Source organism: Taurulus bubalis (genome assembly GCF_910589615.1).
Source record: "Taurulus bubalis genome assembly, chromosome: 9".
Lineage (NCBI taxonomy): Eukaryota > Metazoa > Chordata > Actinopteri > Perciformes > Cottidae > Taurulus > Taurulus bubalis.
The window spans coordinates 5,190,642-5,334,820 of NC_136597.1; the positions used below are offsets into that span (position 1 = coordinate 5,190,642).

The window sequence follows — 144,179 nt, forward strand, 5'->3', positions numbered from 1 at the left end:
CTCTTGTTTGGTGCTTCAGATATTTCAGACAAAGGACTTCCGTCCTATGTGATCCATGTTTTGACTTTAATTCCGCGTCTGAACCGTTTTGCTCGAACGCATTGGCGAGGGCTCCTCATTTCACGTTAACGCATCCGAACTGGCTTAAATCGTCCGTAGCTCGAACTGTAGTTTGCTTATATAGCATCTTGCGTAACTTCTCCAAAGAGATATGTATGCTGGCAGGACTGTTTTGACCACATGACAATAAAAACATGGTTTAACAAAAGGAGTTTGTAAAACTTCAGAGGGATTATTTTCTATTTTCAGGAAAATCCTTCATAGAATACCTTTTTTTTTTTTTTTTTTTTTTTTTTTACAGAATCGTCTTTGCTCATTCAGTTTCATTGTAGAAGGGGTCATCTTCTCAACTGCCTGTAAATTATAGCCACTTTAAAACAAATGAGGGGCTGTTTTGGCCACTCTTTTATAAGATACTGCCAACAAGCGTTTCTCCTTTTGTGGTTTCCAAAAACTGGCTCCTCGGCGTACAGTTTTTTCACGATGTTGCTGAGGATAACTTTCGAGCTTAGTGATAATTCGCTGTGGGTCACTGTGAGCGACTCCTTTCACCGTACACATAGTTATTTGATCCATTGTTAATTAAAAAAGGTATAAAAGAAAAAAGATGCAGCTTTAAAGCATTTACTGCTAATAAAAAGCATGTAAAACTGGTTTTAAAAATCAAGTGCAGACACTGGATGAGACAGCTGTATTAAATGATAGCGTTTCTACCTATGCAGCTCTTAGGCTTTCCCAAAACATCATCAGAAACGATGAGCAGTACTAAAAAGCCTTTGTGCCCGTTGCCAAGTGTCGAGTCGGGCGGATCGATTGTTTGTGTGTTTGTGTATTCGATGGTTTCCGTTGTCGGCCGACATGCAGATTCCCTGGGAGAGAAGCTGGAAACAGTGCGTGTTACTACAGCTGCCTGACCTCTCCCACACCCACATCCCAGAGTCACGGCTTTGTTTACGGACCTTTTCCCATCGGCGCAGGGTTCCCACTGAGGCAAATTTGTAATTTGTTATATCGGGCTATACAAAATAAACTGAATTAAATATCTGCAACACTGTGCTCGTTTATTACGAAGAAATGGGCTCCTGGGCGCCGACGTGCAAAAGGCCCCACCACTTCAACGACATAGGAGAACACAGACTTTATAGTTGTTTGGCTGCTTTCTGCTGTCGTTTTGTGTCTCTTTGTAGTCGTTACGCATTTCTCTCTATGGTTGTGTGTCTCTTCGTCCCCTTTTGTCTCACATTGCAAGTGCTTTTGGTTATTTGCCTGTGCTAGTTTTGCTCCTTTTTGTAGTTATTCAGCATCTATTAGTAGTTGTTTTGTGTCACTTTGCAAGTATTTCTGTATTATTGTAGTTATTTATTTGTCTGTGCTTGTTTTGCTCTTTTTTTGTAGCTGTTTTGTGTCTCTTTGTAGTAATTTGTTTGTGTCTCTTTGAGGTTCTCTTTGTATTTGCTTTGGTCTTGTTGCCATTTTGTGTCTCTTTGTGGTTGTTTTACCCCTTCTTATAGAAGTTGTGAGTCTTTTTATGTTCTCTTTGCACTTGTGTTGTGTCTTTGTGTTTTTGGTTTCTCTGTGTGGTCATGGTTTAGTCTCTTTCTGGTTGGTAAGCTTGTCTTCGAGTGACGAGGTGAAGACACACAACCTGGCCTACATCAGTGGAGATGAGGTGGAGAAAATTGGCAGCTTTAAGTTCCTGGATCTCAGCATCACAAACAATCTGACAATCTGACCACGAACGGCTGTATTCCTTACGTAAACTTGAGAAGAAACCCTGTGGCACATGAAATTCTTGTAACTGTTGTAGGTGTTGGGCTGGGGGGCCCTGACACTTTTGGCCCCTGAGCCATTGCATGATATGCCTGTTCATTATTTCATCCATTGTCCTTGTGAAAGGTCCCACGTAAATAATTTGAACGTGCATAAGTCATTGTTACATTCATTAGGAGACATTTAGACCACAGAGGACCAGTACTGACAACAGAGACCGAGTCAGCGGGTCAGACTTTGTGGGAAAAACCTGGATTGTTTTTTATAACACAAAACAGACGCTGCAGGTTTGGTTAAAAGGAAGTCATAACTTTCTGAGCTTTTCACAGCTGTAGATAGGAGGAGGAAATCTGCAGAGAAAACAAACACTGAAGAAGAAACTTCCATCAACGCACCGTGTGTGTGTTAAATGTTATTTTCTCACAATAGTGGCAGTATTGCAGCACGTATAAGCAGCATCATGGCTACCGATCAGCAGCAGCATAGTGTGTTTTTAGGCACATGGATGTGTGAATGCACTGATATGTAAATCTCCCAACATGAATTCCTTGCTGTTTTTGTCTTCAATGGGGTATGTTGACAATAAGCAAGACACAGAGCACCACCAGCCTTATCCTTTAAGATGAGCTACTTCTGTGGGCTGCGAATATTCGCAACGCCGTTTCGCCTCTATCGCGACGCCTAGCGAAAAATCCGCTTTTTCAACCTAATGCGGCTGTGCATTGACTAAACATGTAATCTGGACGCGCGAATATTTCGCAACTGTTTTGGTGTGAACACGGCATTAGACTATAGGACAGCAACACATTGATTCACACTCCACAGACGGGAGTCAAAATCAGTGTAACGTTAGTCCACAAACCATGACTTTGACTTTGATGCTATTTAGCTAATTGGTGAGTAGAAACTGGACTGCAGTGGGGGCCGTGAACATCAAAGTTGTTGCGTTAGCTTCTTACGAAACTGGAAGTGCAGATCTTTGCCAGTGTGTCTGCAACGACCACTGCTTTATGAATACAACTAACCCAGCAGACGGTGCGCTTGGAAAATCCACGCGGGGTTGGTTGATCACTAGTGGCCCCTGTCGGCCGGGGGCCCGTTCAAGAGTGATGAGCGAGGAGTCAGCAGGCAGTCAATGGCAGCATAAAACAGGCAATAAAAGCTCCAGGTTTACAAAAACAGACAGACATGGATTAAGGCATATTGGCGTCTCTTGATCTGTGGCTCGACCTGAGACGAAGCTCCTGCATTCTTCAGGCTTTGTGTAGACGGACGGAGACAATATCAGGACGGATGCTCCCTTCGGGCTGAATTCGACCAATAAATGTTGACCATGTCTACCTGGTCTGAAAAAGGAAATAGTCTTTCTGTGGCTTCTCTCAGGGGGGATTTCACAGTCCACCTCTGCAGAGCTTCGAGACTATTCATGTGCATATATAGACGCGTCTTTCCTCTGTCTCCCCCTCATATGAGAGGGGGAGGTCACAACAGTACGTTCAGTTTAACATTGTGGCCCTGTGGCGTTTGATGTTTTAGCGTGTGTGTGTGTGTGTGTGTGTATCTATCTCTTGGTGAGCTTGTGGGACTGGCGGAAAGGTGGTTTTAGAGTCAAATTGTGGCAGGCGTTGTCCCTTTAAAACTTGTGCAGAACACTGATTGGCGTCACGTCTCTAATCCGTACAAAAAGGCGAGGCCTCGCTCCGACCGCACGGCGAAAAACCTCACCCTATAATTTGTCGCTTCCCTCCCCCGAAGCCTCTCGCTTCTGTTCCCTAATCGAACATCTAGGCCATCTAATGGGCGCAGTTAGTCTGACAGCATTCACCAGCATTGTTGTCATTGTTAAACAATGACAGACAAGTTATCTCTACCTCGTTTCTTGGATCAGCTCTTCTCTACCGAACATGGTCACACACGCTGTTGCCTCCAGTATTAAAAACCCTGAAGTGCAGTTTTTAAAACAGGAAGTCCACGCTGTACAAATGAATTAATCGCTGACGGACAAAATCTACAAATGAGTGTTTCTTGAAGAAGGAGAAAAAGACAAATATATACATTCAAGAATGAAAACATAGTTCCTTCTGCACATGTCTACTGTTTTCCAATACTTGCAGAATCTCTGGATTTAAGGGGAACTTCTCTTTAAATGATGGAGCTTTTGTCTTGTATGTATTGTTTTAATCTGGTGTACAGATTTGTATCGGGCTTCACTGTGTATGGAGGTGTGAGAATGGGGATCTGTTGATATTCGGATCTGTGTCAACCTGGCCAGGGCGTGCCTCGCCTCCAACCGGGGAGGAATGCAGAAATACAGCTCGGTCCCCTGGAGCCCTGCAGGGAAACATGATCATCTACAAATTGATAACAATTTGTGTTACAAGATATCCATGATGATGATGGGTACAAATTACTATGGGGGAAAAAAAGTGGGCTAGAAGTACCATAATAGTCGGCTGGTATTTCACTTGTCAACGTTTGCATCTCCAATGCAATTTTCAATCCAGGAGGGTGTGGTTTTTGTGCCTGTTTACATTCATCATGCTGCAAATTCAAAAAGACGCACTTCAGGAATGTGCTTCTGTTTTTGTTTTGTTGTGCTGAACTTTTGCGTGTCCCTGTGTTGCACAGTGACAATACATGACCCTCTTATGCAAAGTGGCTAGAATGCAAAACATTATGCCTTTTTAAATGAACAATTGATGCCCTGTATTATGCTCTCAACTCCTCCCAGGCTATTTTCAGAGTACAACCAGCCTCAAGAGCTGCTGATCCTGTTTTACTCCGCTATTATCCAGCCTGTTCTTCCATTACTGCGTGGTTTGGATCTGCCATACAGGACATACACAGTGAAGCCCGATACAAATATGTACATACAAAACAAAAGCTCCATCATTTAAAGAGAAGTTCCCCTTAAATCCAGAGATCTGCTGCTTTTTTCTCCTCGTTCGTCACACCTAGAAATAATCATCAAACACTCATTTGTAGATTTTGTCCGTCAGTGATTAATTAATTTGTACAGAACAGAGACAGACGACCGCGGATACTGAGGTCTGCAGAGAGAACTATTGGTTCCATCTTGCCCTCCATCCTGGACTTGTACACCTCCAGAGTCAGGAAGCAGGAAAGATCAAGCAGACCCTCACACCCTGGACACAAGCTGTTCCAACTCCTCCCCTTTGGGGGGCGCTACAGAGCCCTGAATGCCAAAACCACCGGAAAAAGCTTCTTTCCAATGGCCATCGCTGTGATGAACAATTAATCAGACCTCCATCTGCACTACTTTCTGCACTGATATCCCAAATTCATTGTCCCCATCTCATATATATTGTACATACTAGTTAAATGTGAATGCTGACGCTTAGTTCCTGTCATGTTTATGTCTATGTTGTCTTTAAAAAAATATTTTTCTTGTTTATTTGTATATCATATGCACATATGTACGACGAGAGCAACGGGAAACCGGAGTCAAATTCCATGTGTAAGACATTTCAAGTCGGTTCACCTGCTGCCTTGAGAAATCTAGTTGACTCAACTTGAAATTTCCTTTGATTCAACTGATAAATTTAAGTTCATAAGGTTGATGTAACTACAATGTGCTAGTTGTCTCAACATTATGATTAAAGTTGTCAGAGTTGAGTGAACTGTTTGTCCCTTGTTGTTTAACCAGTAGATTATGGCCAGGCTTCAACCTGGCCATGGTTTAAAAAAGACAGTTTACCTAAAACACAAACATGACAGCATTTGCTTTTTTAAATCCTCACTCCCGCCTTTTCCAGTCTTTTTTCTTTTTTTTCTTCTGATAACTTAAAGAGTCAAGTTCAATGAACACTAACAAATCTCAAAAAGTCAACACAAGGCATTATTGTAAGTTCAACTAAGTTTTAACTTGAACAGTTAAGTTAAAATCTAAAACTTGTCAGAGCTCTTTGAGTTAAAGAGAAGAAGTAAGAAGAAGTAACTAAACAGGGCTGTGATGTTTTACAGTGTGTGTACACACACTGCCAATAAAGCTGATTCTGATTCATGAAACCAGTCCAGCTGGTCTGGGTGCCTGGCTGGCAGAGGGTGAAGAAAGAAAAATACAAATAAATAAGTGCTTCCTTCCATATTGTTGAGTAATTCTTGCTTCTGTGCTGTCTTGCTAGTACTTTGCGGAGACTACTGCGTCTGCTGGGGTCCATCAACTGGTGGTGGGCACGGGGCGCAGTACCGCAGTCCGCCGATAGAGGGCGCAGACGCGATGCCGCCTCTGATGAGGAGGAGACGCCGGACTGAAAGCAGGGGCTGGCCTTGACGGAGGAGGGACATCATGCCAATTTCCATAGTTCTCTCGCACGCGGATGGAGTCGAGACACGAGAAGGCTCGCCGCTCTGACTCACACCGACACACAGCGAGGACTCCTCGTGGTTGCGCCCGGCCGGCATCACAGAGAGACCGGCAGCAGCGGGAAGCTTTGTGAAGGAAGAAGAAACTCAGCCAACGATGTCGGCGTTAAAGAAGAGAAACTCCAACTCCTCGGCGGACCGGGAAGAGGACAAGCAGGTCACGGAGAGGATGCTGTCCCCGGGCGGCGTGGAGGACAAGGGGGACCAGGGCGCAGCGGCGGGAGGCGACCCCGACACCGCCGTCGGAGGAGGAGGAGAGGGGGTCGCCCTGAAGAAGACCATCACCCTGTTCAACGGCATCGCCCTCATCGTGGGCACCATCATCGGCTCGGGCATCTTCGTCACGCCGAGCGGCGTGGTGAAGGAGACCGGCTCGGTGGGTCTCTCCCTGGTGGTGTGGACGGTGTGCGGCGTGTTCTCCACGGTGGGGGCCCTCTGCTACGCGGAGCTGGGGACCACCATCACCAAGTCCGGCGGGGACTACGCCTACATCCTGGAGGTGTACGGGCCGCTGCTGGCTTTCCTCAAGCTGTGGATCGAGCTGCTCATCATCCGGCCGTCCTCGCAGTACATCGTCGCCTACGTGTTCGCCACCTACCTGCTCAAGCCGCTGTTCCCCGTGTGCCCGGTGCCGGAGGAAGGGGCCAAGCTCGTGGCCTGCCTCTGCATCCGTGAGTATATATGCGCGAGCCACGCCGGGGATGATGCAACTTTTACGGGTTGCCGTGTTTTGTTTGTTTGTTTGTTCCAGCCGAGGGAACGCGAAGTGGGTGAAGTTGCACTTCGTGTTTGTGTGTGTGTGTGTGTGTGTGTGTGTGTGTGTGTGTGTGTGTGTGTGTGTGTGTTTTATTTGTGACAAACTGCCCTTTTTTAAAAAGCCTCGCGCCACACGTGCTGTGTAGTTGAGACGGACTTCAATGCACTTGCCGCCCACGCGCGCCGAGACAGTGCCGCGTTCTTACGTCAGCCGCCGCTGATGAAAGAAGATGCTCGTGAGGTTCAGAGCAATGTGTTCTTTTTGTCTTACACGTGCTCGTTTTTTTCTCTCTCTCACTTCTTTATACGTTTGAACATTTCTCTTTTTTTTCCACTGTCTGTGATTTAAAAAATTGAGAAACAACGACGCGTGTTACTATTGTGAAAGGTTTGTGTTACTTCTGGATTTGTCAGAACAGAATAGGACATTGTGTTCTACATTAAATGTAATGAAAAGAAATGAGGCTGCATGTCTGTTGAACTTGATGATTTCAACAAAGAAAACCTTGCATCCCATAAATAATGTTTTTATTATCACCAGTTTGGCATCCTCCATTAAGACCACACGGTATAGGATACTTCATTATTATTGCATCTTTATCTGCTCTAAATGTCCGTATGAATAAGCCTTAACAAAACAAACAATTTATTGTTAATATATACACTGCTGGTCAAAAGTTTGGGGTCACCTGGAATGTTGATGTTTTCTTCCCTTCAATTATGTCTATTTTAGAGAAAAAAAAGAGACACTATATTTATTATTTACATTTATAATAGTGTTGGTCTCAAATAAAGAGTCCTCACAGTGTTTCATGGGGAGAATACCGTTGCAAATATCCCCCCCCCCCTTTTGTTTTTGAATTTGCATAAATGACTCAAGCGTATTCTTAATCACAACGGTTCATTTGGGCTCTAAACATTTTGGGTCTACTCAGTGGCGGGATGAATAGCTTTACAATAGTTGTACATTGTTTGTCCATCTGATATTCATTGATCAGTTCCAATACAGCTAACCATATATAACCTTCTATTTATATTGTTTTAAGAATAGCTGTTAACACACCTGTTAATATTGCATCTGAAACAGAAACTTATCTTTTTTTTAAATCTGCACTTTGTGACTCTAAGCTTCCAGTTAATTTGACCAATGACTGATTCCTTCTATTCTTAATCAACTGTTGCTCAGAGGATCTTTTTCTCTTTCTGGTCTAACCGTTGAACAACGTCTTTTTGTCCTCCGTGGACAAAACACAACTTTTTTTTACAAACCCTTTCATACAAAATAACATATTTGGGAAGAGGACCTTCAACAACCTAAAAGTATGACAAATACATGACAAATACAGAGCAGCCATCCTGTAGCGGTCGAGAGCGGAACAAGCTTTTATGGCGGGTGACCCCAAACCTTTAACCGGCTGTGTGTGTATATATATATATACATATATTTATTTATTTTTAATTTATTTTGTATGTGTGTAAAAGAGTAAAAATAAGTATGCAAATTTAATTTAACGTGTTTCACAAACAGGCCATGGATTTAAGGTCACTCAATGCAGTCAATTAAACCTCAACTTCAAAGGTGCATTCAGGGTCACTAAATGTTTTTTTTAATTAATTTTTTTTTTAAAGCCAGTAGACGTTCGCTTCGCAGCTCAGTGTTGCTATCAAACGCTGGTAGATTTCAGTCCGTTTCAACTTGTTTTGCACAAAGTCTTAACAAGATTAACGCTGGATTATTTGCTGCTTTAACTTGTCAACGTCGGTCTCTGGTTTCACGTGTTGTATTTGACTGCCGCGTACAACAAGCGCCCCCCCCAAGCCCCCACCCTTTCAAGTCACACACTACGCCTATCTGAATACATGATAACACTTGACATAGTGTATATGAATGTGTGTGTGAGTGCCAGCTAGTAGCCCTAGCACCTATAATCTTAAAATTGACTGAAGGCTAAATCCTGACTGAGGCCACATGACAAAGCTGTAGACTGAGAGGGCTCAGTTGTGTGTGTGTGTGTGTGTGTGTGTGTGTGTGTGTGGTAAGTGGGGTGTTTAGGGTCACGGTGAGCCTGAGAGCCAAATCTCCATACACACACACACACACACACGTCCATCTACAGCCTCGGCCTATTTTGGTGAGAGTTATCGTTCCGTATGACCTGTTTCTGTCGGGAATTTGTATAACAAAGGTCGCACATGTGTATGTTTGCGCACGCGCGCATTGGCCCAAGTAAAAGCCAGTTGTGTGTGTGTGCTCGCGCACGTGTGTGTGCCAGTCTACTGTACTCGGGGCTCCCTTTGTCTTGGTCTCTTCAACACAGAGCCTCATTGTGCTCCGTCTCGTCTTCCCGTTGTGGCCCCCCCGACCTGATTTAGAAGCTTTTGAAGGGAACCTGCTGCTTTAGTTCATCACTTTCAATGGGGTTCAGGGGGGCTGCTTCAACAACCCCATGAGGGTGCGCGCGCAGGAGGGGTCGGGGCGGTTACATCACTACACATGTGTGGGAAGAAGAAAGGGGTGTATAGCGGGAGGTTTTTATTCAACCAATCTGCGGATCCCTCTCCGGCTCCCGGCATGCTTTGTAGTGGCGCAAATGGCACACAGGCACGCACACAGCTACGCAAACCTCAAATTTGAGTGCAAAATTAAAGAGGGTTTTGGGGAAAACGCAATTAAAAGCCATTAAAAACAGCTGCAAAAAAACAAAGTCAGTTGTTCGTGTGCTCAATGATAAATCCTCTGTTGCACAACATCCAGCAGACAGTGAAGCGCCATGGTGGAATTTGAAGAGCTGCTTCTTAAGGATGCCACTGACCGTCTGTCTCTCTCTGTCTTTGCAGTCCTCTTGACCTTTGTGAACTGCTACAGCGTGAAGGCGGCCACCAGGGTGCAGGACATCTTCGCCGCGGCCAAGCTCCTGGCTCTTGGCATTATCATCATCATCGGCTTCGTCAAGCTCGGCCAAGGTACTTCGCTCGAGCACAAGGTTCCACCTCATGAACGATGTTGAATTAAATAATGTATTGTTCTTTTTTTTCTTTTCTTTTACTACTTGTGTCCAAATGAATCATTTCAAATACATTTGTAATGTAGAAGTGGCAACATGGTTAAACAGTCAGCAATCTGCATTTTATCATCAAATCAACAATCGACATGCCAACTTTAGGAAAAGATGCAGAGTCCTCCAAAATGAATACATGTAGCACACTTCCAGTGCACATAGGGAGGGAGCACACCACGTTTAACTTTGCGGTCTGAGCCACGCGACTTGAAACAGGAAGTGGTTAATTTGACTTACGCAATTCTATTTTCCTCTAAAGTCCACCCCTGCTGTTTGTGCTCATCTCCTCCACTGACGTAGTCCGACGCCGTCACGCTCTGATGGGGAGTACTGCACTAAAATGAGTTCATCAAACTTACAGAACTTAATTTTTTTGTTAAATCTCATACGCAAAACACCATTGCTGTAAAGTCCACAAGATAACTTGTTCCTTCTTTCTGCTGTGCCACTTCTCACTCTGTATCTGATCAAATTGTGTAGAAAATTAACTCGTTTTTTTTGTCAGCTTACCACTTTATCTGGTGGATTCCCCAAATCGATCTAATCCGCATTTGGCTAGTTGGCTATTTTCCAACCCTTCTGACCAAAGTAACCCCAGCCAGGCCTGCTGTCCTTGTCCGAGGCGAGCAGTGGATCTGTGGAAGTGGAGTAGCCGGTGTTTAGCCCCCCCGGCCCGAAGCCTCATTAAGGCCACAGGATGTTGTGAAGTGCAGCAAAAGACGGGACGAGAACGGCACGGAGACCGGACAATGGCTCTTGAGCAGAACACGGCTCCTTTCATTGGAAACTGTGTCCCATTCACTAGTATTCGTCAGACTATTTTTTTTAAAGAAGGTATCGTGTTATGACTAAACACGCACAGGAAGTCCAACTGGAGGAAGGAACTCTCTAACAAGACTTTGGGATTCCTTGGGTCCACGCCATCGATTCTAGACTACTGTGGCTTGTAGTCTTAAATATTGAAGATGGAATAATACCGGTCTGCTTCCTAAAAACAACTTGTGACCAAGTACCTGCCGTTTGCGTTGTTGCTGCCAAGCCCCGTCTTCCTGTCCCTCGAGTGAGACTTGTATAGAAAACAGAACCTTGATTTTTAAAAGTGAAGTCAACAGGTCTGTTTTGTTGAACGCGAATGAGTCGGCGTGAAACGCAATAATTAAAAAAATCTCCAAGCAAATGGTGTCCCAGATCAGTAGCTGCAGCCCGTTTTTGTTTGTAATTTGTTGTTCAAAGCCTTTTGAGAGGGAGGGAGGGAGAGAGAGAGGGGAGGACAAACAAGTGAAGTGTCACTGAGTTTAAAGTGAGGTGGAGGTCTCTGGGACTGAGGGGGGATTGTGGAGCTCGGCTGTGTGTTTCCCCGTCTGGAGCGCCGATGACCTCCTCGCCCTTTGTCCTGACACCTGACATTAACCCCGGCCGGCTTTGAAAATCTGCAGTTTTCTCGACAGTCTCACTTTAACTCGAACTGCCACACCGGACCTACAGTTTTTAAGAGGTTAAAGCAGGGGTGTCAAACTCATGTTAGTGAAGGGGCCGCATGCTGCCCAATTTGATCTCAAGTGGGCCGGACCAGTAAAATCACAGCATATTAACGCATACATAATGACAATATTTCTCTATGTTTAAATCATTGGTGAAGGTTTTTGGATGATAAACCCTATTTTAAGGTATTTTTACAATAAACTAGAAACATAAAGACCAAAAATTCAGACATCAGCCCACTGTTTACCTGCCTGGGCTCTCCTCTGCAGATTCCCTCGCAGTTGAGCAATATTTATAGTAAGTGGTCTAATGAATTCTGACTCTGGGTCAATGTATAGCGTGCCCTAGGGCTGGGCGGTATGGCCAAAAATTAATTTCACGGTATTTTGTAAGATTCTGGTGGTTTCGCGGTATATAACGGCATTTTTTTTCCAAATAAACACATTAATTTATTGACGTCGAAAAGGACCATCACCGCCATCGTTATTCACCACTCGCTCGCAACTTGCCAGCAGCTGTTTTGATTGGTACATAGGGTGTTAACCTGGAGGGATTTAGGACCCAGGTGAATACCTTGATGCTAGTGGCGCATGCGCGTCCGTAACGACTATTGTCATTCTTCAGCTGGCAGCAACATTTAATGTTTACAGTCACAGATACTATACAGCGGTCTGAGCTACTTACGTCTCACGGATATAAGTTGACTCAGGGTGTGCAAGAAATGACATCGCCAAAATGCATGATGGGTAAAGCCCGCCCACTGTGCTGCACAGGAAAAGACTTCTTCCTTCACAAGAAAAGTCTTCCTGTGTGGGCGGTGCCATTTACCCAGCATGCCTTTTGGCGATGTCATTTTTTGCACACCCTGAGTCAAATGAGTTAACATGAGACGTAAGTAGCTCGGTCCGCTGCTACTTCAGCTTCAAGCTGTGAACATTAAATGCTGTTGCTGCTAAACAACGGTGACCGGTATGACGGTATGTGAACAATTAATACCGTACGTTCAACTGAGACTGGTATACTATGTTTGACACCCCTGGGTTAAAGCATCTGAAACGAACCTTAAAGCGCTAAATACGTGAAGAAGTGGACGTGGTCTCCGGGTTTGAAAAGTAAACAATAGACCTTAAGTCGAGTCAGATTGTATGAAAGTCTATGAGAAGATGACTCCACTTCTTTTATTCTCTCAGTAAACATTGTTTATTTTGAGTTTGTCTCAATCTCTAGATTCAAGTCTTCTTCAATACAGCATGATGATGATTCATTTAGTAAATTATTGGCCATTTAGAGTCAAAAGTAAAGCAGGTTAAGCTTTAGGGCGGGGCTACCTGGCGGTTGGAGACCTGTCATTCAGGATAGAGGCAACAACAAGATGGCGACGGCCAAAATGCCAAACTCCAGGCTTCGAAACGGCAGTCCACAAACCAATGGGGGACGTCGCGGTGACCACGTCCACTTCTTGTATACAGTCTGTCGTGATTGTGGGATGTATTTTGTATGGTATTTACACAGAAGTTGGTCTTTATTTACCTCCTGGCAGCATTAAAAGATGCTAAAGTTTGCCTCCCTGAAACCTGCTGGTGAGACCAACCTTTACCTTGTTGCTGGAATGGGACGCTCCCCTCTTTATGTCACCCGGGATCAAACCAATCAAGTTGTAGATTGTGGATTCAAATGTCCCGATCCAAGTTCAGTCCTTCATCACCCACACGCATAGTTGTGGGTCGTTTGTGCCGAGGTCACAAGTCACAGGTCTTGGATCAGCTGACGGGTGGGCGAACGGGCCCTCAACACTGCCTGGAATTGTTCATAAGAGGAGCAGAACGAGATGATGGGGCCGAGGGAGGAGGTGTGAGAGAGAGGTATGTGGTTTTGTTCACTGGCAAATATCAGTAGCAGAGGGTTCAGGGACCAAAGATTAAAGTTAAAACCTGCTGCTGCATTTGTATGGAGCATTGTCCCGTCAAAAAACCAGCAGGTTCTTTTCTCTCCTTTGGCGTAAGCTTCAGAAAACATGAAAAAAAGGTCAACTTCAGAAGTTCCACTAGATTGACTTCATCGTCTCCCTCAGTGGAAATATGTCTTAAGTTCCACCATGGAGGAACATGTAAGAAACAGAAGACCACCCACCATTTATATACAATAGTGCAAATGTGCTAGAAGTTGTCTCATAGCCGCATTTATTGATTTTTAAGAAGTAAAGTCCCTGCGCTTCCCAATGAACTTCCGTTTTTTATTTTTTTCATTCGAGTGCACCAGCGTCCACAAATCCGTACAAATGTTTCCTCTTTGTTCTTTGAGTCGCCTCAATCCCACATAAGTAGAGCAGAGAGCCGCGCCCCGCCCATAACGCCCGCTTCAGGTGTGCAGCTGCAGCTCGTAACTTGTAACTCTCGGCTCTCTAATAGCTGTTTATCTGCGACGCCTCAGATTATTCAGATCCAGACAAAATACCCAGCGCATGCTGGTGATTACGTCAACCGACTCGCTGCGACGGGGCGTCTTCTCTGCTGTTTGGCAGTTGGAAAAGGGGGCGGCTATTTAGAGAAGTGTGTTTGTATACGTTTATTGTTTTACCAAGCCCATCTTATTCAGAAAGAAAGCTATAATACTGTTTGCTAGGCATTCAACCTCTGAGTTAAGTGCATCATTTGGAGAGGCGAGCTTTAATTAATGGGCGACATTACAGGAATAATTCACAAATCATTTTGCCTGTATTTAATTAGATGGCGGTTGTAAAACGGTGCAACTGTTAATATTGTTTTGCGTGTATCAGGTAGAGATGCAGTCATTTCCGTGTGTGTGTGTGTGTGTGGCTCAGAAGGTCAGAGTGCTGCTGGCGTCTCGGATTAGAGGACAGTGTGATCTGATTAGCAGTAAAGCCAACTGCTCTCTCGGCGCTGTTTTGTTTTAGGGGGAGGCAAACGGAGACGGATCTCCTGTTGACCGGCCGCTCTGGAAACCAGCATCGGATTTACTTCTGTGTGTTCAGGCCGTTCACGGTTCTGTGATGTGGGAGTCTGATTCCCACCTTCGAATTCTCTATTTAACATGTAATAATCTAATAAGCATGTAATAAATTAAACACAAACCCGGGCACTGTAGAGCAAGCACAGCCTCAAGGCCAAAACCGATATCAAACAACCAGCGACGTGCATCCTCGCCAAATCTCTAATACACACACACACACACACACACACACACACACACACACACACACATACATAAAAAAGAAGAAGAAAAGAATACAGCCGACGGCCTTCGAGCAGGAAGACAGCAGTCTGTACTCGTCATTTGAAAAGGATTACTCGGCACTTTGCCACGTGTCGTTGGATCGATCAGAGGAGATGAAGAAAGATGTCGAGAGCCTTTCTGTGTGCTTGTGTGTGTTCGCTCTCTTGCCTTTCAACTATTCACCAGCCAAGAGTGCAGCGTAAAAAATGAGGGTGACAAACGTGTTACATCTTGTTTGATGCATCTTTTTTATTTCTTATCTAAGTCAAATGAAAGAAAACCGCTGAGCCGAAAAAGTGCCGTTACTAATTGACCTCCAGGTCACGGTAACTCCAGTTGGTCAAGTGTTACAGTTCAGTCAACACAAAAGGGCCAAAAATGCAGTAATTTTACTTCACTCTTAGTGACTAATTATCCTCATCGTTAAACCAGACCTAATTTAAATTCACCAGAGGTAGGAATCAGGCTTTCTCTCATTCAGTCTTTGTTGGTATGTGTGCACCTTTTTTCTTTTCTTTTTTTGGTGTGTGTGTTCTGGTACATGCATATTTTAGTGTGTGTGTGTGTGTGTGTGTGTCACTTTCACTGCCTGGTACTGGTATCATGTGACCCGTGTTGTGGAAAGTAACCCTGGGATCCACAGGAGAAGGAAATAAAGCTGTACATTGCAGTGTACAATGGACACCGAGGATTGAAGGAGGACATATGTGTGTTTGTCCACCACAAACTCGTTACTATGGCACCTATTGCAACTCTAATCAGTCCTCAACTCCCCCAAAAAATGAAAAGCAAGTCCGTGATGATTCAGACTTGAGCACAACAACAAGCTGCAAAGATTAGGAGCAAATAAGATCTTCCACTGAGCTCGAGCCTCGTGGATGTGAGGTGAGCTGCAGGTTTGGGAGGCAGTGATGCCAAGAATAAGACGTCATTTTCGTTGGGGTTGTATTTTGGTGAACTGTTGCTTTTATTTAAATTTATTTTCTAACCATAATGATTAATAGAATGTTTCATTCATTCATTTCTGATAATGACAAACATTAATTGGTTCCATCTTTTCAATTTTCAGTTCTTTGGTTCATATAATTATCACTGCGTGGCGTAAGCTTGTGGGGAGATCGCGTGTGTGTGTGTGTGTGTGTGTGTGTGTGTGTGTGTGTGTGTGCGCGCGCACGCGTCTGTCCGTCCACAGTGAACTTTGCACCCTACTTAACCCATCAGCCGGATGATAGTTTTAGGTCATTGACCAAGTCTGTTGCTTTTCGTGGCTCATAAATATAGAATCTAAAATAAACCATTTTGAACCAGAGATAAATAAATCCACGTTTTTGTCACCCTCGCTGCGCTCCTCTGGTGGACCAAACAATACATTTGAAAAGAACACCATGGATTATTAGCCCAACAACTCGCACCAATCTGTTTTCAAAGACTCACGTCAACCCAACTGACTGAAACCTTTTGACGCTCCATCGAGCAAGTTCAAAAACTGACCAGGAAGGAACCTCATCTGCACAGACCAGGACCCAGAGACCCCCAGCACCGCTCCCCTAGTCAGGCCGGTATGCGGCGCCGACCAACGGGAACCTCGGGGCGACGCGGCCGCACATCGGGGCAGCTCGTCAAGCGAAGTGCGCAGCAATCGGGCGCTTCCCACGCTTCACGGTGGCTTAAGGCTAACCCTCCCATCACCAACAGTACTGCAGGCTGTTGGTTTAGCAACCGTCGCTGTGTCTGAGAATGTGTGTGTGCGCGTGTGCGTGCGTTGCGCAGAGCTGCTCCGGCAGGAATGTGGAGTTCAGGAGGAGATGGGCCTGTGACCAAAATGTCCTTAATCCGCAAAAACAGCTGATGATCCCCTCGCAACTCTCGACGACTGCTTTTCCTTTTTTCTCCGTCTGTCGGGTCGATGCCTCGGGTCGATTCCGCTGTCTGGGTCACTTATGGACCGTCTCGGCTCGTCTTAGCTCCGTTCCATTCTGCAGTCCTCCCTGGTCCACATACCAAGACGGCTTTAAGCCAAAGGCTTTCTGTTGGGCAACCACAGGGTCATTGTTTTGTTTTTATTAATTTTGTTGTGCTCCAGACTGGCTGGTAAACCGGCCCGCGGATGCAATAATTCAGACTGGTGGATTACATCTTTTTTAACCCAATTCTTTCCCCCTGTTCTTCTCCAGGTGGCGTAGACCGCCTCCTCCCAGAGAATTCCTTCGAGGGGTCCAAGTACGAGTTTGGCAGCATAGGACTGGCGCTCTACAGCGGCCTGTTCGCTTACGGCGGCTGGTGAGTTAGCCTGAGCCGCTGCCGGCTCATTGTCCACTCTACTTAGGATAGGGGCGCATTGAGATGTTAACCTTTCTGAGATAGCGACCACTCATGGTCCAAGGGTGGAAATGCACTTGAATCATTACTTTGCATCGCGACTTTCTCTAAATCAATAACATAATATCTATTTACCATCCAAATAGGACTCGACTGAAGTCAGATTAATACAGAGCAGTTTTGTGTGTACTGTGTGCATTATATCTGTTTGGCTACATACTCATAGTCTCTGCCTCCTCTGCTCACAGGAACTACTTGAATTTGGTCACCGAGGAGATGATTGAGCCTTTCAAGTGAGTGTTGACGAGCGACTTGTCCTCGTTTCACGATGAAATTTCAGATTTGTTTGCAGGGCAGCTGTCGATTGTCTGTCACTAAGAAGAGTGTGTGTGTGTGTGTGTGTCTCTCAGAAACCTTCCCCGCGCCATCATCATCTCCCTGCCCATAGTGACGATCGTCTACGTTCTGACCAACCTGGCCTACTTCACCACCCTCTCCCCCGAGGAGATGCTCAACTCTGAGGCCGTGGCTGTGGTGAGTGACACGCCTACTTTTCTTTACTCACATCTTAAATGTGTTCCTGGTTACCGAAATCACAAGATTAGATGCGTTTATTGAGCCACTGCAGGGAAATCCGGTTGTTGCAAGCCGTCTTCCATAGCCGCTTTTTTGTAACCCTCCTCTAAAGAAAGAGACATTTTTTTATTTATTTTATTAGACAAGAATTCGATTGCACAAATACTTCCTTTTGAATAAAACGGTGTGAACCCACTGCCGGTGGATTTCCCTGTGCCACTTAATGTGACTGACTATGATTATCTATAATGTGTGTGTGTGTGTGTGTCCTGCAGGAGTTTGGTAACTACCACCTGGGTCCGATGTCGTGGATCATCCCCGTGTTTGTAGGCCTGTCCTGCTTTGGATCGGTCAACGGCTCTCTGTTCACATCATCCAGGTAAAAAGCACACATGCACGCGGAAAGAAAAAAACTAACTACGGTATACATATTTAGGGAAACTGAGAGATCAAAGACGTCTCCGTTCATACTCGGCATCCCTGTCTTTCCGTCCCTCTCAGGTTGTTCTTCGTAGGTTCCCGGGAGGGTCACCTGCCCAGTCTGCTGTCAATGATCCACCCCACCATGATGACCCCCATGCCCTCCCTTATATTCACCGTATGTGTCCTTCTTTTTTAATTCACAGTACGCTGCACTGATTCACAGTTGGGATAGTGCTGCTGTGGGACGTGTGTAAAGCAACAGCAAATGTTTTTAATGGAAACGAATGACCGCTGGTTCTCACTCCCATTCACATCTGCTCCCCCCCCCCCACAGTGCCTGATGACGCTGCTCTACGCCTTCTCCAACGACATCTTCTCCGTCATCAACTTCTTCAGCTTCTTCAACTGGCTCTGCATCGCCTTGGCGATTTTCGGGATGATGTGGCTCCGCTACAAGAAGCCGGAGATGGAGCGACCGATCAAGGTGAGCCCGGCTCGATGGACAGGCAGAGGGGCGCGAAGAAGAGGGGCGGAGTCGAGTGGCCCCCAGGGTCTCCCTTTGGTCTTTGTCGCCATCGACTCCCGCTTGAGTTGGCTTTGGCAGCGGGAAGTGTCTCTTCTTTGTCTCACGCGGAGAGAAACGGATCCATTCAGCAGCGCTCTGATGAATGGAGACTGATCGCAGATTAAAGGACAGAACAGAAGCTGGATGCTTGTCAGCTGGTGTCAAGGCCTGCTGGGTAGTTGTGTGTGTGTGTGTGTGTGTGTGTGTGTGAAAGCGCACCATGCCTCCTGACTGGTCCAGTTGCTGCAGGACTCAGTAAAACAGAGCGCCATTGTTGAGGGTGTGCCAGTGTGCGATTGTGTGTGTTCTGGTACTTGCTACACAGTGTTTTTTAACCACACAGTGAGGACAATTTAGGAAAGTGAGGACATTTTGGCCTGTTCGAGGCTTAGGACTTAAGATTCAGGTGAGAATTAGGGTAAGGGTTGTGGTCAGACTCCATAATGCCTTCGCAAAGGGATTAAATTACATTTATTTTGTAAAGCCCAAAATCCCAAATTACAAGTGTGTGTGTGTGTGTGTGTGTGTGTGCATCCCTAGAGCCTGATGTCTGCCATGACTGTACTCATCCGTCCACTTGCACAATGTTGTGTGTCGGTCAGAGGCGAGTCTGTCGGGGCGGTGAAGTGAAAGAGGCAGATAGATATATTGGCCAGCACTGTGAGGGAGAGAGGGAGGGAGGGAGAAAAAGAGAGTGGTGGGACAGTGGTGCCACTGTCTCGCCACTGACCTCCATCTCTCTCTTTCATTCTCCCACTCTATTTCTTTCTCCTTTCTTTGTCTTGTCACATTCCTGCTGTTCAACACATCTGAAGCGGAGAATCTTGCAGTTCCCATTTACTACCTCATCTCTTTTGGTCACCGGGTACCAGTAACCCGGTAGATGCACGGTCCGTCACCTGAACATAACGCTCGTTAGCCGTTGTTGGCCGCCATCAATCTGCTGCTGTAGCGATCTTTTTTGCGGTTCTGGCTCGAATATTCTGTATCGCGGTGAAACGCCTCACAGTTCAGAAGCTAAAGATGCTCCAACTTCAGTGTGACTTCAATCAACAGGAGATCTGTGTACTCTTTTAAAAGTATCCGTCTCTTTCCCCCGCTGCAGGTGAACATTCTGCTGCCGGTGAGCTTCGTGCTCGCCTGCCTCTTCCTCATCGTCGTCTCCATCTGGAAGACCCCGCAGGAGTGCGCCATCGGCTTCGGCATCATCGCGACAGGAATTCCCGTCTACTTCATCGGCGTGCGGTGGCAGAGCAAACCCAAGTGGATGCTGCACGGAATCTGTGAGTAGGACGCCCGGCCCGTTGCACGACTTTAGGTTTCGGTAGAACGTCACTCTACATTGTGTTTAATCACCACTCGTGTGTGTGTGTGTGTGTGTGTGTTACAGTCTCGACCACGGCCTTTTGTCAGAAGGTGATGGAGGTGGTGCCGCAGGCGACCTAAGAGACCTTAACAGCCAATCGGGCTGCACAAACGGTGACCTCTGGGTTCTGACGTCACAGCTGATGGAGCTTGACCTCCGTTGACCCCTGTGCTCTCTCTCTCTCTCTCTCTCTAGCTCTTTCTCTCTCACCTGCTTTCTCTCTCTCTCACCCAGTGCTCATAAGGACCCGATGGAAACATGCCACCGCGTCTTAAGCGCTCTTCAGCCGCTTTTCTTTTGTTTCTTATGGACTATTTTTTTTAGTCACTAACCATCCTTTGTAGGTTGTAATGCATTATTTTTGTGTGATGCATTTCAGAATTTTTTTTTATTTTACTGTTGTTTTTTGTGGTTGTTAAAATGTATGGCTGGGCGGTAGTCGTCGTCAGTGTCTGAGGTTGCAAACAGCTGTGTTTTTTTGTATCCTGCAAGAATCCACTTTTAATCTCCCGGTAGCCAACTTTTTCTGATTAAGCAGAAAGTCGGAGTGAAACGAGATTCGTGTTGTCAGATATTCACGAAGCGCTGGAAGCCTTTGGTCCCGCGGGCCGTTACAATCCTCCAGCGCTTTGGAGGAAAGTCTTGTCGTCGCTGTAAAGGCCCGGGACCACTCGCCACCTGCAGGTGGTTTTCCTCACCCGCCGTGTTTTTAAAGTCGACTATGCTGCTGCAGGGAGAGAGGGAAGTGGATTGAAGACCTTGGTGTGTGAGAGAGATGTTCTTTTTGTTTTCTATCCCCCAGAGAAAGGAGGAAAAACAGCAGATGGCGTTTAAACGTTTCTGTTGTTTTTCTCCAAAGCGTCGCTCTTCACATGATTCCCGGGTTTCGGACTTTTAAATTGATCTGTAAATTGTCATGTGGTCAGTTGTGACAGAGGTGAAGGCACCAGGACCCATCCCTGAAAATGTTCCTGCCGTTTTGATTTTCGATTTTCTGGGTCAGCGATCTCATTTTCCCTTTCGGGGATCCATAGCCATTAAAAACGTCATCGCACTGTGGGACAGCGTTCCTGACTACACACTGTAATAAAGCCGTGACCAAGCAGAGCGGCGGACGGAGAGACTCCATGCTCTTTGTAATTCTGTAATGGCCGGTCGCATTTTCTTATATTTGTGTGCGTTCTGACGTACATAGGGAGCACATTTTCAGACCAGTATGAAGTTGCTTATTGTTTTCATTCATCCATTCCTTGTTCACATGTTTTCTTTTTACCTTTCCACACACACGCACACACACAGCGACAGTTACAAAAAAAGAAGAAGTTAGTGCTGTTTTATTAACGTTGACAATCCTCCTGACAACGGGCCGACATGGCGGCGCTGCTTGAGAGACGGCGGCGGACGTGGGAGGGGTTAATATGTGTCTGAGCTAGAACCTTTCTAACACTCCAGCCATCGCACAACGCGGATGGGTGAACTAACCCGACTAGGTCTAGAAAGTGTATTTATTTATTTGTAGGTTATTGTCATTAGTCCCTCAAATTTTGTTTACAAGGCATTTTATGAAAAATGCTTCTAAAATAAATGTTTTTTTTCCACTTTGTGTTTTGTTGTGTTTTTGTTTAAGTCTCATTTGTCCTCTTTTTTTTCTTTCTTTTTTCTAAATGCCAACAAAAATCACCTGGAAAATACTCAACGTGGGGATGGTTTTGACTTTTGTTATAGTTTCTCTCATACAAACAATGGATGAAATTGAAGTGTGTAATGTGAACAGTGACCAACCCACAGAAAAGTCTACAGTTTACAGTCTACACCTTTAGCTCATTGTGTTGCTTTACTGTTTTAGTCCACATCATCCTGTGAACAAACTAATGTGGTGGAGCGTTTCTCAGCTCAAAAGCCTGATGTTTCCTTCAGGAACACACAACAACACAGAAGTCAAAGTAGTCGTCAGAAACAGGACAATGTTGTCTACCGTGAGCTTCATTAAAATAAGCAGGAACGGACAATGACGGCCCCAAATATAGCAGACACCTACATTACGATAATAATGAATATATCGTTTATCTGCAAATCCTTTCATGGACTGAATCATTTTAATAAAAAGCTTCGCCACAAAAAAAAGGAGTTGAAGCAATGAATGCACTTACTCTCCTTTTTAATTGAACTTCATCTGTGCCAAAAAATAATATCAAATGATGTCAACAGCTGGCGCCGCCAGCTGTTTACTTTGACTGGTTTCTAGAGAAACGGCTTATTTGTCCTTCACTTAAATGTCCGCCACAGCTATTCTTCTATTTGACGTTGGCGGGTGTAACGTTGCCACACCTGTACAGCCCTAGCGTGACTAATGCAAAATATGTAAGAAATAAAAAAAAAAGGGAGTAGGTTGAGAACGAGAGGGAAGGAAGAGCTTTCATACATGACTTCACCCACTAAACGGGACGTTAGGTGTACAGGGTTCTTACGGTCATGGAAAACCTGGAAAAGTCATGGCATTTTTAAATGGTTATTTCCAGGCCTGGAAAAGTCCTGGAAATATGTTATATTCATGTGTTCATATACGCTGAGTTTGAAATAATTAATATTTTTTTGAAAGAAAGACGCTCAGAATTTAAGCAGGCATACATACAGGCATCGATATAAATGTTTATTATTTTAATCAAACTATTGTCTCATTATTCATTTGTGTCATTTAAGGTTTACTGTATGCTTTGGAATTTTCATTGTTACTTTAAATATGACATTTTCTCACTTTTTCATGTTTACACCGAGATTTCACAAAATGTTTGGTCATGGAAATTTGGTTTGAAGTCATGGTGTAGTTTACGGCTCTTTTGGCTTCGCTTTTTGGTCCAATTATTCTAAAATACCACCTCGCTACGCTTTTTTATGGAATAGTATCTTTTGGCGAGACTTATTTTTGAAAGCTTGAATAATGAAAGTTAGTTTTTCTATTTTATACTTTCTAAGAGGAAACTCGAAATGTTCAAATCGAGGCTCTTTCCTCTTTTTGCAGCGTACAGCTGTCACTATGTCGCCCTTGTACCCGTGTTAAACTGCCTCTAAGTCCAGCTCCCTAGCCGCCACAGCACAGACAGGAAGGACGCGTGTTTGAACTAGTAGAGCGAGGAGGGTTACCGTGCTGTGTGTCTGCTAAGCGCTTCTCTGTTCTTCTTCAAGCCTTACTCTGCCTTCACATGCTCTTCGCACACTCCTCCTCCTCTTCTGGTAGCAAAGTGCTGATGCTCGGGTCCTGCAGCATCCATCAAAGACTCGCGGGCGGTCGCAAATTCCTGCATCCTGTTTCTGCTCCCACTTGTAGGTTGTAGTGGACTGGATGTGTAACGCCGAGGCCTCGGGAACTCGTACTGTGCAGATTGGGACCGGGAGGTCTTCCTGTGAGTGGCACAGTAGTTTCTGTGCATTGTGAGGGATTGTTCTGCATCCATTCTTCTTCTTTTTTTTCTTTTTCTACAATATGATGATTTAAAAACGGACTAAAACTGTGACGGGAGCTTTTTCAGCTGCTTTTGTCTTTCTTTCCTCTTGGTCTTTGTATGTACTGTGTATGTTGTGTTTTTATCCCGGAGAATAAAAATCCAGACGGGCCGAAATAAAACCAAAACCTCTCTTCTCTCGTATCTGATACATATACAGTTACATTACAGTAAATACATTCCCAAATACCGACTCCACGTTGAGAGCCCATCGATCAGCAGGACCCTGTTTAGTTGCGGAGGTAAACATTACACACAGCCGATGAATGTTCATGGAACCAAACAAACTAATCCTCTCAAGTATTCAGAGCATGGGCTGGAAGTGGGTGACTGATCCGAGGTCAGTTTGACAGCCTCATGGTAAAGTTAAGGTATGAGGACAGGAAGGCTGAACGCCGAACAAAACACAAAGACGCAACTTTAACGTGGACTAACCAGGCCTGGTGCAGGTTTTTTGGACTTTCACTTGGACAAGGGTTAACAGTTTTGGCATCAGCGTTTCTTCCCTATTTGGTCATTTCGAGACCCTTTAGTGGCGATTCTGGAGCTTTCAATTGACCCTTCACTAAGCCCTGCACCCCCTCTGCTGCTCGGTCAAGCTGTCACAGCTACGTTACCATGGAGCCCACACTGTCACTAACTGCACTCCCTGAAGAAGTATTATCTACGTTTTAGGTGAACGAAATAGCGTGAAACCGACAGACGAGTCGGTTTTCAACAGGTTAAAAAGATAACGTAGAAGCTAAAGTTAACCACCGGCAGAAAACAATCAACTTTTGGGACAACGCTGTTCCTGTGAAGCCGGGCAGGTCTTTTATTCACTGCTACAATCATGAAACGCAAAAGCAGCACGTGTAAACATTCAGTGTAGCGTGTAGCGTGTTATTTTCAAAAGTGTGCCAAGAATCATTTAAGTTCCTGAACGATAACACTCTTCATTCCCAGCCGGTCAACACCTAATTCTCCAGATGTGTTGTATTATTAAGATCAGTTGTACATGTTTGAACAAATAAATACAACATTTTCAAATGCATTCCTAATTTTGGCTACTTTAATATATAACTAGTCCAAACCCAATGTGAGGGAGTTACTTGACTCGGGACTTGAGGCTACATAACAGGCACAAGCGTACTCTGAAAGAGTGTTTTAGGAAATTGCAGTGCAGTGGAGGTTGCTGCAGGTTGCTGCAACATTTCACAGAGAGGCCTGAAGTACCTGTCTCTTCTCAAGGCGGAGAGCAGCTGACAGGGTTTTCCTCAGAAGAGATGCATGTGTGAGAGCGGATCATGGCACTGCTGTTGGAGGAACACCTGCTCCGTGTGTGTGTGTGTGTGTCTGGCTACAATGCAACACTCATTATTTAAAAAAACAACTGTAACTCACAATGTTTGTTGTAAAGTCTTTGTTGATAGGAGATAAAACATGGAAATCATTATCTGGATTCCTCTTTTTTTTTATCAACACATTCTGTGAGAATGTCGAACTAATTCATGTCTTCGTCTTTCTCAACCAATTGGAGTGGGTTGAATCTGTAGACACAGGCCTGCTGTTTTATTGGTTCTTTGATCGCTGTGACAAAGTCCGTAAATCTGTTGACCCCTAACCAGAGGAATGCCTCCCCTTTCATTAGAAAGACGGGGAAAAAACAAGCTGGGGGACTTGAATGAACTTGTGCTGCAGATGTTTCCAGGACATCCTTAGCTATGGGGGATCTAATACAATTGATCCTGTGATATCCTTTGTCCAGGAGTTCAAACAAATCTGATAAAATGCTGGCTGTTTTCCGTGTCTGAACCCTTTACTTATCAGTAAAACAGTTCAAATCGATCAGAGGGCAGAGCAGACAAATAATAAGTACAGTTCAGACACATCAGGAGTGCAGAGAAGACAAAGAGGTTTAGATGAGACCATGTCTGAAGGCTGTTGCTGCCGTGGTGGGCAATGCCCTTTTTCAGGAAACATTTTTTAGTCGCATGTGAGCATCATGTGCTTACTATAAACATGCCAGCGGGGTCACTGATGCTGTGAGGAACAGCCTCTTCCTCAGGGTGGGTAGATTAATGACCCTCCGCTGCACAACCCAACAGTCTGGTCGGGAATTAGACGAAGGCTAACATACAGTATATGCCCATACATACATAAGTTGACCGTTGACCCACCAGCTCCATCCTTAATAAAACATGACAAACTTGCTACAATAGTGAGACTGAATGGAGATGTGGTCTTTTGGAACCGTTGAGAACAGACACAACTAATAGTTTAAATTGATAACAAAAATGGGGGACATTTGAAAAAGAGAATAAACAGTTGGTTTATAATAATTTCTGGTTGAGAATAACCAATGTTTCATCCATCTATCAGAATTTGTGTGACTGATTTAGAACAACATGAACATATTATTGATTTTGTGCACAAAAGCGGTGGTGTTTCTAAGGCCCCAGAGTCCCTTCAGAAAACCTCAAATTTTGTCTGCTGGTCGCTGCTGGAGTCTGAAGGAGTTTCTGGTGAACTGCATGATTTCGTCTAATTTTGCTGAATCCAAGCCGTTGGCATCGATGACAAGAATATCTTTTTAAAAATATCCGATCTTCTCGCTGATGGTCTTGTTTACTTATGAAGGTCACAAAGTGGCGTCACTATTACATTCAGACTGTTTCAAAACAAGTTTAAAAGTTCCTCATATCGTAACGTTTCCCACACCTTGCTGTGGACAAAGGCTGTGTGAGAGGAAACCTGGCCGTAGAACAACAAACAGTCTTTATCCTCATACAGGGAACACAGACAGGTGTGAGCTCTGATTCTCACTTCCCACATTAGCACACAATCACACACACATACACTGCTAGCAGTATTTGCATGCTCCCTGGGACATACTGAGTACACATGAGCATACAGGCTCTCTCTCTCACACACACACACACACACACACACAAACACACACACACACACACACACACAAACACACACACACACTCACACGCACACAGGGTGATGCACTAGGATCAACCAGTCACTGTTTACTTGTGCTTGTCTTTCTCTATTGTTTGTGAGGTTTAAAGGAGCACAGAGGACGAGGACGTGAAAACACACACACACACACACACACACACACACACACACACACACACACGAACACACACAGCACCTGCACTCTGTTTGTATTTGTCTGGTTGCTGACTGGATTTTTATACAGTTTGGGGGAATTATGAGACTGATTTGTTTTCACGGACATATTCCACACAAACGTACTATTATTTTATGCTACTTTCATAATTTTAATTCAAACATTCAGGTCTATTTTGCTATTGTTATTTATTAGATTTGCACTATTCTTACATTGCTGTCTGTGTAAGTCACTTCGCACTCACAGTTGATAAAGAGCAGAGAAAGTAAGAGTCTGGTCAGGAGGTTTGAGAAGGAAAAACAGACGAGGGAAAGGAAAGATTAAAAAGCCAATATTGTGAGGGAAACTGGAAAGTCAATACATGGACAATACTCTAAATAGCTTTCTTGCTTAGACTGAGATCTCGACATGTTTCATGCATTAGTGAACCAATTTGTGGCATTTAGGGAGGTCTTTTGGCAGAAATGGAATCTATTACTGGTACAAATCCATAGTGCATAATGACCTGAAACGAAGACAGGTCGTGTTTTCGTTACCTTGGAGACGTTTATATCTGCACACGGGGAGGGATCTCTTCACGGGGCTCGCTGTGATCCGACCGTAGACCCAGGACAGACAAACCAAACACTGGCTCCAAATAGGCAGGTCCGACTTTTTGTGTTTTCCCACCGGCCATCGTGGTTCACCTCCACGCTTGGCATCCAGGAAAAGTTTAAATCGGTTACAACCTCCACACTAGATTCTTTGAAACCCAAAACATTGCACCTTTAAGTACATAGCTGGAGCCTGAAGGAGGCTAGCCTAGCTTAGCATTAGAAGCAAGGGGAAACAACTAGCTTGTTTCTCCCCAAGTAAAAAAAAAAAATACACCTCTAAATCTTACTAACTGACATTGTATAATGAACAAGAGTTGATCTACCTGCTCAATACTTCAGCTGCTGAGGTGACACTTTGTTTGCTTGAATTTTGAGAAAGTTCAGTTGTATTATTTGTTTCTGAACAACAGAGGCATGATGTCAGTTTTCCATGATGGTCCACAAATTGTGTGTGTATTGCTGCTCTATCGTTGTGTACACGCGTGTGTGTGAGTGTGTATGTGTGTGTGTGTGTGTGTGTGTGTGTGTGTGTGTGTGTGTGTGTTTGTGTGTGTGTAGCAGCATCTATATCCAAAGCTTTAATAATCCCAGACTGGGTAATTTCTCTTTTCAGGTGTCAACATCTCCGCTCATCTCATCACCTCGGTCCTTTATTCTCTCCCCACCAGCGTCAGTCACGACCAGACGTTCAGGCTAACAGGCAGACGTCACGGTACCGAGGGAAGTATTGACGCAAGGATGCTGAGTCACAAAAGCATTTGTGTGTGTGTGTGTGTGTGTGTATTGATGCAGAGGGGCACAGGTGTAAGCCAGCCATCTGTTCTTCTGTCTTCATTGGAGTAAACAACATTTATTCAGAGAGAAGATGTCCGTGTTCCCTTTTGGCTCACTGACCTGGGCTTGAAAAGTATACTGCGCTGTCAAGTCCAGTTAAATTATCTTGAAAGGATTTGAATCCAGTCAGGTCAAACTAGGTAATTCCAAGCAAAGCCCAATCATTTCAAATGAAAACTAGTCAACCCATGTCATGTCAAGTCAATTTAAAGCTTTTCTGCCATTTTGCATTTCAATTATAACATGTCTATTATGGTAAGTGTGATGGTAAGCGATACTAAAAGCAACACCTGCATCTTGTGCAAACACCCGGCATTCAAATGAGACGGCCAATCCTTATAGCATGGCATTTTCAGCCATCGGAAGCTTGTATTCACAATGTCTGTCGATCTGCATAACTGCACCAGTTTAATACATAAACGAGCTTCTGTGCCACATATTTGCCTGCAGGGCATGGAAATGCATCCTGCATACATCAGTCTGGCTGCAGGCCGCTCGCTAGAACTATCATCTGGGAACCAACATTGCTCATGGGCCCCTGTCTCGTGGATCCCCACATGACTCCAATGAAATGTTTTAGTGTGTCTGGCTACAAGGAAGGAGAGTGTGTTTTTCCTCATTTGAGACACACACATATATAGGCTACAATGGGATTGTGTAGTTCATCGTGTCAATTAATTGCTTGACATGAGCTGTACCAGCACGAGGGGAGAACCAACCTGACCTAACACACACACACACACACACACACACACACACACACACACACACACACACACACACACACACACACTCACTCACACCCCAGGGTATGTACAGTGGTACATACCCTGGGGCGCCTTAGAAAAACACCAAAGGTTAGCAGTCAGGAGTGAGTTGTGGGCATGGCAGTCATGTGCTGTGTGCGTGCGTGTGTGTGTGTGTGTGTGTGTGTGTGTGTGTGTGTAGTCCGTTGATGTGTGTGTACATGCGTGTCTGAGCTTTTGTGAATGTTTGTAGATGCTGGGAAGGGAAATTAATTTCACAATATGTTGACAGATGGTTGGAAAGAGGAGATACCCACAGCCGAAACAGGCACAGATGAATTTATAGGTCTTTTCTAAACATCCGTCTCCTCCATTTTTAATCAGCGTGAACAGATATGAAATAATTAGATGAAGGATAAGATCACCATTTAACCAGAAAGGGCCGATCCATTCAAAGGAGCGGGAGGGATTAGACGCTGATATGGCGAAAGCAATATACAATAAAGCAGAGCAATCTTGTTCAATCATTTGACTGCCAAATGTGATTCTGCAGTTGGCAATATATATATATATATATATATATATATATATATATATATATATATATATATATATATATCTGTAAAGAGAGCTTCCCTCCAGATATCATGACCAATAATTGAGGGTTCGCTTTAATTGGATCGTTCATCTATTTGAGTGTCAGGCACTAAAACATTTCTAAACCTCTCATTATCAAAGGAGATTATGAACACAATGCACCCTGAAATTGCAGTTCAAGTTAAACTCTAATGGTTTTGAATGACCAAAGCAACACACAACTATCCTCTTCTGTTTATAATAATCACTGTCATCCACAGAGTTTAATCCATCGCTGAGGAAAAGACATCACCTGACTTTCAGCATCAAAGCATCACATTTTAGATGATCATTATTTTAATTGTTTTAATGTTGCAGCTTTAGATAACAGGAGAGAGGGGTCTGTCCAGAGGGGTTGTTAGTGACAAACACATGCCATATTAAGGTGTCAAGACATATTCCTGCTCATTATAGCACTTGTGGTTTCTCCCTGTGACATTCCACACACACCGAAGATAAAAGGACACGTGTATTCAAACTTGCCGACAGAGGCCACACAGAGTGTGCACATGCTACCGCTAATCATTGTTGTCGTCGACATCACCATCACCATCATCAAGCTGCAAGCTGAAGGTATAAGTGATTTACAGGGTATAACTGGCCAAAGTGAAAAAACTGCCCCAGGGCCCTGAAGACCTCAGGTTGTCTGTGTGGCAATTACTTACTTTGTAATTTGGGTCAATAAGGACTAATGCCTCTTTTTATCCCGGGGCCCGTTACTGCCTTCTGTCCCTGATAACATACACACTCATACATATTCATATGAATGTGTAAAACACATGCGTGTATATATATATATATATATATATATATATATATATATACACACTTTGTACGGATCACATCAAGGGAATACTATTGAAGTAAAACATTTACTTTTCCCTCAACTTAAGACCAAATGTCAACATGATGACATGTTTTCCACTCTCTGATTAGAATGAATGAGTGAAAAACTGCCCCAGGACCCTGAAGCCCTCAGGTTGTCTGTGTGGCAGCTACTTACTTTGTAATTTGGGTCAATAGGGGCCAATGGATTTTTTTGTCCCGGGGCCTTACTGCCTTCTGTCTCTGAAAACATACACATCCATACATACTTACATGAATGTGGACAAAACATGCGTATATATATGCATATACAGTGTGTATGTTGAAATTTGGTCTTAAGTGAAAAAAAAGGGAAAAGTGAATGTTTTACTTAGATCTAAACAAATGTTTAGATTGATGTTGATGTTATCCGTACAAAGTATATACATATACAAAGTATATATACTTTGTAAGTAAAACATTCACTTTCCCCATAACTTAAGACCAAATTTCAACATGATGAAATATTTTCTGGCCATTTTGATTAGAATAAACAACATTCAACCATGAAAGTAGACCAGAGCAAATTTCATTACGTTTTCCCTTCTTGAAGGGCACACTAGTGGGCACTTTATTACATTTTCTCTACTTTACGGGCACCATAGCGGTCACTTCATCACGTGTTCTCTTCTGGTAGGTCAACATAGAGGTCATCTCATCATCTTGTATACGCCATCGCACCGCCAGGGTCCTCCTCTCCGCTAGAGGGCGCTGCTACACCTCCACGCGGAGTCCAGTGGACGTCAGGTCTGTTGCAGGAAGTACATCTCGCTTGCCGGAGGAAAGACGTCGGCATTCGGCATGCGAGTTTGTTTAGATTTCCATGTGCCGCCGACCTCGCTGGAAACAGCAGATACAACCCCTCGACGTTTAACGACAGCCGTCAGCGCACCGCGGCAGCCATGGGCAAGAAAAGCAAGAAGGAGAAGAAGGTGAAGGGAGCAGAGAAGACTGCTGCCAAAATGGAGAAAAAGGTTTCAAAGCGGTCCAAACGAGAAGAGGTAACGTTCATGTTCACCAACCCTCCGTCTAGTGTACTAGTTATGACACAGAGAGCAAACTCACGGCCAGTAGCTTTTTGTAGCTTTGTACAAATTGAATGTTAATATAAATATATAGTTATATAAACATAACTTTAGCTCGTGTTAGCTCAGGTCTGCTAACTGCATAGTTTACCACAAATGCTAACGACAGGCTAAATGAGTGCCTGGTCACAACACTGCTTATTATTAGGACTATCAATGTTGCTAATATTAATATTATATTTGTAATATTACATGGACCCACAACATGCATCTAATATCTTCAAATCCATAAATATTGTTTACATCCTTCCGGTATTGTTCTCATCACTTGTCATCCTCTGCCTCCTCCTCTCTCCTTCTCTGCTTCCTTCTCTGCTTCCTTCTCTGCCTCCTCCTTCTTGGCTTCTTCTCCTTCCTCCTCTCCTTTTCCTCTCCCTCCTTCTCTGCTTCCTTCTCTGCCTCCAGGAGGATTTGGAAGTTCTGATTGCTGAGTTTCAGAATCTGGATGCAAAGAAGACCCAAGTTGTGGAGATGACATGTCCTCCTCCATCACCGAGGTGAAGGACTGCGCCTCAAGTTCAACTTCACGTGTCCCCATTGGGAGATTTGTCTCACATGCGTCTTGACTGTTGACACATGTATAATTAATCGTCTATCTTTCTTTTTTCAAACGATACATTGTTGCATTTTAAATTTGGTCCGGTATTATGAATGAGCCAAGAGGAGTACACCTGAAGTCCTACACACCAAGGAGTTCTATATTCAATTGTCTTCCTGAATCCTAAGGAAGCCGTCATGAAGTCTTGTTTGTTCCATTGATCGCTTCCACCCCACAAGCTAAAAGCACCAACGCCGGGCAGACCGACATGACTCTTTTTAAACCGAGCCAAACGAGTTTAGGTGTGAAAGCACCCATCCAGTCTCTGATGTCTTTTCCTGTTTTATTTCTTTTTCAGATTGAGTGCGTCTCTCTCCGCCCATCCCGAGAAAGATGAACTCATCCTATTTGGAGGAGAATTCTTCAATGGAAAGAAGGTAGGTGGAAAATACTCCTGAAGGACTGAAAGAGTAGGCAGTGAGATGGCCCAACGCTACAAACAGTTGGTCAACTGGGCTTTCGTTAATTCAACACTCAATTATGTATCTTGTCATCATCTTATCATGTGTTTGCCTCTTTCTCCAGTTTGGTCTATTCGTTAAAAAACAACCCGCTGTTGCTTCTTTTCCGCAGACGTTCCTGTACAACGATCTGTTCTTCTACAGCGTCAAGAAGAACAGCTGGGTGAAGTCGGACATCCCCAACCCTCCTCCGCCACGCTGCTCCCACCAGGTACGAGGATCCTGACTCCTCTGTCGGTGCTCGCCGTCTGTCCTTCTGCCTTGGGATTCTCACCAACAGCTTTACTTACTTCCAAGTAGGCGGAGGCCAGGTGACGAATAGAAATCCAATGAAAGGTTTACAGCTACATTTGATTGACCCTTGCGGTGCTACTTATGCTCCGCTGCAACATTATTTACAGTCCTTGATACTTTATGTGGTTCTCTGTTTACACCACAAGGGGGCAGCCGGCCGTAGAGGAAACTTATCAGCAGTCATTACGGCCATTATGTTGCAAGAAAAACTAATTAAATCTGAGTACATCAACTTGAACCCTCCCTTCCTTTCCCTCCTCAGGCAGTGGTGGTTCCCCAGGGTGGGGGTCAGCTCTGGGTGTTTGGGGGAGAGTTTGCCTCTCCAAACGGGGAGCAGTTCTACCACTACAAGGACCTCTGGGTGCTGCACCTGGCCACGCACACGTGGGAGAACATCAAGTGAGTGCAGCAGCAGAGTGATCGGAAGAATGAACGTTTGTACAGGAATCTGAAGGGGACCAGCAACACTATTTCATCTTAATTAGCTCATTACATGCTGTGAATGTAATGTCTTATTAGGAGTTAAGTTGATTGCTTAGGTCATAAAAACTACTTTACAGCTCAATGTTTGTATAAGCTATTTCTGAGGGTACAAGTGTGAATGAAATGTGTGTGTGTGTGTATATATATATATGTATGTATGTGTGTGTGTGTGTGTATATGTGTGTATATATATATATATATATATATATATATATATATATATATATATATATATATATATATATATATATATATATATATATATATTATTTATATTGAATTAATTAGCAGATTTAATTGATAAAAAATTAGGATGGGAATATATAAGCATTATGCTTCTACCTAATACCTTTTCAGTCTATCTGTATATTTGATTGTGGCTTTACTTACTGTATTGGAATGCAAAAGCTTGATTTTTCAATCAAGTCCCAAGGTGCAAGTGGCGTTGTGGTGGTTTCACTTTTCAGACATGAGCGGTCCAAAAGGATTTCAGGTTTTTCTTTTCTTTTTTCCCGCAGGGCCCCTGGTGGTCCACCGGGTCGCAGCGGGCACCGCATGGTCCTCAGCAAGAAACAGCTGCTGGTGTTTGGAGGTTTCCACGAGAGCACCAGGTAGCGTGTTTAACCTTTTGAGCACGGCAAGGCAAAGCAGCGCCGCTGTGCCTGTTTTACATTTTTATTTTATTTTGTTTGAACGTTTCCTTAATTATCTCCAGAACCACATCGTTGTTTAACTTCATTTAAAGTTCTACAGTTCCACAACCCTTGTGAGAAGATACATATGGTGTAAAACATGATTAAAGTAACTGTTAAGTTTAAGTATTTACGTAAACTCCGCCGACTATACTGCTGCTCCGTCAGCTTGCCGCGGCGGGCGTAAGGTTTCACTAAATCCATGATAAATACCCTTTACAAAGTCGGATGTCCCTAACAAACACATCTCAGTAATCGTGCAGGCTTGTGGGAGTCTAACAAAGTAATCAAAATCCTTACAAACTCAATATTAGTACCTGTAAAATCACAAATTGGCCGGAGGTTTCTTTTTCTTCTTCTGTCTCACAAATCCGCTTCCTGTGACTTACGTGTACCCCCCACATTTCTAGAAACACCTCACACAGCAAGAGGGAAGGCTTATGCAAATTTTAATACCCAGCAGCCTCTGGTGAGACAATGTTTTGTCATAAAACAACTAACCTTTCTATTTTTGAACCGAAAGACAGGTTTTTTTTTACTAAAACACCTTCCCAATATATCAAAGCTTGGTTTTACAGTGCATTCATTGTTGCATATTCTGATTATTTAGATCCTAAGATTTCCAAAAAGGTGACCTATTAGTATTTTGGATGTTGGTAAGGGCCTGAACCATGGAGTTTGTAAAAGTTTGGCTACTTTTTTGGGTGGAAATCTAGCATAGATCATGCTGGACATTAATAGTTATGATCAAAATATGTTAAAAAAGTGTTTTTTTTGAAAATATACATTTTATTCACAAATAAATTCTGAAAAAAATTATATAAAATAATACAAGTAATATAACTCATTTGGGGTTCATACGACTACTTGAATAAAATCAAGACGTAAAAAAAGAACCATATTTGAGCCTCAGGTTTCAAGAGGTTAATATCACAGCGTTACTTCCTTCATTCCACCAAAGGCTGAGTGGAGACGGCTTATTCTAAGCCCTGTTCACCGCACAAACAATCCCATAGAGATCAGCAAAGTTGTATCTCTTCTGGTAAACACATCACATTTTATAAAGTGGTATTTATCCCCAGGGATATATTTGGAGTCGGTGACTGAGCAGAGAATTCATAAAATAAGTGAGACTCCTAATGGGAGAATGAGAAAAAGAAAGCGGCTCTATACGTGGATGTAGAACTTAAAGCTGCACTAATCAATAGTTTTAGTCTAACAATGGGTTAAATTAGGATGTTTGTAGAGACAAACTCACTGGGAATGATCAAATATCATTCAGCTCTTTGTTGGCAGGAGATTGTCTGTTAAGGGATTAATGACTTTTTATAGCCTTCTGCCAAATGTTTGATGTTTATTTAAGTGCAATTTATGTTAACGGAGCCAGAGAGTCCATTTTATTTATGGCTTTGGTTGTGAGATTTAATTGTATTAGTCTTTTTTTATCTTTAGGGTATTACAATGTTTTTCATCATCATAATGTCAGGGGCATAAAAATGGTCCGTAATGCAGTTTATCACAAATATTTCTGGGACAACAAAAGTAGTAATCGCGACCTAACATTGAGCCGCTTTTATATTTTCTCTGGAGCTAAAATCAAGAACTAATAGCAGAGCGAATTTTGCACTTTGTGAACAAATGTATTTGTGGTATTCAGCGTGCTGTGGAGTTCTGCCCCCAAGCGGCTGAGAAACTGTCGAAAAAAACGCTTTAAGAATGAGTCGTCTAATCAGCAATCTCTTTGCAAAAGGTCATAAAGCTGACAGTCCTCAAGCTCTTAAACGTTTCAAAGTTGGGATTTGCTTTTAGCCCGTTCCTCTCCTTCTCCTTCCTCCTCCTCCCTTTGCAGGGATTTTATCTACTACAATGACGTCTACTCCTTCTCCCTGGACACCTTCTCCTGGTCGCGTCTAGCTCCATCAGGCTCCGCCCCCTTACCGCGCTCCGCCTCTCAGATGACCGCCACGCCCGACGGCATGGCCGTCGTCATCTACGGGGGGTACTCCAAAGTGGTGTGTGTGTGTGTGTGTGCGTGTGTGTGTGTGCGTGTGTGTGTGTGTGTGTGTGTGTGCGCCGCCTCTCCTCCGTATTGATAAAACATAAAATCTTGTGATGCGTTTTCATTTAGCGAGTCAAGAAGGACGTAGAGAAGGGGACCATCCACTCCGACATGTTCCTTCTTAAGCGAGAGGGTAAAGATGGCCAAGGTACACAAATACTTAAGTTACTGAAATAACAGAAATCCTTCAGCTTCTACACTTGTTCGCTATTCTATTGTGACCCGCCTTCGTCTGATTCTCAACCCCGTCCTGCAGAGAAGTGGGCGTGGTCCAGGGTGAGCCCCTCTGGGAACAAGCCCACACCCCGCTCCGGGTTCTCCGCGGCGATGGGCCCGGCGGGGCGGGCGGTGCTGTTTGGTGGGGTTTGCGACGAGGAAGAGGAGGAGACCCTGGAGGGCGACTTCTACAACGACCTCTACCTGTATGACACCGGGAAGAACCGCTGGTTCCCCGTCCAGCTCCGGGTGAGTCACATGACCTGCTGGATGGATGAGTGTTTGTCAAATCTGTTAGGATGAAGAGTCTGCTCTGTTTCCGTCAAGGTGCTCACTACTGATTGGACCCATCGCCTCCCGAGGGAGCTGCCAGTCAACCGCAGGGCTTCGACTTATTTATCCTTTTGTTTCCAGGGAAACAAGTCAGATAAGAAGAAACGGAGAAGGGGGAAGAAGGCTGGAGCAGACGGGGAGGGAGCCGAGAGGAAGGGGGAGGACGAGGAGGAGGCGCCGCAAGGACCCACTGAGGTCATCAAGGAGATCGTCACTGAGGACGGCACAGTGATGACCATCACGGAAGTGATCCCTGGAGCTCAGGAGGAGGAGGAGGATGAGGAAGAAGAAGAGGAGGAGGACGATGGCAAGATTACACTCACACACTAAACACACTTAAAAGATGTGAGATAATATAGATGGGTTGGACAATCACACGCTTTCTTTCTTTTTTTCTTTCTTTTTTAATCTCTTCAGGTTTAGCCTCGGCGCCCCTGGTGGAGCCCTGCGCGAGGTCCAGCGCCATGGCAACGGTGCGCCAGGGCAAGCTCTTCCTGTACGGAGGGATGTTCGAGGTCGGCGACCGCCAGTTCACCCTGAACGACTTCTACTCGCTGGACCTCAACAAGATGGACCAGTGGGAGGTTCTGGTTGAAATGGACCCAAGTGAGTGAAAAGAAGTCAACAAGTGAATTAACACACGTAGATAATACAAATAAAAAGATCTGACATGTATTCAGCTCTAAAGCTGTCTTGTGTGAATATGTTGCCATGCAGTGGAGGAGTTGTAAGGCGATACGACTAGGGTTGGGCACGTCTGGTACCTACCGGACCGAAAAGCAACGCAGATTTTGGTGCTTCCATCCGGTGCCTGAGCCGATTTTAAATACTTAAATACTAAAAACGATTATTAAAATAGTTTTTATTAAATCGATTATTAAAAAGAGTGCACTCGCTGCTCTGCTCTCTGTCTGCCTGCATGCAGAGCGGGGATCGAGGGGGCGGGGCTTCCAGCGCTCACACACACAGCGCGCGCACACAGAGATCGCTGCAGACACGAGCACGAGCTTTTGAACGTCCGTCCTCGGCTTGATGGAACAAATCTCTCTAGTTTATATATTAATGATGACGTGTAGTCCAGTAAAGCAGCAGTTTTAGGATCCAACAGTCTGAGTTCTGTTGCACACGGTCCCATCAGGCCACCTGACTGTTCTTTTTTTAAATATATATTTTTATAGTTTGAAGTTAAAAGGTTTGAAGCTGTAGTTTGAAGTGTGTTTTGTATGTACTTATTTATTTATATCTATAGTATACTTAAAACAGTTAATAATATTGTTCAATTTGAAGAAAAAAAATTGCCTAAAGTATCGGTTCAGGCACCGTTTAGGCACCGGTATCGGTTTAGCACCGGTATCGGAAAAAACCCAAAGGATACCGATCCCTAGATACGACGGGAGAGAAGTCTGAGCTTTCATTCAGATTTACGATGTTTCTTTTAATTTTCTTCACAGAGACACAGGAGTGGCTGGAGGAGTCTGAGTCAGAGGAAGATGAGGAAGATGAGGAGGAGGAGGAGGAGGAGGCCGCGAAGGAGGCGGCGGCCAAAGGAGCAGAAGGAGCAGAAGGAGCAGAAGGGGAGGAGGAGGAGTCTGAGTCTGAAGAGGAGGAGGATGAGGAAGGCAAGAGATTATTCTTTCTTTTCACTGTCTTATAATTATGTCTTTATCTTTTCACTTTCTGCTATTCATAACGAGCAAAAAGTAAAGGATGCAGATTAGGATGCTTGATATCAAACACATGAAGCTATAATATAACAATAAACCTCATATAAGGTAAACCAACCTCACAAGCGCATGAGAAAACATCTCTGATATGAAATCTGATATGGCGTCCATAGGTGATGTCTAGACGCTGTATGTAGATTTCAATAGAATCATCTTCCGTCTTAATTGGTCAGTATGTTAGCTGTATCAGCTGATTGCAAATCTAAATGCAGTGACGCTCCAAGGTAAACGTTAATATATATATATATATCTATATATATATATATATATATATATATATATATATATATATATATATATATATATATATAGCACGACCACAGCGCGTAACGTAAAAGCATCTTACTTTACCAGGTTGGCATGCTAGCGTCCAGTTGTAGCAGTCGACAGCTTTTTTGTTTTTTAAACACAAGCGCTGGGTAATTGCATGCACGCATTTACTTAATTTAAGAGTTTTTAATTTATTAATGGGTTAGTCCCCGAGCCAGAAAACACAGTAGTGCTTTTAGTGACCTTTTATGTCTTGATTAGAGTCTTATATGTTGAGAGCTTTGGAGCAGATTGGCTCTTTTTTAAAGATGTTTGATTTTGAATGAAACCACCGGTTTCAAAAGTAAATTTGACCATGATTTTTTTATTTTTTATTTGTAAAACAATAGTTACCAGTGTATTTAACCTCTATACCCGTGTATGTGTGTGTTTCCAGATGAAGAGGCGCACCCCGCAGTGCAGGAGGCAGAGACGGTGACGGACTACCAGACCCGCACAGAGCAGTACTGGATGGGACTGGCTCGTTCCAACATGGGCGCCGACGCCAAGGACAAAAAGGTCGCCAAGGTTGCCCTCGCCATGGCGAAGGTCTTCTTTGAAGACCAATAGAGGGATCCGCCAAACTGTGTGCATGACTGTGTGTGTGTGTGTGTGTGTGTGTGTGTGTGTGTGTGTGTGTGTGTGTGTGTGTAAAATAGTATGTTGAAATTACCTTTTTTTTAACATGTCCTTTGTACTGTGCTGCAAATATTCAGTAATGCCAATTGATTTATTTTTTAAAACAGAAAGCAAAAACACGTTGTTTTCTCCCACTGATCAAATTAAATTTGAATATATGGACTATTTTCGAGTTTGTGAATTTATCGTTACATTAGATGGTTTCGTTGCGGATTACGGTTTTCCTTCATTTTGAATAAAGTATAAATAACTTATATTGGATATCATTTAACATTAAAGGGGATGCATTCAGATACTTTTTTTAAAAGTTGGGTTGTATGAGGTTCTCATCCGTAGTCCGTGTTTTACCTCCAGTAGCTCCTGTGTTCTGCCAGGTAATAACACTGTTTTTGTCAGTGGAGTCTCAATTCCCCGCCGGCAAAGTTTAGAAAATATTCTAAATAAGGCACAAATTGGTTTTGGGTTTAAGTTTTGCCGCTGCCCTCCTCCACAGCAGTACATTGCTTCGCTCTCGTTAATGCACTGACCATGAAGAACCCATTCAACCCCACGTATAGAAAAGATGAGAACTGTCCCTTTTTGACGTTTTTAAACGATATTGCTCCATTTTGAGACCAGGGCCCCGTTCCTCGTACGTGGTTCAACTAAGTGGATAAATTGTCCTGTTATCCAGCTTAAATTAACCCGACAATTGAAGTCGGGCTATCTCGGTTTTCAAACAATCTCGTTAATTCGAGCCAGACTTCAGTCATCAGGATAGTTGTGCGTGCCCGTCCTACCTCAAAAGGCGGAAGCGTCGATTACCGATGATTTTTATAACGGTACAATGGCAAATAAACTCAAAGGAAGAGCCTCTTCTTTCTCCGCTGACGAGTCGGAGATGATCATGAACGCATATTCAAGACCATTATCGTGGCAAAATCTAACACCGCCACCGCTGCGAGGGTTAAATTAAATGCATAAGTGTTGGGAACATGTATTTTAAGTGCCTCATCTCCCCAATCAGATTATATTTCTTTAACTGTGCCTGCTGGCAGTAGGCTTCATGGAATGCATCATCAAATGAGATCTTGCCAGCGGAAATAATTCTCAACTCTTTCAGAATAAGTAGATAAAAACAAGCCCAAAGACTTTCTAATTGATACGGATTAATAGATACTTATGAGGATATAATGTATGCGCTTATGTGTCATGTACTATGTATATATTCAACACTGTCTCCTAAAAATGACGTCCCCTCCCCCAGGCTTGTGAATAAAGCCTCACCTGAAATGAAAGTTTAATTGGAGGTTTGAGCAGAAAGTACGGAACAAGTAGCTCAAAGCAGTAAAGCTAAAATGAAACCACGATCTGGCATTTCTGTCGCTCCCTCTGATTTAACTTTCACGCTTTAAAGCTGGTCATCTTTTCCATATTTCGAGCCAAGGCGTCAAGTTCCCTGGAACAAGATAACTGATTCATAGTTATATGATGATTTGATGGCTAGCAGCAACACATGCCCTTTGTCTTGAGTTTCACTCGTCTACAACAATCAAAGGAGAGAACGGGAAGGCGGCTGCGCTGAGCGGAGGAACGGCAGCATTCTGGAATCATCAAACAATGAGAGGGGAGGAGGTGGAGGGTGAAGGTGAAGAAGACGGGATGACGAGACGGCGGCAGCAGCAGGGGAGAAAGAAAAGGGAGAGGGAGCGAGGGAATGCTGGGAAGGAGGAGGGGACGGGTGTGCGTCGTGTCAGGGAAGACATCAGTCACTGCTGCGAGTACCAGCCTATCCTCCTGACCTATTTTATCCTCCATCAGCACGTTGAGCGAGGGATGTGAGGAGGCTGATGAATAATAGAGGAGAGGGAGAGATGGATGAGAATGAGGCTGCCTTCCTCTCGTTCACTTCTCCCTCCTTCACCGCTCACTCGTCTCCCTTTTTCTTTCTTTTTTCTTTTTTTTTCTTCTGCGACCCCCGCCTCCCCCCTTTTTTTTTACTCCAGGACAAGAAAAGATTGTATAAATAACTAAAGAGAAGCGATTTGTTTTGTTTTGTTGGGTGTGCTGCTGACGTGAAGGGGCACGTAGCGCGTAATCGTCAGAGCCGTCAGTCGTGAGCGTGTGGAGAGAAACTAGCTAATGGTAAAGGAAGCTGTTCAGGTAAAGGAAGGAGCTGTTTGTTTCACTTGCTGTCAGGGTTGGTATGAATAAAGTCTCCATGAAAGAAGAACGGATGATGTGAGAGTGGCCAAAACTAGCAACCCAATAAGGTTCCCCGTTGACCATTGGATGGAAACCAGTCCAGTTGGTGCTTCTGTAATTTTTTTCTCCTAAGGCTTACTATTCCAAGGGGTACGTGCATAACTATTGACCACCCAGAGGAGCTTCCTTATTGATTTCATGGAGATGTTGCTCATTGTTTGGACGGACCAAGTCAGAAAATGCAGCGCGCTGCGGGACAGGACGGCCTCAACGGAAAAGAACACCTGAACTAGTTGCCAGATTCGACTGGATCGTGGTTACATGAATAATTTCACATTCATTGAATGTGCTGTAACTCTGTTGCGTTGCTCTCCCGAAGGTTTCTTCCTTTTTTCCTTGTAAAAGGTTTTTCCTGATCCGATGTGAGGTCTGGAACAGGGATGCCATGTGTACAGACTGTAAAGCCCTCAGAGGAAAATTTGTGATTTTGGGCTATACAAAATAAACATAATTTAATTTAATTGGCCACCATTGACACAGCAATTTTCACACACCACTCGTTGAGCCCCCCAGCCATTTTTCTCCAAAATTCCGAATGGTTTGCATACCCATACTGAATACAGAATATCTCCTCAACCACAAGAGCTATTTGAATAATATACAGAAAACACTTGTGAGACCAGTTAAGAGGAGTTTAGATAGCAGTATATGTGTTACTGGTTTATTGGTTGATGATAGAACACAGGAAAATAAGAAGAAAAAAACCTCTACTTCTTCTTTCTACTATAAAATAGCACTATGTTTGACTTTGATTAAGTGAAGTTAAATATTTTTAGTAATTCATTTAGTGCACATTTCGTGAACCGTAGGTTTATATCCGCTAAAAGCAAAAATGCCCGAACTTTCTTCCTGGACCGTGGACGCCTCTGGTTCCACAATAGAGGGGCTCTGCTCAAGCAGATGTATCAATACATAGCAAGCAAGTATCGTTTCTTCCATAAGTTAGTCATATTAAATTTTTTTGGCTGAAAAAAAAGGCAATGTGGTTGATCTCTTGCTGAGGCGGATTCCGTAGTTCGTAAGCTTTCCAGAAAGGTGCGGCAATCATGTGTGGCATCAAGCTAGGGTTATGAACATTTATATTTTCATAATTTGGGGAACTCTCTCGAGTCACTGTCGAGTCCCTCGAGTCATATTTATGGTTTATGTTATGGTTGAATTGTGTTCTAAACATGTAAAATGGATTTATATGCTCTTGTAAGGCGTTTTTTTGCACATCAGTGGCTCTGGCATCGATTCATGAGAGTACGAGGACTTGGAGAGTGAGGAAGAGCTCCTGATGAAGAATTCTGCCCCAAAACATGAAGGGATACAGTGCTTGTTTTCTTTCTTTTCCTTTTGGTTTTACAGCTCACAACTGCTCTTTTACTTTGCTCTCATCGCTGCCATGAGAAACGGGCAGCTTCTCCACCAGAGCCCCTTCAAACCCACCGTCCGGTCCCCGATCAGCGCCAGCCGGCAGAGGAACAGAGTTGGTTGCTAGCTTGCAAGCTGAGCGTTTAGCTGCTTCAGAGCTACATATGTCCTTTAGCAGTTGGTGGAGACCAAAAACAGAGCTCCAAGGATTTCGATCGGTTTTTGGGGTCCACCAACTCAAGACTTCAAATAAATGATAGAGTTGATCTTTGTCTGTCATGTATAAATTAGTAACTGTCTAAATATTCAATCCTATTTCTTACAACTTTACGTTCCCATACAAATTAACTGCATTCAATACGGAATACATATTTTCTCCTGGATTAGTCAGAGTTTTCAATGGGATTAGCGTGAATTGAAACAAGACTAAGCAAAAAACACCCAAATTACTTGGTTATGCTTAGTAAAAAGGGTTTGGCTTTATCATAAATATTGTTACGTTAATAAAAAAACAAACTTAAATGGCACTTATTTATAGCACGTTGTAGTTTGTCTCCCTTGAAGAAATTGTACTTTCTTGATTCTTGTTGTTCTGAGTTTGTCCTCATAGTTGAATGCATTTATTGTAAGTCGCTTTGGATAAAAGCGTCAGCTAAATGTAATGTAACTCCAAGGATTTTAACTTTTTTGTTAATCCGGCGTTGGCTCACAGCGACGACCGGCGCAGCAGCGAGGTCTTTGCATAACCAGTTAGAAGTTCCTTTTACAGTAACCTTTAGTTATGGATGTACATTTTAAAAACAAGTAAACGTTGACCGTTGGTTTCATACGGGACACAACCAGCGGTCTCCTGTGTGATAGTCCTGTGTTTTATTTTTTACTCACTTCCCTATGTGGACTTCTGTGATAAGAAATATATTTGTGATATGTCAAAAACTAAATAAGAAATGTAATTGACAATGCAGTTGCCTTATATGGGAATATCATTTTATGAGACAAATCTGAAATATTCCACTAGTTAAATGTTGAATTGTGACCCCTCGTACTTTTTACAATATGTGAACGCAGTAACCACGTTATCCACGTTTGTGTCAGCGTGTCTTTGCACTTATTCACTCTGTTCAGAGGATGTCATGGATTTGTGTGGGCAGACACTAACCTCCCTAAATCCTAATCCCTCTGTTGTGGTCAGGAAATTAAACTAACTGCACATCGCCTCTCCTGTCCTCGGTCACCTGCTCACCTCTCTCTCTACTACCAGTGTGTTTAGAGGCCTAAACCTTAATCCCAGCCTCACAGTGATTGTATTACTGTAATCTGGACTGGAATTGGCTTAACTCTCGCAGACACTGTCAGACAGAAGGACAAGGACAACAGGGGCAGCTGCAGGGAGGAGCTGAACGAGTAAAAGGAGGACAGGGGAAGAAGTTTAGGAGAGGGAGGATGAGAGGACAGTCAGGGAGAGGGAGGAGGGGACAGACAAGGGGTGTTGATTCTTAAATCATTGGAGTAACATCTGTATCATCTAGCGTTTCCTTTCTGCCCACACTGAGATCTAAACATCACAACACACCGCATTGGCACAAAACTCAAGTGAAATGAGTTGGCCCAATAACCCTGAAAAACCTTTATACCCCGTTAGCAACTTACACTGGAATAATGGGGTGCCATCTGGGATCACAGTATCCAGTTTTGTTTTTAAACGCCCCTTCTTGCCGACATTGCCAGCTGAAACGCAACGCAACTGTAAATGTCTTTCCAGTGAAATGAGAAGATCCGGCTGATGACGTTTCCTTGCAGCGTTTGAAGTGTCGACTCAGTAGCTGAAAGTTGGAATAGCAAACAGCGGCATCCATCTGCCTGATGTGAAGATTTGCAGATTAAAGCTTGGGTAGGTAATGTTATTTCTTTTATTTGTTGAAAAAGAAAAGAAAACGAATATGCTAATAATCGTGGCTGTCGCACAACTATAGTTATCCCGTCCATTCACTTAATTCGGCCTGAACGACCTAAATGACCCGTTGCTCGTCACCAGAGTCTTCCACAAGCTTCTAGCTCGACAGCTGTGAGTGCTAACAAGTTATCTTCGTTGTTTACGTTCGTTCGATAATAATTTTGTGGGAGGGGCTTCGGAGGGAGGCCTGGAGCTGATCTCCTGTGAAGGCAAGTTCCTCAGTGGGCACCAGTAATTAACTGGCTGTACTGGCTGATGGTGTAAATACAAATAAGGTTGCCAGTGGTGCAATCAGTCAATCATTTAATAAACCACAGAAGTTAATCTTACCCTCACAACCATGTGCTGTCAGTATATTAAATCAATTTCACACTTTTTATCTACTTGCGTGAAAAATGTGGAACGCTTTTGGTGTGAACGCAGCATTAGAGCTGTGTCTCCCCATAGTCCCTCCTTACAGCTTGTATGTAAGTGCATCTCATATCCAGATTGTATCTAGATATGATTTAATCTGATTACGTTTACACTTGGAATTAATATCCGTTGGAAACCACTGGGCCCGATAAGTGAAGCCAATGTTGAAGTGACTTAAACTTTGCATTCTTTTTAATCAGGGGGCGACTTCTCTGGTTGCAAAAATAATCAGATTGTATAGAAGTCTATCTAAAAATGACCCTACTTCTCACTTAATATATTACCTAAATAAACATTGTAAACACAGGGTACAGGGTGATACACCAATTTTTATCGTAGAATTTGTCTGTGAAAATCAGGGCAGGATTACTTGATTCTCTCTTGAAAAGGCAAAGATTTGCTCATGCAATGGCCACCGCAGACTGACCAGAAGTAATTGATTTTATAATGAAACTTGCGATGGGCTTACACGAGCCGCGATGTCAAATCGGCAAATTTGCGTAAAGAAGGGTGGGGCGGGCCAATGATCCGTTCCCTGCTTCCTACTCCTCTACAACATTTGGGAAATACCTATTTGCACGAGAGTTAGATGAACAGCTTTGGCATCGCTCTCACGTCTGTGCACTACATGTGGAGCTTGAGCCAGAGGCTTGAGCCGAAGCTTATTTTAGCGTGGATTTGGGAAATGGGTGGAAACAGCCACCCTGGTACCAGCACTTATAGTTCCCCGAGTTAACACTGTGTGCCAAGCTAAGCTAACCAACTGCTGGCTATAGCTTCATATTTACAGTCTCTCCGGTCTTCTAAATCTAATACTCCACAAGAAACTGAATAGGCGGAAAAAAATGAGGCAAGCTATTCCTTTAAGGTTCACCCGTCTGCCGATGGCAAAAATATGTATCGCTACCACTGCAGTCATCTCTGGGCTCTCAGATGGAGGCAACCATCTGAGAGCCGACTGAGGCGAGGTGCAGAAAGATGGAGACAAAGGGGGAGTAAATGATGAAAAGCTACAGGTGAGGGAGGAAGCGAGAGTATGTGTGTATGTCTCTTTAAGAGCTGGAGCGTGCTATTGAGCAGGACAGGAGGGGGGGAGGGAGAGGGGATTGGTTGGCTGCATTGGAACAGTCCTCTTTAATGAGCAGAGATTCTGAGAGAGAGAGAGAGAGAGAGAGAGACATACACACAGATCAGGAGAGAGAGAGAGAGAGAGAGAGAGAGAGAGAGATCCAGCCGTAGGAGGAGAGGAGATTGTAAGACCAAGACAGCAGGCAGGAAGGCAGGCTGTGCGTCAGCCGGCGCTCCGTAGGGAAACATGGAGACGAGCAGGAGATGCTGAAGAGGACGGAACACATCATTAACAGGATCATATAGATGGATGGTGTTTCATCAAGCGGGTCAACCTGAAGGCAAACCACGCAGAGGATAAACCACTTATGGACGCAGTGGATTAAAGACCTGCAGACAGACTGGGAGAGAGAGAGAGAGAGAGAGGGAGAGAGAGAGAGAGAGAGAGGAATAGAGGAGGAGAAATTAATCAATTCAGTTGTTTATTTTCATTGTCTGTGTGTGTGCGCACTTGCTGTCAGAGAGACTGTGTGTGTCTGTGTGTGTGTGTGTGTGTGTGTGTGTGTGTGTGTGTGTGTGTGTGTGTGTGTGCGTGGATGAGGCAGGAGACTGCATTGCTGTTCTCCAGCACCACAGGACAGACAACACAAGAAGAAGAAGAAGAAGAAGAAGGCAGTCAAGCAGATTACCTTATGTTTTTTCCCCATTTTTCTATCTCTCTCTCTCTCTCTCACTCTCTGCATGTGTGTGTTCCTCCGCTGCGCGACCAGGCAGTGTGTGTGTATGTGTGTGTGTGTGTGAAGGCGTAGAATAAGAAGAGGAGGGTGAAGCCTGAAGTGAGCTACAGAGTCTGACTTTTAAATGGTCTTTTTTTCTTCTTTTTTTTTGTCTGATCACCGGGACGGGGCTTGAAGAAATAGAAAAGGAAAACAACAGCCCTCCTTTTCTTTCTCTCTTCATCACACAACATGTCACAGCTCCAGTGTGGGCATCGCACTGATCGGGGAGCCTTGAAGGGGGGCTTCTATGCTGGAGGCTCGGAGGTTTGAAGGGCCGGGAGACTTCTCGGCTCTACAGCCCCAGAGAGGCGGAGGCATCGTCGGGTAGGAGGAAGAGTTGTCGTAGACCCCGCAGGCCGATGGCCCGGCCGGTGGAGCTGCCTTATGGTTTCAACCCCTGCTGAGAGAGGATAATGGCAGCTCGGGGCCCACTCTCCTCCTCTCTCACCCGCGTCTGCCACGGAAAAGCCGGCAAGTGCTAGCCGACGCCACAAGGAGCCCACCAAGAGGATGGTGTGAACCTTTCCCAGCGCGCCGGAACACCCCTGACACCCCCCGTGAAGGGGCCACCTTTCTGTTGCTCCCCCCGTTTATCCTCCCTCTTCTCCGAAACCAGCCGAAAACAAAGGGCGGCGGCGCTCGATTTACGTGGGAGTTCTCTCCCTCCCACTCTCTCCACCTCCACCTCCACCTCCTTCTCACCTCTGACCTCACCAATCTCCGAGCTCGGCTCCGTGGACTTCTAGCACCAACCTGTCCTTCTTCTCTCCCCCTCTTTTTTCTTTTTCTTTTCTTCTTCTTCTTTTTGTCGAGGCTTCAGGGGAATTGCCAAGACCTATTTCATGCATGTCCACTGGCGGCAGGTTCAACTTTGACGATGGGGGGTCATACTGCGGTGGGTGGGAGGAGGGCAAGGCGCACGGCCACGGGATCTGCACGGGACCCAAGGGCCAGGGCGAGTACTGCGGTTCCTGGGCCCATGGCTTCGAGCTGCTGGGCGTCTACACCTGGCCCAGCGGGAACACCTACCAGGGCACCTGGGCTCAGGGCAAGAGACACGGCGTGGGCATCGAGAACAAGGGCCGCTGGGTGTACAAGGGCGAGTGGACGCACGGCTTTAAGGGACGCTACGGCGTGCGGGAGAGCACGGGGACGAGCGGGAAGTACGAGGGGACTTGGAACAACGGGCTGCAGGACGGATACGGAACAGAGACGTACTCAGATGGAGGTAAGAGGGGGGAGGGCGCAGATGCATTGTGGGTGTTTTGGGGGGTGGGTTTGAGCGTGTTGTATGTGAGGATTGTGTGAACCAACCGGCGCCTGTCAAGGAGCGTTATTTGAGATTGACTGACGATTGTCATCTGTGAAAATGACTCGTTACTTGAGGACGATTGACATGTCGTTGACAGTTACAGATGTGACAGATGTGCAATAGGAGACGTTTGTCCGGAGGTCATCTCGGGTCATCCTTTCTTCAGCCGTGCCTTGTCGACACACACACACACACACACACACACACACAGACACACTGGTCCAGAAGCAGGGAGTTGCATGAGGCCTGACGATGAAAATGAATTTTCTACATCTGTCTCTTCCTCTCTCTGTCTTTTTGTCCTCCTCATCCTCACCCCTCAGCTTCATGAGGAGACACTGTGTATTTGGAGGCCGTCAATTCAGGCCATGCAGTCTTGAGGGATGAATAAAAGGTTAGAGGGACAGATGAGGACAGCAGCTCCCAAGTAACAAGTCCCAAGAAAACAAGGCGTTTTAGAAAACAAGGTCGGGCGGAGGGCTGAGACATCGAATCCATGTCTTCACCCTCCATTTCCATGTTACATGTACCATGCACCAGTTTAATTACTCCTGTTTGCTGGAAAAGATCTAATAAAATACACAGAACAACAGGTTCACACTTCAGCGGCAGTGTAGGATGCGTTTGTCACTCCAAACGCATCATGGTTTTGGTTGGAGTCTACAGCCATTAGTCAGTGGCTCTGTGAGGCCAAATGCTTAAATCAGCATGCTAACATGCTAATGCTAAGCTGGTATGATGTTTGTCATCTTAGTTTAGATCGTTAGAATGCTTACATTTGCCATTTAGCCCAAGTCTTGTATTTTTGTGAACAATACTCGACAGGGAAGGCGTGGCAGCTGCTCTTTATATGCATAGTGTCTTTACAAAATAAATCTCTGTGTTCACGGGAAATGCACAGCTCCCCAAACCATTGTATTTTCAAAATAAACAAAACGTATTGGTGAGGCTTCGGAAAAGAATCGTGGTTTGGGTTGAAATAATGGAAAGTAAATATGTGACATGGTTTCTCACGGGAACAGAAGTCTTCTGGGTAAAGAGTGGTGTTTGTTCACCGTTCACCTCCAACGCCCAACCTTGGTGGACTTTCTCACTTTTTTGTAATACTTCAGGATCTCCGACCTTCAAATGCTGACACAGATGGCTATCTATTGGAGTTAGTTGAAAGCCTGATGCGTCTCATTCGGTGTGCCTCTGTGCCTTGGTATCAGACGCCAAAGGCCACTGACCCGGCGTCTGTATGGATTGTATGAGACTGATTGGAATGGTATTTGGTCATAAACCAAAAGTATTGCATAAATTGAAATGATGAAATGATGGGGCTAGAATAAAAGGGATCAGAGTTGAAGCAATTCATCTTCTGGGGACAATAAATGTCTGTACTCACCCACCAGTTGTAGCATTTCACTCAAAATCATGAACCTCATGAAGTCACAGGATTGCCAAAGTCATGAGGTGTCGTCTTCTGGGAACCATAAATAATGTCTACAAAGTTTTGTGCCAGTTCATCTGATGGCTGTTTTGTGGTGGGTCGACTGATTGGCATTGCTATTCTTAAAGATACTAGCATGACTACAAATACAACAAAAAACAATTGTTTTGCTATTGTGACACTATATCTCTAAATCTGACAGTTTTGCCAAATTACACTTTAATCCATGTAATATGTCCATGACTGTCTTTTAATGTTACGACAGTAAAAAGCTAGAATATCTATTATAATTGTTTTTTGTTTAGGATTCACAATTTCAAGATGTAAACATCTTTCAAAAGACCTTTAATTTGTAGAATATTTATTTGAAAGCATCGCATTTACTCATGGCATTGAAATCAATGCACTTTGAATCTCTTAGACCGAGACTTTGGTCAGTCACTGTTAATGAGAGACCGCACACCATATGGATTCCTGGTTAAAAATAGACACACACACATGCACACACATTGTGCGTGCAGAGATGGACACACATGAAATCTGGCAGTGTGAGTTGAGTAACAGAGCCGACAGCAGCGTACATGCAGTTAGAGCTTTGTTACATAACTCTACAACTTGCAGGCCGTTTTACATTGCCGGCCACACACACACACACGCACACACACACACACACACACACACACACACACACACACACACACACACACACACACACACACACACCTGAGCTGCCCGATAAAATCCGCAGCCCAGACTGGTTCGAGGGGTTGAATCAGGACAAAGGAGAAGAAAACCAGACAGAAGGGGCAGACGGACGGACGGAGGTGGGGACGGATAGATGGATAGATGGATCGACAGATGTACAGATTGATGGATGGATGGATGGATCAGTGAAATGATCAACAGATAAAGGAAAGATGGCAGGTTGGATGGATGGATTATTATCATGATTGCTATGAGAGATACACTCTAATCAACGGAGGAGTGAGATGAAGACAAAATGGATGGGAAAAAAAGAGATGAGAAAACCACCCAGAGAGGAACGTGTTGGAGAGACACTGTGGCTCTGAGAAGTATTTGAACCCACGTACTGTAAATGCAGCATGCAGCAGAGATTGGCCTACTTATGAGTGTTTATCTTGCTCAAGCAGTACACTGTGTCCTTATCTTCACAGCATGCATTTCTCTTTTGTATAAATATATGAGGTGGAATTTTCTTTTTTTATAGAGAGGGTGATTGATTACGCCGTAGCACAACAGCACACAATTTAAAAGTAAGATGATGAGAAATAAGGCCAAAATGACAATATTATTATTAATAATAAACAGGTGTCTTGCTCCACCAGATTTTTTATATCTGCTATTTTTTATGTTTGATAATATGTAGTTCAGGTATGTATGTCATATAGATCATACTGTCCCTTTGGTATTTGGTTTCTTCCAAAAGTTCTAGCATGAACTCGTTTTGCACCAGCAGATACGCACTCCCCCTGCGCATCAACGCTACAGGAGTTTCAGGCTACAGATTAACGTTGTGTTGCTGAAGTTGTTAGGCAATCCCCCCTTTTAAAATATGTGAAAAGACATGCAATTAGCATCTAACTGCGTTTGAGAAACACAGGCATAGTTTGCTTTGCAAGACAGTTGGCTAAAGTTAGCACCTATCCCTCAATCGGGTTGTTAGTCGCTAGCTAGCCGTGATTTGTGTTGGCATAGCATCCTGTTCAATATTAGGAGAGCTGTGGGAATTGTATGGCAGTGAGCTGATAGTTTTCACCTCCACTCTATCACAAGTTTTAGTTCGCAAAACACTGAATTTCATTTGATATCGCCAGGTCAAGATGCGGAGGACAATCTTTTCATCCTTTCAAAGAAACGATAGATATAGCAACAGACCTCTCTTCACCCGGATTTCTAAAATATAAATATATGAATGTGTTCCTTGTCGATTCAACCAATCATAAAAATGCCACTGGTTTAATTTTCTTCCACCCGTGCAGCATGGTGGAATTAGCAAACTAGCTAACTAGCCAGCTGTCCACTAGTTAGCTCGCTAGCTTGCCAATTTCACACTACTTTGACAAGAGAAGCATTGTGAAGGATTAAGTTGTGACATCTTTCTCATTTATTCTCGCTCGCTAGGCTTCATAATCGTTACTCAACAGCTCTTTTTAGTTGTTACTGCCAAACCTCACCTTAGTGAGTCCGCTAGTTACCAGAAGTGGGTTTGGTTTAAATGGAAGTTAGCCCGCTACGAGGTCGCAATGACGATGTAACACATAAAAATGTCCGCCTCTCCGACCGTCCAGCTACGGTGATTTGAATGGGAATGTCCCCGCTACTCCTATTTTGTTTCTATTTATCTGAATAACAAAATGAATATTCCTATGCCTAGTGTCATGTGTACTATACAAATTTTGTTTGCAGTATCTTGGGACAAGTGTTGTCAAATTCATGAATAATTGATGAATAACTAAAAGCTTAGCACATTATAATATAGCATCCTGGTTTAATGAACCTTCAGCAGCATATGACCAGCCATGAGCTCTCACACACTTAGCAGGAACACGTCTCAAAGTCTGCAATTCTGTGTGGAAATTGGTATTGGATCCCTGTGCACTGCAGACCTTGTAGTTGTGAGCGCAAAATAACCAAATTGCTGAATTGCTGATTTTTTTTTTGCAACCAGAGGAGTCGCCCCCTGTCGTTCGGTGGGCGAGAATGCTAGATTTAAGACACGTCTGCATTGGCTTCACTCGGCAGAAGCGTGGGTTTCCGCCTGGGTGGACCCCACCTGGCACTGCCGGCATCCAGCAACGATATCGCGTCGGCAGGTGATGGTCACTCGCCTGCATTCGCGCACACGGGACTGTGCCCGAAAGTCTTTCTTTGAAAGCTCAGGGCTCTGTCTTGTCCAAAGCAATAAGTGTCAGGAGCCAAGACATCCAAAGATGCTCCGCTGCCTACATACTTTTGGACCACGCTGTGCACTTTAGAGCCAGCTCCATTTCCCACAGCCAGGTCTGAGCTCACTGCCAGTCCCACTCTCCCCTCCGACTACACCTGATGGCGCGTTTCTCGGAAACACTCCTCTGTCTTATCTCTGCTGTTTGGCTTTTTGGTTCCTCTCCTACGTTTGCCAACATTCCTCTCTCCTCTTCTCTCTTCTCCTCCCACCTCTCGCTTTCCTCCCTCGCTCCGCTGCATTTGCACGGAGCCGCTCTGTACAGTAGGGTTTCCGTAGCAACGGTCACCGACATGCAGCAGGTCAGCGTGTCACGAGGGACTGAGTGTTCCTCGCCGCTATTGGCCGCCCAGCCGGCTCTATCGGGTTCTGATTGGCTGGCTTGGCCTTCCGGGCTAATGGTGTTTACTGAGATGAAGAGCTAAGCTGACTGATTACCAAACACACACACACACACACACACACACACACACACATACACACACACACACACACACACACACAGACACACACAGACACACACACACAGAAAGAGAGAGAGAGTGAAGTAGAAAAATGAAAAGAGCGCTTCAGTAATCATTTTAGTGAGAAATGAAGTGAGTCACAAAGGGAGAGGTAGAGATTACAACTGTCGCTGTGCACGACGGTGGCAACAGCTATAGAGATTACAGCAGCAGTGGTTGTTGTATCTGACGAGCTAATGCACCACACACAGTGCGAAAAGCACAACAAACTCACTCAGCTGTCTCTCTGCTCCATGAAGACTCCACCACACACCGAAAAACGAAAACAGCATTCTTGTTGGGGCACATCCAATCTCAGACGCTTCGTTAAACGACGCTGATGACAGCTCAGCGGCGTCCTGGAACCTCCCTCCTGTCCGCCAGCTGTTGGCAAAACTCGGCACCTTATAATTGTCCCACATTAACATATCTCGATATAAGTGCAGCAATTATTCCAGCTCCGACCATGTTACATAAGCTGACATAATAAATTCACATTTCATGTGTAAGTACACCCAGCAACTGCATAAATGGTTGCACGCTGAAAAACAATAGGTGGGCCAAATGAAATCAAGAACCTGCTTCTTTTGGGTTGTGTAATGGTTGGACATGATGTTTGGAAGCGTGATGACGGGCGCATGAGAAAGAGGGGATATGTGCCGCCCCATTGAGCGTGTGGGAGGACGCTCTTCAGTGCCACTGTGTATTCTATCATTGTGTAACTAAGACGTGTTTCTCTGGACCACGTATCCGTGCATGTGGATGGGTTGTGTTACAGTTGGAAGTATCCAGGACCATTTTTAAGTTGTCCATCTTCTTTCTTTCTCTTGATCAGGCGACCGACCCCAATCATTGTATCATCCTCGCACCTTCTACAGGTTTATTATCAGCCGTAGCGTTCATTTCAGACGTGCACTGAGTAATGTATACACTTTATTGCTGGCTGTCCTGATGACAGTCTATGTCTCCGTAAAGGCTGACTTTTATATTTTAAAGTGCCTAATCCTGGGTAGTTTCAACTGCAGGAAGGCTGCTTTTGCTTTGGCAATTCTAGCTCACACGGCAGCATCTTTTGATGCTCACTTGTCAATGATACTGTCAGGTTTTTAACCTAACCTCCACCTGCCATTGAACAATAAAAACCTCACAGCCGTTTGTGAAATAGTCACGAAATGTAATCTGTATACATGAAAAAGAATTGTCCGTTTTTTTTTCTTCTTGTAGCTCAGAATGACTTATTTTTACGGAGGACGGTATATTACTCAACGGAAGTTAGTTTAAAGAAAACCGCCACGGTTGGCCTGAAAATAACTACGTACCGTTGCAACACTTTGAGGCAGTCCTGTGCTTGTTGACCCCTCCACCTCTGTCCCGCTCTAAGAGTTTTTGTCTCTGTTTAATGCTATGTCACAAGCTCTGACCACTGCTTGGTCACATTGATGTGTTTGATTTGTGTGTGTCCCACGGAAAAGGATTCTAATTTACGTCTTTTTTTTTGTCCAGCAAAAACGGACAATTTGTGTCCATGTACACAAAATCAATAGATTTCATTTCTTGACTATTTCTAGATACATACTATATCATACTGTACTATATCAGCCTGTCATGTTACTGGGCTGCATTGTAACTGCACTGGTGTTGTTTGTGTTTACATTAAGGCTCTTGGTTTTTCTCCTGTGGTGTTTGAGTCCCGTTTAAGAATGAGTTACTCAATGCACTGGTCTTCTTGTGCATCTGTTGTTAAGTTTGGGGTAGTAACATAAAGGTATCTGCAAAGTACAAGTTGTCCAGCTATGTCCAAACTATTATGCTCTGCAAATGTCTTTGATTGTTGTCAATTGCCAGTTTGAATAAAAAATGGGACGGGAGGCGTCCTTGACCCCAGTCCTCACTTCAAAAGTTTGTGAGTTAATTATGAGGTAATTGCCTCATAAGTGTTTTTGTTGAAGAATTTCCCCAATAGTATTCCTATCCACGCCATCAAATACTCCTTAACTACATGGATACATATCAGAAAGCTGTATTCCATCATACTCAATCTTGATACACAGAGTTTTGATTTAGTCAGTCTCTGTGAAATCCTGTGTGTTCCTGTTGCTGAATGCAGCTGAATGCTGACTAATTCCTTTATTCTGTTCAAGATGATCCTGTTAAGCACTTTTCCTGGTATGGGCGAGCGAGCAATGAAGCTGATTCTGAGGGTGATCCCGTCGTAGTTTGCACAGTTGCTGAGGTTGCCCTATACTGCAATCTTTATCGGAAAGAGAGGGTAGAACATCCCTGCTGTTTAAGGAGGGATGTTGGCAGGTCTTGCTGTCTTTCCTGATTTCCACAGGGCGCCTTTAAATCCACCCAAGCTCTAAGTAGATAAAGTTTGTCCTTTCCCTAATTGTGTCTCGGTCAAGGATGGTTCAGCTGAGTGCGTGGAGGTTGATGAACGCATTGGCTGGTGCAGAAACCAAAACTGCACAGGACTGTCTGTCTGACCACAACATCTGACAGATTGGTGGTTTCAGAAGGCAAACCTCTCATTGATCCGGCCTCCCACTTGCTGTTGAGGCCACTGTGGCGTGTTTTTTTTGACAGCCACCTGATGTGAGAGGTGCCTTTTTTGGTGTCATGCCATTGTTACGAAAGGCTCATTATTCCAAAACCCCAATAATCCGAAAAAAGTGCTACTGTCCAAAAGCCCATTTGTCTGACAGCTCGTTATCCTGAAAACAAACTCTCTGGAAGCCCATTGCTCCGAAAAGACAAACCTTCTGTGCAACGAATAGAAGTACATGGCTAATTATTAAGCAGAATGACATCATTGGACCCTCTGGTCACAATAATTTTTTGTCCTACATTGCCGAATGCGTGAACCCTTCCTACTCTGCCTCTGATTGGCTTACCCTCATATTCTTAACCTAAACCTAACTAATCTCGCTCCTCATGCCCAAACGTAACAACCCAACTAGAGAAGGCGACAAGTAGCGGGGTCATGCTTTCCTCAGTCGGAAATAAAATCTGGAAGGTCTGATGAAGTCATTCTGCATAATTATTAGCCATATGCTTCTGTTTGTTGCAGGGAGAGTTTGTATTTGTGAGCAATGGCCTTCTGAACAATGAGATAACGGGCAGTCGGACAAATGGATTTACGATCCAATGGAACACCTTTCGGGCTATTGGTGCTTTAGAAAAATGGGTTGTCGAAACAATTGTCAGTTTCACCTTTTGGGGCTGTTTTCCATCCTGTATACATGCATGATTGATTTGGTGAAGGCAACCCATTTGTAGTTATTTGAGATACTTGTGTTCACAAATAATACCGAATCCAACGAGGTCATCGAAACAAAATCGGTTACGAAATGACGAACAAGAGTGGACATTTTCAAACCGTCATTCCAGCGGCACCATGTTATCGCGGGTCTTTTTTCAGCAGATGAATAATCCTCAAATGGGAATCTGAAAGACTCAGACAGAAAAAAGGGCCTAAGCGAAATCTCTTAAACGGATAATGGTCCCACACAGTGATTTACACAGGCAGAGGTTTAGCTTTGAACTGACTTCCCTTGCTTTTAGCGTTCAGTGATTTTCCCACAGTTTGGCTCGTCGGTCTGCTGTGTGTCTGTTTATCCCGCCAGTCTGCATAGCTTGTCGTCTGTCAGTTGTCATGTCTACCTGTCTTTAGTTACCATCTGCCTTCCTCCCCAGCTGTCACGGTTACCTGATCGTATTGGTTATGCCGACAGATTGGTTTCTTTCTCTTTTTACGTCTTAAAAAATACAGTATGCATCGCTTCATAGAAAAGCGAAACAAAATATAATCCCCCCCGGCATTCACATTCAAGGACACACACTTCCACATGCGGTGCACCAGACGTTCTTCTGTTCAGTTTTGGGGAAAAAGTCAAAGAAAAATCCTCCTCCTCAGCATTTGTGCGTCACTTTTTTTTCACACGTGCTCCAATTCTCCAGCGAAGAAATATATTCAGGAGTGTCACTCGCATTCTGCTTCTTTTTTGTGCGGCCATTGCTAATACCTACCTCCTCTACTACCACAACAACCCCACTGCAGGCTTTGGCTTATGTAACGGGAGTGGTTTGATGTTTGTAGTGAGCATTAGCGGTGCTGTCTGAAACATGAAAACTCTAAAGATCTATCTTGGAAGTCTGCCCTCTATCCCTGCTGATACAATACTAACCGGACATACTAATGAGGGAGTTTGCCCTGGAAGCACTTGGATGGCATGGTGCTGCAATATTTCTAAAACGTGGAGGAGGAGGGTCAGAAAAGAGGCTTTCACTGATGGTAGTCTCCCTTTTTTGTTTTGGGAAAGCACATTAAGTTTAGAGGGTTCATCATCTGAAATCCATCATGCTTTTTTAGTTATTGATTGTGTATTTTTGTACCACTACTCTTCAGTTGTTTTGAGATATTGGGGGAAGAGTATTGCCTTTTTCTTTCTAAGTAAAAGAGAAGGTGCAAAACAAAACAATTTTTTTTTAACAGTGAAGGCTCCGCTTCCTTTCCACACCAATAATTGTCATTCAATCCTGTATTATTATTGTTGTAATTATACATGTCTGTGGTTATGAAACATAGGATGGGAACTGAAGAAGTCAAAATCGCTGCCACTGGCACAAACAATCCGAGATACAAAGTAAACTGACTTGACCTTGTGTTGTCTAATCTTTCGCGCCCTCCCCCATTTCTCTCTCACACACACACACACACACACACACACACACACACACACACACACACACACACACACACACACACACACACACAAACACAGAAAGACTCTGACATGCAAGTGCTGACGTGACAAAACAACACATTAATAATTCATAAAACAACCGATTTTCATCTCCCTCACAGACTGTTTTTTTGCTTCCTGCTTTCTCTTTTTCTCGCCGCTGTGCTTCACAGATCAATATATTGAGGTGTAAACTAGTAACAGAGGCAACAATGCGGTAATATAAATGTACATGAGCTCCTTTGTGTCCTCTGGAACAAGTGACGGGATAGAAACCCAGAGATGGATAATACAATTCAAACAAACCGGCAGAATTCACAGATTTTGAGAAGTGTCTTTGACTGCTGTATCCTAAGAATGAAATACAGACCCGAGGAGACAGATGGTTTTTAACCTAGAAATAGAGAACAGACGCACGCATTTGTTAAAGAGACAATTATGAATTCAGCCTGGGGGTTTGGCACGTGATCAAATCGGTGTGCCTCTGTGATGTTTCCGCAGCTTTGATCTCTCTGCGTTAACTCTTTCCGTGCGGCTGCTTCGTGCCCGCGGAAGCCTCGGCCCGGGTTGCAGGCCCATATGATCCGAGAGTGCTTCCTGTTGGGCCTCCAGGCGGAATCACTGAAATCGTTTTGGCATGCGTGTTGTGAAGCAGATTCTCCTCACAACTGTAGGGCCCGGGGTTGAGCCCTGTACATACACAGGGGTCGATTTCCCTTTCAATACAGTTGTGACAGGTTCGTGATGAGAGGAGGAAAAGTTGATCTGCATGTCAAAGCGCTAAAAAGTGCTAAAATGTGCTAAAATGTACAGGTTGCTAAATTGTACAGTGCTAAAATGTCCAGGTTTTTTTTCAGACTGTTTTAGGGGTGAAAGTGAGTTGCTCAGTCTAGCAGATGCTCATGTTATCTGCGTGTTTCTGTGTAATGCACCGATATCACACGCAAACTGTATATGGGTGAGAGGGAATATCAGCACCAACTGACTGTGTCTTTCAGCACCACGGAGAGCGACAGGCTCACATTGAGAGAGCAGCCTAGTGTCCCACTGAATATTTGATTTACTCAGGCAGTACTAGTCCAGGGTGGTATATGCTTCCAAGGAATCATGAAAAAGTAAAAAAGAAAAACACATTTATTCACTCACACTCTTAATATTGTCAGTTTCATAGTCACACCGAGCTGAGACTGACACAGTCTGATACAACAGCCCTGTGATAAATGCATCATGAAGGTTATAATGTTCTGCTTTTGTCGAAACAGTTTAAGATTGGTGTTCATTCAACTTCACGGTGATTTTGGTGCATGTAGTTTGCGGCGCCATTGACACATATTCAGACTCGACTCCAAGACCTGACTTCTTCTTTTAACAAATGAATACAATATATAATACTGCTCTGTTGGTAAAACAGCATTACATTTGCTGAAGCACACATTATGTTTGTTTAGGACCCAAAACTCAACTGGACTCGGCATTTGAGTACAAAGACTTGAGATTTTCTTGACTTGGTCCCACTAAGCTATTTGCAGTGTTTCTGTTTACCAACACTAAGGTATCTATACAACTTTAGTGTGTAGTTTAGCTCAGTACTTCACAAATGAGGCACAGATAGTTTAAAATAGAGGTTCCGAGTCTCATCCCGACGGCGTCGCTCTCCAGTGCGTGTTGAACGTCACCGCCGGATGAAGCAACTGGAACCACATCATCTGCAAAGAGCAGAAAGGCCATTCTTAGGTCCCTTTGCCAGACACTCGGCTCCCACTGGCCTGATATCCTGTCCGTGAAGACCGCCAACACCGTCAGTGCCAAGGAACAACCCTGAACACCCGCTGAAAACATGTTTGAATCACCGTCCGGAGTATTAACAGCTCATACTCCCACAGAATCCTCCCACAGAATTTTTTTTGCAGTTAAAATACAAAAAATAGTTAACTTAATATATATATAAAATATATATATATTTGATTTATTGCCGAAAGGAAGATGAAAAGATTGATACCAATCTCATATTGATAAGTGAGTTTGAAGCTACAGCCAGCTACAGCCTTCGTTGCCCTCTGTCTCACTCTCCTGCACTAGCTTGCTTGCGGCCATTTAATGAAATGGTAATCTTGTCGCGCTGTTGCACGGGTGTTTTTTCTTTGTGTGTTTGTCTGTGTGTGTCTGTGTGTTCTTTGATCCGCCTGTCATATGGTCTTACAGCTGTGTGCTGACATGATTACAAAGGCCTGGCCAGATGTGATGGCCAGCTGTCAATGACACAGACTTTGCTTTTGTTTGTGTGTGTGTGTGTGTGTGTGTGTGTGTGTGTGTGTGTGTGTGTGGCAAGGATAAGAGGCAGCATATTGTCTTTATGACAAGGGCAGGTTCAGAGACAACACCACCTCTCACTCAAGTTTTTTCCCTCTAACAGCGCCCGTGGATGTGCTTGTTGTACCCGCTTGAGTGCGTCTGAGAACGTAAGCAAGAATGTGATTGGCTCACGACATTGGCTTCATTCAGCGCTTCCCACTTCACTGACACTTTAGCCCACCAGGGAAATGTTTGTGTGTGTTTGCGATAGAGACGGAGAACGTGGTTGCACTCCGTATATGGCCATGGAGTTTGGTTTGGAGCGAGTGCGTTTGCAACAGAATGAATCAGAGTGCTGTTACATCAGAGGTACGGGCAAGCGGGATGGATCACTTGCACTCTTATTGGAACACACACTTCCGTTTCAGTGTGTGTGTGTGTGTGTGTGTGTGTGAGAGAGAGAGAGCGAGAGAGAGAGAGAGAATGACAGAAACACACATACTCAGATGGCCTACTTTTCAGCAACATGGGGATGTAAGGACTGTTATACAGCAGTGAGTGCGGGTTGTGCAGCGAGACACATTGTGAATGGATGGGAGTGGATGGACAGAGTACAGTACAACTACTCCATTTGTCACTTTGTCAAATTATTTGATAAAAAATACGACTGTATTTGACATCACAAAGCTGCTGCTGATGTTTCTCATAGCTTTACTCATGCCAAGAGCCAGATTCTTTTGTCAATAAGAATTATTTCATTAAAAAGGTACTTGGTCCTGGTGCAAATATTTGAGCCCCTATTGATCCTCTGTAATCACACACATATATTCTGAACTATCCACCGAGTACGCACAATATAAAGTAAACAAGAACAAGACCTCTGAATTGCCTCGTTTTAAGTAGGTGCAATCACTGCTGAGTGGACGGGATCAAAAATGGGAAGGTCATCTTCCCACCTGGTGGGAGTCCGCTATCTAGCTTTCGCATCATGCAGCGGAAATGTGGCACAAGTATGGGTTCTAGTCACCCAGTGTATGCAGCACTAATCCTGTTATGTGATCAGACCTAGGCTACTACATAGAAATAATAAACAATAATACATATATATAGAATTGGTGTTGATCGAGTTGTCTCCCTTTCCTTTAGGAACATTTCAAGGCCAGTGGGTTGGCGGGATGCGGCACGGCTATGGAGTCCGCCAGAGTGTCCCCTACGGCATGGCGGCCGTCATCCGCTCCCCGCTCCGTACCTCCATAAACTCTCTGCGCTCCGGTTCGGAGCACAGCAACGGCACAGCTCTGCTGGACCGGACCGGGGCGGTGGTCCCCGGTCCTCCTCCCGGCCCCGGCACTCTGACCACCAGCGTCTCCATGTGCAGCACGGGCAGCAGCGGCAGCAGCCCCGCCGTGTCTCGCGGGGGTTTCGTGCTGACGGCACACAGCGAGGCCGAGCTGCTGAAGGGGAAGAGGAAAGGCGGGCTGTTCCGGAGGTCCATCCTGTCCGGGCTCAAGCTGAGGAAGTCCGAGTCCCGGAGCTCCCTGGCCTCCCAGAGGTCCAAACAGAGCTCGTTCCGGAGCGAGGCTGGGATGAGCACCGTGTCCTCCGCTGCGTCGGATATCAACTCTACTATCAGGTAACAACAGGAGTAGATGATGTATGATTTTGTCACAATTATCTTTTACTCTCGGATTTTAGAGCAACCCACCCAACCTTTCCTCAAGAATCCCAGAATGAAAAATCATAAAATACAAAACAAGCAACTCAAGAGTGTGTCATATCAACTCTGACGTGAGGTAATGGAATGAATGAAAGTGGGGATGAAGGTGGAGGGAGAGGACAAGGAAGGATGACGTGCCGATAAGAGAAGCCGTCCTTCATGTGAAGGACACCAAGGCAACAACAGGCACCTGTCCTACATGAGTGGCACGCGGTCCAAAGGGACCAACGGGTTAAAAGGTCAGCTTACTGGTCAGCTGGCCTGATACAAGGTTTACATTGTGATACCCGGCGATAAGCCTGTTGTCCTCGTCTCTCCGCTCCGCTGTTGTCCGCTCAGGTTTTTTTTGGACAGACCAGCTCATAGTCAGACGCAGAGCGGACGTGCTGCCGGGTTCTACGCGAAGAAAAGCAGCATCCTTGACTTGAATGTGTTGAATCAATCGCCTACCAGAGGAAAGAATTCCAAGTACGCTGGATTGAGGGGCCACCATTTTCTCGACAAGAGACAGCAGCTCTTAATCCTCCCTTTTCCCCCTTATTCTACTGCTGTAAATATATTTAAAAAAAAGAAGAAAAGCCTCCGAGGGCTTATTTATGAATGCAAGATCAAATACAACATTTTGTATGTAATGTATTGCAATTAATCAATTATTTACTGATGCGTTAGATACTCTTCTCATTTGAACATATTATAGTGCTAAATCTTCTGCCGGGGTCAGTGAAAACACACGAAAAGGGAAGTAGAGATCTAATTAATGGGCCAGAGGAGGCGAGATGAAAACAGGCCTGTGAATCCGCGTTGAGCAAAACACTTCTTATTCCTGTCCAACTTCAGACGGACTGTGCAGTGGCTCACCATGAAGGAGCGTTAAACCAGGATTGGTGCCATATAGAAGGGAAAAGGGAATGTGGGGATGATATCTGTGAAGCACTGTGACTATACTGTCAAGTTCTTGATTCTTCATTGCACAGCCTGAAAAAAAGAAGAGTTTTCCATTTGAGATTCTGGGATTTGATCTCTAATTTTAATATTTGTTTCTAAAACTATTAGGAATAGGTCAACATTTTGAGAAATACCCTTATTTCCTTTCTCCTCAAGTGGTAACTGATATCAATCTCATGTCTGTGTGATAAGTGTGAACCTAACAGTGATCTAGATGTTTAGTTTGTATCTCATTTATTTTATGCATACAACCCAGATAACCGAAATACACAAAAACATTTCCATGGTTTTAGGGGGAATTTCCTCCGGGAAGTATTTCTTGGCAAGCAAAAGTCGGGCTTCCGGGATTCTTGTAGTCACGGGTAGGTCGCCAACTTTAGTGCCGTCATGCCTGTAAAGAAATACCCGCGCTCACAGATCATACCTGGCAACCCATGCTGCGATCGGTGGCGTTGCACAGAAGAGCAAACTTGTTCGTAAAGAAATAGCGTCACACACAGCTGCCCTTAAAATCACAAAATCTTATTTTTACATTTGTATTTGTGTACTAATTAAACAAACGAGATACAACATATGAGTTTGTTGAACTTCAGAGGCGGCGGGTGTTTTCCCCCTGCTTCCAGTTTTTATGCTAAGCTAAGCTAGCCACTTCCAGATTCCAGCTTTATTTGAATGCACAATCTGGTAGAGTTATCATATCATACCTGTAGGATGTAGGATTATTGACTGAACACACCAGCCAACCCACTGCGACCTTTCACCTTTCCAGTCTCGGAGACGCAGACGCAGAGTTGGCCGTCGCGGACGACGACGTGGACGCCACGGCAACGGAGACCTACTGCGGGGAGTGGAAGAACGACAAGCGGACAGGATTCGGTGTGAGCCGGCGCTCCGACGGGCTCCAGTACGAGGGGGAGTGGCTCAGCAACAAGCGCCACGGCTACGGCTGCACCGCGTTTCCCGATGGCACGAAAGAGGAAGGGAAGTACAAACAGAACATCCTGGTGAGCGGCAAAAGGAAGAACCTGATCCCGCTCCGGGCCAGCAAGATCAGAGAGAAGGTGGACCGAGCCGTGGAGGGAGCACAGAAAGCAGCCGACATCTCCCGGCAGAAGGCGGAGATCGCCATGTCCAGGTATTGGCCTCATGGTGGCTTGTGGTTGAGTCTGTCTCTCTTGTGTTTGTCATTTCTCTCCATTCCTTTGGTTGAAGTAAACGGTGTAGTTTGTGTGTGTGCTAGCTAGGTTTGGGGCTAACGTACAATCTAAATCAGACCGTATTCAAACAAATCTGTAACTCATAATCCTCAAACTGAACTGACTACTGAATCACCTTGCAAAGCCGTATAAGCGGTGATGCCTTCGCTGACTGATAATGAAATGCAGTTGAACGGTGATGCGATTGCGTGGGTTGGAAAAGTCTTTGTGTTGTACCAATGTACCACCCGCTGCGAGGGTGACCAGATGAAAATGGGTGACATTTTGGACAAGGGAGTTGGGGGTGTTCACATTGCCATGGCGTGCGTGGCCTCCAGTATATTACATTCAGTGTCAACAAACAATAGTTATAATACAAGTAATAGTCTTTCATGCAGACTTTGGGAAACACTTTGTTTGTTTTTTGTAAGGCGGCAATGATCAAAGGCTATTTATGTACCTCCATTTCCGGTACACAGTAACTTTTTTGACTTTTGTCTGGATGTTCACCAGGTCTTAAGACATCAAGCTCCATGTCAGTGGATCGTTCAATCTCCCTCCTGAAGTCTTTAAATTCAACAAGGTCATCGCTATGTCTCGGCCTTATGCAGAGCTATTCATCAATTTGTGGAACTACACGGCTCCAATAAAAAACAGCTATGTAGTCTACGTACGTAACAATAGCCGTCTGTAGGCAAGAATACAATAATGTTTCACAACGATTGGTATTGATTGTTGTATTTAAAATAAAAAACTAGGTTTAGTCTAATTTATTGGATTTGGGATTCTGGGACAGATGCTCGTGATTTGGAAGCCTACCCCTTACTGATGGCTCCATCAATGGAGGAGTTGGCTCAACTCATGTAAACCCTTGTAGATGGCCTCATTCCGCATTATAATTGAGATCAATGACAGATTAAAAAACAGGATTAGGGTTAAGAAGAAAGTCGGGTTAAAGAGGTGATGTAGCAAGAGCGAGACCGCCAGAAGCTGTTAAGACTCTGATGAAGCTGCTCTGCTGAATGGAAATGAGAGCTGGCTCTCATTTTTAACTGTGTTTATTGAACTAAAACCATAAGCACAGTTGGGGTTACAATGTTAATGTGCGTGCCCTGACCTTCTTTATAGCAGCATGAAATGTTTGGACAGGAATATAAAGCAACACTTTTTTTGTTTTTCAGCTCAGGACTCAGAAATTAATTAGCTGTCCTGGGACCTGTAGTCATGGATACACATCGATACTCTCGCCATGTGGGGACCCATCAGAAGTAGGCCTGTGACCCATTTTGGTCCCAGACCTTGTTGTTTCAAGGAACCAGGCTATAGGGCACAGTACTTATGTGGCAGCACTTGCTGTCAAAGCTTCTTTTTTCAAATATAATTTGCAGATTGGGCTCGTACAGCAAGGTTTGGAGAAGAACATTTAAAAAGTGTCAAGGTGAACATTTGGATAATGAGTTCATATTCCGGGGTAACAAACTGAACCAGCAGTTTGGCTGCTTGCTTCACAGGAATCTCATTCCATAGTTGAAATTATAGCCGCTAAAAGATGGTTTGCCTGAGCCAGTTCAGAAATGTAATACAGAATTATGACGCTTTTTATGAAGGCAAACAAAAACTATTTTTATTAAACAGTATGTATTCCCTTTTGGTATGGAAAAGGAAATATATTTTTCTCCATTCCGGAGTTTTATTTATTTATTTGGAAGTGTGTTAACAACGCCTACATTTTAAACCTGAACTGTTGGATATTTGCTGCAACCTACAGTGACTTATATTTGAACACTCAACAAAGGAAAAGAAGCAGATACTGTGACTTAAGTGTTATCTTAATACCTTGCCTCCCAGTGACAGCACACATTTCTGCATATATTGGGCTATGTTGCGCAACAGATGTCCTGTCCTGCAAAGCAAAGATATGAGCAACAATTGGGATGAACGGCTGCGGAGGGAAACCAGCCTCAGACAGCAGGGATAGTTACGCCGAGTTTGTGAATGAAGCCGGCTGTCTGAAAAAAAAACGGGATCTGATTTGCAGTTGACCTTGAAACAGATCGATAATGTGACACACGCTGACATCATGGTCGATAACCCTAACTGACATGTATGTACAGTATGTGCCTTTGTGTTTGTTTTTTGCGTGTCTCAGAGAAGATCCCCTGTCGAGGTGCAGATGGATAAGCTCGTCCCGGGAGAAAAATACACACGAGTGTGTCAAAGAGTCGCAGAGATGGAGAGAGTGTAAAAGTGGGAGTTAAAAGAGAACAAGACAATAAGAAAGTGAGACGGAAAAAGGAAGGGTGAAAGAGATTTACGCATTATGCCAACAACAGCAAGTAACCTGAGAGAGAGCAGAGAGGCTCACACACACACACACACACACACACACACACACACACACACACACACACACACACAAGCATGAGGTTACACGAGTCGAATCACTAAAGATCCAATCCTATTAGTCCTGACGACAGTCTTCTGCTGAGGCCACAGCCCGCGACTGCGGCTCACCTAACTCATCTCACACTGTTGACATAGAAACAGAAGGAGGGGAAGATATGTAGACACATTCAAGTTAGTATATTACAGCGATTAGATCTCTTCCCACCTGTACTCTTTCACATTTTTACATCCGTGCTTTCACAGTTTGAGCCTGTCAGAGTGTTTTTCCCGTAATACTGCAATGTCCCTCGCAGAGTTTTGCAGGAGCATTAAGTCAAGTCGAACCGTCCCTGGTTCACGTCCAGTCAGGTCCAAGTCAGTATCTTCTTCGTGTACCTCCACAGTAACAGTTGCACTCGTATAAGGAGAGAAACCTTCCGACATGAGTCCATACGTATATGAATAGTTTATAGGTGTGATTTATCCTTGCATAACTAATAGAGTAAGTAGGGTGTAATATGGATGTATTAATGTACAAAGCTGGTGACCTATTCCGCCAAGCAGATCGTCGATCCGAAGCAATAAACAACCAAAAAATAAATTCCCACAGAAAAGCATTCTTTTGTGGGGTTTTTTAACACAAGACCTCACGAGACCACAGAGTCGGTCCACAGACAGACAGATGGGAATATAAACACCTGAGGTAGTTCCTGCTCCACGCAGTGTTTCCAGGAACACATTTTGCCATGATGACTCACACACAGCATCACAAGGTGAAAACTCTACTCTGTAGGGAAATAAGGATCACATTTCCTCATTTATCTGACAGCGAGTTGTGTTCCTCAAATGTACAACATATTTCCCACAGCCCCACTTTCACTCAGGAGGACGCTGTTCGTGTCCCGCGTGAAACGATAAGTACTTCAATTAAGCAATAAGGTACGAGAGGCAGTACTGTATCGTCAGTAATGTACTGTTCAAGGGTGTTGTTAGGCAAACCCTTGAACAGTTCATTATTGTAGACACAGTACTGCCTCAAGTACCGTATTGCTTTTATAATACGGTGACCTGCGACTTTAAAAATAGTAATAGTAAGCTCCCTTTCAGCACAAAATAGTTGTAGCCACCAAACGTTGTGTATCGCATTTCAGCGACAGAGAAAATAGTCTCTGCACATACGGGACTATAAAACTGACTGCCTGGTCTGACCTGGCGGGTTGAAAGCAGGGTGGAGGATGACACTCAGCCACCGATGTAAAGAAGTGCTCCCACTGCTTATGTCCGTCTTTTCTCCTCCATGATGTTTAGAAAACTTGCCTCGCGTCGGGAAATTACCGACGTAATTAATGCTCACTGGAAATTATCACGATTTTGTGATCAAACCCTTTTCTTTCCTCATCTTAGTTTCCGGTTTTATGCACTCGCTCCCCGCTAACTAGTCTGCTCTCAGAGCGTTATCTGCTCTGCTCTCCTGATTGTGAGTCGTATCAACGTTTGACTGTACAGCAGGAACAGGGACCACAAATACATTAATCACCGCTGACATTCTCATCAAAAGCCATTCCCCCTAAAATATCAAAGTTTACACGAAACATGTTTGGTAACTGTCAAGCTTGAAATGACAACTAACGGTCACGCAATTTAAATCTACCTGTTATTTTAAGTGCGCATTGATATGGAACGCTCTAAATGTAAACAGGCTGTACAGTACTTTATGGCTGAATAAACTACACCCCGTGACTCACTCTCAACCAATCAGAATGCTTAATTTGATCTACCCGTATTATAATTAAAAGTATGAACACCAACATGCTCATTTAAATGCCAAACCGTAATCTTGAACTAGACCCTATATATAGTAGGTTTGTTGCCTCAACAAAACTAAGTTGTTTGGTTTTGTTTCAGTTTAAAACTACCACTGTAATCCGGGAGAAAATATGTTATTCTTGAACCTTAATGCAGAACCAATTTACAGGTGAATCTGTCAGACTGAAGACATTAAGGAAAGGGAAAGACGTAGATCCAGACTTCAGCTACTGCATGCCGAGGAGGATTGTGCTCCTTTTTGATATTTGGAGGGCATCAGCTCATGCACAGGGGAGAGGGGCTTAAATTATTTTTGGGGTGGGACAGAGTGTCCTTGTTTAAAGTAGGGTGCCACTTTTTGCTTAAAGCAGATAAACACCAATCTGAATACACAAAGTACTTGAATGAATCTATTTCGTGAAGGGCTGTCAGAGTAGCAGAGGAGAGACGAGACTGAGATTCTACATCCACGCCAGCACCACTCAGGTGCTCTACCTGCTGGTGGGGAGGACAATGACAGAAGGTCAGCAGAGTATCAAAGTTATTAGGATTTATCCTACGGGGACCACGAATGTCTGTATATTCAGCTCAAGCCATCCAGTTCTTATATGTGCAGTTGTTCTAGATCCTAGATCGCCAGTGGAAACCTCACAGCATTTCTCTTTTGTTTTCACACACATAAAATAATCTAAAGATATGAATATGACAATGTTAGAAAGAGTTGAGAAGCACAGAGATGATCTGCAATCTGCAGATGGCTGACAATTTCCAGGCACATTTTGTCAGAAAATATCAAAGCACAAGTTCATTTATCAATTAACAGGGTTACCTAGTTAGATCTTTGTGTTTTTGCTGAGGTCAGCAACACCTTGACAAAGGCACGTAAAACCTCCAAGATAAATGGTTTTGAAATAGAGTTGAGACACTTCCAATAAGAGAGGAATCCGTTTTTTCTCTGATCCAATCCAAAAGAGTTTAAAGTGCGTAGCTTTCTTGCTGATGTCGTTCACCTGTTGCGCTCTTTACCTTTTCTGATATGCGTTACATTATATAGCCAGATTGATCCTTAGAAACATCTGACATCTACATTTGGGAGTAGTAATCTAAATTTACACTAGATTTAAAAAACACACTGTATTTTTCAAAAAGTCTTTGATGAGGTTGTTCACAGCATAAGGTACTCCCGACACCACTGAGTCTCAACGTAAGATGCACATTTGAACTAACTGCATGAAAACGTTAAACGTGCAGACGTTCCTTGACACTCAGTTGTGATCCGAACTGTGCCGTTGTAGCCTGGTCTTTAAACCAGCTCTTTCTCTGTGGCACACACATGTGCAGCCACACGCAGAAACGTCTAACCCAGATTCAGACAGCGGTATAGCCCGGGACAGGACAACCTCTCTCCCTCTCTCTCTCTCTCTCTCTCTCTCTCTCTCTCTCTCTCTCTCTCTCTCTCTCTCTCTCCCCCTGTGCCCCAGAACAGTGCAGCAGGGTATTTCCTTGTACCAGGAGAACACCCTGAGAGGTGAAACACGGTCCCAGGATGTTAGCTGCAGATACTCTTGGAGCTAAATGAAAGCAATCTGGTTTAAGGATGATGCAGCGCTTTGTCCAACTTTCCTGAAGTGTGTGTGTGTGTGTGTGTGTGTGTTTCTAAATATGTTCATATCGGCTTATTTATGAACGTTCATCCAACTTCTTAATGTCAATTTCGGGTCAGGAGGCAGAGAGGTCAAAGGTCAGGTTTGTGTCTGTGTCAGCTGTCCACGTGCTTGATGCTACAGTAAATCCCATATTTGTGTGTGTGTGTGTGTGTGTGTGTGTGTGTGTGTGTGTGGATGTGGCAGGGCTACCTGTGATTAGTTGGTTGTTGTTGTTGTTTGTGATTAGTTGGCACCAGATAAACACACCGGTGACTCATGTGCTGTGTGGACGGAGCCATTCACCGCAATCCTGTGACCTGGTTTCATCAGCGAGCCTAAAGCGCAACACACATACACACACATACACTATTAGCAGTGGTGCACACCGGAAAGCTCAGTTAGTTATTCAGGTATGAATCACCCTCATCAGCTGGTTCAGAGTAATGACAGAGATGATGGAGGAGCTTAGCATGAGTCCTGGATTAGACTCTCTCTCTTCACCTCACCTCAGCGCGCCTGTGTTTGTCTTCCTGTGTGTGTGTGTGTGTGTGTGTGTGTGTGTGTGTGTGTGTGTGTGTTTCTGCTTCACTGCTTGCTGTTGCTCACGTCTTCTTCGCTGTCCCTCTTTCATCTCCTTCGTCCTCGGCCTCCGTGTGCCTGCTCATTCCCTCTGTCCTCTTAAAGGGACTACATGTAGCATTTTAAACACAAATACACCTTATGTAAGTGTATGCGATACTTTAGTATAGTTCGCTAAAACCACTTATCCGAACAGTAATCCATCAAAATAGAATTGGAGTTGAATGGACATTCACATTCAAATCAACATAGCTGCATGGTCAGAGCTGCGGACAGTTTTTGTAGCTTTTGTTATAGCTAGCTAACTTCTGTATAAACTACACCGATTTACAGAAAGTCTGAGAGGCTAGCTAATTAGCTAGCTATCTTGCTAATTCCACCAAGCTTTAATATTATGACAACATTCAATTCACAGTTATTTAAAAGAGGGGAACGTTAATGCTTCATCCACACACTCTGTTCTTTTCACTTTATCTTGTGTGGAATTAGCAAGATAGCTAACTAGACAGCTGTACGCTAGTTAGCTAGCTAGCTAATGCAAGAATATTTTCAAATATTATGACAATATTCAATTTGCAGTTATATAGAAGACGTGAAAGCTGCAAATTCCCACTTTTGAGAATCTTGAGCCAGCATACAGTATGTTTGACTCCAGAGGATGAAGCAAAATCACTTGCTTTTTCTCTAATTTTCCCACGAGGTGAATATTTTTAATTTGCCCATTAGATGGTGAACTCAATGAGCCAACATGCTCAACAGCCCGACGTGAGACCAGAGCTGAGACAATGGGCCATCTAATGCATCCATTGCGTGTGGCTCTTAAAATTACAGTTAAACCATCTCTCTTATAAACCCTGTTCCTTTGTGTCATAACCACCCCCTTTTTCCTTTTTGCTTTTATGTAGAGGTTGTCAATCCTTCGGGGCACTTAATCTGGTAATGATTCATTGATGTTGAATACGTAACCCCTTTTAACCATCTTTTTTTCCCCTTCCCTTTCAGTCTACCTCTTTGTTTGTCACACACTGTCCTCCCTCCCTGCTCATCACCTCACTCTTTTCTCTGCTCTTGCCCTCCATCTGCAACGCTTTTTCTTTCTGTTTGGACAGGATTTTGTGTGTTCTATCGCCAAGGCCCAAATGAACAGGCAACTCTTTTCTCTCCAGGCAGTTGATTCATCCTGAAACAGGTTGTTCCCCGGGAAGACGGGTAGCTAGCTAGCAAAAGAGAAAGGAAGAGAGTGCTTTGTGGTTTTGGTGTGAGCACCAAACTGAGAGCAGGTTGTGCCAACAGTGTGTTCGCATGGGAAACAGTTTATTCTTGAACTTTAAATCTTGGGAATATGGGACTCCTGTCAAAATTTCTGCATGCGATTATGACATGTGAAACAGGAAGTCAGGCTTCTTCTCTCTTTTCACACCTCACCTCCTCTGAAACCAACACACACACACACACACACACACACACACACACACACACACACACACACACACACACACACACACACACACAGTGGAGTATACTGTGGGCCCTGGCATAGCAGCGCTGGCAGAGAGTGCAGCGAGGGGCAAAGAGAAACATTGAGGCAGAGAGGGGGGAGAAAAAAAATCAATAGCCATCGACATGCAACACTGCATCAAGACTGTTACTGCCCAGAGAGAGAAAGGAGGAGGGAGGGATGGAGAGGTTATTTTACACGAGTCGAGAGCCCCCCGGAAGACAGCAAAAGATAGGCGGATGGAAAGAGGGTGACAAAGGTGAAAGTAGGGTTGTAATTGAGAGAAAAGATCGATCTGATATGACCAGAGAGAAATAGAGAGAGAGAGAGAGAGAGAGAGAGAGAGAGAGAGATGGAGGGACATGAGGCAGATGAAAAGGGGATTGTGATAAAGATGGAAGGAGCAATTAGAAAGATGCACAAAGGAACATTGGAGGAAATAAAAGAAAGAGCGAGGCAGATATGAAAAGGAGGCTGTAAAGGAGCAGTTAGAGGGATGAAGGAGACGTGAAAAGCCCGACAGACCGGCAGAGCAATGAATTATTTTTGTGAGTGTGAACACATTTTCAGACAAATGATTAAACAGATGAATACAATACATACTGGAACTCTGCAATAAATAAGTTACTGCGTGAGGTATCATGTAATATGTCAAGCTGTTCATGGTGTTTGCGTGCGCAGTGTTTTTTTTTTTCCTCATCCTTCGGCTCAGGTGTCTTTTATAATGAGATTCGTCAGCCTCGACAACACACAATAGAATGGATGACTCAGATATGAATGAAGGGGGTGTACACTGCATGTTCTTTTCATAACGGTAACTGAGAAGAAATGATTTACATAGGCTTAATGGGGATGGGACTGTATTTAGATGTATCATTTAAGTTCCCATAAAAAAATGTTGGATCTTCATTAGATATCAGATCTTAGCGATTAAGAATTGGTGGGTAATTTTCCTAGCTAGCTAGAAACCTTTAATCAGTATGGAAAACGTTAGCAGCTCGTAGCAACCTCTTCTGTGTCAATTAAACCAACATGTCTGTCTGTCTGCTAGCTAGTAAATGGCTATCTTGCGTTCAGCTCGCAGACTAGCTATCTAGCTAACACCAAATTGTCCGTTCTTGATTTAATAGGTTTATTTTCTTATGTTAATACCCCATAGTTGCTAGCAGTAAAAGTTCCTCACAGCGGCTCCTCACAGCTCCAAAAACTGTATCGCCTTTATTCAGATAAACTGATGTAATGCGGAAGCGTCCTATAGTTCAGGCGATGAATATAGTGAATACAAAGTTAATGGAGGTGAACTGATTGCTGATTACTGATTGAGAGTCTTGTGTGTATTGAAACTTATGTTGATGACATTGTATGAAACCCGCGCTATGTCAGTGAAAAACAGAAATACTGCGGTGCATTGTTGGCACCTTTATTGCTCCAAAGGTCAGTTATTATATTTTGTATTTTTTTAACAGTAGTTTTGGACAATGTTTTTCGATTCTGTTCTGTTCTTTTGAACAAGAATTCCTTATCTCCTTCCAACCCTGCTGCACTTTTTTCTCTCTCAAAGGAATTCGTTTTGGACCCCACTGCCAGCCAACGATTCTGAATGTTCAAAGTGAAAAGTTTGATTGATTTATTCTACTCTGCACATTCTGTTTCCCCTGTCTTCTGTTCGTCAGGACGGCTCATGCGCAGGGTAAGGCTGAGGCCGCGGTGGGAGCAGCTCAGAAAGCCCAGGAGGAGAGTCGCATGGCGAGAGTCACCGCCAAGCAGTTCTCCCCTTCCTTCCAGCACCCGGGAAATGGTGGGCACACACAACTCACCGAAATCACAACATGCCTAGTTACTCATATGTCCATAATCAACAAAGCTAAGCAGACATATAGTTAACACGTGTGCCTACACATGCGTGAACAAACAAAACACATTTGTGTGTGTGTGTGGGATGGTGATAAAGGTCGGTGTAAACCACCCTCCAGCTTTGCGTTTCGGCCTCTGCCACTCACACATGTACAGCACCACAGGTAGCCAACCCACAAGCCCATGCACTACTCAGTGCAGTGACACACACGCACACACACACGCACACACACACACACACACACACACACACACACACACACACACACACACACACACACACTCTGACTTCATGACATACTGTACACTCCCACTCACGGATACCTGGGATGACAGTGATTGTTCTTTTGCCATCCATTCTGCTCTCAGCGGCTGTCTGTTTCTACGTCAACAAGTACCAGCGCTGACATTTTGTCCGTGTTGATGCGTATACATCCTGGTTATCATCATGTGCTCGACCGCTTCTTTCACATTTGTTTTGCGGATCAAAACTAAAGGACTGTGCAAAAATGATTAGGATTAAAATCTTTTTTATCATCCCAGCTTCACTCTTCCGTTGGGAGATTTATAGTAAATGCACAAAAAAAAATGTTTTAAAAGATTAAGTAGTTACATCACAAAGATGGCTTTGCATATTTATTTATTTATTTTTTGCGCTGCAGTCTTTGGACCAGCCGTCTGGGGTAAACATCTCCAACAGGCCTTGCCATGCCTCTCAGTATGTCGTGTTTATTTTATGTTATTATTATGTTATTTATGTTTATTCAGTGTTTTTCAACCTTTTTTGAGCCGCGGCACATCTTCTACATTAAAAAAAAAAAAAAAAAAATATATATATATATATATATATATATATATATATATATATATATATATCGTAGGTCAATATTGCGCTACCTACTGGCATGGAAGAGTATTTATTGACTAGGCCAGCCAATGCAGGCTCAGACGCTCAATAATGAAAAATTATTTGCGCAACTAAATAATGTTTTTTTTGACCGATTAAGTGAAATTGGACATTTTCCCACGGCACACCTGACAATCTCTCGCGGCACAGTGGTGGTTGAAAATCACTGGTGTAATTGATTTGATGGACATATTTATCATAATAAATTGTGTTGCGTTTTTTTGGCAACGAAAATAGATTAGATAATATATTAATGTTGGCGAGGGGTTATGCTTTAAAAAAAGAAAGAAAGAAAATCATCATCAGTCACTTTCATCCAGTCTGAACATGTTCTGAAATAGTATGCATGTCATCGTTGGCTGTACTGATACTTGCGCTCACATTTAAACAAGACGGCGTCATAGCTTCCACCGCCTCCCAAAAAATGTCGGCCACCTTTCTGATGTCATCTGTCCTTTGCAGGCATGGAGGTGCAGCGCCCCAAACGCCAGGTGTCCAGTGAGGTGGAGGGCGAGGGGCTGTCGAGTAGCGTTGGCACCGCCGACAGCCCCGACCTCTACGTGAAGAGCGTGGCCTCCGACGACCCCTCGAACGACGCCGCCACCCCGGATCTCAGCCCACCTTCCTCCTCCCCGCCCCACACCCCGCCTCCCCCCATCCGCCCGTCTCAGCGCACCAAGAGTGCCCGCTTCCACCGGCAGACCGCCGTGGACCACGTGGACAAGAGTAAGGACAGTGGAGAAAGATGTGAGAAAGGTGGGGGAGGAGGACAGACGGAGATCCAGGTGATGGTGGAGGGGCGAAGCGGGGGAGTCGAAGGCGGAGGAGGAGGAGGAGGGAAGGGGGAGCCCCCACGCGCCAACAGCTGGAGCGAGGACAAGAGGAGAGGGGTGCTGGCGAAAGGGGAAGGCGGGGCAGGAGCGAGCCGGACCAACGGACACAAACACAGCTCCTCCAGTCACAAGACCCGGGAGCACGGATCGTCCAATCACAGACAGGCCAGAGGGGACAGGTGGACGGAGTCGTCCTCGTCGGCCTCTTGGACTTCGGGGCACAGGGGCGTGCACGGTCGGGGGGGCCGGCTGCTGGAGCAGGATGAGGAGAAAATGAGCAATTATGAGATGGAGATGAAGCCTTTACAGCCCAGAGACTCCACTACCCACAAGCCCCATGGGCCCGGGGAGGAGAAGCCCGGGCATAGTCTTGCTCATGGCGAGGGCCGCTCGCACACAGTGCAGCGGCAGAGGCATAAGAACCGCGACGGGAGGGAGGGGAAAGAGGGGAGGGACGGGGGTAAAGACTCAGCGCACAAGCTGGACAGAGCGGGGGAAAAGATGGATTCGCGGCCTCTGCGTCGGGACCTCACCCTCTCCCCCCCTCTGAAGTCCTCCCCCATCACACCGGATCAGCAGGACCACAGCCTCGCGCAGAGCAAAGGCAACTCGGTAAGACTCATAACGAGCACAGCAGCTCTGGTACACAAATACAACACTCGACAAACTCTGAATGATGAGATTAAAGCGACACAAGGTTTGCGTTTCACAAAACTGCTGCTGGCCTCAACACGGCACTGCACTTTACTCTCGGGCCCTTTGCATCGTCACTGAAATCCCCTTCTGGTGCACAGGCAGTTTGAGTGGAAAATTTAGAAGAAAAATACAAAAAAAGGGCTCTTACAGCAGTAGAGAATGCACTCTTTCTAGAGCTCACCTCAGTCACTGTGAATTAACAGCTGACCGCCATTACATTACATAAAAAATTCCATCCGTGATTTACATTTTTGCCACGACCAGACCTCACTGATGAACTCTCGATCCTGTGAAAATTGCCTGGAACTTAGACTGGAGGATTAAACGTTTTTCTTGGTGCACTGTTTTTCGGGCGTGACATCAGTAAAGCCAAGTAAACGGCTTCCGCTCTGCCGAAGTGTCCTTCAGTGAGACTTTGAGGCCATTTGCGGATTTGTTTACATTGGAGCTGCCCGAATGCCCGTTGCGTCTCATACTGGGTGCCTTGGTGTCAGACGCCGAGGGGCACGGACCAAGAGTCGGTATTGGACAAGTTGGAAGTGGGAAAAAGGTTGTTGGTGCAGCCATAGTCGTGTGTGTGTGAATTAAGAAAGAAACAACACCATCGTTATTTTCAATTAATGATGCACAACGCGAAATCCAGAGCGTATCGATTGCCTCCACACTGCTCCAGACAGACAGTGTAATCTACGGCAACAGTGTGACAGTGTTTACCTGACGGAGAAGCAAAGGGTGTGTGCTGTGTTTCCGCGGTAACGATGTTTGAATTAAATTTAAGATAAACAATTTAGACTATTAAGTATGGCTTATGCACAAAACACCATTACTTAATGTAATTTAATTAGCTACTGTCTGCAAACTGTATTTCAGAGAAAATTCACATTTCTATTGTGTGAATAATAATTCAAATTTTGAAAATTTTGACCTCAAAAGGACAGTACACCACCTCAGTGTTGAGATTAGTTTGCTAGAAGGCTCATGCTGGTGTGATCATACACAGCAAAGGGTTTAATCAAATAGTCATATTATTTGAGAGAAAATATTAAAATATCAAGATATATTACATAAATGGTGCCAAGGCCTAAAAACATCGGCATGTAAGCCACATTTCGCTGATGAGGATTTTTTTTTTTTTTGGAGTCATATGCACACCTCCCTTGTTTCCTGAACTGTCAAAACTGAAGGCAACGCATAGATGGGTCCAGTGTCAGTGCAATACCTTCTTTGAAATACTACTTTGACCATTTCAGTTGTGTCCATGAACCCGAATGCCTGTTCGTTTATTTTGGAATGCGTGAAAATGTCTACGAGTTCACTCGTTGACTCATCCTTAGATTATTCTGTCGTCAGAGCACAATAGGTTTCACGGACTTCAGTTTTGCTCTTGCGCAACATCAAGGAGTCTGCTGAGTCCAGCTGCTCATTTTTCAACATCTGTCATCATCAAAGTTCCGTTTCTGGGCAGCTGCTCTGGACGATTCTGTGCATCACATTTGCAGACTTGAACTTGAACGTTTCTATGAAGTTTCCTTTTTTGAGATCGTCTGCATTTCCCCCGTGTCCTCGTAGGGGGACGGCACAATATCCAAAACTAATTTTAGACGGTCACCATTCCTCCTGTCAAAGGAATCGTCCATGGCTACACACTTCCCCCGGCCAGGCTTGGAAACTTGCCCAGAGAACCGGAGTGGGGCTCAGTCTGTTACGTTCGGTTACCTGCAATTTAGTTTTTTAGTTTTCATCAAACTTGGCTGGGTGGGGCCATGGAGTAATGTGGGTTTGCCGGTGCCGCCCAGGCCTCTTTCCGGCTCCGCGCCTGGTCTGGACCTCTGCACGGCTCTGTTTGGCCCTATTGTCACCCTTGGACAGCAGCTGAACGGTGCATTTGTCATATCTGTCGCGTCACAGCCACACATTGATTTGACTAAAAGGATTTGTTGCCCACTGTCATGAGGATACATTCCATCCCCTGTGACATAACACAATGTTATCCCACATATTAAGATAATCCTGGGGGAGAGGCACACACTTGTGAAATAAAGAAAGATTTTTTTTTTTTGTACTACGAGCTAGCAGCTGTAGGATTACGCCGTTTTAATATAATTTTTTGGCTACGTCTTGACTCAGGCTGGTGGACGGCCCCGACCACGCTAATCCTGGATGATAATACGGTCGCAGCATTAGCTAATGAAACCAAGAAAAAAGAAAATCAAGCTGCAAGTGAAAGCCACACATTATAAATACAATCTCTCTCTCTCTCTCTCTCTCTCTCTCTCTCTCTCTCTCTCTCTCTTTCTATTGCACTCACACACACACACTCATTCCACTTGTGTGTAAACTGTTAAACACAGTTCCACACTCCTCGCACAACTTGCTCTCTTTAATTCAAATTGGTCTGCAGCGGTGTGATGACTGGCACCGAGGATGAAGCCGGTTATTTAGTCGCTCAGCTGCTGCTGCTACCTGCTACGTGAAAACACCGAAGCCTAAAACACACCAAACTCAGATATGCAGGCGGAGAGAGAACCCCAGCGGTCCTCTCTGCACCTTAGTAACAGCAGACTGGCAAACTAGCCCCTTCCTCACCAGAAGGCCCCCTATTGGTTAACCAGCTCTCTGTTGCTAGGGAACAGCTTATGCCTTGCTTCAACGGCGGCCAATCGGTTGGTGTGTGTCAGTGACAGAGGGGCGGGGGGTGGGTGGGTGGAGGTGGTGGTGGTGTGTGTGTGTGTGTGTGTGTGTGTGTGTGTGTGTGTGTGTGTGTGTGTGTGTGTGTGTGTTTGCAGTCGCAGAGAGGCAAGTGAGATTTGTGTAAGACAGGTTCACAGCACACAAAGATACTATCACAGTCCAATAAATACGCTGAAAACACCATGCTAACGTTGGGGCTGCTCACACAGACACACACAAATACACACACGCACACACAAAGGACCTCTTTTTAGCAATCAATCAAACTTAATTGAAAATGTGCTTTTTGCACAAGATTGCAATACAAAAGTGCATTATTTAGTTTTGCCCTATCCAGTATGAAGCCTTTGCACTCGAAGACATGAACCAGTCGGCATCATAGAACACAGAAATGAACCTGCGCGCATCCCAGAGGGCTCATATTTACGGGAACAACACCTCAGTGGGACGCGTCCTCCAGACGAGCCCGAGCCCTTCGTGGCCCACAATAACAAAAACTCTCATGATGGTGAGGAGATCTTGAAAAGTAACAAAATAAAAACACATGAAAGATGAAGGAGCAGGCTCGTGGACACGCCAGAGACTGTCAGCTAAAAATAATATCTTACGAATTTTGACTCGAAAATGACGACAGATTGTGACGCCGGCGTCAGTGAGCGAAGTGAAAGGCCTGAGCCTGTAATGAGGGGCAGATTTGGCAGGGACAAGGTCTTTAAAGCATGTTTGACATGTTATCAGTCGCTACTCCAATGAGGGGAAAAACACGGGCAGAATCTTAAAATGCCCAAAGAAGGATCGACTTTAAAACAGGTGTATGTATACATGTCCTCGCCTGCTGACACACACACACACACACACACACACACACACACACACACACACACACACACACACACACACACACACACACTCACACTGCTGCATTTTGGCAGGTCTGCAGTTTATGTAAAGCTGTCTTAGGTGGGCCACAAAAGCCTTACAGCACTGTCGTCGAGCCCGCTAGTGATAAACGATCTTTCCGCGTCTAAAGGATGTGGCTGTGCGGTATTTCCTATAAGACGATAAAAGGCAGTGCTGGGGATATTGAACTCCGAGTGCCAAAATTCCCGACAGTGATCAAAACGCAGACCGAGGTTAGCTTGGGGTCTTGATTGTTCAGCGTCAAGGATTTAAAGTAACAGGCACAAACTCTAATTATGAAAACGTCCGTCTTTGATCAGCTGTTGGAAAGCTTGTGAAACACAAAAGAGCGAGGCGGGGGTGCGGGTCCTTTTCATGCAGGAGACCGGGATTCGTGTCTCGTCCCAGACCTGCACTGCTTACACCTGCAGAACTGTCGAATATTTGCATATGGTCTGCATGGCATTGAAAATTAATTATCTGGTAATTTTGTCAATGTTTTTTTTTAAAGTCGGAAAAACAGTGGTCCTAGGATGGAGCCTTGGGGGATCCCACGAGTCAGTGTGAGCGGAAGAGTGGTCGCTAATGCCTCATTTTCACTGCATGGTTCCTTTCGCCTTGACTTGACCTGGTACTTTTAGTACCAGGTCCTTTTCGCTATTTGGTTTTCCACTGAGGATAGTGGAACCAAAAAAAAGTAGCAGTTACTGTCCACAACTCCTGCTCATCGAGTCGTGTTGGGTAATTTCTGAAAACAACTGCGTGCTGCTGCTGCTGGAATAACGTGTAGTAAAACTGAACAAAACGGTGAGTCTGTCGGCAATAAAACAAAAGATTAGGAGAAGAAGGGCAACCATTTTTCTATTACACACTGTCATTTATACGGTATTCATATAAAACATTTGATTGTGAAGCATTAGCGTTAATATAGCTTTCCAATGCATTTTCTAAATAATTGTTTGAAAAAAGGCCTTGAGGATATAAATGACTCTTCTTTCAAAGATTCCTCACAGTGGCAGTTCTCCGTTCCAGGGGACGCCAGTAAGCAGGAAAATTATGTGTTCTTGTCCAGCACTTTATTCTCAGGATAATAGGCATTCTGTTATAAAAAAGGTGTTTGGTGGGGTCAAGGGAGCTGGTGGGGAGATTAAATTGCATCTCTTTATTAACGACAGCAAAGTGGTTTATAGCAGTTTCCAGCAAAGGGAAAAGAACAACAAATGAGGGGCTTAAACTATTTGTTCCGTGATTATACTTAACCTGATCTTTGTTGTCTCTGAAGAGTGCTGCTCTGTGCTCTGTGCTCCGTGCATTTCAATGATTTTACACCAGGCGGAGTAAGAATAAACCGGCTCTGTTGACGTGTTTTTCAAAAGAAAATAATAGTTATTGAAAAAAATGTAAATAGGTTGCAAGTTCAAGTATTGACAAAAAAAGAGATTGAGAAATAATGGTAGAAATGCAGATTTCAGAGTGCTGTACCAGTCATTGATGTAATACAATAACATATTGTAGATAAATTACAATAATTATAAAATGTTCAAAATTCTTAAAGTTTAATAGTTTTGACATCTACACTTCCTCGCAGGAAGAGATCTCTATACGCTAGTACGAAACTATAGCCAGCATAATTAGGTTAGCTTAGCATAAAAACTCAAAACAGCGGGAAACAGCCAGCCTGGCTCCATCCAAAGGTAAACACATTTGCCTAGCAGCACCTCTAAAGCTCCATAATTAACACACTGCATCTTGTTTGTTTATTTGGTATGAAAAATTAGAGAGAAACAAACAAGTTGTTGCTGTGTGTTAATGCTGGCTGTAGCTTCAGTTAGAGTACAGATATTAGAGTTCCCTCAGATGAGTGTATTTTCCAACTTGTTTTGTTTGCTATGATCCGAGTTTTCGTATAATTTACTCATCGAAAAATAATTGTGAGTGATCCTGCTCCGGCACAAATGAGATGACTAGACATGGAAAGAATCAAATTATTCAGTAATCAACAAATCATTTCTCGAAGAGTGGAGATAGATGTGAAAGTCTACAAGTCGGCACTACGGCAATTCGGCATTGGCGACATAAAAAGCGTAGATTTCCTTCCTAAATCGAGCTGGAGAAGGCTTAATGATCGGAGGATTTCCTCCACCCGGTCTGGTAATCATCTATGACACAGATCTGTGATAAGCCTTTCACCGGATTGATCAGCAGAAACCTTGTTAGCGGCACTCTGGACAGATTCATCTGCAACAATGTTGCACTAATGCTGAGTTCTCAGAGTCCCACTCTCCCTTTCCGCTGCAACTATTGTGAAGACGATTAGACTCAATTAACACACACACACACACACACACACAGACACACAGAGAAAAAAAAGAAATCTGCAGCATCAATGATGATGTCAGTGAATATACTTGATTCACATATTTATCCGGAGCGGACAGGTGGTCAGAAAGGCCGGCCTTCACCCACATGACCCGGGTTGTCAGCCAGCATCTGCTTAAGTGTCACTGAGCAAGACACTGACTCCCCCGCCAGCTCCAGGCGGCCGTTCTGCAGCCGAGTTCGCCCTCTGACCTGTCAGAGAAGCTGTTTGTAAGTGAAACAGGCCCCACCAATGCGGGATTCTATTATTTACATCGAGATTTAGAAATTGCTCCTTCATCGCTGATGCGCTACGCTTCGTAACACGTATCGTCGTCGCTGCCGGGGGTTCTGATCTCTGTACGCGCTGCAAAGACACTGCACATATCAAACAGCACCACACTTAGCGGACCGGGTAAAAAGAGAGAGAGAGAGAGAGAGAGAGAGAGAGAGAGAGAGAGAGAGAGAGAGAGAGAGAGGGGTGTGTGCAGTGGGACGTGAATCTAGTTAGTACTGATATCTTATTAGATTGTCTGAGGAAGTGGGGTTGGCATATCTAGTAAAGATCTGGTTTCCCCCCCCAGTTATCCTATGCAGCAGTTAGCATCTCACTGGGGTTTTCCATTGGAAACGTGGCCACGCTCTTCTCCTTTATTCAAACAGCTCCAGCAACATTGTTTTGAAATGTGCCGAATAGATAAAAGAGTTTTCCTTACTAATACCTGTATGCTATTTCTAAAGGCAATGTGGCGGCCGCTGAGGTTGATTTGTGAGTATACCCAATATTTGAAAAAGACAACAAAAACAAAGAACATCGACCACCCTGTGCAGGCGACTTATACTCCGGATTCATTAGTTTTAGTACCACACAGCAGCGCTAAAAGGAAGTATCATCATTTTATTCAATACGGGACAACATTGCTGCGGTCGGGTGAATACCTTGCGTCTTCAAAATTTGAGAGCATTGTGTGTGTGTGTGTGTGTGTGTGTGTGTGTGTGTGTGTGTGTGTGTGTGTGTGTGTGTGTGTGTATATATATATCATCTGTAAGATGTTCAGAACCAGTAAAAGAGGCTCCTATGGCCAAAATGACAGTTACCAGAATTCCCCTGACAGCCGCGGGATGAGTGATGTGCCGGCAGTTGTGCAAGGTCCAAAGAATGTGATATTTAAAGTGTGAAATTATTTCAACACCACGACAGCAAAAAAACCACAACAACAAAAATCCTTTCACCACTAATAACATCATATGAATACATTGACACAATAGAGGATAATCATCTACCTTTATGATTAAATGATGATGACACAAAGGAACTTACCACCTCTATTTAACCACGAGGAGGTTTGTGTTCCCCTCCTTCCTTTTCAATGAATCCCCTCATACTGCATGGCGTGTCTATTGACAAATTAATAACCAAATATGGGAATAAACAAAAGTCTTGCTTTGGTAAATGAGGCAAATAGAGGACTCTAAATGACTGCGAACGGTGGTGTGTATTCGACGGTTAGATGTACTGAAAACAGCCTTGTCTGTGTGTGTGTGTGTCCCGATTATTGACACTCTCCCCTTTCCTCTCCCTCTCTCTCCCACGCAGGCCTACAGCACCATCCTGGTTGTCATGGTGATCCTGCTCAACATCGGAGTGGCTATTTTGTTTATCCACTTTTTTATTTAAAGACAGCACCGCGTTCAGAGTCAGCCTATCTATGCTACAACAACTATACATTTCATGTGAGTATTACCGACGAAACCGCCCCCCCCCCCCACACACACACACACCTTGGTCTTCCCCGGCGGGAGGACTGCGACCGGCTGAGGGGAGACGAGGAAGGCGAGGAAGACGAGGACCCAGGAGGGCTAACCTCGGCTGAGCTTGGAAGAGGAGTGGTCGAAAGAGGGGCCGAACCAGTCCCGGCAGCTGGACTGTGAGGAGGCAACAGAGTCCAGCAAAGTGGACTTAGGGGACCACTTGAAGATTTAGGGGACCACATAAAGACTTAAGGGACCACATGGAGACTTAGGGGACCACATGGAGACTTAGGGGACCACATGGAGACTTAAGGGACCACATGGACACTCCCATCGGGCTGAGACCGGTCTGATCCCCTTGAGAGCTGCAGCTGGCATTACAGCGAGACGTCTGCTTCCCCTGTCTGCAGACAGGACTGACGAGACAGACTCTTTCTTTTTTTTTCTTTTTCATTCTTCAAATCATAGTTTTCAACAGATTTGTAACTTACAATTTATTTATGAACATTTTGTTTTGTTTTTTCTCTCTCTCTCTCTTTCTCTCTCTCGTGTACAATGCGTTGATGGATATATTCTTTATTTTGTAACCCTCCAGCCCTCTTTATATAACTCCTGCCTTTTGGTTCCTCCGCCTGCTCGGCCCGGGTGTTGTTACCGATGGTTCAAGGCGTGCGTGTGTGTGTGTGCGTGCGTGTGTGTGCTGGAGAGTCATTGCTTTCACCACATCCGTCTCATGAATAAAAAAAAACATTAAAATGGGTTTATATGTGCAGAATGTGAGCGTGGTTGTTCTTCTTTGCCCCCCTCTCATGCAATGTGTGTACGTGTGCTTTACCGGTCTCTCCGAAGTCGACCCCGTGCTCATGAACCAGTGTACTGGAGCCACCAGAGGTCATGACCTCCGAGGCAATGTCCCACTGATGAATCAAACACATTACACGGAGACAGCGGCAACATCTTTGATGCTATGCAAGATGTCTGGAAATGAAGTAAAACAATAGTCGTCTCCCGCCATGCTTTTGTAGCGCAAATTGATAAAAGCACAAAAATGCATGCTTTTTGTACTGCGATATTTTAGTCGTGTGAATCTGAGAAGAAGAAGAAGAAGAAGAAGAAGAAGAAGAAGAAGAAGAAGAAGAAGAAGAAGAAGAAGAAGAAAGCTGAGTGTTTTGGGGAAATGATGCAATTTGAGCGAGGTCAGAGTTCACCACACTCATGCGCGCACATGGAATGCTCATCGGACTGCGTGAACATGTGCGTGCATCCTCATCCTCATCCTCATCCTCATCCTCCCTCCACGTGATGTTGGCGGGATGGCCGAGCACGTTGCCATCGGTAACAACTTCCAGGGAGGGCCAGGGAGGTTCGCTGTTGTTGTTTTTTTATTTCTGTCCAACGCAGCGTTCCTCACGGAATTACACAGACTGGAACCCAAACTCGGCTATTGGCTCATTTCTGGTGTTGGTCCCCCCCCCCTATTATTACAAGAGCACAGTCTAACGTGCCTGCACCGCGAGAGGCAGAACAATGTATTTTCCTTTCATTTGTTTTGGGTCCCAGACTGAAGAAAAGGTTCAAGAAGCTCTGCTCTTTGCCATCAGCCTGGTGACGGTGCCCTGCGCCGCCCTGTTAGTCCGCAGCATGCTACAGCATGCCAAGCTCTCTATAGTTTGACTCTCTTCTTTCTTTCCTTCTTTCTTACTCTCTCTCTCTCTCTCTCTCTCTCTCTTTCTTTTAGTCTTTCTTTATGTTTCTGGGAATTACTCTGTTTTGTTTTTGAGTTATGTGGAGAAAATAATGAAAAGTGTTTGAAAGAAAGTGACTCTTGGCTCTTGTGTTTTTAAAAAGTATATATTTTTCTCTTGTGCCTTCATAGTTTGTATGTGTGTGTGTGTGTGTGTGTGTGTGTGTGTGTGTGTGTGTGTGTGTGTGTGTGTGTGCGCGTGTGTGTGTGTGTGTGTGTGTGTGTGTGTGTGTGTGTGTGTGTGTGTGTGTGTGTGTGTCAGGCAGCATCCCTGATGCAGAGAGGGAGTGGCACAGGCCCGGTTAGGAGGGAGGGGTATGATTACCATAGCAACCGTAACTGAATTTTCCTCCGTCAGTGAAGGGGCGTGGCCTGTGGTCGGGTGGGGGCGGGGTTTACGGCTGGTCAGGTGTCACGATGGATTCAACGCCACCTCCACCAGAGAGCGTCCCGCTGCACATCAGGTCTCCACGTGGACGTCTGCTGCCCTCTTCCGGTCCTTGAAGGGAACTACACAATAACAGCACCCAGGGTGCTGAGAAGAGTGAGCTATGAAGAAGAAGAAAGAAACAAGAAATAACAATTCTAAAACGTCCATCCTCCTGACAAAACTATATTTCTAGCGTTATATATATATATATATATATATATATATATATATATATATATATATATATATATATATATATATATTTGATACTCATCCTTATGACTTCGTGGTTAACTTTACTTATTTATGACAACTCTGGTAATGATACTACTTCTCAAATATTGTGTATTTAGTTTATTTTTATGTTTAAGCTTAAGTACCTTTGCTGTCATATACTAACTTCCATCTGAAAAATAGATACACAAAAGTAATAACTGAGATAGTCGATGGGGTGCACACCATAACGTCATCATACTACATGGATTGCATAGCATCCGCTCAACGTGCGGGCCGAGCTGCTACTTTAAAGCCCCGGCAATAAAGCTGAGATATGTATGAGCGCACGAGAGAAAGATGCGATACAGAGAGGCAGCGGGTGTCTCCTCTGAGCCAATCACGAGAGAGACCTCGCATGCAGACGGGACTCTCAGCCAATCAGAGAAGGCATTTTCTTTAGGTGGGCTGGTCTCGCTGCTGGGTTAATGTTATACACAGCTGTCCCCCCCTCAATTCCAAGACTCATGGCAGAATGCAGGGAGCGCAGAACAACATGTTGCACTAAACTCATTCACGGACCCCGGACAGTGTCATTTTGGAGTTTTGTGTTTCCTCCACGGCGGCGCGTGTCTCAGAAAGGATATCGTGTGTATTTTCCAACGGCAGCAGCAGTAGGTTTCAGGCCACACTGGCGTTAGTTCTGTTTTCAAACTTAAACTTTAGCACCGTCTTGCTAGCGCTTGGAACTTTTTTGTTGTTGTCGTTGGGCTTCAGCCGACTGCTCCTCGCACACTTTTCTTTGGGAGGGGGTAAAGCATGAGGACGGAGGAGCAACGTTTCAGGAAGGGGTTGTTGTGCCGTGTGGGACAGCAGAGCGCGGCGGCTCCGGCCAAAGAGTCTCTCTATGAGCGTCCCCTTGAATGGGGCGGTGTGTTTTGATCCAGAGTACCGTCCGGTGGGTGGGTGGGCGGGCGGAGAGAGGGACACGGCGGAGGGACTCCTGGCTGCCGGGGCTGCAGGCTGAGCGCTAAACCAGACCACTTTGGGTTCATATTTGGCGAAATTATGGTTCGGAAAAGGCCTGCTGCTGCGTCGCCGCCGGTTCGCCAACAAAGGAAATACCTGTAGCATCTCTCGCCGCCGCCGCGGCGCGTGCAGGCGACCGCCGAGCGCGAGAGACCGCGCGCGCTAGTTGGTGAAAGTTGACAAATTAGCTGTCGACTTGGCCAACTCGAGAGGAGCGCTGCGCGCCTGCGCAATTACGCACGCGCGCGCGCGCCCCCTTCGCTGTGAAGTTCACTCTCCGTCGGAAAGTCCGCCGCGTCAACTTGAACGCGTTGTGGAGGCCGTCAGCTCTCGCGCCGCGGGGAGTGGCTGTGCGAGGATGGTGGAGAGCCGGAGCAGCGTCCAGAGGGAGGGGGTGTACCGCTGGTTCTCCTCCCTCACCTCCGCCCAGAGAGCCGAGTTCCTGTGCGGCCTCCTGGACCTCTGCGTCCCCATCGAGCTCCGCTTCCTCGGCTCGTGTCTGGAGGACTTGGCCCGCAAGGACTACCACTCCCTCCGGGACGCGGAGATCAGAGCCAACAACCCCGCCGACCTCTCGGCTCTCACCAACATCACGGACGAGGTGGTGCGCAGCAAGCTGCTGGTGTCCCTCGCCCTGCTCGGCGCGGACAACCGGGAGGCTGCGGGGGTCCTGTACCGGACCCTGACTCACATAGACACGGTGATCAACAACTACGGGTTGGCGCTGAACGACGGGAGGACCGAGGAGCAGTTTCTGTTGCTCTTCACCATGGCCTCCCACCACCCGGCCTTCAGCTTCCACCAGAAGCAGGTGCTGAGGCAGCAGCTCAGCCAGATCCAGGACGTCCTGCAGGTGAGAGGGATGCTCCAGGGGAAAAGGGCACATGAGCCATTAATCAGTCACTTTCAAGTAAAGTGCTTGGAATCATTTAAATAATTTAATTTATACTGGTAGAGTGAAGGCAAGGCAAGTTTATTTATAACAAGGAGATTCAAAGTGCTTCATATAAAACCATTAAAAGCATCAACACATAATGCAGAAGAAAACAAGATTTAAAAAGTGTAAAAGATGCACGTACCGGCTCCAAAACACAGTCCCGTGAAGTCGTATGTGTGTGAATGACATAAACAAAACCGCAGCTAGTGAAAGCTCTGCTCCATGACTGAGAACATATTAGCTACCATCTGAAGGGAAAGGTGACATGAAAGCGCTCGTAAAGCACGACGAGCACGCTGCAGGACGCCACTCTGCCATGAATCCTCCTCTCTCCGACAAAGAGAGTCCCGTAAATTCAGAGTTATCACCGCGTCCGCCCATCCGTCAGGCCCCCGGGGGCCACAGGTTAGGTTTTCACCCGCTCGGAGGGAAAAAGGGGGAAGGCCCCTTGTAGCAGGTGAAACACAAGGTAATTTCAGGCTCTTTCCGAGCCTTCGGCAGAGGAAATCTGTTCCAGCACACTGACATGTTGCCTATACACCAAAATTACAGGTGAGACCCGGGCAATGACAGGCTGCCAGTTGACACAACGCACCTCAGCCATGTGTCGTGCGGTGAACAAAGCAAATTGCATGCTTGTGAGCGGTGAAAGCTGGCGGATAGCAGCAGGAGTTTACGATAAAAAAGTCGTATCCGAATCAAAGCGTTGTCCAAAATAACCATTGGCCCTCTTTTATGGTTAAACAAACTGGTTCTCCATGTGATGCTCAGAGCATTAAAATAGCCTCAAACAACTAGTATGTAAAGATACAGTGGAGTAACGTCTACCAGAGAAGGAGAGTCACACTCCTTTTCTCCCTTTTCTTCTTCTTCCTCCCTGAGCTTCTCTGTGCTTTGTTGACATACCTGCTTTTTAATGCATGCGAGCCCCGACTGGTGAGTTCGTGACCGGCGCTCTGCACCGCTCGCCCCGACCAATGGTGTTGTGGTAGGGGCACCGTTACCGCTGTTAAGCGCTGCTAGCTGCAAACCATTGGCACAAGCACGATGTATGCTCTCCGCTTCCGCGGGGGTCGCAAGAGTCCACGCGCCAAAGCAACGGCACACCGTCAGACACGGCCCTTTTGCCAGGGTCGCGCAGCATGTTTTGGCCTGTCCATGCAACATCCCAACATTTTCTTTGAGGAAGCTTTGAGGAGCTTTGAGAATGTTGGTTTGTCAGAAGGAGACCGTATTTTCTCAGACTGTGGATTCTTGCTAACACAGTGTAATGACATAAGCATTGGAGAAAAACTAAGAAAGGCTTGTGATTTATTAAGGCTTTATTATCACTTGTGATTTAAAAAAAAGAGACTTGAGATGAGTAGAACATGAGATGACACATCACATCTGTGTTTCCCATTTGGCATCTTACTGCATATGTTGGTTGATGCAGGTGAGCAGAGGAGGAGGAGGAGGAGGAGGAGGAGGAGATGCTCAAGCAGCAGCCCCTGGCGTGGATCGAGCTGCCACCTGTCCCTCTCAGCCACATCACCACTATCACCATCAGACCGCGTCCCTGCCGCCGGCCTCGTTGCCCCCCGCTGCCGACCCCCCCGCCTGCCTGCCTCCATCCGCCTGCCACACGCACTGCACCTGCTGGCACAAGGTAGGGAGGAGCAACGCCGCGGGGGTTTGCCTCACAGCGGCTCATCGCTCTTATGTGTCATTGCCTCCTTTTTCTTTTTTTGTCAACCTTCACTTTGGTGATCGGTGGTTCCTTCTTGAAAATGCATGATGGTGCACTCTCATCTATGAGAGTGGTATGAGTAGTATTGTTAGTCATTGATGTGGTTGTAGGAAAATGGTTTTATTAGCATTTTTATTTCACAAAAACCCACAATATGATTTCCTGAAGAAGCATCTTTCCCTATGTTATTTTTTTTTTTAATGAATACTTCACCCTGAAAATGACCATTTGTATGTCAACTACTCTCCTGTTTCACCTTGAATTCTTAAATAAAACATTTTTCTTGCATGACTCCATGGTGAACAGAGAATCCAGAAATGGAGAAAAGGTTTGAGTAATTGAAGTAAATGGCCGCGTTTCACAGCAAAGCGTCTTCACCTAAACCGGACTTTTAAAAACACCGACGCTTGCCCAGGCGTGCTACTCCTCCATCCGGACAAGTCCGAGGTGTTTTTAAAAAATGTTTGCGAAAAATGCATGGCTTTAGGAATTAGTGAGCATAATAAGATGTCACATACTTCCCTTCGTTGAGACCACTTCCTCTTCGCTCACCACTTTATGCATTCAAGAAAAACCAACGTTTCCCTTCGAGAATTCAAGGCCAATGCGAGGTGAGCAATGGTCATCTTGTATTCCTTTTCGAAAGGCCCTGCGGTCACGCTTCCTTGTGATTGGCTCTGCTCTTTTCAGAACGACGAGACCGCTGATGTGACCGGCTGATGACGTAGCAACACCATCCTGTTTATATTCCACCCATTGAACTATTGTTTTGAGGCTGTTGTCAAGCTAAATCGCTCCTGTCCGTATTGTTCAACAGATGCACTCCGCTGATGCCAGCTAGCACGCGTTAGCCATTGCAGGTGACGTGCACGACAAGATGAGGGAAGCTGACAGGTTGTCATGGACGATTAGAAGCTTAATTAATGTGTAAAAGCCCCATTCGGTCCATCGAGTTATTCTTCTCTATTACAAAAAAAGAAGCCCCTTCCCATTGGCTAGAGCTTTGCCAGTGTGGCCCTAACGCACACCCGGTGTTCTGAGTTGCAAACGGACACGCTATTCATGAACTGGCTCCATATTGAACAGCTGTTGCATCATATCAATGAGGAAAACAAACAAGAACTGCAAGGTAAACATAAGAGATGTGATCCAAATATGATTACTGGAAGATTAAAAAAAAGTGTACAGCCAGGATTTACTATCTTCTACGCTGAATGTGCAGCTGAGACGCTGTAAAAAAAACAGCTCAGTTTGCTTTGGTTTGCAACAAGATCAGCGGTCAACCATAAAAGTCCAAATATTTACGACAAAGGCAAAGAAAAAATTTGGAGATCATAGGGTGAGGGGACGGGGGGGGGGGGGGGGGGGATTTCCCAATGATGCAGGGAGCTAAGTGGCTCATTAAACTTCCCTTACAATCACATCTGGGATCAACTCAACAGAGCCGACGAGGGATTCTTCAGACGTGAATCAGGACGGAGAGAGAGAATTAAGAAACCGATCTGACGCCATGGATGCGAGAGAGATCAAGAGAGATATTGGGGGAGGAGGGGTTAAGAAAGTTAAAGAAGCACAACGTTGGGTGTTTTGTTCTTCTCCTCATTCACACAGACGTACACACACACGGACGGGCAGGAATACTGTTTTAAACGTGTGCGAGCAGCGAAGGGAAAGTACCCGGCTCAGAGTGGAGCGTTTGTATTTAGTGTTTTGTTGCCCTTGGCTCCTGCTTAGTGCAGGTCAGCACATTTCTCTATGCTGAAATCAACCCTCTGTGGTGTGTGTGTGTGTGTGTGTGTGTGTGTGTGTCTCCAGTGAATCCCCAGGAAGTTATAAATGCTCTCGCTCTCTCTCTCTCTCTCTCTCTCTCTCTCTCTCTCTCTCTCTGTGGCTCTCCTTCCTTCCCTCAGTGCTCTGAAGGGTATGACAGGGTTTCATTGTAAATCAGAGCAGTCACATACATTATCTACAGTAGTGCAGCTTTTAGCCAGGTCTACTATATATATATCAGTGTGCATCTCTACCGTTGCAGGGTTAACATTAGGCCAAATGGAGACGGGCAACAATCTCTTAAAAGTTGCTCCACTAAACATTTTTACACGGGTTAAAGGATGATTACGTAGAATGTGTTCACTACTAGTGGCGTCTTTTTAGCGCTTTGTTTTTGGTTTGTCGAGCTACAACTTACTACTGTCTTGGCTCACTCTCACAGCTCTCATCAGCGTTATTTGCACACCAAAAAAGTGGCAGGTAGCTTTTTTTTCTTCTTTTTTACTGTAAAAAGCTTGGGTGAACCCCAGGGCCCAGCACCAAATGGCACATGGACAAAGTTAACAACTAGCTGGTGAACACGGTGAAGTATTTAACAGCCAATGAGTCAGATATTTTGACTACTGGACTTTTTCGGGTGTTCAAAGAGAAACGTACCTACAGCTGAATGTGATTGTTTCTCTGTGTCTGTGTGACTAAGCAGTTGTTTGCTAACACAATTATAAGACTTGTTTCGCCGCCTCCCCCCCCAAGTGGCCGAAACATCAATTATTGCAGCGAAACATCAATTATTGCAGCACCACAGTGAACTGTAGTCAACTAGCTGCTCCACTCAGTCCACACTCAGGCCTTAAGCCCCGCCCCTCGCCACTGCAAAGAGCGCCATTTCTTGTTTATTCAACGTTCACCCACCAAGTGTGAAGTAGAGCGGATCAACCGCTCTGGAGAGACAAACCACATTTTCCATTTAAGTCCTGCATGCATGACATTTTGCCTTTAAAACAAATGTATATATATATTATTATTACTAGTAGTACTAATGATGCATTAAAGCAAGACACATCTTAAAACAGCTAAGTACACTGCATTGTGCATGGGTGCCTTTTATTTCTTATGAATTTGACTCTTTATGTGTAAGCGGAAGTGATTTCTTCTTTTTAAACGAGGGACGTTGGGTTATTGCATCATGTTTTACAAGCTCCTCGTAGGTTTCTGCATACAAGACCTTCATCTACGAAGCAATGCAGCTATAAGATGAACGTAGTAGAATTATTGTTCTTTTAAGTACAATATTTGCCTTTTAAACCGCAGTCGAGTAAAACTTACGAATTTGCGCATAAATGCTGCAAAATGACATTTCAGTGCATTTGAGAAAACCACTGGGCAGAAGACTGCCGTCTGATCTTCCCCTCCGGGTTTTAAGTCGATCGCATGAGCTTATTTTAACACAAAGCAGCTGGATGCCGAGTCACTCCAGAGGAAGGAGGAATGGTCGAATTCTGATTTTCGCAACAGGGCCGCGGCATAAACGACACATACAGCCACATCTGTTGGGCCTGTACAAGTCTGCATAATCACCCTATTATATGGGCGCTTTATATATCTATAAAAGCAGTGTCAGAATGAACAACAGTTAAGCTGAGTGTTGTAGGAGAGGGAGGAGGAGGAAGAGGAGGAAGAGGAGGAGGAGAAGTTGTTGTCAGCACGCAGTCTGAGTTTGATAGTTTTCGGGGTTTTTTAGGGGGGTTCATGGAGATTCACATGCTCTCCCACTTCTCTGCAACGTTTCTTAATTTCATTCCCACACTCCTTGTTTTTTTCCGTTCCCTCCTCGTAATCCTGCCCCTGCTGATTCACGTGAGCTGTTTTTACTCCGTGTGCCTTCAGTGTGACAGAGTCCGACTCCCCCCCCTTCACACTAACAGTCTGCAGACGGAGCAGGGAGCTGGCCGGTCGGCCGAGTAACATGCGGATGTGGCAGTAGCACACTTAATTGTTTTCAGATTTACACTGCGTGTGTTTTGGGTTGCAGCGGGCAAAGGCACATGTTGAGTTTTCCCTCTGAAAAGCGGGATTGAAAGGCTTTCAATCTTTTTCATTTTTATTCTCATGAATCAGCATTTGAGGGGGTTTCCAGTTGAACTGCATTGCAAGTAACAACCTTTATACAAAGGAAGGGTGGATATAAACACACTGCATCATCAAACTGGCTTTAAACATAGCAATACATTCCAAGGTAGAGTAAGATAACATTAGAAATGGGAATTACCAAAGTTGTTTCAGTCCGATAATGATACTTTTGGAGATCTATGCTGATCATTTCTTGGGAGTGGGATTTTTCAAAATAATGGTCATTTTCGGAAAGAAAGAAAAAAGATCCTCACTCTCAAATGGACATCACATGACACATACCGGTCATTAATAACAGATGTATTACAAAATCCAATATGATTGTACCATTAAGTGTAAAAAAAAAAGTCAAATCTTTTGAGAAATACTGTTTAAATAATAAGCCTGATAACTTTCAGGGTAACTCACTGCTCCAGGTGCTGATGTCACGTTGGTGTCCACGGTCAAGCTAAACGTGTCGGGACTTTTTTTTTTTTTTTATTATGCAAAAGTAGTGAAACATGTGATGCAGCCACCCGTGTTTGGATTCATTACCTCTGTGTTTTCAACGGAATTGAAACCAAATGAGTAGCTTGGGAGTATCAAAGTATTGAGTCATATTTCACATAATATTATGAGTAATAATGAAGTCACACAAACTGTGTTGTTTGCGTTAAAGACAACTCATATGTGGTACATGATGTGCATGCTTTGGTTTCTGCATTACATGCAGTAATCTTCAATTCATGAACAATAGACTACATTTTACAAATCTTTGTTCATCTTTTTCAGAATCAGAAATCAGAATCATAAACCATTTAATTTGTCTTGGTGGAAGGTGCATGTCATTTAACATTTAACAATAAACATTTAACAATAAACATAAAACAGTGTGCAATAAAAGGGAGCTTGAATATTTACAATTAGGTCTACTGAGTATTTACAATTAGAACTACGGAATATAAAAATAAAGTTCAAATTATAATAAAATAAAGTGCATGGAAAAGTGATTATAGGAAAGGGACAAGGGTATTCAAATATTTTTTTGCTTTTTGCTTCAGATTCTAAGGGCTTGTTGAGCAAAGCACGTCAATCCCCCATTTCATTCTGAGCATCAGTTCGTCCAACAGTTAAAAAAAGTAAATAAAATAGGGGCTTCAGGTCTGTTTTTGGATGTTATCCATTGCTCCCTACAACGCTGCTCTAAATAGGAGCGCCCTCCCGGTGGACGGTTTGCCTTTGCCCCGCGCCCGTCCTGCAGAGAGCGCTGCTCAGTGATCGACTCCGTTTCAAGCCGTGAGAACGCGCGGAATCCCCTGTGTTCCTTTTTTTTCAGTCGACCTCCGTCTGCGGGTAAAGACATAGCGCCCCGAAGTCACGCTTACGTCGGCCCCGCACCTGTCCGGGAGGCTCAGGGGTTGACGCTGTATCTACCCGACCTCTGCTCTGCGGCTTTCACCGCTCTCTTACCCAATGGTCTCTCACCCCTGCTCTCCAGAGCCAGACCAGAGAGGCCGGCACAGTCTCAGAGGCCACCATGGGACAGCGAGACCGAGCGGTGAGCCAGGAGCTCACCCCTCCTCACCTGGACCTCCCTCCTCCTCCTCTTCCTCCACCACCACCACCACCTCCTCCTCCTCATCTGCCTCCTCCTCTTCCTGCTGGACAGGTCCAGGATGCAGCAGCACCAACCAGGAACCGCACCAAAAGTACTTTCTACTTTTTTTCTTCATCTAATTGTCTGACTTGCTGTGTGTGGGTGTGTGTGTGTGTGTGTGTGTGTGTATGGCCTCCCTTTCAACTTCTGTCTGTGCATGTCGGCATGAAAGCGTGTGTGTGTTATGTTATACAACCAGGTAAGCCCAATTGAACAAGATGTGGCATGTTGGCACATCTGAACACTACAACGCAGCTTAAAGAATGCTGCCCTCAGGCTCGTGTGTGTGTGTGTGTGTGTGTGTGTGTGTGTGTGTGTGTGTGTGTGTGTGTGTTGTTATCAGAGCTTCTCTGTGCCTTGTCTGCATAGTCAGGCGGACCCCACGTGTCTTCTGCCGTCGTCGGCACTGTTAGCGCCGTTAGCTACGAGCCGCCGCCATGTTGAGAGCTGTTGAGAGGCAATAGAAATGCTCCAAAATCTCGTATGTAGCACCTTTTTTAAGTGAACATACATTAGGACAAAGTAGACAGCCGTTCTGAGTCACAGTCACACTCAAACTGAGCTATTAGTCTTCATGAGGCCGTTTGGATAACCTAGGATGTTCATCTGAAAGCAATCGGCCAGAGACCAGCTGGTGTCTCCGGGTGTACAGTATGTGGTTCACGTTGGGGCTGTTATTGTCTTGGTCCTTGTCTGTAACACAATACTCAACTATATCACTACCTCATGGTCACTCCACATAGCTGCCACCAACATAAATCACACACACATGCGCACACACGCACACACACACACACACACACAGGCACATACAATTAAGTTTATATGCCATGCCCTGGCATTTTCCCTTTGTGTGTGTGTGTGTGTGTGCGTGTTAAAGGTTTTTGCCACCTCAAACCACGCAGAATGAGCCACACCTTGTGTTGGTTTTATGGCGTGTTTTTCTGGCACACGCACACACAGACTGTAGTTGTAAAAAAAAAAGAAAAAGACATGAGGCAACACAAGGGACGTTTATCGAGATACAATGTTATCTCTGCAGGAGATGATTGAAGCTCTTCTTTTCGATGATGTGATGCACACAACGCTGCTGGACTGTGTGTGTGTGTGTGTGTGTGTGTGTGTGTGTGTGGCAGGCAGCCGAGATCAGTGTGAATGGCAGGCGGCATTTAGAGCCTTCCACAGCTGCTGCCCACAACAGGCACACACAAAGGTGTTGAGGGATGTAGGGATGTGTGTGTGTGTGTGTAATAGTGTATGTGTGTGTTTGTGTGTGTGTGTTTGCACGGTGAAAGCGACTCCTTTCTATTTCCTCCTTTATCCCCCTCTGTGTTTGTCTCCTCCTTCTCTCAAGTCCATCCCTACCCTCCTGCTTGTAGGGGAGGGACCAGCTGATCACGTGCTTTCAGATCCTAATATGTCGAAATCTCTACCTGGAGGTCTTCTGCACAAACACACCCATGTATTTAGCATTTCCCAACCAATTCAACTCATTCTCACTTGCAGTGGAGCAGCCCTAACCTGCCTGTGCATCTGAGGCATGCATCCAGATAAAGAAGTAGACAATATGATGGAGTGAACAAGCACTCACATCGCAGTCGGTGTAGTTAACACTTGATGACGTGATTTATACGTACCGGTTTTGCCTCTTTTCAGCGCTGATTGAGAGGGTGGCGCTGAGAGGAGTGACCCACACGGCTGAGGACACCGCTGAATATGTGCTCGAGGTGGGTGCAGCGTACAACACAGATGCTCACTTTCCCAAATGTTCTCTGTTCATCCCTTCATCTTTTTACCTGGTTTTCTGCTTCCTCTCCTCCCCTCATCCTTCCTCCTCTCCTCATCCCTCCTCCTCTCCTCATCCCTCCTCCAGGCCAGCTGGTCAGATGGTTTGGTGTCCTCCGTTGTCAGGACTCAGCAGGAGGTGACGGAGCTGCTGACTCAGGTCGGCGCCACCACTGAAACACAGTTTGACGATAATAATCTCCGGTTACGCTCAAATTGAGACAATAGTCAAAGTTCTTCAGCTTTGAGTGTAAAGGACCTGTACAATTCTGAGTGAACGTATCAGTCCCTTTCCCCTCTGTTTCTGATTTGATGAGGGTAAACAGACATTTAATCTTAATTAAGTGAAGTATTAAGCTGTCAGTCAAGTTTTATAGGGAGGAATAGCTCGATATCATCAGCATAGAAATGTGATACTGTATCACAATGTGCTTAGGTTGCATGTTCTTTTTTCTTTTTCTCTCAGCTGTCACAAGCATTTCCTGATGAGGCAGTGGATACATTTTTCCCTCAGTCCATAGAGCTGGACCACAGGTTAGTCTCGCCCTCCTCCCCTCTCTTCCTGTTTATTTTTGCCCTTAAAAAGTGTTGTTTCCTCTTGAAGAGTTGTGTTCCAGCTGAGCAAAGTTAGGGGATTTGCTAGAACTCTTTCAGGAAGAGTTAACAGTTTACTGTTCCTTTTTATAAAGCATTTGCAAAGCAAAGGTTTTGAATAATCAAAACCCCGGACTGTTTACATCTTCGTTTGTTTGCTACAAGTCTCTGCCTGTGAACATCACTCCGCTTGCTAGTGGTCCGGCTATGTGATGCTCACAGGCAGAGATGACGTAAGAGGGCCAAACTGTGACAATAACCTACTAAACTCACTGCTTTCCAAAGTCACATCAAGAATTGGGGTTTCTATACCGTGACAAAGCCTCCTTTAGCCACTCTGCAAAGCACACCCTGTTTAAAATCACAGTCCTTCCCATCTTAGACTGCAGCAACGTGATCTACAGGTCCGCCTCCAAACATGTTCTAAATAAACAAGATGTCATCGACCAAACCGCCACTTTGGTGCTCCTTTCTACACTCATCGCTGCAGCCTGAGCTCACTGGCCCACAGGTTAATGCAGTGGTATCAGTTCATCTATAAAGCTATCATTAGTAGAAAAAAAACACACCCACATATCTCTACTCAATTTTGATACCAATTTTCTATAGATATCTCAAGGTATCGAGTACTGGTACCCAGCCCTACTTGGAGCACGTTTAAATGACTCCGTCCATCGACATCATTGTTATTGCATCTTGTTGCCCTGCTTGTTGATATGTTGAGCTGATTCTTCAGTGCATCTCCGTGATGCGGCTAGATGTGATGTAGCATCTCCTCTGCTGTCTTTGGCCTCCCCGTGTCCGTTGACTCCCTGCTGTCCTGTCTCCCAGGAGTCTGACGGCGCTGCCCTGCCATGTCCTGCAGCACCACAGCGTCCAGCTGTTCTTCACCTCCACCGGGCCTCTCTCACCCGACTGTCACGCCTCTCTCCCCTCCCCCCTCCCGCCATTATCCTCCTCCCTTCCTACGGCTCCTGTATCCCCGACCTGTCCCTTCACCTCCAGCTCTAGTAAGTCTTGATTTAGTTTCATTGTCAATAACATATTTTTTCTTCTTTTGTTTGAATGTGGAGAAATAGATTACATGTAGCAGAAAACATCAGATAGGTTCAAACCCGCAAATGTCAGGAATGTGTGGCCGGGAAAGCGTCTATAAAACCAGTAAGTCTCTAAAGAGGGTGGCAGGGATATAAAACAGGAGATTGCTATTCTTAGACGCAAGGGAAAGACGGTGCCAATGAGGGACGGGGCAAGATGGACACCTTCATGTTTGGGTTTCAGTCTGGGAGAAGAGCGAGAGAGGAGAGGGAAAAGGGAGGTAATGGAAAGGACAAGGCCGCGAGTGTAGGTCTCCTCGGTTGGTGGCAGTGGAGAGGTGAGGGAGGTGAGGCTGCAGGCAGGATTTTCATTTTGTGATTCGGAGGTGTTGGAGGGGAGAGGACGGGGTCTATTTTAGTCTGGTGTGGGAATTCAGCATGGCATGTTTGTGTTGGGAGGCCTGGAGTGTGGTGACCTAATGTTGGTGTGTGTGCGTGTGTGTTTGATTCGATGAGTGTGACTTCATCCCAGAGAGTATTTATAGCCACCAGTGCAGTGTATATGCTAGTACTATTGCATGTTTCTACCGCTGTGTGTGTGTGCGCGTGTGTGTGTGTGTGTGCGTGTGTGCGTCTCAGACTATCATCAGACCCCAGGGAAGCCAGGCTAATATGCATCTGTCTGACTGAGATGTGATTTGCCTCCACAGACACACACAGCACAATATATCCCGGTCCGTTCTTCATAAACTCAATGTGAGGCTCTGACATCACATTTATTGCACTGAACACATGGGTAATAAGGTTCATGTCACTAAATACACAGCAGACACTGCTTTCAGAAAAGGAACAGAATGACCGAGCCTGCAAGCTTTTCATAATACATGTATTAAACCTGGCATGGACACCAGCATGAGTAAGTAAGTAAAGCATGAAGCAGCACATTAGTGTTATTTCGCTGTTGAAAATGTTTTCTAAAGAAGTAGGGAAAGAGTAGAAATAAAATACATAACATTATTGTCTGTGAGGTATCGTGTTTGATTTGTTTAGCATAAACTGAAAAAGAAAGCCTGTTCTTTAGTGCATGGGTTGTGCTATCTAACAGTATATGTCACGGAAATAACTCATAAATGCTGCACTATACATTACAGTAATGGGTGTGTTTGATCCATTTATGCATAGTGCGATTCCAAGTGCACCAACAAAAACTAAAAGTAATTCAGCAGACATACTATAGAAAGTACATCAGCTCTTGTTCTCGTCTGCATCACACCTTCTGTCCTGTCTGGGACATCTGGGAAATAATAGTTTTGCCTGACGTCTGGTCCATCCCTGGCAATCTTCTGCAGATGTTTCCATGCATCCAGAATGCATTGCGTCCAAGAGGGACATCTGATCATGTGGCTGAGAGAGAGCGTTTAAACCAGGGCCCCTCTTAGTCGACTAATAGCTTCTTTTTTTTATTTTAGCAGACTAAGATTTTCAGTACTTTTTCCTTTTTATGACTTATCTCCAAGACAATTATGAGCATATCTCTGGTATACACACAATTTTAAAGTGATGCTTTCGTGTGATTCTTTGTGGGGGAAACAAATTCATTAGTGGACTCAGATCAAGTCAGAGTCACGGAGTGGATCAGCGCGAAAGACAAAAAGGGAGCAAATGTAACTTTTACAAATCCCTGATCACGTCTTTGCTTTGTTTTTTGGTTATCCAGCTGGTCTTCAAGGCTCCAAACTATTTTTTTTTGCCACCGTTAAAAAAGAAAATTTGTTATCATCTTACTTTGTTAAAATAATTTATAGTGAGATTATTACTTCATAAAAACACAATTCAAATAATAATAAAAAGACCAACAAATTATTTTTAATGATTCAAACAAAACTTGTCATTAGTCGTTTTAATGAGCTGCTTAGTGTTAGGAAGTTAAATAACTCATACGTCATCTCTAATAGCTATATTTGATATATTTATTCAAGTTTCTCTACATTTCACGAGATTACATGTGAACACATCATGATAACGTCATAATGTACCTTTGCTTAATACTGGTTTTCACTGACCAGCCTGAACGCATCATATGTCCTGATCGTATATTTTACTGAATATTGACGGATAACGACCGTCAGTAAAACGTTCTCTCGCACTGTGGTGATGAACGTTAAACCGTGTAAATTATCTGCGGTTTGGTGATGATGATGGAGACAAACGATGAAGGTCTTTTTGTTTTCTCTCTGTCCCTCAGATCTTGGCTGCACGGTTCAGCACAGAGGAGCCAACAGGTACGTTTTCTTCCTCTCTTCGTCTTTCTGTCATTCATCACCATCATCATCATCACCATCATCATCATCTTAGCCTCCTCTGACCGTATGTCCTCTCTCAGGGCGGTATACAGAGTGGCCAGCGTCCAGCCCGTCGTCAGCACCCACAGCTCTGTCTTGACTCGCTCCTCCCCTCACCTCTCCTCCCTCCCTCCTCCTCCTCCTCTTCCTCTCCCCATTTCACCTCCCCAGACGTCCTCGCTCCCCCACCCTGTGCCAGGCCTGCCCACCCAGTGCTCCTTGGCGGGCGGCTGCGATCCCTCCACCCAGCCCCACCCCCAACACAGTCAGCCCCACTCATACCCTCCGCACCACCTCCATGCTCAGACCAGCGGCCCGCCCGGCGCTCAGCATCAGTCCCTGCACCTGTCCCATTCCCAGCCGCCGCCCCACTCCCACTCCCACTCCCAGTCCCTTTCGTACGCCCAGTCCCATCCCCTGTCTCGTTCCCAGTCCCACCCGCAGGCGTCATGCCCGTCCCAGTCCAACAGCGCAGAGCAGAACGGCATCCTGGACTGGCTCCGCAGGCTTCGGCTCCACAAGTATTACCCCGTCTTCAAGCAGCTCACCATGGAGGAGGTGGGTGGGCTTCAGATGCTTGTGCTTGTCATGTATGCATTCAAGATATGTCTCACAGGAAACTCACTAAAATCTGTATTTCAAGCTGCAGTCATGTGTGCGCTTGTCACACTCCGATAAACCAGTATGTCTGCGGTTTTTTTTAAACACGTGTATTATTTTGTCTCGTGTCTCTTTCAGTTTTTGGCGCTGACAGAGGATGACCTGAACAAGTACGACTTGACCCAAGGAGCAAAGAAGAAACTCAAGACTCAACTAGAGCTACAAAAGACTCAACTAGAGATACAAAAGTCAGTGTCCGCCCCATTTTGAATGTTGTCACCGCTCTCTGTCTCGCCGTCAGACGGCTCTTTCCCACTCTGGAGCCATTATTGGTGCTCTCCTCGAACACACGAGACTCCTTTGACAAAAACATTTCATCGTTTTTGCAGACCGGCAACTCCTGTGTTCTGTGAGGTAAAATGACTGTTTTTGTCATGTAGTAAATTTCCTTAAAGATTTTGGAATGGCTGCAGCACTGAGAGCTGGCAAGCGAGGCCCCGTTGCCGTTAATGTGACCCTCTGACAAAGATCTCTCTTTGTGGCGCTGCGCAGGAGGAAGTTTAGCGGACGCCTCGTCCTATTAACGATTAACAGGCAGACCGATCAGCTGCTGATGTCCAAGGCGAGACCGCGGCATCAACGGTCCGTACAGCGTCAATGGTTAACCAGCTGTGAGTGGGCCAGAGAGATTAGATATACTCACGAGAAGATAACCAGCAGAAAGCCACAAAAACATGGACATGGAAGCAAATGCGTCCGCATGCTCCGACTCTCTCTCTCTTTCTCTCACACACACACACACACACACACATCCGGCACAGACACGACACACCTGGGTTTTTTCTCATGTGAACCTGCTTGAATTATCTCTTGATCGTGTTTCCAATCCCCAGAATCAACAGGTTTCCTGCTGTAGGCATGTTGCAACGTGTGTGTTTGTGTGTGTGTGTGTGTGGGTGGGTGTGCGTGTTTGAGTGTGTGAAAATGCTCAAACAAGACACAGAAAATGGAAAGTTGCTGCAGTGGTTTTCCATGCTACGGGTTTGACGGTCTTGCAGATGTGTTTGTAGTGGAGCAGTTGAGCTGCTGAGGAGCACTTTAAGTGGATAATGTCTCCCCCTGGTGGTGATAAGGGGACACAAGCTGCCGTTCAACTCTGACATAAACTGAGAGGACTCATAACCTGTGCCCTGATTTTAAAGAGACAATAACATTTCAAATGTGTGGTATTTAGGATATTTTGTTCTGTTCCAGTCTAGACAGAAAAAGATCCATCACGTAAACATTCCTTTAAAAAACAGGGTTAAACACACCTCTCTGCCTCTGTGTGTGTGTGTGTGTGTGTGTGTGTGTGTGTGTGTGTGTGTGTGTGTGTGTGTGTGTGTGTGTGTGTGTGTGTCCTGCAGGGAGATTCAGATGGAGAAGCGGCCCTGCAGCGGCATCGCCAGGGTGACGCCCTCCAGTCACATGGGACCCTCGACACATCCCACCTCCACCGCAGGTACCAGGGCCGCTTCGTCTCAGGCTGGCTATTTGCCTTCAGTTTGATTAAGATGTGATTAAAATATAAATATATGAGTGTCCAGCAGTAGGAGGCAGTGTTCACACTGGCCAGCTCCCAGGGGGAATGTTTGGATTTGTAAAATTGTGAAACCGCCACAATGCTTAGTGCCCTGGATTTTAAGAAAGAAAAGGTTAAAACATCTTAAAATGCAAGTGTATTGAAATGTGTTTCAGGGGAGCTGCGAGTGGAGGTGGAGGCTGCGCCGCATCATCACCCCGTCTCGACAGACAGCAGCTCGTCCTCAGGCTACTCCAGCTCTCCCTGCTCCCCCCGAACGCCACTCGGCTGTGACTCCGCCTTCGACCGGACCAGAGACATTCACAGGCGTACGTTTACTCACAGAACTATTGCATTATCATGCTAATTTGGAATGCTAATACTGTGAGAAAGATTTTTTTTTGCTATTTCAAACTTTTTCTTGATGCCTAACCTAACTTATACTGTTTCAATATGACATTAAGTCCCAATAGACACACACACACACACACACACACACACACACACACACACACACACACACACACACAGAGGCATGGACAATGGCTTTCAACACACCACCTATGTGCATCTGTGTTCCAGGTGTGTCAGGTCCAGACGCAGAGAAGGACCGGTCCGGTCTCTTCATCCTGAGCTCCAGCTGTCCCCCGGGCTCCAGTCGCCCCACGGCCCAGGTCCTACCGGTCCAGACCGACCCGGCTCCTCTTCACCCTCCCTCCTGCTCCTCCCACCTCGGCCACCCGCAGCCTCCTTACCACCCGCAGGCCAGTTACCCCCACGCCCTGCTCTCCCCGGTCTCGAACCCAGCACGCATCCTCGCCTCCCCCCGTAAGCCCAGACCGCTGTGCAGTGAGGACAGGACTAAGCCGCCGGGCTCCGGCCCGCCTGTGGGCGGGGCCGGCTTCCCGGCGGGGCTCTGCGTGGGCATGGGGGTGCGACTGGAGAAGCTGTTCCCTGGGCGGAACATGGACGGCTCCTCCACACTGCAGGACTCGCTGGTTTGCCGGGGCCTGGCGGGAGGAGCAGTGGGTCTGCTGGTGGAAACCAGTTCTGCTTTAACCTCCACCTCCAACATTCACCACGTGTCTCACCCGCCGCTGCACTTCCACCTCTCGTCCTCTTCCTCCCCGTCTCCATCTGGATTCTACTCCTACCCCCCTACTTCTTTCTCCTCCTCCTGTCCCGCCACAAAGTCAGGCAGCTCCAGCGGCGGCGGCGGCGGCGGCGGCGGCTTTGTCCCTAAGGCAACAGCAAGCAGCGTCCCCGTGGCTGCGGTGCCGGGCAACACGTACTACCCGGCCCAGTCAACCTCTAGCACCTCCCCTTCCCCCTCCTCCGCCTCTTCATTGGATCAAAGTTCAGGTCCATCCATGTGTGTCTGCAGCTCCTGCGGTTGCCAGGGTAACTGCGGCGCCTACGGGGCGTTGCCCGGCTACGCGGCGGCCGGCTACCTGACGCCGTTCTCGGCCGGGCCCTCGCTCTTCACCCTCGGGCCCCTGCTCCACCTCAGCCCCCTGATCTCCTCGTCCGCCGCCGGCAGCGGAGCTGCGCCCTTCTCGTACCCGATGATGGCGCCACCGCCCCTCTACCGCCGCAGCCCGGCGCCACACGACCAGCAGCCGGCCTTCGCCTTCTACCAGCCCCATGGCATCGTGGGAAACGGAGCCCACAAGCGGTCGGCGGGTAACGTGTCGTGTTACAACTGCGGCGCCAACGGACACAGAGCGGAGGAATGCAAACAGCCGGCCATGGACTCCGCACAGCAAGGTGAGGGCAGGAGGAACGCGTTGTCCATCCAATGATCAGCAACTCACGTTGTGTTATTTGGCATTTCAAATTAGCAAATGTAATGATTGTTTTTTTTCTCATTGTTTATTAATTGATTTAGAATTTAACACTACGAAAGTTAATTATTATTTTGGTTTTTGGTGGCACACTCATTGGGTAGATAATTTTGATGACAGTATTTATATTCTCAGTTGTTTGAGTGCAAAACAAAGAATGTGTTATTCTCAAAATGTAATTACCCCCAACAATCCCCACTATCAATAAATGGCATTACTGTTTTGACTTTAAACCTTTTGTCCGGACTTGAGAGATTGTTTTTGTGAGGTTACTAGACTTTGGAGTCATTGTTTATAAAAAAACTATATTGACCATAAGCGCTTAACACTGAGACGCAGTTTACACATTTAAAAATAAATATTTGGACAGCTCTGCTTCAGATTTCCTAATTGCCAAATACAAACGTTTTGGGATGGTTACATACAAAAAAAGTCATAAAATATAATTCATATTATAATTATTTTAGGCACAATGCTGATTTCAACCTTGTAATTTTGTGGCTTTTGAAACATGGGAATCCACTCATCTTGTTTCTGTTGCAACCAATAATCTGTCCAAAAATTCAAAAGAATAGGCAGATTTTTAGAGCTGCAACGATGAATCCATCAGCTGTCAACTACTAAATGACTATTCCGATAATAATTTAATTGGTTTGAGTCATTTATTTTAAGAAGAAGAACAAAAAAAGTCAAAATTCTCTGATTCCAGCTTCTTAAATGTGAATATTTTCATGTTTCTTAACTCTTCTATGACAGTAAACCAAATATCTTTTGATTTGAGGACAAAACCATTTTCACCATTTTCTAAACAACTAACTGGTTAATTGATGGATTAATCAACCATAAAAATAATAATTGTTACAGCTCCGCTGTATAGAGGCCTAGTGCTGCTTGACTCAAGCGTGAACGATTGTGGGCGTTGCCAAAGCTTCAACACTGACCTCTGTTGTGTTTCACAGGGACGTTTCGGCTGAAGTACACTCCTCACTCCGACAGTAAGGACTCAGGGGACTAACAGCAGAGACGCCCTGTGGATTTGAGCTGTCCTACTCCTGACACACCTGTACCTCATGTTCCTGAAGCCTCTGGGGACGGCGAGGCAACGCGATCTGCTCAAAAGAACGTTGGATCTGAAGGCGCAGTCTTTTTATTCTCTTTTTTACGGCCGCTCACAGAGAGTTCAGAGGAGGATGCTAAAGGAACAAGTCTGGCGAGCAGAGGGCAGCGCTCATCACAATCCGTTTTTTTTTTTTGTAATTTTTTACGTCAGATTAGCTTTCCTCCTTCTCCGCGAATACAAAGCCAGAGATTTGTAAACTGCGCCTCGCTTTATTTCAGAGACCGTAACTCTGCCGCTCTCGTTGGCTCTGGTGCAGCAGACAACCGGAGAGTCTCAAAATCTGCTGTTTTTGCAGCTAGAAATCAACCAAATATTTTATTTAATACCAACAGGAAATGTTGCAATACGTGCTCTGGGCAAAGGCAATGAGGGTCCCACTTTAGAAGCGCCAAATACAGTTCTCAAAAAGAAGCCTAACCACCACCTGCAATTGCATTTTACCTTTTGCAGCTGTGAGCAGATTCCTGTGTTTCCTTTTGAGCATTGGATTGTGGGAGAATTGTGTCCATCAACGGCGCACTTCGTATGCATATCGACGATTTGGAGTCGACTCCATTGCTCTAAACTACGTACTCTAATTCGTGTTTGGGACCTTTTCCGGCTGTCGCTTTCAGAAACCGGGATAAGATTCTGGTCTGCTTTCAGGAATAGCGGTCATCAGTAACCGGGTTGCTGGTGTTTATCATGTATACAGGGCTGGGGATGACCTGCTTTATCTCTGCTCGTGTAAACATCGTATCCTTGTGGTGATCATAGCCGAGATAATCCTCATGAATGGATTGCACAGGTCCGTTTCAGATGTTTCAGAAAATCCTTATATAGAGAGAGAAAGCCAACCGACTACGTGAGGAATCGGGACCAAAGAAACATTTGATTGGGAGAAATACAGAAATAAGAATTGGGAAACGGGGGGAGGGGAGGAAGGTACGAAGCTGTGTACATCGGAAACTCACCGAAAACTTTGAGGATTGAAGGTGTATTACTCGCGTCAAATTTTTTCAGAAACCTATTTTTTTTGTTCCGTTTTGAAATCATGGAGCGACAAAGGTGTTTTTCTCAAAACAAGGTTGATATCATACAGGAGCATCTGCCATCGTTTCACAGTCTCGTAGCTCCTGTGCTGGTCGACCCGGGACGGGGACGACATTACGGCTGGAAACAAAGATACTGATTCACAACGCAAATGGGATTTTCACTTGAGCTCAGTGGAGAAATGTTTTGATGACGGGTTCCGTAGAAATAGATGGACACGGCGCAGGTTTTTAAAATGTAGGTTCAAAGAGTCGGAAGACGCCCGATGCATCATGGTGAGAACTTTTTTTTTAAAGGAACTGAGTAACCCTGAATCAAGGGCTGGACCCCCCCAAAAGGAAGAGCTGAGTCGGGACCCGAGGTTCTGCTGAACCCACTGCGGTCATCGGACGTCATTGAAGTGTCCGTGTTGGACGTTTCAAAAGTGCCCATTTGTTTCCCCGCTTACGCCTGATGGCGTTTCCTTCTCCCCATGTTGTCGATGCAAGTGAACTGAAGGTTGAGAGGGGCGTCGATCCTGAACTCGTTCTCACTCCCGGTGAGGAGCGGATCCGACTCTTTTCGGCGCTTTGATTAACACGACATGTACAGTCTTTTATGCAAAACACACTTCAGGACTGTTCAAATTGGAGAGAGTCTCGATAAGTTTAAAAATGTTTCGCAGCGTATTCAGCGCTCTTGAGTGAGTGAGTCCCTGGGCGGGACCCAGAGTTTATAGACACGAGGGCAGCGGCCCTTAAGAGGAAGCTCGTATCTATTCCGGGCCCCTGGAGGGCCCCGGAGGCACGCGATGCTTATTTGAAATTCAGTATGTAGAAAAAACGTCTGTTTGTTGTTCAAACTAATGCATTTGTGTTGTGTCATTAATTAACCCTTTCGCTAAGCCCCGCCCACCAAATGTCAGACTGGCCAATCAGTTATATGTATATATATGTTTCTACCGAAAACTTGTGGAGCTAACATTAGCATAGCACGTTAGCGCTTCATTAACTAGGTTTATCGTCTGTAGCAGAGCAGCAGCAGGGGGGCGGGGCTTAACCAAGGGGTCAACTGTGTCAGAAATAGAGGGCAGGAATGAAAAACCTGGAAATGAGTCAGCATTTATTTTCAATGGGTTCTTGGTTAGATGCCTGAAATAAGGTCTGTGGTGAACACGAGCTTAAGAGAAGCTTAACGTTTTGTTGAATTCAATACAAAACATTCAATATGTCAGTAAAGTTGCTAAATGAGACGACACAACGTCATGGTGCCACCGTGTAGCCTCTTACCAAAACCCTAAAAGTGGTCTACATTTGTGACCAAACTTGTAAATGTCATAATAGTGTTTTCCCCAGAGCTTATTTTCTGCAAGAATCCAAGATCCAACGGGAAAAAGTCCCATTGGCTTTGTTCAGGGAACCAGTGTGGCCTTCAAAAGTAAGTCATCTCTGATGTGCTTTTTATTAATTTAGAAGTTAAACCAGATGTGAGTTTGAATCTGTAAAAAAACTGTGCCTGGTTAACTGATCTTCCAGCATGCATGTTCATCTTCAGTAAAAGTGCTTTTGGAATATTTGTGTGCCAATGTTTGAACGCGGTTAATTTGTAGGTCTGGTTTTTTTTCATTACCTAATGTGTTTTAATCTGTATCTGAACCTTGAGGTGAGTAATAAAATATGTTCTGATTCTGTCTTTTATCACAAGGTTTATATGCCCAATTTATTAAGTTAAAATATAATATTAACCATTTAAAAACCACATATCCATGATCCCTTTTGAACCAGGACCCTGACGCTGACAGCCAAATAGACTCCAGCCGTCATTCGCCTTATTATAAGATGTACATTTTATTAGTATTATTATGAGTCAAAAGACTGAACTGCCCCGATCGAGTGACGGCCGGCACAGCGCTGAGACCTTTTGTCTGATTTGATCCTGACTTTGAACAGCATCATGCACACGTAGGCAACAGTGACCTCCAGCATACACTATGGCTGTGTGTGTGTGTGTGTGTGTGTGTGTGTGTGTGTGTGTGTGCAATCATTTGTTTTATTGTTCACGATTCATTTCATGATTTACTGAAAACTTTGAGGGCTTTTTCTTAAAATCATGGCTGGGTGACAATAATTGTGTAAAGTATTTTGCTTCATATTTGAAGTACCAAAACAATACTGACATCATTAGGAAGCTAACAATGTGTTTCAGGGTCAATGAGACTGGAAATGACAGCAAGGCGCAGATTAAGAAACTAGATTGTAATCATAATGATCTGCGGATGGGTCACAGAAATGATCTCTTTTGCATTATTTTAGGCCGACAAACCATTAAAGGCAAAACGGGATTACAGGTCCTGGGTCCCTGAACGGTTATTTATGTCTCAAAATGACTTGATTTCATGAATTATTTGTCAGATTATAGCTCATCCAGTCATTTATGGACAATACAACCGTATAAAGTGCAGTTTCCCGCTTGCAGAAAAGTGATGTCAAATACAAGACTCATGAATTAAATTATGTCATTTTGAGACATAAATAGCCTTTTAGGGACATGCTAGGAGCTGCAATCACGTCGTGGCAAGTGGGAAACTGCACTTTATGAGTTGCATTGCCTCTTTGGAGGAATTTGATCTTTCATGAGTTATATTGTCCATCAGTGTACGAGTCATGGCTTGACTTGACTTGACCAAAACAGGGAACATACAAGTCGCCTGCTGCACCGGTACTTACCTTACCTTTCTTCAATGCATTTGATACAGTGCATACATGCGTGTTCAATATTTTCAACTATATTACAATGTGCACATTCCTGTACATTTACTTTTCCAAATGGAAAGTGTCATACAAAATACAGAAACATCTTTAGTGTTGCATGGAATTACTTTCAATGTGCATTTATTTTGGTACATTGTTAGCAAGCTAAAAAAAAAGTGACCATTGTTTTGACCCAGACATAAGGAATCCATATAAAAGAAGCGTGAAAGGAACATTTTCTGATTTATATTTTTGGCTAAATGAATGTTAAGCAGAAAGGGGCACATGGGTCTGCACACTCAAAAGTAAATAACTAAAATGATATTAGATATCTGATAGAAATTGTGTTTCTTCTTGCGTGTCCTCACAGATTTCTTAACGTTCACCTTTCTGGTGTTACTGCGAGAAAAACATACAAGTAGACAAAAAGCAAATTTAGAGAACGTCTTCACAATTTTTTTTTAATCAATTTATATTTCAATATGGTGTGGATGTTTTTCCTAATTTGCTTGAGTTTTGTCTCTCCACTGGATGTGTTCCTATTGACATGTGTACCGTATATATCTGAAACAGACTAAACATTAAAGAACGAAAAAAAAAAATGTCTTTTAGGGGTTAACTAGAAATATGATAAAAACATATACCTCACCAGCCACCCAAACACTCAATCAGGTCACATATGTACACTACATGCCTCTGCTGTGACATCCTTCCTTTTTCTCTGTGACTGTGGTACCAAGGAAACATTCAGTCTTGCCCTCTGAGGTAAATGTGTGAGACAAATGATATCTGGAAACTGCATTGGACACCATGTGATGTGACATTATGATGATGCCAGATTACAAAAATAATATGATATGAGTTTGGATGGTTGGGATCGCTTTTGGACAATGAGCACGTAGATAATTGTGTTTACAGGTAGAAAAAAATAAAAACACAGCTGATCCTTTTTTTCTCCTTTTATTGTTTACAAAATACCAACATAAATACATAAGAAGAGGCTGTGTGATATTGCCGTGTGTGGATGTTTGTGTGTTTGTGCGTGCGTGCGTGTGTGTGTGTGTGAGAGAAACAGAGGAGCAGGCAGAAAAGAGCACGGAAACAAACGCTCCACCCCTCCGTAACGAACACAGTATGTAGACAGCGAAGAGTATGGACATGTTGTACAATGAAATAAAAATCACTTAAAATGATAAAATACCGCGATATATAAAAGCAGCTACACCTCAATCTGTGAAGAAGATGGTGAGGAGGAGGAGGAGGAGGAGGAGGAGGAGGGGGGAAGCACAGCGCAGCACGGAGGACCATCTATAGACAGACAGGATGTTCTATTTATTTGTTGTTGTTGTTTTTAGAGTGCAGCCCTTACAAACCCACTGGGCAGGTGTACGCTCCCCAGAGTGAAAGTGCTTGTTGAGTTCCAGCGGACTGAAAGTGAACAGCAGTGACGCTCTGGGAATCAGCCCTGCGGCTCAGAAGGAAGAACACACCGACCTGCCTCAGCGGCACCATTTTGTCTGACAGTCCTCCGCTCCTTGATCACCTTCATAAATATTTGTGACGAAGGACGTAAAAAAAAAAAAAAAAAAAAAAAAAGGCATTTACAGAAACACCTCATCCTCATCTTCATCCTCCATTCACACATGCAGTCACACCCTGCTCTTGTAGCGTCCCAAAGTCAACTTGGTTACACTCATTGGAACCCTTTTTATATTCAAAGCTGTAAAGTCAATACTATCTGTACACCAAGGCATTTCTTTTTTTTTCTATTTTTTCTTGTTGCAAACTACAATCATCCGTTTCCAGAGCAAAAGCAACTCCCCCAACATAGTTGTGTTACAGTGAAGATGGTTTAGGATAGAAGGAGGGGAGGGATAGAAACACCAAAGAAGGACCATTGAGAGAATGGGATGAGACGCATTGATTAACAGGAATCTTCTCTACTTCCTTTAGCAGGTATCTCTGGCAAAAGTACTCTGATCAAGACTACAAATCCCAGAGCTGAACCTTCTCACTGCAATAAAAATGCTCCCCTAAAAACATGGGAACCCAGAAACCCTCAATGCTCTCCAGAGAAAACCTTAAGATTAAGGTTGGCTTTGTTCATTGGCTAATGTATATATCGACAGGTGGTGGAGCCTCGCCACTTTAATGCAATATCACTACCTGAAATGCGTATATACATTAACGTAAATACAGTCGAGGAGACACGGAACCACAACACTGAAAATAATTGCGGTACGTTGCCATGACAGCCGGACAGGATCCGGCAGAGAGGACAGCGAAGAAGCAGAGACACGCACACGCTAAAAGACTCCATTGGCCCGAGTCCGATTTGGGGATTTCTCTACTTGAAACGGTCCTCTCTATGCTATGTGTGTGGCGGCGCACTGCGGTCATAAAGATCTCAACCTGAACCGACGCCGTGTTTAGATTAAGCCGGATGTGTTTTAGTTCTTACAGTCGAGACTAAAAGGTGTGTGGCAAGAGACATGGAGGGGGATAAAAACTACAATTGTTCGATGGCCTGCCAGGTGGAAGAAGAAGGGAGGCGGTTCACTGGGCGGAGCCAAAGGTCTCCTGGGAGGCGTACACCATGTAGAGGAAGCCATCTTGGTCCCGCTCACGTTCATAGACCTCAGAGATGGGGGCCGACACCGACACCATGCTGTGGCCGTTGGCCAGCAGGAAGAACGCCTGGTTGGAGTTCAGCTGGAGGCGCCTCCTGGTGGAGAGACATGGGCACAGCAGAGTCAGGGAGGGGGGGAGGGAGGAGAGAGGAGACAAAATGAGAGCAGGGGGGGGGGAGGGGATAGGAAAGGACAAGAAAAAAGAAGAGGGGAAAAGACAGGGGATAGGAAAGGAGAGGAAGAGAGGGGTGGTAGGAGGAGAGGAAAATGAGGGCATAGAGAAAGAGAGGAAATGAAAGGGGAGTAATTGAAAGGAAAAGATAGGAAAGGAGAAGACAGGAGAGAAAGAAAGCAGAGGTAATGAAAATAAAGAAGGGGACAGGAAAGGAGAGTAAAAGAAAGGAGGCGATAGGAAAGGAGAGGAAGAGAGGACTTCAGGTCTACCTGATGATCTTGATGAGTTCACTCATGTTGACGTGGTCCGGCACCAGAAACTTGGTCTTGTCCAGGATGGGGAGCTGCTTTTCTCCTTTGTACCTCTCAATGATCACCTACAGGACACACGACCAATCAATCAATCAATGACTCCTCCCCTTCGAAAAAGGTGGAATTCTATGAAGGCAGTATTTCCTGTGCTGTTTTTGGACCCGATAACCTCGACGGTTATAACGGTTAAAAGCTTGAGCGATGCACATGAAATCTTTTATTCACAGCGAGACATTTAATGAAGTTAAGATGTGTTTTAATTAAGCCTCAATAACTGCCAGTTATAGCCACTTCGTCTCTGACACGTACGAATTACACTCCTAATGACTCCAACCTAGCGGACACAGAGCCACAGTCCTCTGATTGACTCGGTTCATACATCTGAAAACACTCAATTACTTAGCCGAGCCATCTGATGTCACACCTACTAATGAGCGTGTTTATGCTCCCTTAGGATATCATCTACTGTTAGGAAGAGAAATAATTATCATTATAGTGATATAATATACACTGCGAATACATTGTCTGGAAATCCACTAAAGAGAATTCATTTATATTATTAAAATGATATAATTTTAGCAAATCAATGATATCCTATGAAATAGATTTGAACTGTTTTATACAGACGTACTGTGGACAGACAGACACTTTCATTGGAAAAGAGTTAGCAACACTTGGTTGGGTTCTTCTGTTCATTTATAAAACCTACCATCCTCTTCCTGGTTCCTCTAATGTCCACACCCAAACTTAAATAATTTTGACTGAGTCATTTACTTTCTGTTTCTATGCTAAATACAATTGTTGATCTGAAATGTTCCTAAACGCATTGACCTCCGTTTGGCATGAGAGCGTTGTTCAGTGAGGCAGAGCCGGATCTGAGCGCTCTAGTCAGTCTTTCAGGCAGTGTTCTGCTCCCCACCACACACAGGCTCCACTGTGGCGTTACAGTGACACAGCATCTGCCTCTTTTGTCAACACTTAGCATGACATGGCCGTTTATAACCCCATCAGAGTACACAGGAAACACACACACACACACACACAGGAAACACACACACACACACACACACACACACACAGGGGTGCTTTTAAGATGAGGAGGAGAGGAGGGGGGTCAGCAGATGGAAGGCTGTGGTGATACTCTATCTCAAAACGATAAAACAAGCAGGTGAAACACGAGGTGTGCGTTTGTTTACTGGTTGCTAGGAGCTCCTGGACGCCTGACTCATTAGGAGCGGCAGTCACGAGCATTTCTCACTAGAAAATAAACTAATCTATATGAAATAAATAATGACCATGGTGGCAACAATAAAAAATAAATAAACTTGCAGCGACGCGACATTTAAACATGTGAAGAGTTCAGAGCATGACCGGTAAACATGTGGCAACACTCTCCGCAGCGGTACGTCTGCCTCGTGGTCTCACACACGCTCAACATTTCTGCCCTTACGGTTGCTTTTTTCCCCTTCTTCCTCAAAGTGCTTTTTGTTCCTTCGATGTTCAGCCGAACACTGCGAGCGAACGGAGCCTCGTGAACTCACCGGTATCTTGTTGGGGTGCTGCTCTCGGATCAGTCGGACATCTTCTACTCTCTGCTCTGTGGGGCGGGGAGACGAGACTCGGGTTAGTGTCAAGCAGGCAGAGGTTAGCAGAGGTCATAGTATCAACAAACCCACAGGCAGCTTTTACCAGAACTTCTGAGGCTCTCCACCATGCACAGCTCTCCAATCATCCCTCAGTGGAAAGTACGATGTCGCATATCAGTATTCTACTGAGATACAACAACAAATGTAACAGCTGTAGTTGGTCTCACTCTATTATTGTTTTTACGAGATCTACTTTGAAACATATTCTGGATTTGTTTTTAATAATAACCATAATGTGCTTACATTCTATGAGCTTAACATCAAGCTGGGTATAAACATCTGGGGAAAGTGGACTAATGCGCTCTAGTGGAACACATAATGAGCTTTCCTAATAACAAAAAAAAAGGAAGAGAAAAATCTACTCATTTTGTAACTGCATTGTTTTCACAGTGATTAGCAGATGTCTGGACCAAAACAATCATTGTTGACGCAATTAATCCCATGCGTGTTCACAAGTGTGTACAAATAGACATTTGCACTCCTAGTGTGTCGGAAATGATACGACAACGTGTAATTTACATCGTGGATTTGTGGATTTTGGCCCTGCTGATGGAACCAGCATGGAACCAGGCCTGCCAGCTGCCATGGCCCTGCTGATGCCCCTCCTCTCTACCTCCTTCTGCTTAATGGATCGTGGCTATCTGGATCATGGACCATGCCTACTCCTCATTATATGAATAATTTCTGTCATATTCATTGAATGCGCTGTAACTCCGTTACGTTATTCATTCTGGCCACATGACATCTATTGCTTCTGTCCATCCGGGGAAAGGGATCCTCCTCTGTTGCTCTCCCTCAGGTTTCTTCCCCTTTTTTCTCCTATGAAAGGGTTTTTACTATCTTTATTGGGGGAGTTTTTCCTGATCCGATGTGAGGTCCCGGGACAGGGATGTCATGTGTACAGATTGTAAGCCCTCTGAGGCAAACTTGTATTTGTGATGTCCAAAATAAACTGAATTGAATTTATGGGTTCACCTAGGGTGCAACCTAGAACCCCCGATGCAACACTAACGTTATATATTCTTGAAACGACCTCGGTAAAGGCTGCACAATGTAAAACATGTCACAAGGGGAGGAGCCTCTGCTGTAGAAGGGCCCTTTGAACACTTAAGCCTAGTTTATGGTTCTCCGTCACGTCGACGGCGAACCTACGCCGTCGACGTGACGCCGTCGTTGAGCATTCGAAGTTCTGCGTCGAGGGAACGCGTTGCCTGCAATTACCGCCATGCCGCCAGGGGGGTGTGCCTGTGTGGCTGTGTGGTTTCAGGGGTTATAGCCAAATTCCGGCCACAGTAAACAATGGTGACCAAGTTGGAGCGGCTGCATTAAAGTTGGAGCTCATCAATATTGAAGAGCAAATGCTTATATTGCAAATGTTAAAGCGCAGGCGACAGAGAAGACGTTTGCGGAGGTGGTCTGTACGACCACTATAACGGTCGAGGCTGGGAAAAAGCAACTGCCGGAAATTACGTTCTGAGCGGACCAATCACAGCGCTTACGGTCCGCGTCAACGCGACATGTAGTTGGGATTTTTTGGAGGTGCGCGTCAGACTACGGCGTAGGGGTCTGCGTCGACGGCGTAGCTACGCCGTAGGTACGCCGTCGACCTGACGGAGAACCATAAACTAGGCTTTAATGTCCTCTTAGTCGTTGATGACCTATGGCAGCGCAGGCCCCGCCTTCCTCAAGGTTTAGCCCCATTCCAAGTGATTTGTAACTGGGCCAAAATAAATGGCTCACTGCACTTTGTACTGACGACATCAGAGACAACCGTCTCCTGGTCAAAATGGAATCCGTCAACAAACTTGAGCATGGGGGTGGGGGGGGGGGTCTCTACATCACGGTCGTCGCCATCTGTTTTTGGACTCTGAATGAAACGAAACAGTCGGTAGAAACCAAACACCGCTTTCAGTCGACGCTTTGAAGTAAGTGGTTTCCGGTCTTGTGACTTAGCACTAACAAAAAATGTTTGGATATCCAATTCAGCTGACTGGCAAATTTTGATCTTCCCATTTTCGTGCTAACATTGAAGGGAAAAAAATATGCAGGACATTGTTCCATGATTACATTTGGCCCGGGATGAGCGTGCATTAGCGCGTCTCTATTGGCGACACCAAGCGACAAACAGCCTTTGACTCATCAGTTTTCAGTCACATAAAAGAGGAGGGGGCACAAAATGGGAAGCAGTCGTGTAAAAAGCCTGTGGGGTTTTTCCATCAAAGTTTCTGTCATATGTCACAGTTTGGGAATTAGTCAGCACCCGACTGGCACGACAGATGGAAGACTTCCCGAGTCGTCCCATGACCTCTTATACAGAAGTGCAACTTGAACCGCTCACACAACTGTGAACAGGGAGAAACATTAAAAGAAATAAAAGAACATGCCATCGATATCTCTATCTGAAATGCCTATACGTTATTTTGTTGTTGTGCCTTGTTTTGTTCTGTCTTGTGTTTGTTTGTGCATTGTGGAAAAGACAACAATACAAATATTTGTTCAAAATAAAATAAAAAAATAAAGTGTATTTGCCTGCTTGACTGTGGGACATTACACAGGACACAACATGTCTGCGTTTGTTATATATATATATATATATATATATATAAATAAACATAGTCATGTGTCAGGCCCTCACGTGTCCTGGATTGCACAGTTTGGTCCAATACCGTGACGTCAGGCAGGAAGTCGGTCACTTTGAGTCATGCTGGGAATTATTAGGCTCGTTTGTTAGAGCTGCGCCTCGCCTGAAATCCAGACGAGAGCAGCGGCCGCAGCAGGAGGGTTGACAAAAAACTGCAATCAAGTCGGACAGTTGTCAGCTGTCAGCTGTGTATACGCAGGAAGTCACAGAAAAAAGTACTTCCTGTTAGTTCCGAACTTTTGTTTACTTGTAGTTTACAGATCACGGATTTATTATGTGTTTATAAATATATATATTTATGTAAAAATGAGTGTGTAGCTGCATCCTTTGGTCTTTTGATGTCTGCCTGTGAAATACATTACTAGTAGTTTTGATGTGTGTTGTATAAATACGATTTTGTATTAACAACCGCACAATAAATGTTTTTAGATCAAACATGAGACTAATAGTCAATAATCCAGCGTGAAGTATTCCAACTACACATAAAATAAGAATTTTCTACAACACGTGGTGTTTACTGTCAGATTTAAGAGCCAATCAGCTCTCTGATGTGGCGACAGCCAGGCGTTTCCCATCATGCACTGGGCCACGCAGTCGTTGGAAAGCAACTGCGGCGGCTGACTCTGAAATCAACGCGACTTAGTCTCGTGAGAGTATCGTTGACCACGTGTGCATGACGTCAGAGCAAGTCGGGAGCAAGTCGGACACAAATCTAACCAGCATGCATTGCGCGCCGATCGATTCTGAGCAGAACTGGCTCGTCTCGAACGAGCCTATTGCTAAGGGTTCAAGTTGTGCAACAACACGGGCCAATTCATAGAAATATGCGAAACTCATTTTGGATTCTCTCATGTACTAAATAACAGAAAAAAACACCACAAAGTAAGTCAGAGAAAGGATGAAGTTAAAAGTTACATTTGAAATAAATAAATAAAAACGAAACGGTGCACGCGCCGTCTTTGGCTCTGGACGAGAGAACTGAAACTAAACTCCGAGGCCGCGGCCTCCCCTCCGACCGGAGAGAAACAAAAGCCCAACTCCGCACTATCATTCCATCGCGTCCCCTCTTTTTCTTCTTGTTTTTAACCTCCCCCTCTCTCTCTCTTTTCTCCTCCCCCATAAACAGTCCCATCCCCCAATCCTGCAGCTCCCGTCTCTCTGCCCTGCGTTTCGACACCACTTTGTTTTTCTCCCGCAGCTCGGATGCAAATAAACACAACACGCGCACGCGCACACACTCACGCACACAAACAGGCCCGCAGCCTCTCGCGCTAGTATAATCCGGACTATTCTACACTTAAACATGTTCATGTACACCACCGAGAACAACTAGTGCGTCTCCTGTTAGATAGGTCGACCTCCGGCTGGGGTGTCTTTGTTTTACTCCAGCGGGCTGCCCGTCTCCGCGGTGCTCAAAGTAAACTCCGCCAGCTAAATGACGTGACCGGGATAAGGACGCGCGGGCCCGTGCTGGCGGAGGACACCAACGACGTGGTTCAGCCTCGTACAGGTCCGCGTGAAGGAGCTTCACGCAGGAGTTACGTTTCGAAGAACAACAGGAAACAAGAAGCGACGGCACCTACCGAAGGTCCTTCTTTGTTTGAAGGTTTTTTCTGAAGGCATTTTGCGTCAAAGTCGACCAGTTGGCCGCGGAGGTGCTGGAGCAGAGCGAACTGTCGACGCTCCTAACGAGTCGGTAGACAACAGAAACTGAAGGACACTTGTTTAGTTCAGCGCTGCGTCGACGCAGCTGCTTCCTTCCTGCTGCTGCTGTGTTGTTATCGGGACGAGCTCGAGCAAGCAAAACAAACCTATCAGCTGACCTCTGACGTCATGCATCTCTCTCTCTCTCTCTCTCTCTCTCTCTCTCTCTCTCTCTCTCTCTCTCTCCCTCTCTCGACCGATTTAATTCAGCTCAAGACAATGAATGTATATATATATATATATATATATATATATATATATATATATATATATATATATATATGCTTTAACAAGTCTCAGTTGTTGTTTTTGTTTTAAATAGTTTTTAACAGTATTTTTTTTACTACGTTTTTAAAGTATTTCAACAGCTTCAAATTATTGGTGTTTGTAAACATTTAGTTTATTTGAAATATTTCAATAATAAAAGCATGCCATAGTAGTTTATTTAAAATTCATTATGTTGAAAATACATTATTTTATAGTTTTTATCGTCTCATCATTTGCTGGGACAGCTGCGCCGCCTGACATGTTCAGGGTTTGAGGTGCCAAAACATAAAAGAATATATATTATTTGAACTGAAAATAAATTTAAACTGAATAGGTTTTATATAATTAATTCATTCATTTTCATTTTTTTGTGTATGTGTTGATCTGTATATCAACACATACAACAGGAAAGTAAAGCAAACAAACAAAGTAATACACACACATATATATATTCCAAAGCATCAACATACAAAAGTTCACAATAATATTAATATGACTATAAAATGAAATATCTCTCTCTCTGCCAAATTCAACGATTAAAAACAACTTTAGTTTTAACATCATTCTTAAAGACCCATCTAAAATCAGATGACCTTTAATCAAGGTCCCAGCATTTAACACACAGGATATCTCAAGTGTAACCCAGAGCAACAGCAGCCTTCAATAAAGAAATCAATTTGGCTAAAAAAAAAACGTAGACACAGTAGGCTGTATTTTTTCATACATGTTTTTATGGTCTAAGATGAAAATGAAAAGGCTATGGAGTGCTAAAGCTCAAATGTGTGATGTCATCGAGTATAAAAAGGTGGAATGCTCCATAGAGAAAGAACTGAAAGATGTTTCAGATGACACTGAGTCCAGAGGGGATGTTCTGAGCGTTTGGGTACGTTTCTGTGTCCCAACCGAGAACACTACGATGCAATAAAACTCATTTCCCTGTAAAAAAGGAAGCAAACATTCTGTGGGCCAAAACATCGTCTCCCATTCATTTCCTATGGAGCTCTAGACTTTATCTGCTTTCTGGCTTTTTGAGAAAGGAGCTCAAGTTCACTGATACTGATTGGACTTTGCTCAGTAACTGGAATAACATATTGGGATTCTTAATTCAGGTGGTGTTCGCCTTTAAATCCACTTTATAATTAGCAGAGACAAACTGACAGATGTTGTCTCAGATTCAGTAAGAGGGAAACAGAAAACAGGACCATAACACTGTCACTTTGGACTCTGAAGAAACCATTTTGACTTCACAGTGGTCAAACAACGTCTTGACCGCTACATACGGCACTTTGCACTAAATACAGCAGCTTTCTACTGTCTTTAAATGGCAGGTTGCACCGCTAACAAGGAAACAATTTAAGAAGCTTTTTGTAACTTGTTGTTTTAGTTTTTTTACATTTGAAAATTCATTTATTATCATTAAAGTATTTTAGTGCAGCTTTATAGCTGGTATGGGTAATATTTAAAAACTGAATAAGCTATTCATTAAACAGTTTGAACATCGTATCATTACGTCTTCTTGGTAGAGCGGCAACAACATCCAAAGAGTAACACACGTCACTATTAAAGTAACATGTAAGGCGCAAAGTCAAACACATCTCCTCTCGAGATCGAGTCAAACTTTATTTAAAGTTCATCGACTCAGCAACAAAGTTCAATCCTCAACTTTCTGAAAACCTTTTGTTTGAACCTTTTTCTGACTTCAAACCGACTGCTTTATGATTGCATTATTGATATTGCAGTAGCTGCTCCAGAGGCGAGTGGGACTGCTTTGTGCGCTGCTGCTAGGACATGTTCTCAGTGGTGGAATAGAAGTGGGGGAAAAGAAAACCACATGAAAGTACCCTGAAGATGTAATTAAATCCAGGACTAAATGACCTTAATTACTTCCCCCCTCTGCTCATGGACACACAGGGCTGGTGGTAGTTGTAGTTCAATGAATGTATAGCCAAGAAGAAGATGCGGTTCTGTTTTTTGTCCAGCAGGTGGAGAACTGTGATCACCTGTTGAATCCCCGTAACTGCGCTGGTCTCAGGGACTCAGAGACAGGTACCTGACCCTGACTACACGCTTTGCCGCATGCAGAAATCACAAAACTGGTTTTAAATCAGTTTGAGGCTTCGACTGGTGTGTCTTTGACTGTAATAATAATAGATATAAGGGAATAAAGACACTGGCAGTCTGACAAGACTCAGGCCTGTACATTAGTTCTCCCAATGCACATTGACAACATAATAATAATAACTTTACAAAGTGCTCTACGTATAATCAAAGAATAGACATAACTTAAATACCAGAAAACAAAAAGGACAATGAATACAACAAAACCAAACAAATAACCAAAAAGAGCAAATAGAGTAGAAAATAACAAATGAATAAAATATACAAACAAAACCAGGGAAACAAAAGCACTGCATATTAGATCATGAAAGGACGACATCATTTAAAAGCAATTCTATAAAAATTGGTTTTAAGAAATGATTTAAAAGAAGTTATTGATTCTGAAAGCTTTATCTCCTCCGGTAGGTCGATCCAATCGTGTCCCTAAACACACACACACACACACACACACACACACACACACACACACACACACACACACACACACACACACACACACACACACACGTAAGAGGTCTCTGTCTACTCTGATGACATTTTAAACGTACAACACTAAACGCTTGCTTCGTCACCTTTTCTTTTCCAGTTCTCTCTGTAATGTGACGGTGTGCATGTTTATGCACAAAGGACATCCCAGGGCATCGTATTTTTAGGTCAGCCATGCTGCGAAGCCCTTCCCTGCGGATTTCCACCTGAAACCCCCCCCCCCAACTGGTGCTCAGTCAGGTGTGTGCGAGTGCGTGCTGAAGGGCCGCACGGGGATTAGTGTTTGTTTGTGTGTGTGTGTGTTTGTGCTGTGCACGTGCTGGCATCCAACCAAGTGTGTGTCTCCGACAGATAAAGGAAGTCGGTTAAAAATGATCTACAGCAAACATGAACACACACACACGTGCGCACACACACACACACACACACACACACACACACACACACACACACACACACACACACACACACACACACAGACGAGCTGTGTATTTGTCCCAGCATGGTGCAGGCCCGGAGGACTGTGTGTGGAGGTGCATATATGAAGCATCCACCCCTCTTTTTCCCAGTCAAAGACAGCTGCAGACGTTGACAACACATGAACTTGTGGCTTGGGGTTTTGGGTTGTGTGTGAGAGTGTGTATTCTGTATCTGAGCACACACCTATGAATCGGGGGACACCCCTATGCATTCAATCAAATATTTGCCGTCAATATTTAGAGCCTCTCCTCTGCTCCTCGACGGGCCCCCGGCTGCTCCTTCCGCTCATTAGGCGGCGGTGTTGTGATTTGATGGTTCTCGCTGGGAGGCTCCACAAGTGCAGAACTGGTCTCATCAGCTGCACAGAGATGGCTGAAGTGGTAATCCATGTGAAATGAAATGTTGACAGTGTTATAGTGTTCTATGTAACAGGGAGGAATAATACCGGAGCGGTCGATAACAATAACAGGTGAGGGATATGAAGGGGGTAAAGGTGGACGTTGTGTGTGTGTGTGCGTGTGTGTGTGTGTGTGTGTTACACCTGTGTGTGTATTCCCATTGTGTGCAGTAGTTCCCACTGTGGACACACCAACGCATAAGAGCAGTATAAAGGATTTGGGAGACATACTCTCGTCTACTAAGCCATATTGATTCGCTTGTTTAATTTTTTAATAAAAAAACTGCTTTCAAGAAACAACGTCCTGGTTGCTCTGAATAATCCACAGACCTCACCGATGGAACTACTTTATATTAAAGAAATAGTCCCAATGGAACTACTCAAGGACTACAGGCACTGGTGAGTTTGTAAAATGTAAATTTCACAAAAAAAACAAAAACAAACAAAAACTCTGTTTTCCTTGGATTTACCATTACGGACGTTGGTGAGAATGTCTCTTTTGTACGTTTATACACATTTCTGCTTGTGATGAAATACAAGCAGTTAGCTGGAAGGCTGGTCATCTCCCTGGCAAATGGCAGCCATCTTCAGAGTAATGAAAAAATGTGGCCCTTCAGTCATCGGTGGACATTCTAGCTTCTATTGTTTTTATATGTCAGGGGATAATGAATCCCTTCCCGGTAAATCTTTTCTGACCTTTTTGCAGCCACTGCATTGTATCCATATGATTATCTGTTCTTCCTTCCCCACCTCGCCTGTATTTCACCAGCTTGAGGAGGAAACTTGAGCAACACCGTCACTTTTGTCTACTCAGCCTGACTCATTGTTCCTTTATCTCACTGGTTGTGTAAATTAGAATCTATGGCCCGGGGCTCTGAATCATCAGGAGCCCTGCAGCGCTGTTGATAAAGCCATGGCGCTGTCTGTGGTGCTGAAGTGGCAGACGAGTTCGTAGTTTGAGACTTTTTCGTCAGTTTCTTCTTGGATCTATAACATTCTTTATACAATATCTCAACCAAAAGTGTCGTTCATGAGGCAGAACGAAACAAACCGTTACACCTACTGCTTATACCCCGTTACACACCTGTTACACCTACTGCTTATACCGTGACACATCACACAACCATGTCATTTTCCAGAGTCGGTTATGGTCTGCATGCAAGGAACTGGGATGCGGAGGTGGGATGAATACTTCACAAAACAATTAAAAAGCAAAACCCACAGAAGTATCAATATTTTCTTTTGACCTTCCCCTGAACATAAGAAAAACTGCAACAGCTAGACTGTTGACTGTTGATAGAACGTGTTTAACCGTGTACCCATATTTATATATCTTTATAGAACAATACAAATGCACACACACACACACACATATGTTGAAATGCAATATCCATTACTTTTGAGTACCTTGTAAAGCGCTATACGAATCCAATGTATTATTATTATTATTATTATTATTATTATTACTAGCTAACTATTGCAACTGTTATCCATTACTATTAATTATTTATTGAAACTGTTATCCATTACTATTAACTAAGTATTGCAACTGTTATCCATTATTATTAATTAACTGTTATACATCACCACTAATGTATAACAATATCATATTTTCAAGAAGAAAAGAAAATCTGAATAAAGAACAGAATTTGGTACTCCGAAAATGGCAATTTGTGGACTTGGTTTAATAGTAAGCCCTTAGAGATCTGAAAGGTGTTGCAGACCAAAGATCGATACTGTTGAGGAGCATAATAAAAAAACATGTGGGTCAGATCTGAGGGAGTGATGTAAAACCTTCAATTTAATTAGTGAAAGGCTTGCACATGAGGAGGTGACCCGTTTTAACGCTCCCTTCCAAAAGCCATCTGTTAACTCCATATGTAATATATTCTCACAATGTGATTGCATTGAATTTCCTATCTGAGAATGAATGATATTTTCCCAAGCGAGGTGAGGTAGAAGAGAAGAGAAGGAAATGAGGGAAATTGTTTTCACATCAAATTATACTTGAACATAACCTAAAAATGTGGGTTTCGAGGTATTCATCAAAGCTGGAAATGTGTCAGTTTTGTTGAACCACATCTTTCCGCTGAGAAAAAGTAGTCACGGGTTGATGGAGGGAATAGACTGCTGCTGAGAATCCCAATACAGATGACACTCTAGATTTGTAGCTTTTCTTCAAGTAGAAAGTACAACAGGGTTCATGATGGTTTCATGGGAAGTAATTAAAACATTAACGCTGTGAGGAAAGAACATTCTGAGCCGCCTTCTTCTTTCTTATTTACTCTACAATCCCTTCTGTGGACAAGTACCTCTTTTTGGGAATCACTGCTCTCCACTCGGAAGAATAGAACTAAAACTAAAGGTTGACGAGTGCGTATTTTGTGATGTTGTGACACAGCAGGAATCAAACATCCCTTTCCACCACCACTGTGACATTAAAGCTCAGAACATACTAACAATGTAATTTAGTTGTTAAAATAAAATAAGTGTTTTACATTGCAGATCCATAATTGCCGTTACTATAGATCTGAGTATTTCAGTGGCAACCATGTCTTCTGTGTCCTCCAAAAAACCCACAAAACCTCTTTGAAACACATTTATTTATTTTTTTGTGGCGACTGTTGTCTAAAAGTGTGTGTAAGTGTGTGTGTGTGTGTGTGTGCGCTCGCTCAAGGGCTGCTCCGAGAAGGCGAGCGCTGCAACAGGAAACACTCAGGATTGTGGCCTTTTCTGGATTACATTGGTTGCGCTGTTGCCAAGACAACAGCAATTAGAAAAGAATTGGTTACCAAGCAGAGTGGTTATGTTTCCGTAGCAACCAAGGTCAAGGAGAAGGCTCCGGGTTTACCTGATTCTTAAGAATAAGACAGCTATGACATATTTGTTATTGCACTAAGTACTGGGAGCCACTGGGTTCATGTGGCGACGTATTATCCCTGTTTGGGTTGAAGACTCCAGCAGGGACTTTAAACTGGAAAAGAAGCCAACAGGAAGCCCAGCTTCCTGTTGGCTTCTAAACATCTGGGAGGACATTGAATAGCTGATGATTGTTTACTTTAGACATGAGGCTTACATTTAGTGCAGAAAACTGAAAAGATATGATCCCTATAGCAGCGTTGGATTGGGTACAAATATGAAAAACACTGAGGGGAAGCACTCTCAGGACACGCCCCCTACGACTGACTGTCTGTGCTTCCTGTAATTAGTTGATTTATCACGGCATGTGGGCTTACACAAACACGCCATAATGACAATGACATAACACGGCCTCCTTAAGCCAAAGGTAGGTGAGGTAGTATTTACTTTGCTTGTGCAGAAACTAAAGCGGCTGCATAACACAGCCGCTGCACTCCCGGCGCATCGATCCCCGACTCCCACCAATTGTTTCATCCCTCCAACCGTAAACACCTTCTTCCGTATTACCTTGAACCTGTCTCTCTCTCTCTCTCTCTCTCACACACACACACACACGTGGAACCAGGGGCTAGGAGAACACTTAATCCCTCAGCACCTGCTCTCCATACCACCATGACCTCTCACAGCTGCCCGGGTGTGCGCTTTTCCCTTTTGTTTATAGTTTTATTTTAAAATGTGCGATACCGTCGACCTCGCGTTCATGTCCGGAGCGGGGAGTGTTTTTAGGCTATTTGCATATTATCTGCTCGCGTTTGCGTGTTTTTATTAAACACATTTGAGCGGAAACAGATGTCCCTGCGCTTCGGCCCGCAACACAGATGGACTCCTGATATAAAATAGGACGCTATATGCTACAGGGGAACAGACTGCAGGGATCGGTATTTAAATTAAATATGATGACACTTACACTCTTGGCTGCGCTTTCGTATGCGTTACAGCGTCACGCTAACGTCGTTTCAGGTTCATTATGAGGCTCCGGTAAGATATGCAGCGACATGTTGAGAACTACTGCTCGTTAGGAAATAGATTATTAGATAGGTTACAGGCAAGGTGCGGTGGGGGAAAGCACTCAATCTGCCGCACGACAACACACAATTTCATCCAGATTCAACCATGTTTGCGCACGTTTCTCTACTCCAATGATTTCCCACTCGCGTGTAAAAAAAGTAAAAAAAAAAAAAAAAAAAGAGGTCACGCCTGCTCATGCAAGAGCTCACGAACACAGTACTCTACTTGTTGCCACGCCAAGCTTCACCCTGTCTAGTGAGAGCGTCAAATAAAATAGAGTGTACAACTAACTGCATATGCTGATATGCAAAAAAAAAAACACCTATTTACTTTCTGTACAGCAAAAAAAAATGATATATATATATATATATATATATATATATATATATATATATATATATATATATATATATATATATATATATATATATATATATATAAACGAAGAGCAAAATTTAGACAGTTTTATTGGCATAAAATATATACAAGTGTTAATATGTAAAAGCGTGTAAAAGCAATATAATATAAAAAAAATGACCTCTTTCCCCATCCATTTAAGAAAAGAGAAAGTTCGCTGGACAGCTGGTCATGGACCAACTGGACAAGCAATTCTGATATGAATGTGCAGCTTTTTGTTGCACGGTATGGGAAAAAAAGAAAACGCCTTTGGTTCCATCAAAGGTCCGGCTACCTGCGGCTTCCCACCTCCGTCGCACATCAATCACTCGCTCTACATCTCCATTTACACTTATTCCAGGCTCTCCTACCAACAGGTCCCTCTTTGTTCTGCGGAGGGAAGGAGAGGAGGGAGAGGAGGAGAAGCGGCGCGAACCAAAAGGAGAAAGGCAGAATTGCTGCATTCTCGCGGAGAGGGAGGAGTGGCGGAAGTGGAGCGACCACTGTGTGATGGGGGGGGGGAGAGCGGCGAGGAGCCGTGCTTTTCCATCAGGAGGAGGACGCAGGGAGAGGGCCGCTGATTTCTTCTCCGGAGGCTCCTAACAGAGGCCCACCGCTCCTGCAATTTCATCCCAAGTGCGAGTTTACGCGCGCATGTGTGCACGCCAACACAAGCTCCTCACGCGCAGACATGCCTCATGTGGAAGTTGACCACGTACTCGGCGTTGGTGCGCTGCACGGAGATGGCGAAGGGTTCGAAGGGGTGGAAGGTGAAGGCCACCAGGCGCCGCACGGCGTGATTCACCGGCCGTCCCAGCAGGCCGGCCTGGATCTTGAACTTGAGCAGGCCGGAGTCCCGTGCGTAAAACCTGGAGGGCGAGGATGATGGAGAGAAAATATGGCCGTTAAATCCGTCACTTAGTCCGGTCTTGTGGAGAAAAGAGAAAGGAAAGGCAGTCAACACATGGTGCTGCACACATGCCATGTGTCGAACGCAGTGTGTCAGATAGAAACGTAACAAAATCGACACGCAAAACCTGACGCGTACGTCTCGTCAACATGTGCTGTAATCTACAGTCATCTGTCAAACCAAAACACTGGGATGGCTGGCAGACATATTTTGTTTAAGCTGAACACAAAGATCATGATAAATAACAACAGCAATAACAGGAGAATATAAAACGCATTTCATTCAACTATATCCCGAAGCCGACACTTCCTGGGACTGAATGGAAATGTCCAGTTCCCAGAGCCAAGAGGCAGGATGCCAGATCTCAACCGAGCACAAACAAACCTCTGAGCTCCGATAAGAGCGGAATAATTATTGTTGTTTTTAAACACTACAGATCAATGTGAACATTATTTCAGATCAAATCGCATTATTCGTTTATGAACATTGCGAAAAATAGATATTCCTGAACACCAAAAATTGGTTTGTCCATCAAAATTGTACAATTTTTATTTATATATATATATATATATATATATATAGAGATATAGAGAGAGAGAGAGAGAAAGAAAAAAAACAGTGGTATGTGGGAGCTCCATATGAGACTCAAAATCAGAACTTCCTTGTTCCTTGTTGTTGCAAACTAGCAACGTATTAGTGAAAGATGGCATCCCAAAATATGAGTGTAGAAGGACGTTATGGCCGTGGAAACATTTGACAGTGTTTTTGGCCGAGCAGGAGGACGTGGCCAGTGGGGACAGAAGCATTCTGGGACATGAAGGCACAGGTCCACGCAGGAGAACGCCGCTTTTTTCGGTCAGTTCAGCACGCACTGAGGAATGTTACTGAAATGGTAGGGCTTCAACTGTTGCCATGGTAATCAACGTCCAATTAAGTATTCCAATGCATCTGCTGTTTCTTTTTTTTTTTTTTTAACATTACTTCCAAAATCTAAAATAGCCAATAAAATAAGGAATAGTGATCTCACTGGTATAAAGGGTATAGTAACAGATGCCCAGATGTACACGTCAGACGTACAGTAGTTTTATAGGACATGTTTTTGATTTAACACGAGCTCTGAGCAGCCTATTATAGACAATACTAATGGCAAGATTTATTTTAATCAAAGCAACTATTTAAATAAAACACTCCAATAATGCATTGCCTTTTCATTTGAATTACACGTTTTCTACAAATAAACTATCGGCGACAATAACCGAGTAAAAATATATCATTTTTAATTTTTGGGAGGTTTACGTCGTCTTCGGGATGGTTGAAATTATTACCAGTGCTTTACCCCTTCAGAAGCATCTATATTGACATTTCAGGGAAAAACGAATATACAGTGGTATTTACCGTTACTGTCCATACTTCAAAACTACACAGCGACAACATTTTTTAGGTTCTACCGCCCAGACCTAAAGTTCACATTATTCATTACGCATCAACATGGAGTCTTATGAGTTATTCTCAGATGGCCAGCGCTGGTTGTTGTGTGTAGAGTTGTGTGCGTGTGCGTGTGTGCTGGCCTTGCCACAGGGCCCGTACCTGATGGGGTGATCTCCGCAGGTCTTGGGCCTCTCCATTACCGACACCCACTTGTCATCATAGCTGAAGAGGGAGAGGTCGAGGTAAGGGCTGCTGCTGTAGGACTGAGCGCTGATGGGCAGCTGACCCAGCAGCCGACGCACCGCCTCGGTGTGCCCGCCGTATTTGGCGTTCACTATGGTGTCCTTGAACCTGAGGCATAGGGAAAGGAAGGGGGGGTCAGCACAACGACGTTAAGCAGCAACAGGAATCTTCAGGAGTGTGTCTTTTGACAGTGTCTGTGTGGTTCTCCTCTTGGTTTGGCTTGAGGGTCAGAAAAGGAGTGATCTGCCTCGTTTCTGCTTCGGAGAGAGCCTTTTTGTTTATTCCGAGCAATTTCTTTAAAAACATACCTGGCTAAATTATAGTCCCAGGTCTCACTGCGCATGACAAAAACCCTCGCCGTGCTTTGTGCTGCACACTTGCAGACCAGCGGGAGTGAACTGGGCTTGTGCTAGCCAGCTGTAAATGGTACAAATCTGGTTTGCCGAATGTGTTCGCCAGCTTTCAATTTCTCCTCTCCTTCTCCCCGACATCAGTTTTCACCACTCTAAAATCCAATTCAAAAGCCCTTTGCCTCGCTCAAACTACCCTTTATCTTCCCCTGCCTCCCACCCCTCCCCCCTTTGTCTGCTCCTCCCTCCTTCACCTTCCAGAGGATTTTGTCACCTAGCCTGGCGAGTCGAAACGCCAAATTCAATCACGGCTCCTCCAGCCATGCCGACTGTCTTAAAGTCTCTCTTCTATATCTAGATTAAGTTCTAAAACTTCCAGGCAATCGCCGCTGATCCGCTTCCCTTCCTAACCGCCTTCTTCAAATCCTCCCTGACATTTGGCTGCACACCATCAGGTTCAGTTCTTTTTTTTTTCCTTCTCCTCTCTTTCATTCAGAAAAGAGCCCCGGACCCGGCCGTTAGCTGGCACAGATACGTGCAAACGGAAAGAATACATTCCATTTCTTTTTGCAGAAATATATTTGTCATTTGAATTCAATAATCTAACATCCGGCCGCACACGTGGCATTTCTCCTCCCAATACCTTCTCTGGACCTGCCGAGCGTAGTTGTTGGAGGAAGCGGAGCAGGGGAACTGGACGGCCTGGCTGTGCAGCGTGGCGTTTCTGAACAGGTCGCAGAAATTCTCAAAAAGCTCCAGCAGCTGATCGGAGGTGTTCTCAAAGACGGCCAGCACCTCTGTGGACACCATGTTGTACACGACGAAGAACGACGGCTGTGGGAGAAAAGGGAGAGGGTGACGATTAGAAGAAAAGATTGCGCAATCCGCCCTGATGAAACACCAAAGACAGCCAGGAATGGTGAGAAGGTTGTTATAGTGGAACAAAACATTTGGCTTCTATGTATGTTTATAAGGAACTAGATAGAGATACATACATACATACATACATACATACATACATATATATGCTTCACTAGTGAGACGAAAATAGCTGATCTGCAAGGAACTTAGAGAGCAGATATTTCCTGTAAATAAAAACATACATTAATTAGATCTATTAGTTACTACATTTTGTCTGCCGCTATGAATGAGTAACAGGACTGAAGAGAATCTGCAAGATAAACGTCTCCTTGGAGACCTGAAAGAGGAATCCCTGCAATGCAGCACAAACAACAAAAGAACAACGAGAGAAGCAGGGGAGAGTAACAAGGAGAACACTGGGAGGAATTCATATAGTGTGTGTGTGTGTATGTGTGTGTACCTGCGAGGGGTCGGTGACTCGGAGTGTGACCACATCTTCGCTGGTGTATTTAATGAAGAGGTGATGCTCATCCAACAGCTGCATCTTCCACATCCTCAACCTCCTCAGCTGATCAAAAAACTGGAAGAATCTGAGTACCAAAGCAGGAGCAGGGTGAACTAAACAGATCAACAAATGAGCATCGAGCATCCGTACATTATGGAAATGGTACTTGATGGACTGAAGAGCTAATGTACATTATAATGTACATACATACATACAAACAAACACACACACACATATTAGGTGCACCTGTTCAGTTGCTTGTTAACATAAATGGCTAATGAGCCAATCAGCACGATGCATTTTGGCATCTAGACGTGGTGAAGACGACTTGCTGAATGTCAAACCGAGCATCAGAATGTGGAAGAACGGGGATTTAAGTGACTTTGAACGCGGCTTTGAACGGACTGGTCTGAGTATTGAAAAAACTGCTGATTTACTGGGGTTTTCACGCACAACCATCTTGAGGGTTTACAGAGAACGGTCCGAAAAAGAGAAAATATCCAGTGAGCGGCAGTTGTGTGGATGAAAATGTCTCGTTGATGTCAGAGGTCAGAGGAGAGTGGGCAGAGTGGTTTGAGAGGATAGAAAGGTAACAACAGTAACTCAAATAACCACTCGTTACAACCGAGGTATACAGAGTACCATCTCTGACCTTGAAGCAGACAGGCTCCAGCAGCAGAAAACCACACCAGGTGCTACTCCTGTCAGCTAAGAACAGGACACTGAGGTTGCAATTCGCACAGGCTCACCAAAATTGGACAATAGAAGATTGGAAAAACGTTGCCAGGTCTGATGAGTCTTGATTTAAGCTGCGACATTCAGACGGTAGTCAGAATTTGGCGTAAACAACATGAAAGCATGTACCATCCTGCCTCAGGCTGGTGGTGGTGTAATGGTGGGGGGGATATTTTCTTGGAACACTTTGCGCCCCTTAGTACCAATTGAGCATGGTTTAAACGCCACAGCCTACCTGAGTATTGTTGCTGACCATGTCCATCCCTTTACGACCACAGAGTACCATGTCACAAAGCTCAAATCATCTCAAACTGGTTTCTTGAACATAATGAGTTCACTGAACTCCAATGGCCTTCACAGTCACCAGATCTTAATCCAATAGAGCACCTCTGGGATGTGGTGAAAGGGCAGATTCGCATCATGGATGTAAAGCCGACAAATCTGCAGCAATTGAATGATGCGGTCGCGTCAATATGGACCAAAATCTCAGAGGAATGTTTCTAACACCGTGTTGACTCTATGCCACGAAGAATGAAGACAAAAGGGGGTCCGACCCGGTACTAGCAAGGTGTACCTAATAAAGTGGCCGGTGAGTGGATGTATACACACACAGACGTCTCCAAGTCCACACACACACACACACACACACACACACACACACACACACACACACACACACACACACACACACACACACACTTTGGAGAGAGTTGTCTCCTTTTACTGCTCTGTGATTCCCCTTTTCATTTATTCATTACATCTAAGGCTGCAACTAACGATTATTTTAATAATTGATTAATCGGTTGATTATTTTTTTCGATTAATCGGATAAAACAATTTTTTTTATCAAAAAAGCGTTCATTTCCAACCCTTTATTCAAAAACAGAAGTGACAGTGCAAAACATCTTCAGAAAGTGCACAAACAGGTTGCTCCTTGAACATCCCTGAGCTGTTAATTAAAACAACAAAATGGACTAACACTAAAAACATACACACGTATGCTTTACATCCACTAAATGGGAGCCCTTTTTACTGTAATTGATCCCTCCAGAGGCTGCATTTACATACCCTGCTTTATCAATATGTATGAAATACTGGGACAGAGGGAAGCTGTACTGCTCCATATAGAGCGTCCTCTTCCTTAAACTCTTTCATTCTGGGTCTCTTATGACCACGACGTCACGTTGTTGGCTAAGCCCAACTACGTGATTTGCTTCAGTCTACTTTGAGTAAAAAAAAAAAACCTGCAGCCAGATCCGCCGGTGTGCCGGTTTAACGTTAACGAGTGACAGCGTGAACTGAACCAGACCGGGGGGTGACGGCATGTTTCATCACGTTACGGTTTTTTACAAGCAAGACTGAACTGTAACGGAACATAACGTAACTTTAACGACAATACACAACCCAACACGTTAGCTAATGTGATAGCAAGCTGACTAGCTTCCATTAAAAACAAGTTTGAGGAACATGAAGACGCTGATTGGCCAATACTCGACTCGTCAAAGATCTTCTATTTTTGAGAAGATCACGACCTCAGCTTTTCTCAGTGTCTCACTCCAAGCTCAGAAATTCGCTGGCCGGCCAGTTGCCCTGCTCCGCTCTTTTTTTTCCTCCGCGACTTATTGACTGCCGTAATAATCGCGCGACACAACTAATCGATAATGAAATTCGTTGTCAACACTTTTGATAATCGTTTTTTATCGATTTTATCGATTCGTTGTTGCAGCCCTAATTACATCAACGTAAACATCGGTCGCAAGAGCAAAGACAAACAACAACCCAATGACTGCGTTCTTGTTTCCCTGTGTGTGAAAATTGCGTTTCAATTGTTGCCGTAATTCTTAATTCTTTCTCCCTGGTTAAACTGAATAAATGGATGAATTAATTTACGAAATGCAGTTCAGACACATTTGGACCAATCAGATACAAGAAGTCTCAAGAATAACGCCATGGCTTCTACTGTCACTAACAAGTAAGAGGCAAACAAATAGATTACAAATAAAAGATTGTTTTGGTTCTTTAAATGTCCACAGAGAATGTGGGTAATGTCGTCTACCTCCTCTTCGCGGTGGCGCTGCCGTCCTGCTCGGCTCTCCTCCAGAGGTAGACCAGCAGCCTGTGCTTGAGGGAGTTGATGGTTTTGTCCGTGTAGAGGCGGGGGAAGCCCGGCTGACTCTCGGCCTGAGCCTCAGTGTAAACAGCTGAGAGAGTCAGGAGGTCGTCCTCATAACAGAACCGCCCAATCGTCCTTACATCTAGAAATGTTCCCTCTGGAGTGACCTAGGAGGGGATGAGGAAAATAGAGAGATGAGAGAGGAAAAAAACTAAACAAATATAGATGGAGCACGATCCGATCCTTCGTTCTGCGTCAGCTGTCACACAGATATTTTTTACCCGCGAAGCTTTCATGCACAGCAACGCAACAAACGAGTGACGAGATTGCTTGTTTATTTATTTAACCGATTTATCTGCACTTCACAGTTTTAAAGTGGGAGAGAAATTCCCTCGAGACAGCAACAAGGCCAGAAAGATTACAGAAGGAGTTTGTTATTTTATACTTTGATATTTTGCAAACATTTTAATTAAAACACATTAAGGACCATCTTGGATGCAGGCTTTCTTTCAATGCAAGCAGATCTATTCCATTGTCAAGCATATTCATTTGATTGCTTTTAACTTAAATGTACTTGAATTTTGCATTGTGAAGCTGTATACTCTGGGAAATACAAGTACAGGATCAGGACTCGAAACAGGAGCAAAATAAAACTTGATCGGGACATCCCTAGCTTTAAATATGTTAAATGTCTGCCAACAACCAAATTATTAACGCCTCAGAAAGTGCTCTGCCTTGTATCGACATAAAAAAAAAAGAAGTAACATCACTCACTGGCGTGCCGACCAAAAGTGCGACATGCTTCAAAGATTTACATTTTAAATGGTAAATGCGCTCACCTGAAACACATGTATGGTCTGCTGCTGGACCGACAGCACAGCCAGGATGTTCCTGTAGAGGTAGAGGCCCTGGTTGTGGGACAGGATGATCTTGTCACACTTGAAGGACCTGGTGTCACACAGCCTGCCAGTGTGGAGGTCGATAATGTGGAGGGAGTAGTCTTCTAAGGGAGACCGAGGGTTGGGCGTCACCGATTCGTTGTTGCGATACACCTGGTAGGGGAGGAGATATGGATGAAAGTGGCGGCCTGAGCAAACGATGGAAGCAAATTTGTAGTTTGAATGATGTATTAATTTGATTAACAGTGGCTGCGTTCCTACCTCAAAGAAGTAAGGCGGCGGCTCCTCGGGGACGTACACAGCCGACCCAACAATGACATAGCGGCAGTCGTCTGTGAAGAGGCTGCACTCCCGGTTGAGGTGTTCCCCGTTCGAGGCCACGTTAGTGACGTGGAGCAAGGAGAAGAAGCGCTCAAACAGGCGGCCTCGGATGTTGAGGGAACGCTGGTCATTCGCCGTTAGAAGAGTCTCACCCTCTTGGCCTCGCAGCAGGTCCTGAGCCGCTTGGCAGCCTTGATATTCATATATCTGGAGGAGGAACATTGGGATTGGGGTGTATTTTCCTCACATCTTTGTCTTTGCGTATATTGGGTAGTTTGATGGACCAAGTCGGTTCCAGTCTGGGCAAGTTGCTTTTTGACAGTTAATAATCAACACAATATGTGGGTTTTAAAGGAGTCTAGCGTCAAATGAACGGCTCTTACCTCCAGAGAAGTCTGGTCAGAAGAGAAGGCGATAAAACAGCGTCCATCTGGCGAGAACTTCCTGAGGAAGCAGGGAGGCTTCTCCACGTTGACCACAGTGAAGTTGGGGAAAAGGTTCTGGTGAAAGCACCGCACCCTGTACCAGTGAGCTCCGGGTCGGCCCGAACAGATCCGGCGCCTCTCAAGGCGGTGGACCACGTTTTGATTTTGGATCCGTCTGGGCTTCAGGGTCGGGGTGTCGTCGTCCATCGCTGCGATTAGAGAACGACCTCACACCCCCTCCTCTGGAAGGTTGTTAAGACAGGCGGCCAGTACGGTGAAACTACGACATCACAAGTGTAGTCCTGTTACCTGTGTTTTCTAGAGGGGAGACAAAGAACACACAAGTTATCGGCATTTAACTGTGGCTGGAGGATTCCGAAATCTCGCAGGCACTCAATAGATGTCTATGTTTTTCTAGCTGGTGAGTGAAACAAATCTCGCAGCCACTTGCATATTTGACCTACATTTGGCTGAGTCTAATTCCCAAACTACTTGACCATACTTTCCCACAATGCAACGTGACAGCAGCTTTCGTTAAAACTCCCTCAGCTCGCGCAGGCTCGTGTAACTCCAGACGGAGATGAACCCCGATGATCTTCTCGGACTTTAAAAGCTCCTCCGGGGCCGCAGAAGACAATACAAGTACTAACGTGACCACGTGGCGAGTATAAATGCCTTCTAAAGGAACATGAAAACTCAAATATTCGTGTATAATAGTCGCACCACAGCAGAGAGAGCAGGACTATCTTATCTGACGTTAAGTCTGCTTTGACTCGGCTCCAACTGCGCGGCTCAGACCCTGGTCCGTGACGTGTGTCACCGGCTCAGCCAGCTCGACAATAAAGAGCAGCTACCGATAATAACAACACCAGACTTTTGACACAGCCAGCAGTTAGCATACTTACTTGTTGTTTTACAAATTACAACAGGGGAAGCTCTCTGGGTCCTCAAACTTCAGCTTGTTAGCAAGAGCAGCCAAGTTTGGCTGACGACAAGTTACAGCTAGCTTACCTGGTCGTTAACGTCTAACGTTCGTGGGAAATGTCCAGCTTTCATTTAACGGTATCTCGCATAGTGCAAGAGTAACCGTAACCCTTTCACGTTTCTCCAAATATCCGACCAGCCTGGAGCATGTATGTGTCTGAGAGCCGCTATGTTTGTTGTGGGTGAGCCGGGAAGGAAACGCCGAAGAAGAAGAGGATAGCAGCGCTGGAATCAAGAGGAGCGCGCAGCTGGTTTTAAACAGCGCCACCACATCCTCCTCAGGTGAGAAATGGCATTGCACCCTTTAGCAGTTGAATGAAATAATCGAAAGGAATTTGGGACGTGATGGTGGCTGAAAAAGGTAACAAAAACCACACACAGTGATAATGTGCAATGCTAAAAGATAAACAATGGTTACAGTGCAACAAATCACAATGCTTATATTAGATGGAGTATGTTAATTAAATATGAATTATATTGACACAAGCTCACTTATGCAAACAGTGACATAGTATTTTAGCACACATGCTTGTGATGCACGATTAAAACGATTAAAAAAATCTACTATGAATATATTTACTGAGCATCGCAGTAGAACATTTTATGCGGTACCACTCTGCGCGCGCCGAACAGCATCCCATCATGAGCGTATTTATGTATACGATATCAGACAGCAGGCCTAGGTAGGAAATGCACGGCCCGCCACTGGTGTGACCAAACATGGGTCAAACGTCCATCCCTCGACTAAATTGGCAGAGAAAACCCAAAGCCACTTTGGCCACCTTGCCGACAGTGTGTCCATAACTGTCTTGTTTGCTTAGGCAATGTTGTGTCATTGATTTGTTTATCACAGCGTGTATATAAGTGAACCCGCAGTGATCTGCGACCCCCCAGAACGACAGATAATTAAATTATGATTATTCTCTTTCTTATGAGGTGCGTTCTTGCGGACAGATTATGCAAAGAAAGAGAGAAATGTTTGGTCTTGGAAGATTGCTAATGGTTCTTTGTGCAATTATCCCGGACCAAAGAGTCTCGTTTGAATGTTGTAATTTCCCATAAAAGCACACGCAGTTGGCATAAAAGGCCAGTTTGAAAAGAAAAATGAAGAAATGAATGAATGAAGGGAGAGATGTGAAATTATCCACTTTAAATCTAATGGTATTTTCCTTTTCAACTGTACCTGATTTAGTCAACGCTTCAAGAAGTGTGTGTGTGTGTGTGTGTGTGTGTGTGTGTGTGTGTGTGTGTGTGTGTGTGTGTGTGTGTGCCACAACAAGGAGCCGCACAGGAGTATTTCAAAAATAGTAAACACGCACTATCCTCTGGTTGCTCTTCTATTTGCTATCACGGCAGGACCCTCGCCTCAGCTTTTAGCATTAGCCCATGAAGTACGAGAGTTCTGATGGTTTTTACGTTGTTGTTTTTTTGTCAAAAGACACAGTGCTTATTAAAGATTATTTGTTCATCCTTCTGCGCCTTTTTGCAGCCCAAAGTGGAAACATGTGTCCATTCCTCCGGCTCCCCCCGCGTCTCTTTCCTCCATGAGTGAAACAACCAAGATGTCGCTCTTAGCTGTGCGCTTTTGGCACTAACCTTTAAACCACAAAATGGAGTTACTTGAAAATTTAAAATTGTCCCCTTTTCAGCAGTCAGTGTTAGGAAACGAGGGAAATGATTATGTGCAGTGAAGAAGAAGAAGAAGAAGAAGAAGAAGGAGAAGGAGAAGAAGAAGAAGAAGAAGAAGAAGAAGAAGAAGAAGAAGTGTTTTGGAAAAGTCAATAATTGAGCTGAACAGAGTGCAACAATTGCTGTTATTATCATTATCATTATAACAAACTGAAATATCTAAAAGAGCATTTGCATTAAAGGACATCTGGATGAAAACTATAGAGCAAATTCATTGACTTGATCAAACCTCTCTCTAAAAGAAAAAGGCATTCAGAAAAGGTTACTCAAAGCAAGGGAAGCAAATAGAAATAGTTTTACCATTTCCTCCATCTTTTTTTTTTTTTTTTACTCAGACAGTTGTGTTTGGCATTTAACAAAAGCTTTTAACTTTTCGATCCAGCCTAATTTCAGAGCACAATAGGACATTTTAACACTGTAACTTTCCAATACTTATTCGGTTGAACTTTTCACATCTTTTGTGACAGTGAATGATTTCTGCATTTTTTTTTTTTTTTGCCTGAGAAATTACAGTGATCACAAATGCATTATGCCAGGCCAGTTTGCTGCAGTCTTCTGCAGTTTTCTTCAGAGTAGTAAATGCATATACTGCCAGACTGAGCTAAAAGCTACACTTATCTCCTGCCTCCTGCATGGGTGTGCTTATGGGGTCTGTATAGGGGGACAGGTCCGGGGGCCCGATGCCGGACCCTTCTGATGTTATAGCTCTCAATGCAGCAAGGTATTTGGGCCAGTAACTAAAAGTCTTTCAGTTAGAGTTGCAATATAGAAGCACTTCATTTCAGTCCTGCATTTAAAATATCACACTACAAGTGATTAAATATACTAAAGTAAAAAAACAACGAAAAAGAAACACTTGGGACACAGCGGTTTTTGTTGTATTTTTGTAATTTTAAGCCAAACCATGATGCTTTGTTCACCAAACCTAACCAAGTATTTTTTATTTATTTTTGGTTTTGTTTCAATTTACAATATGAACCACATGTTTCAAAGTGTGACAGTAATCTGGGAGAAAATGCGTTCCTGTTTGGATGTTCAGGAACGTAACAGGGATGTTGTGAGGGTTTTATTATTATACATTATGTCACTGTATCTTTATTACTGCTTCATTCTGTTCTGTGCATGTATTTGCACGTTGGAACCACAGGAAGATCAGCACTCAAATAAACAAATCTGCAGAGTAACTAGAGCCGTCAGATACAAATGGTGGAGTAAAAAGTATGATTTTTTTCCTTTCTGTGCCGTGGAGGAACATCCAATGGATATATTTCTTACACGGCATATAAGTGTTGGGATTTTTGACCCACGCTTGCCAAAATAAAGAAGTTGGGATCGAGTCGAAGCAAACTGAATCAAATGATGTGGGTCTCAAGATAATTTTTTTTTTTTTAAACGTGTGCAGTGCTTTGCACAAAGTGGCACGTTGAATTGCAAATTGGGTGCAAAGCAGAAAATGTGTTATTGCTCTGAGTGTCAGTTTCAATAATTGTGCTTTATGTGTCATTTTAGCATTGGGGAAAAAATAATAGAAAAAAAAGACTTGCAATTAATCATATAGATTTTCTCCGTCCTCCTGCTACTTATTTTCCTCTGAAAATAACTCCTCAGCCTCGGGAAGCCGTCTTCTGGCTCTTGTGTGTAATTGGTTACAAGGGAACCCTCCTGCTAAATGTTCCACATTTTCAATTTCAATTTTCTTCAAGTGAGGCATAATTTTAGATGTGAGCTACCATGGGGAAAGGAAGGATAGTGAAAAAGCAACAGCCAGTACACTTGTTCATCAGTGTGTGTGTGTGTGTGTGTGTGTGTGTGAGGGGGTTGTTGTGCGTGCACATTCTTACGTAATGTGAACAATTTCAATTACCCATTCTTTCAACGTTCGTCACAGTTTGTGTGTGTGTGTGTGTGTGTGTGCAACAGTTTATTTGCTGCAGGCCAGAGAACAAGCGCCAGCCATTAGGACAGTATCGATCACAAGCAGGACACGGACAATTCTTTCCCACCGGGTCAAACTTTCCTCCTCACTCGGGCTGCCGGCTCAAGACGAGAAGTCAGGGACACAAATGCTTTTGCCATTTTCCCCCAGAGAGAGAGAGAGAGAGACAGAGAGAGAGATAGAGAGAGAGAGAGAGAGAGAGAGAGAGAAAGAGAGAGAGAGAGAGAGAGAGAGAAAAAAACGAGACCACGCTCAAAGGAAGAGCTTTAAAAAGAGGGTCACCTGAACTTGCCTCCTTACCCTCTCGTGCTCTCAATGCAGTCGTAGGAGAATGGCCGTGGTGGGCGACTGAGCGGCTGTACGCATTACAGCCGCGTCTCTCCAGCTAAAGCCGAAGCAGGCCTGTAATTTCTGCCATTTGAGAGTGTGAGCTGAAAAAGCAGAGTGATGGCCACTTTTCTGTTATTATTCCTCTGGCTGAGAAACAACCATGCTTTAAGAACATGTCCATCAGCCGCAGGCAGTATTTAAAGATGGTGTTTGTAAAAGTAACTCCGCCACGTTGTATCGTTAACTTTGAAAAGCCGGTGCGGCCGCACGTGTTACAGTATATAATATCTCGGCCCGCGTCTGTCCGCCTGGGCTCCTGCATTACACGACGGTGGCAGAAGTGTTTTCCTACTCGGATCACTGACAAACAACAGGCTGCCGAAGATCGGCAGTGTTCAGGAGGGTGCATATTTGCATCTGATTAATACTCTTTAGTCGGAAATTCACCACATTAACCTTGAAGGCCACGCCGCCTGCGGGGCCTCACGCCAAGTGGGAGAAACGGTTCATACCAGCTTCCTATTCATACGGCAGAGTCGGCGGCAGCTGGTATTTCCGACAGCTACAATATCTCCCACTTGGCGACATGAAAAAAAAAGAAACAAAAGAACTGCTGGAAAAATGGCTGCAAAGTCACGACCGCTGGCAGTTACATCTACATAAAATCTAATATTAATGGTAAACTGTGTGGTTGTCAAGGAACTAAGGTTGTTACAAAAGGCAAAAGTGGCCCAAATCGTTCCGATGCAGGAGTATTCTCACAACATCATGGCCATCTGGAATGAAGCTAAGTGGTGTGAAAACGGACGGCTTTGTTTCGTGAATACCTTCAATACCCGCAGTTCAAGGTCTCCCGTTTTCCTTTAAGAATGACGAATACCAACTATACCGCTAACTGCTGTCAACCCAGCATGACAGCAGGTCTTGGAATAGTCACAAAAGCGAAATTGTGCGATTCTTGACGCAACCTTTCCAGGACTTTCAACCACGAGATTGACGTTCAACGCGTGTCAAAGGGTTGTTGTTGCGAGGTGACGCTTTCGGGACGGTTTTCCTTATAAACCTAAGAAAATGGTTTTGTTGCCGAAAGCTAAGTTTCCATACTTATTTTAAGACGGGATGTTTTTCCTCAACCTAACTAAGTGGCTTTATTGCTTTAGCCCAACATTGCGTAATGTCGTCCCGACTGACAGAGATACTTCCAATTCAAATATAAATCGGTTTGAAAGTTGTGCTGAGCGACACGGGAAAAGAAAGAACATGGAGAGATATTCCCTCTCACACAGGCGCAGAATGTACGGGCTCGTTGGTATACTAGTCTCTGCAATGTGTTCAGGTGCATTTTCTTTGGCCAAGACACACAGGCTGCTAGTTCTTTGATGTTGGTGTCTGGACCTAAACATTGTTAGTTTGTACTTGGGTTCAATTGTTAACACACCATTACAAATACTGTAACACAATAAAGACAGCAAATTAGGAATACATTTCCATGTGTTGTGACCTCACACGGCTTTTTCACAGCAGACATTTTGACTTGTAGTCATTGTCATAAAATCACAACATTAAAAGTGCCTCACACAGTGGAATATAGATATGTGAGATATGTTTAATAGTGCTGAATTAATTGTGGTCTTTGGTCTTTTCAAGGGATTTGCTGACAATAAAAAATGTAATTAAAAAAATATCACCCAATTCATCCAATGTCGTTAATTTCAAAGTCTCCGGCCTTCCCACCTTTTGTTCCTATCTCCTAAACAAAAACCACAAGTGTAAATCTTTGGCCTCCCTCCAATTAAAATCAATTTGTGAATTTACTATCGCATCCACCAGAACGTCCCTTTCAAGATGACTTGCCAAGTTTCAGGTGTTATCAGCCATGCATATGAATAAAGAAATGCAATACAAGTCGATGTTTGTGTTGAAAGCAATAGCCTCTGCATGTCATTATTCTAATAGCGCTCGCTGTTGGGGCGCACAATTGTTGACAGACTGAGGAGACATATAATGAAAGGGAAGGTGTGATTGTGCAAGAGCTTATTCAATAAAGACCACAAGCGGCAGACAAATGAAGAAAAAAAACGACTAAAACACTAGCGTAAAAATGCAAATGCGGTATTTTTTTTGTTTGTTTGAGGTTGTGAGTTGTGGACCTCCTGTTGAGCTGCAGCTGCATGTGGTTTCCCTCCCCCTCCTCTTTTTCTTCATCGTCTCCCTTTCCGTCGATCTCTCTCGTCTGTTTTCAGACCTGCCTCCTTGTTCGCAGGTAAATGAGTTCTTAGTGAGTATTAACTAAGATCAGTGGTGGTTATCTGATCAGAGCGGGTCACATGGAACAAAGACCTCTCCTTCTCCTCCAGCCACCTGCACTGCCCACTACAAATGAGCCTGAAAGCCCTGTCTGTGTGTGTGTGTGTGTCTGTGTGTGTGTGAGTAATTGTGTGTGTATACCTGCATTTGTGCATGTGACCGAATGCTCATGTAAGTATGTTTATCTATGCATAACTGTGTGTGTGTGTGTGTGTGTGTGTGTGTGTGTGTGTGTGTGTGTGTGTGTGTGTGCGTCTCCAGGGCCGAAGGGGTCGACAGATGCTCCTTCTCAGTGAACACAATGAATTACTTATAGGCCGTTAAGCCAAACACGGCCGCGCTGGCCGCTGGTTTACCCAACACTGATAGGGCCATCTGCCGAGGTGACTCTGCCTTCGCCACTGCTCTTTACAGACATGTAACCAGATGCTTATCTGCCAGGGTGGGGCCCCGCTGCTGATTAAAAACATCAGGACTTCTACAATCGTACGTGTGGATTTGTACACGTGTGTTCACGAGTGTCTGTGTTACGCGGCCGTGTACGACCACGCTTGTAAAAGGACAATGAGTGGTCGCAGGGTGGGCAGATTTAAGGTTAAGTTCAGGTCTGGAGGAAGGAGGAAGGAAGGCTAAACGAGGGTGACTCAAAACACAAATTGACTCGTATTGTGTGGCTGCACGGGTTTT

The 144,179-nt window shown here is 44.5% G+C and overlaps 6 protein-coding genes across 6 annotated transcripts; 4 read left to right on the top strand and 2 right to left on the bottom strand.

The window, feature by feature from the left end:
* Positions 1 to 6,313: 6,313 nt before the first annotated feature.
* On the top strand, positions 6,314 to 21,537 carry slc7a5 (solute carrier family 7 member 5; the record flags this gene model as incomplete). Its single annotated transcript, XM_079223478.1, has 10 exons — positions 6,314 to 6,887; positions 9,811 to 9,936; positions 16,922 to 17,027; positions 17,315 to 17,359; positions 17,477 to 17,600; positions 17,918 to 18,021; positions 18,144 to 18,240; positions 18,400 to 18,549; positions 19,736 to 19,913; positions 20,021 to 21,537. The coding sequence occupies 10 exons, from the start codon at positions 6,314 to 6,316 to the stop codon at positions 20,074 to 20,076; spliced, it is 1,560 nt and encodes a 519-aa protein (XP_079079604.1). The 3' UTR covers positions 20,077 to 21,537.
* A 9,638-nt stretch (positions 21,538 to 31,175) lies between these two features.
* Positions 31,176 to 39,352, top strand: klhdc4 (kelch domain containing 4). The gene is made up of 13 exons (XM_079224024.1): positions 31,176 to 31,297; positions 31,787 to 31,878; positions 32,278 to 32,356; positions 32,553 to 32,651; positions 32,997 to 33,133; positions 33,736 to 33,828; positions 35,759 to 35,921; positions 36,038 to 36,116; positions 36,225 to 36,433; positions 36,599 to 36,824; positions 36,935 to 37,123; positions 37,969 to 38,136; positions 38,948 to 39,352. Exons 1-13 carry the CDS (start codon positions 31,199 to 31,201, stop codon positions 39,118 to 39,120), a joined length of 1,806 nt encoding a protein of 601 aa, XP_079080150.1. The 5' UTR covers positions 31,176 to 31,198; the 3' UTR covers positions 39,121 to 39,352.
* An 8,498-nt stretch (positions 39,353 to 47,850) lies between these two features.
* Positions 47,851 to 83,942, top strand: jph3b (junctophilin 3b; the record flags this gene model as incomplete). Its single annotated transcript, XM_079224008.1, has 6 exons — positions 47,851 to 48,232; positions 61,400 to 61,886; positions 63,685 to 64,050; positions 73,699 to 73,823; positions 75,249 to 76,231; positions 83,862 to 83,942. 6 exons carry the CDS (start codon positions 47,851 to 47,853, stop codon positions 83,940 to 83,942), a joined length of 2,424 nt encoding a protein of 807 aa, XP_079080134.1.
* Positions 83,943 to 87,790: 3,848 nt separating this feature from the next.
* zcchc14 (zinc finger, CCHC domain containing 14) lies at positions 87,791 to 106,412 on the top strand (the record flags this gene model as incomplete). Its single annotated transcript, XM_079224264.1, has 14 exons — positions 87,791 to 88,285; positions 89,805 to 90,017; positions 95,476 to 95,686; positions 97,291 to 97,361; positions 97,508 to 97,579; positions 97,886 to 97,953; positions 98,845 to 99,023; positions 101,296 to 101,332; positions 101,434 to 101,950; positions 102,131 to 102,240; positions 103,399 to 103,493; positions 103,730 to 103,882; positions 104,136 to 105,320; positions 106,357 to 106,412. The coding sequence occupies 14 exons, from the start codon at positions 87,791 to 87,793 to the stop codon at positions 106,410 to 106,412; spliced, it is 3,462 nt and encodes a 1,153-aa protein (XP_079080390.1).
* Positions 106,413 to 111,222: 4,810 nt separating this feature from the next.
* Positions 111,223 to 119,439, bottom strand: map1lc3b (microtubule-associated protein 1 light chain 3 beta). The gene is made up of 4 exons (XM_079223489.1): positions 119,265 to 119,439; positions 114,936 to 114,991; positions 113,353 to 113,459; positions 111,223 to 113,003 (listed from the first exon to the last, which is right to left on the bottom strand). Exons 1-4 carry the CDS (start codon positions 119,302 to 119,304, stop codon positions 112,835 to 112,837), a joined length of 372 nt encoding a protein of 123 aa, XP_079079615.1. The 5' UTR covers positions 119,305 to 119,439; the 3' UTR covers positions 111,223 to 112,834.
* Positions 119,440 to 128,135: 8,696 nt separating this feature from the next.
* det1 (DET1 partner of COP1 E3 ubiquitin ligase) lies at positions 128,136 to 136,453 on the bottom strand (the record flags this gene model as incomplete). The annotated part of the gene is made up of 8 exons (XM_079224269.1): positions 128,136 to 128,325; positions 129,954 to 130,145; positions 131,031 to 131,221; positions 131,709 to 131,838; positions 134,545 to 134,768; positions 135,441 to 135,653; positions 135,762 to 136,028; positions 136,205 to 136,453. The coding sequence occupies 8 exons, from the start codon at positions 136,451 to 136,453 to the stop codon at positions 128,136 to 128,138; spliced, it is 1,656 nt and encodes a 551-aa protein (XP_079080395.1).
* Between the last annotated feature and the right edge of the window lie 7,726 nt (positions 136,454 to 144,179).

Bases quoted from the DNA above. Each gene is read 5' to 3' on its own strand.
- klhdc4 (XM_079224024.1), top strand. From the start codon at position 31,199: ATGGGCAAGAAAAGCAAGAAGGAGAAGAAGGTGAAGGGAGCAGAGAAG. The intron at 31,298-31,786 runs GTAACGTTCATG...CTCTGCCTCCAG, and splicing joins AGCGGTCCAAACGAGAAGAG to GAGGATTTGGAAGTTCTGAT. The intron at 33,134-33,735 runs GTGAGTGCAGCA...TTTTTCCCGCAG, and splicing joins CACACGTGGGAGAACATCAA to GGCCCCTGGTGGTCCACCGG.
- map1lc3b (XM_079223489.1), bottom strand. From the start codon at position 119,304: ATGCCTTCAGAAAAAACCTTCAAACAAAGAAGGACCTTCG. The intron at 114,992-119,264 runs GTAGGTGCCGTC...CCCGCCCCACAG, and splicing joins CAAACAAAGAAGGACCTTCG to AGCAGAGAGTAGAAGATGTC. The intron at 113,460-114,935 runs GTGAGTTCACGA...TGTGTCCTGTAG, and splicing joins AGCACCCCAACAAGATACCG to GTGATCATTGAGAGGTACAA.